Source organism: Diadema setosum, chromosome 2, assembly GCF_964275005.1.
Source record: "Diadema setosum chromosome 2, eeDiaSeto1, whole genome shotgun sequence".
Lineage (NCBI taxonomy): Eukaryota > Metazoa > Echinodermata > Echinoidea > Diadematoida > Diadematidae > Diadema > Diadema setosum.
In genome coordinates, this window is record NC_092686.1 from 12,454,699 (window position 1) to 12,584,799 (window position 130,101).

General features: G+C 38.4%; 3 protein-coding genes across 3 annotated transcripts; all 3 read right to left on the minus strand.

Annotated features, from left to right (window-relative positions):
* Positions 1-1,288: 1,288 nt before the first annotated feature.
* Positions 1,289-60,372, minus strand: LOC140238370 (leucine-rich repeat serine/threonine-protein kinase 2-like). Its single transcript, XM_072318309.1, has 27 exons — positions 60,272-60,372; positions 58,804-59,031; positions 26,244-26,303; positions 23,076-23,303; positions 22,445-22,594; positions 21,700-21,866; positions 20,672-20,744; positions 20,003-20,119; positions 19,104-19,345; positions 18,345-18,455; positions 17,505-17,644; positions 15,381-15,529; positions 14,764-14,884; positions 14,253-14,364; positions 13,742-13,816; positions 12,571-12,681; positions 11,952-12,047; positions 9,933-10,078; positions 9,269-9,377; positions 8,527-8,656; positions 7,726-7,885; positions 6,933-6,987; positions 6,246-6,380; positions 5,407-5,565; positions 4,940-5,028; positions 4,005-4,108; positions 1,289-1,835 (listed from the first exon to the last, which is right to left on the minus strand). Coding segments are annotated over exons 1-27 (3,408 nt in total). The 5' UTR covers positions 60,273-60,372; the 3' UTR covers positions 1,289-1,695.
* Positions 60,373-62,897: 2,525 nt separating this feature from the next.
* LOC140238379 (leucine-rich repeat serine/threonine-protein kinase 2-like) lies at positions 62,898-72,515 on the minus strand. Its single transcript, XM_072318317.1, has 8 exons — positions 72,511-72,515; positions 71,749-71,903; positions 71,183-71,311; positions 66,791-66,871; positions 65,716-65,861; positions 64,533-64,650; positions 63,259-63,359; positions 62,898-62,918 (listed from the first exon to the last, which is right to left on the minus strand). The coding sequence occupies exons 1-8, from the start codon at positions 72,513-72,515 to the stop codon at positions 62,898-62,900; spliced, it is 756 nt and encodes a 251-aa protein (XP_072174418.1).
* A 1,943-nt stretch (positions 72,516-74,458) lies between these two features.
* Positions 74,459-90,714, minus strand: LOC140238395 (uncharacterized). The gene is made up of 8 exons (XM_072318318.1): positions 90,574-90,714; positions 87,191-87,279; positions 86,538-86,666; positions 81,245-81,373; positions 79,232-79,357; positions 78,041-78,160; positions 76,762-76,871; positions 74,459-74,539 (listed from the first exon to the last, which is right to left on the minus strand). The coding sequence occupies exons 1-8, from the start codon at positions 90,678-90,680 to the stop codon at positions 74,459-74,461; spliced, it is 891 nt and encodes a 296-aa protein (XP_072174419.1). The 5' UTR covers positions 90,681-90,714.
* Positions 90,715-130,101: the final 39,387 nt, after the last annotated feature.

The window sequence follows — 130,101 nt, forward strand, 5'->3', positions numbered from 1 at the left end:
TAAAACTACTACTACAGGAAATAACCCTGCAATTATATATTGTAAACATAAAAATTCTTTATACAATTGTATGTGCACTTCATTTTCTTCAGATAATGTGAAAAAGAAATCAGATATATGGCCTACTAATATCTATTGATTGGGGTCATCATTAGAATCATCATCACCATCATCATCATCATCATCATCATCATCATCATCACCTGTAACACTAAAGTTATCATGACAGCAACTAGCCAGCAACCACTCAGCTGTTAGATTTTTACTTGCCGCAAGCTATCATCTACAACCAGAAATCACGTCATCTTAAATTTTCACAGAAAAAAGTCTTCACCCATATACACAAATCTCATGTGAAACACTCACGGAAACAAGTTAAGATCAAATACACATATCAAATGCTGGGATACCACAGCATAAGCCACTATCAACCATTGGTAATACATGTACTGTTACCTCTTGTATTTATAGACATACAGTGTACATAATATACACTGAACTATTGACTCCTCCATTTTCAGGTGAGTAATTTTTGTGCTCGGCCGGGTAAGATGAGTTTGGCCTGTTTTTAATTCCGCAGAATCAAGACATAAACTACTGGAAAGTTTAGCAAGCAAAAATATTTGCATGCTTTTATTTTCGTGCTGGTTTCTGCTGGAGTGAAATGCGCAAAACTTTCAACATTGCAAAAATCTAAATTTTTACAGTAATCACACATTTGTAGCATCTTCTTCAAAGTCATGTAGAGTACAAAGTTGTATGTATGCCTTAATTTCAAATGGGGGATGACAATCAATAATTCCCCCATATGCAGCATTGTTGGCTGGTCCCTTGAGTCCAAGGATCATTGGGTTGTTAGCTTTTGGTGCCAGGACTTTTGATGGCTAAATAATATATGGCGATACAAGCCAGCATACAGTAGGAAGCTGCTAAGGAGCATAGGAAAACAAACACAAAATGCTATTTTAATCGAAGCCACTAATCATTATCCTTTTTTTTTAAAGGCTCGTGCTGAAATCTTTACAATCTAGACTAAGCTGGAGTGCAACAGGCAAAGAGTAAGACATTAGACAACATTCACTACAGCGACTCTTTTCAAATGCAGAAACAAAGTGCAAACATCTTCCATGCACAAGCAGTATCAACTCAGCATTTGCATAATATGCAACTTGCTCCGCTCTTCCATGCACAAGCAGTATCAACTCAGCATTTGCATAATATGCAATTTGCTCCCATCCACTGCAGGAGAGCAAAGACAATTGAATCTGTGCCCAGAAAACTTAAGTGAGTTACGATGCCGGTTTAAAGATGAGGTATTATTGGCATGTCGGTGTTAGTTAATAAGAATAACAAAATGGTGTAGTTCCAAAACATCACTTGTGCATGCACAAACAATTAGATAGATGCAGTCAGTGCTAAGCACTGCAATTGGTGAAGAAAAAAACGAGAAAGAAAAAAGCGTTGTATTAGTTATTCCTCACATGATCACGTCTGCATGTCATGTGTAGGCATGGTAGCAGCATGTAAATCTTTCATTTGCGTATAGTATGTATAAACCTGACCTTACTTTGACTGTAACCATTACCATTATCAATAGGTCTCATACACAAGCGATACATCACTGTCAAGAATGATAGGTGATTTGTTAGTATAAATAGAGTGGGAAAGTGTGTACGAAATTTGGGCGTACAAATGTTAGTGATGGAACAAAAAAGAAGGAGACATTTTCCTCACTCCCTGTAGCAAATATTTTGTGAAGAGCAAGAGACTCAGCACAAGTCTTGTCCACAATCCTATGGGAACATAGTACATGGAATAGAGGCGGTGGAGGACATCTGTGGTGGGGAGAACGCAGTGAAATCACAGTGAGTGACAAGTTTGTGAGGGAGAACGGTAGAGGCAGAGGCAGAAAGTGGGAGAGAGAGAGATAGACATAGAGAAATAGAAAATATAAGTGAATGACAGATTACAGGCCAAGTGCAAGAAAGATAGATATGTAGTTAGATAAATAGAGATAGATTGATAGAGAGAGATAGATACATATAAATAGATAGATAGATAGAAAGAAAGATAGATAGCTACAGATAGATAGATACGTGTAGGTAGATGGATAGATAGGAAAATAGACATAGATAGATAAATAGATAGATAGATAGATAGATAGATAGATAGATAGATAGATAGATAGATAGATAAATAGATAGATAGATAGATAGATAAATAGATAGATAGATAGATAGATAGATAGATAAATAGATAGATAGACAGATAGATAGATAGATAGATAATGATATATAAACACAGCAAGACAGAGAAAGAGATAGGAAGGGAGAACTAAGAAGAGCAGCAGAAAAGTACACTGTATATGGTGTGTGCAAGAAGAAAATAAACAATGAGCAAGATACATCAATACATCAGTAGACAGTCTAATAGTGGAGGACAAGACAGACAAACAGACAGACAGATATAGGAAGATAGAAAGAATGATATGAGAAAGAGACAGAGAGTAAGAGACTAGACAGGGATGGAGGGGAGACTAGACAGGGATGGAGGGGAGACAGACAACAAGACCAAAAATATCAACATTGGATCACTTGCACTGATTAGAAAAGACATAAAATTCAGACAAGTCACATCAAGGTAGAAGAAACATGAAGAAGAAGATAGAGACACAGAATAATGTACAGAGACAGTATCAGCTACACACAACTACTGGCTTGTCCATGTATACCTGCACATACTGTACCTAAGAAATGAAATGTTCATACGTTCAAAATGAGCTGCTTAAAGAAATTTGACGTTAAACTGTGTCAACTCTCTGAATTACGCTACTCTGGGGGAAAAAAAAAAATTGGAGGTTGTAATCTATAAAAGTAGAAGCCGTTTGATATTTTGTAATGTTATATATTTCCCTACTATGAAACTAACACAAAAAGTTATACGTTCCCACACAGATTATCAGAAAGAATAACAAACAAAAAAGACACCAAGCAAGTGAGAAAAGTTCACAAACATTGACATGATATTGAGATTACTGGCTTGATAAATTTTCTTGTACTTTTTTCATGACTTAATTTTGCACATCCAACTTTTAATGGGTGAATCTCAGTTCTCGTTTCCTCCATTCGAACAATCATGTTAAAAAACCGGAATCAGATGTGTTCTACTACATAATCTTTTCCACTTTCTATATCTAATCTCTAGTCCATGTACTTGGTATATCATTAATGCTACTATACTAAAGATATAAATCCAAATTTCATCATTTCACAACTTCATCAGTTCCTACTTTCAATGCAAAACCTAAACACTCACACAGTCCGACTACTGCCAAATAAGTCCATACCAGCTGGCAATATCAATTTTCACACAACTGGTCCTTCTGTCATATGAGTATTGTGTCAATACAGTCACCATGCTTCATCTTGTATTTGGCATAAACTAACAACATTCCAACAATAAGAGAATATGCAAACACTGAATGGTCTCTTCAGTTCGATGCACTATAGAACCGCACAACATGCACAGAGTCAACCATACTTTGACACACATACATTGTACATCATGCCCATGCACGTTCATGCACATCGCTCCAACAGGATAAATGTTTGTTTTAATTCTTGGCTCATCTTTCTTCTCTTATCTATCTTATGAGGATGGAATGAAAAATGAATTAAAGAAGGGAGAAAAAAGGCTACTGTATGACATGGTAGACTTTACTTTACACTTTTAATAGGTGTCACATTAAATCTTTCTCAATTATTTGTTTCGGTATTTGTCTAAACTTAGGAGTCTTCTTAAATGATTCTGATATTCGTATCTAGAGCACCAAACACTCCACACTATCTACCAGGCTCCTACAACAAACCCCCCATTGAGAAAGCCCAGAACATGCAGCCATGTTCTGAGTAAAGTGGACTGCAACATCGACATCATAATCACATTCACTGAACAGCACAAGGAATAAATATGCCGAATCGTCATGGCGATTGATCGCTCCTCACCTTGCTTGGCGTCATTGATTGGCAGCTTGATGACAGGTCTCTGGACGGGAACTTTGCACGGAAGGAGAATCTCATCGTCACTCACTGGTAGAGAAACCTCAAACCTGACTCAACAGCAAATGAAAAAGATAATGATAATGATAATGATGATGATGATGATAATGACAACAATAATAATAACAGTAAGGATGATCATGATAACAAAAATGACAACAAGAACAACAACTACAATTGTGATAAAAAAAATAACATACAGTAAGAATGTCTATTTTTTATTGCCCCAAAAGGCTGGTTGTCTAGTCATGAGAAAACATATTCCATTCAAAAGGAAACAAGTTAACTGAAAATGAAAGGATGAAATCTTGCAGATCATTTTAAGGTTATATAAACCTGTGCTTTCACACATTTATCCAATATGATAAGATTATACAATCATGTGGATCATTCTAGATGTAAATGCCAAGCAAGGAACATGTATGAGTATGTATGAGTTTTCTTCAATTTGTCTGCCTTCTGTACAAATAAAATTTGCACATTAGCAGTTGCGATCTTACAAATTTCATTTCTACAAAGGGCAGACAAACTGAAGAATGTACCTCATATCTTCACCTCTCTGCTGAGTAATCTTTCGCTTTCAAATGAACATGTAGTTTGATATTTTAAGAGAGAGAGAGAAAAAAAGAAAGAAAAGAATGCCATTAAAGACAAGGAATTTTCAGTAAGGAGTGAGAAGTGTTTCAACTACTTCACATACACTCTTTCTATCCCAAAAGGACACTCACATCACAGATAGTGCTAACACCCTTTTATACATGTACATCAGTAACCCAAACAAAGTCAATAGAAAAAGAAAGTCACAATTGAAAACAAACAAACTTTCTACCGACAGTGATCACAGATTCACGAATGGTGAGTACCTAAATTCCGACACTCACCGTTCCAGCAGCTTGAGGTACTGGGGGATGAGTTGCTGGGGTACGTCTCCACCAGAGAACAGCATGTGGATGTTCTTAACCTTCATGATCTGATGATGATTCGAGATAAAAAGTCAAAATAACAGAATTACTTGATTTTTGAGGGGAAAAATTTATGTGCCACAGCATATTGGTGTTTCATTTTACACAACAGGGCCCCATTTGATAAAAAGTTGATATGATAGCAACTCTTGCTGGTATGGCAGCTGTCATAGTAATGACAAGAATACAGCTTCCTGATTGGCTGTTGCTGTTGGAAGTTGCCATTCCAGCAAGAGTTGCCATCCTAATATCTTATATGAAATGGGGCCCAGGTCATTGCCCTACAAATCACTGCATAATGATTGACTGAGCATTTTGTACATACAAAGTTGTACATGTGTCTAGAAATTCTCTTCAAAATGTAATCTGTGAAAACTTCTGCTCACCCCACTCTCGCTGACAAACGGGTTGATCTCGCGGACCGTGATGACCCGGGCCATGATCTTGCACAGCCACTGGGGCTCGATGAAGTAGATGTTCGTCAGCTGCTGGGAGGGGTCGTCGTAGTGAAGGAGCACCCCGGTCTCATGCAGAAACCGAACAGCCTGAGGTACGCAGGGAGAGAGAAGTAATGTATGGACCGGAAAAAAAAAAATGGGTACCCGAGGTTTAACAAGGCAAATAAAAGTTCAGATTACATCTAAACTTGGAGGATAAATGATTGAAATTGAATTTGATAATACCTTTACTAATTACATTCAGTTCCAAAAACAAGCTATCATCTTCTGAAATGGCTCCACAATGGTGAAACAGGAAAGTGATTTTGTATTGAAGATTATCACTATTTATCCTTAATGTCATGAACAGCACATCTATCTTAAGTGGGGATTTCTAGTGATTACCAAACTCCTACTATAATCTTACATTACAAAAAAGCAGTTACATGACATGTAGAGACATTTCCTTCCATACGACTGAGCACCATGGAAGAATAAAACCCCTTAGTTCCTCCAGAGAAAGAAAGAAAGAAAAGACAAACAATCAGAAGACAGATGCAAAGAAGAATATGATGTCAAAATGTTCATCACAAGGCGTAATATAGGCAGGTATGAGAACATGTTTGTTTCTACATATCAGGTGTGAAACTTGGGAGTAGACTACTTGACCCACTTCCTTTGAGATTCTAAAATCTCTACAGACTTGGTACTGGTCCTACCAGTTTTCTGTAGACAATGAGTTAATGCCATTCCAAACTTCCTTCGTTGCCTAGTAACAGCATCCTCACCTGTGATAACTCATCATCACTGAGCTGCAGGTCATCCTCCCGAATCATCTTCAAGACCTGTCGATGCATCATCACTGGGGGGCGCCCTTCGCGCTTCAGCCGTTTCACCTGTGCCTGCAGAAGCTGCTCCAGCCGCTGTGTTACCATGGATACAATGTAAGCATTGGTTATGGTCTTAACTTCATCATCACATGAAAGGAACCATCCTAGCCATTAACTACTGAGAATAGCAGTTCAGAATTCGACATAGGGGTCAAAAGCAAGAAAAGAAAAAAGGAAAAAAAAAAGGACTGTGGCAATATGACAATATATTGCTTAAAACTGAATTACTACAAACATTGTGAAATACACATATTATGAAGTGTGCATGTACAAGTACAATACACATATTATGAAGTAAGCATGTACAATATGAGAGCTACGAAAATAAGACAGACATTAAAACATAAACTGCACTTGCAATTCCGCTAATTGAAGTTAGAATGACAACATGAATGCAACAGCCAATTAGGCATTAATATTTGTTGCTGTAGCCACTACAACCAGTGCAAACATTACAACTAAGACTTGTACATCAAGTGCCTATCTTTGAATGAGATGGGCACCATAAATACTGATAAAAGCGTTCTTTTTTGGGGGTGGGGAGGGGGAAGGGTGACATTTCTCAAGGAGGTTGAAGCTGCTTACCAGATAGCTGTAAGGAATCATCTGACCAAAGATGGGTTGGCCCTTGATCCTCTCTCTGCAAAAATGGAAAAAAAAAAAGTTTACAGGGGAGTGTCAACATTTTGATTAAACCAGTGAAAACAACAGCTTGATATCGTCGGTTGAGAATGATAAGGGCGTTAAGTTGCCACTGAACCCATAGTGTTCAAGACCACTTAACGCCCTTCTCATTCTCAACAGACGATATAGTGTAGGTCTGATATGCCAGATTTCTATCCTTTTATCAGTGTTCTGATATCTTTACTACCAACTATCTCCAGTGGAAGCCCATGTCACCCAATGATGATATAGTGTGTGTATACCATAAAACCAAAAACATTTGTGGTGTGAAACTTTTGTGAATTGGAGCAGACATACTTTTTCGTGGAATGAAACTTAATCAAATTGCCAGCGGCATTCAATGCATTGTGTAACAAAACCTTTCATGCGCATTTGCTTTCACAAATCCTGGCTCCTCGCAAAATTTGCGCAAGTTTTATGCATGTGAAAATTTCTGGTTTATCAGTAGCAAAAAATTAAATCAGATTCATTTGGTGCAATGAGGAAAAAGCTCTGTGCCAGTCATATCATATGCACCGAGGAATAAGGGGAGTGGGTCTGGATGTACACATTCCAATATACGTATGTGTATGGTGTATACAAGAAGTTTCAGAGGAATTCAACTATAAATAATCAGCACATTTCAACTCAAGTCTAATAAGAAAAAAGATGAGAAAACAGGAGATTATAAAGGATTGATCATTCTGTCTCTCACTTGAGGATGACCTGCTCCATCTTCTCCTTGAGTAAGCTGACTCCGCCGTCTTCCGTCTGGGCGCACAGGACGATGTAATCATTGATATCGGGGAATCCCGGGGCGCTGCAGATTTCTGTCACCTTGATCTGCATGTCCTCCAAGTACTCTATGCCATTATCTGTGAAAGGAGGGAGGAGAATTTGAGACAGAGGATGATGATGAGTTGAAATCATAGTACCCCCATGCAACTGGCTTGGCTGCAGAAACACAGATCAACACAGGTAACGACTGGAATGAAAGCTAAAATTTGCCTTTGATATCGAAAGAAAGCTGATACACCTATCGTATATATTGTATTCATTAAATGTGATCAATTACATTATCATACATGTAGAAACCTGATAAAAGCGTACATATTTTTTTTTTCTTCCTTGAGCAAACTTAGAATGAATTGCCTTTGAGTATCCTTGACATGGCTGTGTCTTTAAGTTTGCAAAATAATTATGGAAAATAATTTCTCTCACCAGGGCACAATCCTCTGATGTCGAACAATCATTTCACACAATAGGTACAGTTTCTATCCACCTTCCAAGAAATGAGTTCTATTGACCACCATAACTGTCTGGGCTGATTTGTAACAAATTGAAGAAATCCACAAATGATTGAAAAGAGAACATTATTATTATACCAAAATGTTTGGTCATATATTCCTCCATGAAGGCAAGAGTAATCATAACAATTGTACACCCAGGATCGAATATCCACCATCAAATTACATCCACTGTCCAGCAATGGGCCAAAATTTATGTGGTCATTTACCCTTGGGTATCTTGTCCTTGTGAGTTCCCACTATGATGACCGGACATCCAGGGGCCAGAGCCTGGATGGTCAGCAACCATGGCCGAAGGGTCTTCAGCTCCTCTTGACCTTTGCTGACATCAAAGACCACCTACACAGCAGCAGAGTTCATTGAACATTTCAACAGCTTTATGGGTTGTTTCTTCATTTGCTCATCCTCCTCAAGTTTGAGCTTTAAAAACTTCAATGCTATTGAAAATAATCACAGTCACCCTGTTGGATGTAGCCTATGATCTAGGCAGAGGATGCAGCTACATTGTATGTCTTTATTGTCACATGTCTGATGCGGTGAGACTATTGTCTTTGCTACGCGTCTTATGTGGTGAGACTATGAACAGTGGATGCGCGCAAATCATCCACCACCTATATCCACTGGTAGTCTTTTTTTATTACTCATTTTGAATAGGTGGCAGTTTTGTACAAAAACTGCCGCCAATTCAAAATCAATAACGAGAAAACAACAAATGAAGCAAGACAAGTGGATATAGGCAGTGGATGTTTTCACTGTTCATAGTCTCGCCGCATTGGACTTACTGCTTAGCAAAGACAATAGTCTGGCCGCATCAGACATTTAGCATAACAGCAAAGATAATCGTTGCATCCTAAGCCTCGATTATAGTCTACACTTGAATGTCGGATGTGACATGGTCAAAAGAAAGGAACATTTACATTCAGTAGGTCACACACAGGTGGTATTACTTACCAGAAAGAGCGCCCTCCCCGTCAGAAAGCAAGGATGCGTGCTGTAGAAGTCTTCCTGACCTGCAAAGTCCCAGGTACTCAGGACAAAATCTTTCTTCCTTATCTGAATTCTGTTGGAAGAAACAAGGTGCAAACTGCTCTGTATCTGTCACAATTTTGGTGTGGTTTTTTTCTCTCACTGCAAAGAGCTTGTAAAGGTAGTGAGCATAAAACCTCTTTGGTTTTTGGTGACCTGTGATCCTCATCATATTTTGCTTTACACAATGATGCTTGAAAAATTAGTTTGCAATCATGACAAAAGAATGTGCCATGAATAGCACAGTGTAGTTGAACATGAGTAAGCACTTTAACTTAGTATGCAAAAAGGGGGAGAAATTTACGTTTGATTGGTTGTACACGTAGCTAATAACTCGTTTTTTTTCTCTTCAATCTATTTTTCCATTTTTTAATAACTGTATGATCTTCATCTTTCTAGAATCTGCTGTCAAAATTTGTGATATCACAGTGAAATCAGATATGTACTGTATGCCCTTTATCATTCAAGAATCAGATATCAAAACTTTGGGTGACCACTCTGAGATCAGATATACAAAATATGTACAGGTGTACGACCCTTTTCATCCCCAAATCAGATGTCATATTTGAGTGACAGTTGTGAGACTCACGTCCACTCCTTGACCACCACACCTGCTGTGGCCACGTTTTCAGCCTTCTTGTCATACTTCTGCCCCTGAAGTCGGGCCAGGAGGGTGGACTTGCCACGCCCGCCGTACCCAACCACCATCAGCTTCATCCTGTTGTATGCTTCAGCCTGCAACAGAGAGACAAGAGACCCGCGGGTCTAGCGCTCACCTGAGTATCGCAAGTTCACCTTTCACGCAGTCACTAATCTAAATTATTCACAGCTCTACTAAAATTTGACCAGGCTTCTCAAGTAGAAGATGAAAATGTACAATAAGGGCCGAAATTTTTAAAGATTCCTTCATTTGGGGGGATTGGGGGCCCCCTGGGGCCCTCTGGGTGGGGCATGGTGCCCATTTTGATAAATTGAGATCCTGACCCCCTAGGGATGCTACCTGCCAAGTTTGACGAAAATCCATCATGAGGTTTTCAGGAAGAAGATGAAAATGTACAATTCAGGCCCCCATTTGGACCTTCCCAACCCCCCCCCCCCCTGCCCCCAAGAGGGGCACCCCTGGATTTGCTATGAACAAACTTGAAACTACAGTCATTAATGTACTCACTCATAGTATTATCTTAGCTCTATAACTTCTGATTCTAGAGAAGATTTTTAAAGATTCCTTCATTTTGGGGGGTTTGGCCCCGCTGAGGCCCCTGGGTGGGGCATGGTGCCCATTTTAACAAATTGAGATCCTAACCCCCTAGGGATACTACCTGCCAAGTTTGGTGAAAATTGGTCATGGGGTTCTCAAGAAGAAGATGAAAATGTATAATTTAGGCCCCATTAGGACCCCTCCCCACCCCCCTCCCCTGGGTCCCAAGGGGGGCACCCCTGATTCTGCCATGAACAAACTTGAAACTACAGTCATCAATGTACTAACTCATAGTATTAACTTAGCTCTATCACTTCTGGTTCTAGAGAAGAAGATTTTTACAGATTCCTTAATTTTGGGGGGTTTGGGCCCCCCTGGGGGCCCCCTGGGTGGGGCATGGTGCCCATTTTAACAAATTGAGTTCCTAACCCCCTAGGGATGCTACCTGCCAAGTTTGATGAAAATCGGTCTTGGGGTTTTCAAGAAGAAGATAAAAATGTAAAAGTTTACGCACGACGGACGACGCACGACGGACGACGGACGACGCACGACGGACGACGCACGACGCACGACGCACGACGGACGCCGGACGAAGGGCGATCGCAATAGCTCACTTGAGCCTTTGGCTCAGGTGAGCTAAAAATGGAAGACAAAAAGTGATCCTCAATCTCAGCTGTTTCTCATGATAAACAGTGGATATGCTTGAAAAATTAATTAGGCATGGGGGGGGGGGTCATCTCATCAAGCAACTTTGCATTTTGTGACAGCCCATCTGACAACTTTTAGTTTTATTCTCCTACAAGAGAAAATGCAGTTACATGTACTTTCCACAATGTCATACATGTAACATAAATGTAATATGTTCTTTACATAATGTGCTTAGACTACTGTAAAAGTGGATATTTTCACGTGACAAGTTTCTAAGGCTCAGCTGGGTAAGAGGAGTTTTGCATGTTTTTAATTTCGTGGAATCAAGACATCAACTACTGGAACATATGGCAAGCAAAAATATTTGCATGCTTTTATTTTTGCACTAGTTTCTGGTCGCACAAAATGCACGAAAATTTCAACACCGTGAAAATTTCCACTTTTATAGTAATAATTTACCATTGACATGTACAAACAATACTTTCATGTATGCTTTTGAATGGATCACTGTAAACTTCATTTATGTACTATGCACTATTGTTATGTATTTTTGCTCTTAATGATTACTGCACTTCATGTGAAAGCACAATGCATTGAAGGTTCAAATCCTTAATACACATAATAAATAAAACGAAACTGTGTAAACAAACATAAAATAATATTGGTATTATCAATTTTTGAAGTATTTTCATTGGAAATAAACACATCATTGCATTTAGACAATATTATCATGCTACCAGTATGCCTAAAATGTGGACTCACCCTCTTGAATTTCTGATTCAGGAATCCAATGATGTCTTTGGTCCTACCCCTCAGGATGGCTGGATCCAAGTCCAGCTTCAGGCCATCCAAGGGGAACTGGGATTCGAAGGACAACATCTCATTATGTACATGTATTTTGTGACAAAGACTTGTTATGTTTGTATTAAATTCATAGTACATCTGGGACTTTGAGTCAAGGTCAAGCTTTATGATAGTCTAGGAGGAACTGTGTAAGAAATCAGAAATGGCTTCATGATGAAATTAAAGACATGCAGTTTAAAACTCTTGAGAAGGTTTACTGGATTACAAATGAGATTCAAACAGCAGAAGCAGTGACAAATGCATGCACAAATGCTTGATACACCACAACATTTATCTATTTATTCATGGAACACAGAAATCTATTAACAGCTATATGTAAATACAAATTACTTCAACAAACATCTGAGCACTGAGCATTTGCATTTGTTTCAATAGCAACTTTATCCTGCCATCGCATAGAACAATTAGTAAATGACTTTTGAAATAAGTGCAATGACCAGTCGGGAACCATTCCAAAATACATATGTAGCCAAAGGAGGTTTGGATGATACTGTAATCCTTTAGAAAGTAGCCATACCTCCCAGAGTTTGTTGAGCTGTCCAAGTTCGTCTGGGATTGTCGTGATGGATTTGTTGTGACTCAAATCAAGGGAAGCTAGCAAGGTCAGCTGTCCGAGCTCCTTGGGGATCTGGAATTTTGGACAGTCGGCAAACAAAGAAGAGTATTGAGGTGTAAATAATGTCTGATTAGGTACTAGCTGTAAAGATATGATTTGAATTACTGCAAAAGTACTTTGGGGAAATTTTTGTGCAACCAGAAACTAGTGAAATATAACAGCAAACAAAAATGTTTGCTTGTTACACACCTTGTACAGTATGTGCCACTGTGTGATGTGTTGATACTGCGGAATCAAAAAACATGCAAAATTCACCTAACTTCACAGAGTGCAAACAATTACTCAGGCAAAAATATCCACCTTTACAGTAACCAGAGACAGTTTTGAAATAACTGTACATTGTATATTTGGGCAAAACAGAAATGCTTAGCAGATTGTAAGATATCCAGTACCATCAGCATAACCTGTACAAGCCAGAACATCACTATGCTTTATGTACTGTCATTGTTAACATCATCACCTTAAAGAATCTAAAAACTCTGCACAACCTGCTCTGCTGAATGGACAAATGAGGCATTCAATCTCATAGGGTACTTGGTTGCAATATTGAGTGATTTAATGGATGCAACATGGATACAGCAAGCTTTTCTAAGAGGGCATGACGTCTTTAAGCCATCGAAGACGAGTCCCGAGTACATACTTGTGCAGGTGTCTATGGGAAATGTGTGTTGTCATAAAATCAGCCCGTCCTCAATGGGCTTCTGATGATGGAAAATTCTGAGAGGGAAAATTAAAATGATTTTGCAGCTTTTAACAGAAATCAAACTTCTCCCTTCCCTCCAGAATGCTGGCAGGTTGGCAAAATGAACAGTTCTCACCGACTGCCAGGCAGAGTTTATGAGCAACTTGGTCATCAGCAAAAAGAACAAAATGACTTCACTACTAAAATTTCCACTTGCAATAAACAGAAATGCTGTAAACAGCAGACTGGCACCATCCTCTATTGTAACTCATTAATCACTTTAAAACCTTAACATATAATCCAAGATTAACATATAATCCAAGACAGTTTTGGAAGTTGAAAAAACAAAACAAAAAAACCCAACAATACAGGCATGAGTGTCTGCCGTACCTTGGTCAGCTTGTTATGACTCAGGATCAGGCGCTCCAGCTTCAGCCAGTTGTGGAGATTGTCACCAATCAGCAGCTTTGGAAAGAGCAATTCATTTCAATTAAATTAAATTAAATTAAATTAAATTAAATTAAATTAAATTAAATTAAATTAAACTAAATCAAATTAAATTAAGTTAATTAAATTAAGTTAATTAAATTGAATTAAATTAAATTAATTAAATTCATTTCAATTCAATCCAATTTTTATTTCCAATGTCACATGAATGATTTCAAATACAAATATTTCAAGAAATCAAAGTAATACAAAATATATGGAGAAACATTTGAAAATGGAAAAGCAAAAATAAGCACGTGCATAACATAACGTATATTAATCTATTTGAATAAGATCATTGTTATTGGAAGAGAGAGACCCACATAAAAGACAAGCTCGTAGAGATGTGGGCCACTCAATTAATTCGCTATACAAAGCAAAACGGTATGATAATGGAGCACACAGAAGCACTTACCCTCTTGATTCTGTTCTTCGACAAAATGATCTCTCGTAGGTTTTGACTCTTCCATTCTCGTGGGAGGGGAACTTCGATGATCCCATTTTCACTCAGGTCAATACTTCTCAATCTACATGAATAATTATAGTAAAAGTAAAGACATGAGAAGATGTACATTCGTATTTATGTCACAACAGTACGCGCAAAACACAAGTTAGCATCATAGATGTTTCAGTACTTGACTCTTTTGTGGATAGTTCTTTACAGGTGTCACCATAATGTTCAATTCTTCTGCAATATGAAAAAAGTCATTTATATTATAGTATAAACTGCAATACAAAAATATGTGTTCTGTACAACTTAGGCACATTGATAATGTTATTCTATGATCTTATGCAATGTTACAGTTCCATATGTACTCATTCAGTAAAGAATATTACCATATCTGTCGAGGAAAGTCAATTTAATTCTGAGCAGATTTCAGCATTTCAACTAAATTTAATTCAACTCAAAATATTGAATGACTCACAGAGGGAGCTGCAGCACAAATCTGGGCAGGTAAGGGTGATCAGGGAGCCCAAGCTGGTTGTTGGCTAACTTCAGCACACTCAGCTTTGTCAGAGTGCTGTCTAATTTATCCGGCAAGGACTCTGAAGATAGGAGACAAAAATCACACCAATGTGGCTTCAACCATAAAAGGACAACATGACAAGATATCCGTGTAACATGAATAAGGAGAAGTAAACATTTAGTAAACTGAAATGCAAATGACAAGCCAGTCGAAATTTGAAAAAAAAAATCTAATTTGATAATAAAGGTAATACAATGTACATGTATGTGTTCAGAATCTGTTGATTTTCTTTCCTTTCATTTGCAAGGGATAATTTGTCACTATCATTTTCTTGTCACAATGCAATGACTACTTGGTAAATAATGAGGAAGAATTATCTTAACACTTCAAGATTTCTCATTTCCACATTCAACAAATTCACATCTTATTTTGATCATGAAGGGGATGAAACTCACAGATACGGAGTATCAAATCAATTAAGGCTTCAATTACAACTCTATAGCTATCTAAAGGTCACACACTGCAGAATGCTACATAAATCTATGCATAGAACACAAACGTTTAGTCCCACTCACTGATTTGGTTGTGGGCAGCATAGAGGTGCTCTAGGGACCCACAGCCATGGAGGAAGACTGGCTCAATGGTGGACAGCCGGTTGTGGGACAGGTCCAGGTGTCGCAGCTTCTGCAGATTCAGTGGTTTCTTGGGCGTGTCCAGCTTGTTGCTACAACAAACATCACAACTCACTTGTCACAGAGGAGTCTTGGACATAAAACCACGACCAAAGCATGATATTCATGTACCATTAATAACTAAAAAGCGATAATACACCCTTGCAGTAAGCAACCTTAATGCTCAGCAACCTTTTTTTTTCTGTTTTATTGGGGACTTTGGTGGTTTTTTGTTCTAAGCTTAACCCGTTGAGGATGGACTGATTTTGCTATAACATGCATTTCCCATAGACACCTGCCCGAGTATTCTCGGGACTCATCTTCAACGGGTTAACGATGTTCTGAAAGGACTTATAAAATAAAACTGTAATTGCAAGTTTTTCACGCTGCTCAACATTTATGCTTTCAGATGCAAGGATATTTGTATGGACACATGCATGGGATATCTGAAACCCAAGTTTTAATCAAATCTACTTTCAAAGATTTCATTTTCTCAATCCTCTTCATAATTCTAGTTACATAAGAGGCAAGCAACCCCGCTCCCCCCCCCCCTCAAAAAAAAAAAAAAAAAAAGCAATGTATAATACAATTTTGGGTAAAGAAATCAAAGGAAGAAGAAATATAGGCGGGGGCGGACATCCGGGCATTTTCAACATGGAGCCCTAGTAACCGACCCGGCCGATGAAAACAAATGCGTAGCGACCGTACCTTAGTGCAGCGCTCAGCAATGCATCGCACGCACGGTACATAAAATGCATAATGCACTGCACTGAATGAACGCTATACGCTAGTGTGCTATTATCGGTTATTTTTGCACAGCTTTCTGACATTTTTACTGCAGATTCGTACATCACTTCATCGTTTGTTTCACATCCTCACAATGCCTCGAAGTTGTGTTGTGTTTGGCTGCCATAATCATAGTCTAATGTTGGACAAAAAATGATCTTTCTTTGAACTTCCAAAACGTGATCGCAGTCCAGAAAGAAGGAACCGGTGGTTAGCTGCTATCAGCCGGGAGAATGAAGACGGATCCCACTGGAGTCCAGTGAAGTCAAGGACGATATGCTCTGAATTCAAATTACTGGAAGCAAATGATAACCGACTACTAACCAGGTGTACTCGTTAGGTACATGTACACATCGACGAACTGAATGTCTGGCCACGACGTAGGGTCATTGATCCACGAGTCTGCGGGTACACGGTAGCCCGACCAGACGCTGTTAATACGCTACGCGAATACGTACGTACAGCGGCGACTGGGCTGTGTATAGTTAGGTACACGGTAAGGACAAACTGCAAGGCCGATGGAGGACAGTTTAGTCTCGTATCTCTCCTTTGCTTCCCGTGAAAGTTTATCACAGTAATTGAAAGATATCTAAGTTATAATCTATGAAAGCATATTTTAACTGAAACAATGAACTAGATTCAGCGGTAAATAAAAGTGAAATGAACAGCATTAAACGCGACAGTAGTAACAAAGCGTGAACTGACAGCTCCACTGTAGATCCACGTAAACTCCGTTTATGTGTGCTAATGAACGGTCCCATATATTGCAATTCGCGTATTGTATGACGGCATTGCATGCTCTGTTGCACGCTCGTTTGATGGCTATTGTTTTCATCGCACTAAGGGCAGCGAGTTTGTCGCTATGCGGAAGTGACGTCACTCCGCCCCCGCCTATTGTAGATAGCCAGTGAAGGTCTCAACATCTCCGACTTACGGCAGAAAAAGGGTGAATTGTAAGTCTTGTTTTCCATCACTCCCCTTGCAGTATAGGCTATCATGAAATGTGTGCATTTCTGTTCAACCAGAAATAGATTATATCAGCCGTTCTGCAAAGAGTGGCCACAAGTCAAAAAGCACAAGTGGTGTAAGTGTCCCTCAACGCATCTTGGTAAACAATGGAAGTTCCCTTTAGTTACATGTATCACATTGCTACTAAACCACCTCAAGAGTGTGGAGAAACAGAAGACAAGTCTAATGTTCCGGCAAGTAGAGTAAATAGAGAAGAATGATGATGTAACTCACTTGGCGAGAGATAATTTCTGGAGGGAGGGAATGAACATGCTGAGCCAGGATGGTATCCGACAGATGTTGTTGAAGGACAGGTCAAGCTCGGTCAGTTTGAAGGCCGTGCCCTCCGGCCGGGTCTTGTCCAGGTCCTTGATCTTCAGGCAAGAGGAGGAGATTTGGAGATTGAATAGACTCTCATCGCCATGGAAACATCACACAGATATGTGACATGTTTGCAGGAGTTTTGGTATCAATTTGTGCATAAAGAATTGAAACATCATTCCATGAATTGTGATATAAATTCACTGAAATGTGTCAATAAATCAACTAACTAATCAAGACAGTCATATGATAATCATCATCTGCAACCTACTTTCATGCTTGCATTAACATCAAACATGAGAATATCTTAAAATTCTTAAAATGCCATCATTGCTGTATAACAGCATCAAATACACACATACTACAGACGTTAGGCTTCTACCAACGATTAAATAATGAGCAATTTGTGGGAAGGCATTCACCCACTCTGGTGGACTATCTGAAGTCAAGTGACCACCGCTTCTCCTTGCGTCTCCCAATCACCGGACCAAAGATCTGTGACAGGAGTTCAAGGATTGGATAAAAGCTTGCCCACAAATTGCAAAAGGCTGGTAGAAGCCTAACTTCGCTGATATGATCATCCCTAAATGATGAAAGTCTTCTCTATTACGCATAAACTGCCCAGCAATATCTTGTTCTTATACAAGTTTGTACATGCAAAGTAAAGTATAAGGAGCAGATCTTCAAGGTGTCATGTTATTGGGCAAAGGAAGGCCATGGTGGACTTTCAATGGGGCCTCAAGGAAGCCTCACCTGGTTGTGAGCCAGATCCAGGGACTGAAGCTTGCTGAGGCTGAAGAGATGGGTGGGAAGCTCCGAGAGGCCGTTGCTACGGAGATTCAGCTCAGTGAGCGCTGGCATGTACTGGGAGACATTAGAGTGGGAGATGGTAAAATGCTGATAAAGTAAACATACAATGGTAGCAGTTCAGCAGAATATCAATGACAGAAATTTAAGGGGCTGTGAAGGTTTATTTGCAGGAAAACTTGGTTTCTACAGTCAGTGGCAGATTTCTCAGTCTTTTCCATCACCACTGCAGATTATTTTTGCGTGGTAACGCACAAGTTCTAAAAGCAGAATATATATCCTCCTAGGCAGCAAATACTTATCAATAATGCTGATGGACAAATTTTACCAATACAACAAATCAGACTGAATTCAAGCAAAGCAAGTAAATGGTTATATTCAGGGAATATTGACTCGGTGTGACTTGGTGTTTTCAATATACGAATTTACAAAAAGCTCAACAGATCATATTTCTGGCATTTAAGATGAAAGAAGAAATGACTATCTAAAAATTGTGGGCTTTTAAAGGTACTATTTACCTTTGGGAACAGTGATTTAAAGAATTGTCAAGATATGACATTTAATGCATGTGTGTTGCAAATTCAAGCAAATCTGCCGTCTTCTGCCAACTCATGTAGAAGTAGTCACACTCTCCAAATCCTAGCCACAATGTTGAAAACACTATGATGATATGCACAGACTACAATGAGCAGCCAAAAAACTCACATCAGTCAGTCCCTTGGGAAACTCAGTGAGGCCGTTATCGCTGAGGTCCAGCTTTTCCAGGAAGCGGAACTCGCGGAGGAGCTTGTACTCCGCCCTGGCCAGTGGGGTCAGGTCCGAGATGTTGTTGGCCGAGAGGTCGACGTACTTGATGCAGGCATCGGGGACCTCGGGGACGTCGTTCATGGTTCCGGGCGAGGTCAGTGACCTCCGTTTGCTTCTCAGAGGAGCATTGCGGTACATGCCTGCAAATATAGCATGAAATGAATGATAAAAATCAGGTACACTTCTAAAGTGCTGTTACGTATCCGCTGAAAACAATAACACTTCTCTCCTCAGTGTGTTCACATAGCCAAAGAAAGGTGAAATTAGAGAAAAAAAGATATGTGAAAAAGGTTCCGTCATTGATAAAGAATACGTCTATTTTAAAAAGGTCCCAGGTTATCTTTCATTCATTCATTTATTTCCATATCAAAACATAACATCTACAAATATCATAACACAATTGCCTTGGTACATTTATACATTTTGAATGGAGGGATCATAGAAAGCACACACGAGGCTTGTTGGAAATGATCCCCTACAAACAATTATCATTACATTTCAACTAAACAATTATACAAATTCAATTGATAAAACAAAAGTTTCTGAAAACAGATGAATCATATAGAGGGACTTCTTAAAACTTTGTGTATTTGCATGAAGGAACTTTGTTAGGACACAATTCCTGGGGGGGGGGGGGTAATGACAAATGACAAATGGACCTACATGTATGTGTTTGAAATGGCTCAAACAAGGGCTTGTAGAGAGGGATGAATTCGATTAGTGCCCTTCTGGTTCTCCACCGGGCAATCTATGAAATAAATTGAGAGTGACGAAATTTAAGACAAGAATGGACTTACGACGAGGGAAAGGACCGCCCACTTGCGGGACGACATCTGGCACATTGGACGTCATGCCAATGTCAGAGAAATCGTCTGCCGTGCTACTGTCACTCATGCTCGTACAGGTATCCACACCTTGAAGTAAGAAGGGATGAAAAACAATGACAACAAACTCATAAACTATCATATCTACAGTTGTACCACTCTAAAAGCATATACTATCATAGACCATCTTACCATATACTATGTATTAAATGTAATACTATCATATAGAGAGTACCAGACCAAAGTCATATACTCTCATAAGACATAAGATGATCATATTACTTGTACCATCATTTACTCTGCACAGAGCGTATATGTACATGTACATGTTGTATATAAAAGTATATGAATTGTGTAAGTGTAACCAAATCATACGAGCATATACAGTACATTGTATCCCATGTCAAATCATATATCATTAAATCATATTCTCTCATATACCGTGTCGCAACTTGTAAAATTATGATATATGCCAGCTAAATATTTGACATCTAGATACAGCACATGCTGGGATTAAGTCATTCAGACAACTCAAATTGGGATTTAAGGCTGGAATAAAGTTAACTCTCTTCCAATAACATGATCCATTAGAACGGTACTGATGGGTACTATAAGGACTCATCCTCTCAACAGATTCCATACCTCTGAGCAGGGAGGAGTACTTGGCTGGGGGAATCCCTGACAAACGTCTCTCTTCTACACTATTGCCATCAAGCTAAAGAGAGAGAGAGAGGGGGGGGGGGGGAAACATAAATATAAACAATCTAAATGACCTTGAAAAAAAGGAAACTCCGTGTGAAGACTACCTAAAGACGAGTTCTGCACATCTAGAACACATCTCAGAAATGATACATGTATATGCCAGTTCACAGTTACAATCTGAGCGTAAGTACAGTTGTAGATTAAGACCATTGCAGAACTTCTCTTGAAATTGACTTGTAACTGAGAAAATAAAAAAATGGGATAGGTCTTCATAAAATCTACAGTGTGTGTAGTAATTAAATTGATCATGCATGAACTTGCAATGGTGCATATTGGAAAGTACAGCTGAATGAGCATTCTTTTTGAACAAATCAACAAAAGACATTCATGCAGCACCTACAACTGTACAATATGCAAAAAAATCACTTTCTGCTTTGCTGTTTTCAACTGCTCTTCTAAAAAAAAGATTTATCTATGTTTTGGAAAGCCTGGTTCAGAGGTTATTACAGACCATTGCTAACTGCATGGCTGATCATGATGCTGCCACAGAGTGAATGTGGTAGGGCCTAAAGAGTGGCATAGAGTATAAACGGTCCACTACACATTCAAACTCTCTTACAATGTACATTCACAATTTTTTTCTAAGTAAACAAGACAATTACTAATCATCAAGTAAAGCAGTATTACTGCCATACAATATCACTGTGGAACTGTCCTTTGATATTGTGCTAAATGCGATTAAAACAAAATTATATCATTCCATTATTATGTACACAATTTTATGTACTCAGATTATCATGGGACAGTAACCAAAATTTTTGTCGCAAATACAGCTAATATTTGTCAGAACAACACATAATAAGGTACGGACACAAAGCATAAGTTGTGCACCTAGTCCAATACATAGAAAATTGTGTCAGTAGCAAGAAGACTCACACACAAATACAAATTGTAGGTAAAGCACGAACCTGTAATGACACACTGTCATCAGCCAGGTACACACTGGAGGATTCGGAAGTATTTGTTGCCGTACTGACATTACTCAGTCTCTTGGAGAGGATCTTATGTTTGTCCATAGGAGGGTCTTGCAGGGGAAACAGTGACATCTCCGATTCCGACAGCTCACTACAAACATCTACAAGCAGCAAGATGAGCAGAAAATTAAGGGATATATACACTCTGCTTTTTATTAGGTGCTCAGTCTCGCTTAGGACTACTGAAGTATCACATCGACTGGGATGGGCAGTCAGACTGCATGATTCTAATCTTTTGTGTATGTGTTATCCCGTGGCTAAAAAGCCCATCTGAAATAACTACTGTAAATATTTGAACTCCTTCAATTATTCATCCAACCATCCATCCCTTCATTCATTCACTCCTTTCTTTTTCCATGCTTCTATTTGCTTACAACACATCTGCAAATCATGCATCAATTCATTGATTCAGACAGTCATTTAAAAACTGCTTCAAAATCTTAATTCCTCACTGAAAGCAAAAAAAAAATTATACTGACATACCTTGGCAATCATCTCAATCAACATGACAATACCAGCATAGCCATAATGATATTTGTAATGTTACAGTGATTGGGCCCTAGTACGAGATTAAAGAAATGAACCAACAGTCTCTGGCACATAGTGATCTCCTACAGCTTCAATGCACGCCACACCCAGTACCCATAAAGCAATGGGTCATACAAAATGCAATCTTCACCTGACTCCAGAGTCATGAGCCACCTGGGGTCGTCTGGAAGGAGTGGCAGCTGGGCGCTGCTTAGCGACCTCTTGCGTAGCGGGCGGGACTCCCGGGGAGAGTTTCCTACATCCGAGTTGTGTCGACGCCGAGGCGTGACCGGTGACATGTCTGGTGGGTCAGAAGAATGCTGTGTCACTGGAGCATAATCCAGTAGCACTAAGTACAATTGTACTTAACATGTGCAGCTCATTCTCCCCATCATATGGATCATGTGGACATGCATTATGGGCATTATTACACATGACAGTCAACTTGTGTTTCGAAATGATTGAACTTTGAAATATATTCAATGTGTGAATAAGGTACTCCAGGTCCTCAAAAACATCTATAATTATCCATACTGTAAGTTGGTAGAATCATTAGCTAATTTTTGAATGAAGAACATATACTACAATACAATCGATTCTCAATGCACTCTTTTGATAAGGCTAGTTCTTACAAAATTTCTGAAAATTAATTTTTTTTAAAAGACAATCGAAAGAAGATGCCCTTTCTTACATGACTAATTGTGTTTCTTGAAAAGCTGCCCTTGCAATAAATCAAAATAATGTTAACAAATGCTAAAGTAGACCACAGGTTTACTTCTGACCTGGTTCATCCCTGGACTCTACGAGGGATGATACGGAGGCGGACCTCCGGCTGGCAGGGATGAGGGCAGTGAATGCCACCTGGTTCCCCGTTGCCATGGCATCATCATCTTCATCACTGACAGCTGCCGTGGCCCCAACGGGGATTGATGGGGGTGGCTGGGTAACGGGGATTGGGGTGGAGCTGCCCCGTGGGGTCAGTGTGTCGGTACTTCCGCCAATGTCACTTTCTGTGTGGGCGAAAGTGAAGTGCTGCATCATCAGGCAAAACATCCAAGAAATCTTGAGCTCCATGATTGCATATATTTTGAAGAATAGTTTGGCAAAGTCCAAACACATACAGTAAAAGACAGGCGTATACTGTACAGCCAGTTGTTGGTAGAATGAATATGAAGGGCTTAAAGGCACAATCACACATACAATGTACATTGTACAGCATGCACTTTCTACAGCCACTACCAACATTTACAAACAGTAGAATACGCAATGCACCAAACAGCGGATGCAAGCTTACACCATCACACTTTCATTTCACATCATTGCAGAATGAAGGTAAATGTACATTTTGCTATGTGTTTACACACACAAACACACCGTATGTGCTCATCAACAAAAATGAAAAAGCAAAAAAAAAAAACAACAACAACAACACACAAACAAACTATGAACAACGAAATACTGGAAACACAGGCTCTGCATGATACAGTCAGATGTACACTTATGTTGCCCATAGAGTGCATGTGATATGAATCTACCTACACTTATGAAGCAGAAATAATGGAAAATAAGCAAATAATGTCAATTCATTTTTCAACTGAACTTGTGGAAGAAGTATAAACCATGTAGAGTTCTTTGATGCTACTAAGATCATTAAAATCTACATCTTACACTTCATTAATTCGAGAGGAGTGAACCACAGATGAAATGATAAAAGTTTTTCATATGCTCAGACATAAAATTTGGATTTCTACCAATAGCTCTGATGCCTTTGGTAGGACAACAAATGTTCCTCATCAGCAAAACCTTTCTCTGAGAATTTTCTTGGCAAAGTTATATCACTAATGCTTTGTAAAGCATGAAATTTTCCTTGTGAGAGCAAGCCATTGATAGAATAACTTTTAAACTCTGTCATATAACTGAAATAAACCTCAAAAGTTATGAAACTTACAAATGATGAGTGACAAACCTGACTGAAATGTAAAAGTATCAAGTTCAACATGCAATTATTAAAATGCAGCATAGATGAATATATCTGGTGGGTAAATACATGTCACTTTCTTTCTTCAGAATTAGAAAACAGGTTTTGCCATAAGGATCCAAAAATGTAGAACTTATCCCCTTGAACTATTTTGTTTCCACAAACTAAAGATCATTATATTATCACTATTCATGAAGTCACCATCACATCACTGTGGCTACGAGAGTTGGAAGGAATGAAGAGAAGCGCAGGAGATAAACTCTAACAATCCCTTGGACACAACATGATTTGTCCACAGTTTTCACTGAGCACTTTTAATCTAGAACCAAAGTTATAAAAATACTAGAAATGTCGCTTTGGCGACTGGTATGCCTCCGCCATAATGCATGATTTTTCCCAATAGGTCTAGATAGTACATGTGGACAATGTGTGATTACATTTTCACAAAATTGGCAAAATATTGAAATGACAAGTTTGTCACAAATGTGTTGAATGTTCACCTTCCTTGACCTAGGTTTAATTGGATGAATAGGAGAGCATGTATCTAGGGATTTAAGGACTTTAACTTGACTTTGACCCATTCATACATTTAGGCATTGAGTAATTTTCAAGGTACAGGTGTGGAGAAAAAGTGCAATTTCTGAATTGAATAGTAAATTGTTACCATTTTCATCTGGCCCTTGACCCTAAAATTCATAAGATAATCACTTTCAGGTAGAACATGCATAATATGTACTAAGTTTCAAGATAACTTGAGCCACTTCCGAGATATGGAGGAAAAAGTTAGTTCAGCACTTTCACTTGATCTTTGACCTTTTGACCTTTGAGGCAAAAAAAGAAGAAAAAAAAACTTTCCAGAGAGTTTCTGTTAGGTTACACACGCATACACCAAGTGTAAAAAAAAATAACCTTGCTGGCATTGCATAAATATGAGGGTAATAGTAAAATTTTGAAGTCTTGCACTTGACCTTTGACCCCTGACCTTTGACCCCATGAACCCTACATTCTCTAGATAATCACTTCCAGTCAGTACATGTATATACTATGTTCCATGAAGATACCTTGAACAATTTTCCAAGGTACTGAGGAAAAAAAGAAGTTTTAATATTTTTACTTGACCTTTTGACCTTTGACCTCATGACCCAAACTTTCACCACAGAATCTTAATTGGGTAATACATGTATACACTAAGTTTCAAGAAAATATCTTCAGGCATTCAATAGATATGGTGGAAATAGTGAAATTTTATGTATTTGACCCTGACCTTTTCAACTTTGACCTCATGACCCAAACTTTCACCAGAGAATCTTAATTGGGTAATACATGTATACACTAAGTTTCAAAAAAATCTCTTCAGGCATTCAATAGATATGGTGGAAATAGTGACATTTTATGTATTTGACCCTGACCTTTTGACCTTTGACCTCATGACCCAAACTTTCACCAGAGAATCTTAATTGGGTAATACATGTATACAATAAGTTTCAAGAAAATATCTTCAGGCATTCAATAGATATGGTGGAAATAGTGAAATTTTATGTATTTGACCGTGACCTTTTGACCTTTGACCTTGAGCATGTGCACCCAAAAGTTGATAGGCACAACTTCACCCCCTAATACACATACATGCCAAGTTTCATTAGGATGCCTCAACAGGTTTCGATAGTTACCTTGTCCACAAAATTCATTACGGACGGACGGAAGGACGGACGGACGGAAGGACGGACAGACGGAAGGACGGACGGACGCTACGACGGACGGACGGACAACCCGAAAACATAATGCCTCCGGCACCACTTCGTGGCGGAGGCATAAAAAAAAGAGATGCAGAGTAGTAGAAAAAAATGTCTTATTTTTTTCTTTGTGTGTGTGCGAGAGAGAAAACCCCCCAAAATGAATGAATGATAGACAAGAGCAAAACAATGAAACATCAGAAAGATGACAACAACATGAGCAGGAAAATGAATAATACCTTGGCGGTTGAATGTAAACACTCCTGTAGGGATGGTAACAACTGAACAGTCGGTACTCGCTATTTTCACATTTGTGTGTGTGTGTGTGTTTGACAGCGACAGAAATGGAAGCGGGAAGGAACGGGAACAAGAAATGGGATTAACTAAAGTTGGGTAGGCAAAAAGAAAAAAACAACAACAAAGACTTTCACAAATCCACACAGCTTCTGTGACTCAGCAGACTGGTTTACTGATATTCAAACTTTATGAAAGTCTTTATAATTTTCGTGGGTTGATTCTGACAGCCATACAGCAAGAACTTATGCCAGCATGTCAAATTCCAATAACTGGAATGCTTTTTAGGAACAGCAAAACTGAACGGGTGGTTGCTATTGTACGTCCTTGCGGAAAATAGACAAAAATTTGAATACATCAGTAAACCTGCCTAGTGAATCAGTGTTCTCTTCAACTTGCACTGTATGCTCTGATACTTTAATTTGCTTTTAATACAGAAATATTTCACTATGCTGCTGTAAATAATGATGCAAACATTTTGTCACAATCAACACAACAACAGAAAGAAGACACAGCAACATAAAACAATTGACATGTTATGCATGTCTGAAATACAATGTAACTAGAATCTTCAAATATGAATAATTGGAAATATATTTATGATGCCCGCCAACTTTGCTTTGTCAAGAAAACTTTGTGGCACCATTTTCTACCCATTCTTTACCTGCTGAAGACTAGTCCCACATACAAATTGTATACTTGGGCAGGTGTCTATGGGAAATGCATGTTGTAGCAAAATCAGCCCATTCTCATCAACGGGTTAATAGAGAGGAGTGAATTTGCAATATCTACAAGCAAATGACTCTAGAAAACATGATTTTTCTGTAGCTTTCTAGGCTTCAGCCCATTTTTTTTTTTTTTTTGGGGGGGGGGGGTTGGGTATGGAGACACAAATTACTTTGTGCATCTTTTGCTAATACAAAATGTGAGATATATGTCACACATTGCTTGTAAAATCTGACTGTCCCCACTTGCATATTACAGTGTCTAATGACGACACATTTACATGCTAATCAGAAAAGTCTCAATTAGAACAGTTGAATGGACTTTAAAACAACAATGAAATATCACAGGAGAGGTATAGTTGCTTTATCTTTTAGGAACATATTGTCATATTTATCACCATTTCTATATAGACAAAACAATGGGAATAGCCGTGAGTTCACAACATCACTACCCCATTTTATTTGCAAATAATGTATACATTGTGTACATTGTAACTGACTGAAAACATCTTATACTTGAACATTCCATAACTTTCTTAAATATTTTACTGATTTTGATGCAACTTTCACTTTATGTCTTTTTCAATTCAGTCAACTTTGGGGTCGAGGGTGTGGGTGGGTGGGTGGGGAATTTCCCTAAAGAATTTATGGTGTGCACATTACCAATGAGCCACCAGAAGACACTCTTAAGCACTACAGCTGAATAATTTGTTATGACATGCAGGGATAATCATTGTAACCAATGGAAACAGAGTTCACTTTGAAACATTGACTGCAGTGGTAGGAGCTAGGAATGTGAGGGAAAAGAAGACAATATCAAGCGAGACACCGTGTCAACAGATCATGCACACAAGCTATATTCCCCCTTTCACATGGTAGAAAAATCTCTCTTGTAATGCATGATTATAATCTCTATTAAAAGATATTATAATCTCTATGAAAAGAATTATGATATCAAAAGAATCTTGATATTTCATCTGAAAGTGAATTATTCTAGAATCTTGATCAGTAAATTGAGGTTTGGATGTGTTTTCAAATCTTGATTTGCTCCATTCATGGTGCATGCCTCCTGTCTGAATGGTTTGACCTCCAGAACATGATTGAGGGGGCGGAGCTTAGCTCAACCATAAACTTAAAATTACATCTGCCCACAGACTGCGCAAAATGTAATGCCATTTGCCTGCATTGCACTACATGTACAATGTAGCTACATATGTAGCATGCATTTTGCAAGCTTGTTTTACAGCTCAAAAGCTCAAAACCCCAAATTAAGACTATAATTACAATTCATAAACATGATTACAAGAGACATTTTTCTATATTGTCTGAAAGAGCTCTATTCAGATTATCTTTTATATTCCGAGTGTCTGAAAAATCAGTAACTCAAAACATGATTACAATTATAACTAATAAATACAATTACAAGAAAGACAGTCACTTTAAATCGTCTGAAAGAGCTCAGAGAGATATGGATGAATGCAAGCATCCTTTCCACACAGACTACCTAATTTCACAAACAAGCATCATTAATGCCACGCTGTCACTCTGTTTAGTATTTCATGCTGCATGGATGCATACAATATACAATAAATTGCCATGAGGATCTTAATCTACACTCGTGCCAGTGGTAAATACTGTATCATGCAATCAATCACAAAGTGTAATACTGCTTCAAGATGTGTGCACAGCAGCAAACTCAAACATGCATGATGTTGCATGGTATGGTGCAAGTTGTGCTACACTCTAACAGCATGCTGAAAGGATGAGAATATGCTAGATGATCAAGTGATTCTGATGCATGCAAATGAAAGATAATAAAAGCAAGTGATGAGCGGGGGTAAGACTTTGGTGTAAATAGCACTAAATATCATATTTCAAAAATAGATACTGAAATGATATGAGAGTACCATCATATCAGTATATTTGAGAGTAAATTATCAATTTTCGCATGTAGTGTTGATTTCTGAATGAAATGGTAGTATCTTGGTTTTTGATTCTCAGTGACTATTGCACCAAGAAAAGAAGACAGAAGAAAAGAAGATTATGCTCAGCACACCACCAGGTTTTTTATTACCTCGTCTGAGAAGACCAAGATATTTGGAGCTGTCCGGACTGAGGAAAGCTGTGTTTACATCTATATCACTTGCTGGGGGGTAGACATATAGTCACAGCATGGTTTCAGTCAAAACATGCGATTCTTACTAAACATGTATTGCAATACTCAGTAATCTTTCCAGTAACACAGGCAGAGCTACACCAGTATGCTGCCATGCACATGTGTGGGCCCAATTAAAATGTATGAAATATTAAACTTTCAACTTTTATTCCCACCCCAAGTAGTTGAACACTATCCTTAGCACTAATCAATTGCATTCAATTGTACTACTGAATAATTTGTAAGCCAAGGAAAATGCCATGTAAGGTTGACATTACAGTCACTACATATATACCCCTCTTTGACAGAACATTAAAAGAAGTACAAGAAAAAAGTGTTTTTTCTTTCACCCAATAGACTGAATATATTCTGAAGAAAAAGTGAACATCCTATTAAAACAGGAAGAAATCAAAATTGGAATTGGGCAATTGAAAAAAGAAGAAATGTGCCTGGTTAGTACTATTACAACATTTACTAACAACCCGTTCTATTTAAGAAATAGACTTTCTACTTTAGTCTAAAAAATTAGACTGATTTTGCTAAAAATAGGTGCTCAAAAAATGGGAAAATGAGTCTACAAATGATCGAAATTTTAAATCTTAATCTGAAATTGTGGTGCAAGGTTCGGCATAAACAAAATGGAATTAACAAATCTATCCTTCATTTCTTTCAGAATTGCATCAGTCATAGCTGGATATGTCAATGTTGGTCTTCTGCCAAACTGCTGAGCTGTCAAGGTTCGGCTTTTGACGAACCTGCCAAGCTGGCAAGGTTCGGCTCTAGACAAACCTGCCGAGCTGCAAAGGTTCGGCTGTTGACGAACCTGCCGAGCTGGCAAGGTTCGGCTTTTGACGAACCTGCCGAGCTGCCAGGGTTCGGCTTTTGACGAACCTGCCGAGTTGCCCAGGTTCGGCTTTTGACGAACCTGCCGAGCTGCCCAGGTTCGGCTTTTGACGAACCTGCCGAGCTGCCCAGGTTCGACTTTTTACGAACCTGCCGAGCTGCCCAGGTTTGGCTTTTGACGAACCTGCCGAGCTGCCCAGGTTCGGCTTTTGACGAACCTGCCGAGCTGCCCAGGTTCGGCTTTTGACGAACCTGCCGAGCTGCCCAGGTTTGGCTTTTGACGAACCTGCCAGTGGCTGCACAGGTTCGGCTTTTGACGAACCTGCGGAGTTGCACAGCTTTTGACGAACCTTCCGAGCTGTCAGGGTTCAGCTTTCGACGAACCTTCCAAGCTGCCAAGGCTCGGCTTTTGATGAACCTGCGAAGCTGCCAAGGTTCGGCTTTTGACGAACCTGCCGAGCTGCCCAGGTTCGGCTTTTGACGAACCTGCCAAGCTGCCAAGGTTCGGCTTTTGGCAAACCTGCCGAGCTGCCCAGGGTTCGGCTTTTGACGAACCTGCCGAGCTGCCCAGGTTCGGCTTTTGACGAACCTGCCGAGCTGCCCAGGTTCGGCTTTTGACGAACCTGCCGAGCTGCCCAGATTCGACTTTTGACGAATTTGCCAGTGGCTGCACAGGTTTGGCTTTTGACGAACCTGCGGAGTTGCACAGCTTTTGACGAACCTTCCGAGCTGTCAGGGTTCAGCTTTCGACGAACCTGCCAAGCTGCCAAGGCTCGGCTTTTGACGAACCTGCCAAGCTGCCAAGGTTCGGCTTTTGACGAACCTGCCGAGCTGACAAGGTTCAGCTTTTGACGAACCTGCCGAGGTGGCAAAGTTTGGCTTTTGACGAACCTGCCGAGCTGGCAAGGTTTGACTTTTGACGAACCTGCCGAGCTGCCCAGGTTCGGCTTTTGACGAACCTGCCGAGCTGCCCAGGTTCAGCTTTTGACGAACCTGCTAGCTCCCAAGGTTCGGCTTTTGACGAACCTGCTGAGTTGGCAAGGTTCGGCTTTTGATGAACCTGCTGAGTTGGCAAGGTTCGGCTTTTGACGAACCTGCCAAGCTGGCAAGGTTCAGCTTTTGACAAACCTGCTGAGCTGCCAAGGTTCGGCTTTTGACGAACCTGCCGAGCTGCCCTGGGTTCAGCTTTTGATGAATGTGCTGAGCTGCTCAGGTTCGGCTTTTGACAAACCTGCCTAGTTGCACAGGTTTGGATTTTGCTGAACCTTCCCAGCTTTGTGTGAGAAGTGTCGTCAGCAAAGAAAATGAAACAAAGATTATTGCGAAGAATTGTAATGTAGTTTGCAAAAAAGTAGTAATAGGTGTTCAGACATTTCAACGTGGGATATGCTACACTTTTAACTGTTTGAAAGGAATCCTTAGTTTACCAATATAGAAAAATATATGAAATTGCATGTAATTGAATAGTTTTCAAATCAGAGAAGAGCCATGCCTGTGATACATATACTATACTCACTTCATTTATGAATTAAATTTGTATGATCAATTGTATTAAAAGACTACTTAATTCAGCAAGGAATAGGCCAACTACATGCTCTATATTTCGATGTCTTTCAGAAATGGTCTTGATTAATTGCTGAGAAAAAAAAAATGTTATTGATGGAGACATAATTAGGGCTCATAATATTGTCTTTCACACACAGACACAGTCTACATGGCTGTATTAAGCATGCAGTGTAACTGAAGCTTCTAATATGTGGAGCAACATACACTAAATAGATAGACTTTGCAAATTTACTGTGTCAAGTGATAGGCACACTTCAATTGATTTCCAGTACAAAAAGAGTACTGAAAAAAAAATGAATGCATGATTGTTAAGAAAAGAAGAGCCTTGAACTGTATTTTTTCGTTTTGAGTTTGTTTAAAGTGGCCTCAGAAAGTGATGAAGTTATTCTTTGTGGATAACATTTCTCAACACTGAAACAGAAAAAGGTACTCAAAAGTTTTTAAACAAGTTAGGATAATTAACTCTTGCTTCCAGGTCGATATGCAGGGTCAAAAATTAACTGTGGTCCAGTAGCCTGGTTTTAGGTTGATTAATTGTGGACCATCAATTTAAAAGAAAAAAGTTATCTGTTGTCCCCAAAGCAGGCAACTATCGTAGAAAATAGAGTGTTTTGTTGGTCTTATTTTGCGCCAGTACTAATTTCCTTTTTTGGCCACCAAAATCTCAGGCTGAACATCTTAGACACCTGTTACACACAAACACACAAACACACACACAAACAAAAACACAAACAACAACAAAAAACACACAAACACACAAACACACAAAACATTGCGATTTTAATTTTGGGCTGCCCCCCCCCCCCCCAAAAAAAAAAAAACAAAAAAACCAAAACAAAACAAAACAAAACAAAACAAAACAAAACAAATATTATTGAGTACATCTGGTTCAAATGTATTTAGAGCACCAGTTCAACCCCCCCCCCCCCCAAAAAAAAAGGGGGGGGGGGGCAGAAAAATATACAAAAGGATACTTCTTTCCCTGGTGCAGCTCGGCAGGCCAGTAAAATGTATTTATACACATATGAAAATATGGGGCTGAGTGCAGTAATTTAGGCAAGCCTTGAGCCGACGAGATTCTACTTACAGAGTATCTAGCTACCTAAACATATTATGTGACAAACAGTTTATTTACAAGCCAAAGACATTTGAATCCCACACTGTTAACTTAAGTCTTTTAGCACTTTTTGTCCATACTTTATGTATAGCTTCCATGATCATTTGACACAAATCATGCCCACATCACATTGAGCCATTTCTACTTCCTGAGGAACAGTGGTACTGCTGCTGCTAGTTGTACAGGCAAGCACATTCATCTCATCCAGTGCACACAGGAGTACATTACTAATTGTAATTGTATGTATATATGCCTATTTGTGTTGAATTTCATGGAGATGAATGCCATTCTGAATCCTGCAGAGTGCTGTCGAAGTCTTAATGCTGTTGTTGCTTCTGTCTGGTGACATGACCCTATAAGGAAGAATATAAACAAAAATATGTGATTTAAAAACTTAAGCACAAACTCTTGGGACAGTATAACACACAGATAGCAAGGTGTTTCCTGTTTAGCTGCAGCACAGAGGTGTTTGTTTTCTTAAGCTTTGTTTGACTTTTCAAATCTCCTGTTTGGGGAACACACATGTACTTCTTAAACTGCCTACATTGTCCACACCTCTTTAGAGGGCCAAGTTTATGCAGAATTAGGATTAAATGCCTCTTGACTATTATATGGGGAGTGGATCTGCAGCTGTGATTGCATAGGAAGCACACCAGTAGTGTGAACGGTCTGACCTCACACTGGATTGTAAAAGGCTCATTATTGTGGTCATGTAGTATAGCACTTATTTCATCCGATTGTATTGTCGATAGGGTACAGTACTTGAGCTAGCGATGATAGTATAAAATGCCAAGTATATTTTCAAATAATTGGATGAACCATTCCTATCATCCCGAGCATGTACATTCAGACAAATTTCCATAATAAATTTGTACTCTCATTTTCGAGGATCTAAAGATAGATTTTCACATCCTTCAACACCTTTATCTTTCTCTTCCTCTCTTGAGTTATCTTGAACCAGTTCTTTGTTGTTCATATGAGGCCTCTTCAAATTTTACCTTCTTTCTGGAATCTTCACCAATGTACGTTGTACTCGGTCATGTATCCTTTTCTATCTCTAAACTGCAGTGTGATTACTACATGATGATCAGGGCCTATCTTTAAATGTTACCCTTCAAAGTTCATTTAAAGACCAGTCAAGTCTTCTACTACATTTTTTTTTCTTTAAATGTTGTGTAACTTTAATGTACCTACACCTGTATTTATCTTTTTACTTTATACTGTATAACATTGAATTGGGATATTTCATTTTCACACATCAGTCCATTGCTCTTTCTTAATGCCTTATTGAATTTAACATTGTTACGTTTTGGAAGAAATGATACACATATTTTGCAGTAGGCATATCAATAGTGTCATTGTCTGCCTAAATTTTGCTTGACAACAATTTTGGTTCCTTTGATCTCAACAGAATAGAATTGCATCACATTTTTTGAATGGGAGGCAGGAAGTGCACATACATAAAGGTTTACATATGACAAAGGGATGTCAAATGAGCTGACTGATTATTATTCCTCCCAAAATTGAACAGTATTGTAATATTTTCAAATTGCTTTGTGTTTTTAATGCCAGATATCATAACCATGACAGTAATTGGTTATCTGTTGTTAAAAGGAATCTATACATTGTGATGTAGGCAATCAGTCATCGTATGGAGACAGGGACTAAATGCATTTCCTTTCAACATAGAATTATTTTTAAAAATAGTTGAAAGTACTTGCTGAATGCGATTACTACTAAAAACTTCAAAGAATGGAACTGTCCGAGTCCAAGACGTCTTAAGACCAGTATGCATCATGCGGAATAGCAGAAATTACTTTACTTATGCCTAATTTTTGCTTTGATGCAAATGAAAAACTTACCTTTAACACCTGGGAAAGTACTTTCAGCAGGATATTGGTGGTAAGATTTGAATCATAGCTGTGTTGACCAATATCTAAAAGTCAAATTCTTTTGTTGTTCATGAAGGATAACACCAGTCACATGTGTTTTGAGGAGTTCTGTATCATTGATACCCTGTAAAAAAAAAGAGAAGAAGACACATAGAAGGGAAAATATTCATTTTTTTTTCATGCAAGAAACATATTTTCTCAATTTGTGAACTAATTCTTGATATACCATGTATATGTCAGCAAATTTGGTTAACAAATTATTATAATAAAGTTGTTTGACACTTATAGCAAGCATGCATGTCATGAATATCAAGAAATGAATTTGGTTTCAAAAGTTTGTATGAATCAAAAGTTTGTATTAAGCAAAAGTCTAGAGTTTGTTGCCAAGGCTGGTGACAGACTTTCTCAAAATGCTTCTTGTAGCTGCATGTATTTTACATCTTCATGTGACTGCTGAGTACTGTTTTTTAGGGCATTTAATCCTTATCATCATATATCTGTTGGGTGATCAGCTTGCAGATTTTATTTACATAAGCGTTGTCGGCCCACTTTTATCAGCATAAATGGGTGTCTTTCCATCCTAAATGTGTGTCATGCAGTCACAATCTAGCTGTATGAACTTTCAAAACTTGTTTTAAGTCTGGATGAAATATTTCACACTAAGTACCTTTATCAATAACATTGTTATAAAGAACAATGACTTGTCCAGCTCTAGCTAGCTGATAGTCAAGTTCAGTGTCCTGTTATCAACAACTGGCTAAGCAGTCCAATATACACTGAGAAGTATAAAAGCCCCAACCTGTTACAGGACAAGTTCAGATCACCTTCATAGACATGTGGGTTGAGTGAATGCAGCAATATTACTAGTAGTCCAGGCTAGAAGGCACCCAACCTTGTTTTTTGATATATACAATGTTTTTTGATGGTTTCTTGTCAATTCGAGGGTGCTGATTCCAAATCCGATTGATGCCACTCCCGTAACCTTGAGCATTTTCGGCAAAATGCAAAAATTCAAAATGGCCGCCAGATATGCTAATTCGGCCGTGATAAACACAATAATGTGCATTATATGACCAATTATTCCACCAAACTTTGTACATTTCTGTTCATAGAGTTACTCCAGCTGCATTTGCAAGAGAATTTTCATTTCATATAGGTTTATTTAATATTTAAAGCTCATTTTTTATTCAAAATGGTCGCCAGCATTCCTATGCTTATGTACTATGTGAATGGCAAAACATATGCATGGAAATATAGAACAAATTTACTGTATTTCCAGTCCAGTACCTATGCTGTCATATAGTGTTGCATGTGTAATACAAATATGTTGGGTGTCACTTACAATATAGAGGGCCTACATGTATATTTGAGCATTTAATATACATAAACCTTACGATGTTTAACACAATTTCTTATATATTTCATTTTGTCTCAACAACGAATATACGTTCACTAAACGTCTCGCAAGAAATCGATATACCATCATATTCTACATGCAGGCTGAATATAAAAATGTAATACTAACACAACATATTAAGAAGCCTAGATGCATGGTGTTTATCAAATAATGTTGAAAATGGAGGGGAAGCTAGAAAGCGAAGCTTCTAATATGCATTCCCCTTGAACCATATTAACAAAGTACAGAAAAATCCTATACAGTAAGTGCAGAGATACATGGTTGCAGACAAAAACACATCGGACATTGATGACACAACTAGAAACCCTTTACATTGTAGATTTTTTTTTTCCAGCAAGGAGTGTGGGGGGGGGGGGGGGAGGAGGAGTCCTGAGGCGAGTTTGAAATGGATCATAACCTCCATCACTTTGATATGATATAATTTAGAAGTACCGCCTTGATATTATCGAGCAAACTTGATTTTCTTCTTTAATTAAAACAACAACAAAAACTGGCGAAGGCATAAACGAAACTGTCCCAACGCAATACCGTACAAACTATTCATTAAACATCAACCAAGGAGCAACGTGAGATACCCCTTTCAGTTCTCTCACAGTTCCCAGGTGTTGATAATATACACTTTGACATCATGATCTCATACAGTCTTGTCTTAAAACTAAAACTGTCATTTCTATTGTCTTTAAAGAACCCTGTAATTGGATGTTTGGCAGCAGGCGACATCACCCCCAAATTTGCAGAATTCTCAGGCTAAAGATGCATATTAGTCCTGCAATTGCTTTAATTGCAACCACATCTGGTGATGTTCAGCACTTCCTCAGGGGTCAGAGGGCGATTATTTGCCGTAGAAACGGAATGAAGACATGAAGACTTGCTTGATCACCACCCGTTGAAGCCCTATGGCTTTGTTGCCAGGCCAGAGACAATGTTGTAGGTAATTTGGGTTGTATCAGAGATGACATCAGACCAGCATCTGCACCAACCTGTTTTGGGGTCAAAGCTTTCAAGTTACGGGAGGGAAATCTAGACAAAACGCTTCATGAAATGCCCCCATGCTATCGTGTTTGGAAGGTCAGGGTATGCGTTGACGGCACTGGTGACACTTGCCATCCTTTCCTTCCAGCGTGAGGGAGAGTGCCAGTGAAGGAGGGTAGAGTTCCTTAGCCTATGCTTGGAAGGCTTGCCACAGAGGGCTACCTTGAACATAGCGTTGGCAAGATGGTTACTAAGATGGAAGGCATGGGTCTGATGATAATCTTACAATGTATAAAGGTTGGGGCAAAGTCTCCAGAGGGTGAATTACTCCTCTATTGTCTTGAGATGGGTCAATACTCGGCTCATGTCATCCAAGGACTTTCTATGAGACGTAAAGGCAAGATCGTCTGCAAACTTCCTACGTGCAGTGAATGTTATGTCACCATGTATATGTTAAAAAGAGCTCTAGTGGAGTTAGTTTACAGCCACCATTAAGGAGGCCATCATTCAGAGTCCTAACACAGCTGGTCAGGTTACCTAGAGCAATATCCTGAATCTGCAAGTGCTGAAGATTAAAGACAAGCAGTGTGAAGTTGTTATAACACTGCTTTCAGAATGAGGCAGCACTGTACAGATCTCAGTCTCCCTTGACATCATATACGCAAACACATTCACTCCGAAAAGTTTTGGGCATTGTTTTCCTTTCAGAGATTTGACGACAGGAAGTGAGGTAGTCCCTTTTTTTCCACTTTCCCCTGCCTCATGTTCTTTCTCGGATGAGGGGACTGAAAAGTTTGTATACTATAGCTTTTAGATAATGTAGAACAGGACAGGTAATTGGAAATTTCATTTGTGTCATCATCTAGAATTCAGCCTTTTAATTTGGTAAATCAGAGTGAATATTATGATGTTGAACATCTCAAGGCAAGTAAGTATCAGATGTCCATATAAACGATCTTGATGTTGGCGTCAATTCAAGCTTTGGTGGATTTTTCCAAATTCCTAGGGAAAAATTCAGATTGACCTAGCAAATTTGGATGTTTGCATCAAAAAATAAAACAGCTTTTGTTACTAACTACCTTCTGATTTATAATCAAGCACACAAATTGATAAACAGTGTACCTGAGTGACAGAAAAAAAAATAGAAATTTTGTTTATTTCCATGTACACTTTGCCGTTCGTATTGAGCAGGGGTATATGAGTGGCATCCTTTTTGAAGTTTTGTATTAAGAAGAATTATAATAAGCCTAAAAACAATAAAATTTCTGTTTGTTTGCTTGTTTGTTTGCTTGTTTTGCTAGTGGCACTCATCAGATTTGCATTGCACATGCAAAACTTGATAAAAGCGTAGGTATGTGACTGAAAATTCGTCTTCTATTTCTATGCATATTTTTTGCTATTCATATAGTACATGAGTATAGGAGTGGCGGCCATTTTGAATTGAAAATAAGCTTAAAATACTAAATGTACCTCTTCAAATGAAAAATTTCTTGCATATGCAAGTAGAATCACTCAAGGAACAAAAATTAAAAAAATTTTGATTGAATAATTGGTCATAAAATTGACATAACTGGGATTATCATGGCCAAATTAGCATATCTGGCGGCCATTTTGGATTTTTGCATTTTGCCGAAAATGCTCAAGGTTACGCGAGTGGCATCAATCGGATTTGGAATCAGCACCCTCGAATTGACAAGAAACCATCAAAAAACATTGTATATATCAAAAAACAAGGTTAGGTGCACTTTCTATGGAGCCTAGCCTGGACTATAGTAGAAGTTGAACAATTCAATGAGAGTTTGAGGAAAATCTAACAATCCGTTCAAAAGTTATCAATTTTTGAAGTTACTGCTTAGTCATAGCTGGATGAAAAGACTAATTTAGCTTGTGATGTCACATGTGTACGATATAAAGAAAGTATAAAGAAAATTCAACATATTTCTACTTTTCTCGCATAACAAAAGAACACTTCACTTTTCTCTTTCAGAAGGCAGGGGGAATAATATTACCCTTATATCGGTGACAAGTCAAAGAAATGTGCACTTTATTCAAAAAGTAAAGTTTTGTGAAATTCTCTTTCATTTTGCTTATACATGTAATATCATTCTACACATATGACATTATACACTATGTATAGTAGTCTTCTCATCCAGCAGTGATTGCACAGATACTTTAAAAATTCATTATTTTTGAACGGAGTGTTGGATTTTCCCAAAACTTTCACTTAATGTGTTCTACTAACCAATTTGTTGCAATCACTCAATCCACATGTAATGAAGGTGGACTTGTCTTTTAAAGGACAAGTTCACCTTCATTAACATAAGGATTAAGAGAATGCAGCAATATTAGTAGAACACATCAGTGAAAGTTTGAGGAAAATTGGACAATCGATGCCTAAAGTTACGAATTTTAAAAACTTTTGTGTTGGAACCGCTGGATGGGGAGACTACTAAGGCTCGTGATGTCATATGAGTACAACAGTATAAAGAAAATGTAAAGAAAATTCAATATATTTTCACTTTTTTCACATGATAAAAGAGCGCTTGACTTGCCTCTTTCTAAAGGAAATGGGAGTAATATTACCCATAACATATGTCAGTGACGAGTCAAGGTAATGTGTACTTTTTTCAAAAGAGGAAATTTTGTGAAATTCTCTTTATAATATATTTCCTTATATTGTTGTACGCATGTGACATCATACACTGCAGTAGTCTTCTCATCCAGCGGTGACTGCACAAAAACTTCAAAAATTCATAACTTTTGAATGGATTAAATGTCCGATTTTCCTCAAACTTTCAATGATGTGTTCTACTAATACTGCGCATTCTCTCAATCCTTATGTTAATGAAGGTGAACTTGTCCTTTAGGATCAAAGACACATGTTTATTGATTTAAGGCCCAATTTGCAAGCTGCAAGCTGCAAAAGCTGCCTATCTGGTGTGATACCAACTCCTCAGGCCAATAGCTTTCCAGAAAATGCAGTAGTTGGAGTCTCCTGCTGCATCTTGTTTATGTACACACTGATCAGGGAGGTGGAAAATGCTCTCATGGACAATTGCCCGTCACTGGTGGTCAATGGAATGTGGCACAGGGAGGCAAGCAAACAAACAACAACCACCACAGGGCTGTGAACTCACTGGCTCCCTGACCACAATCATACTTTCATGATATCCCCACTATGGTCTTCCAATACACTGTATATCATCTGCATGGTGTTTCTCAACTGCATGGCTCTGAGTGAGTTCTCCTACCAAGGTGGAACTGCAGTAGTAGGGGTGAGGAAGGGCCGTTAGGTGGGAATTTGCTCCCCCACGATACAGCTAGGTCAGGGAGCTTTTTACTTTGGGATTACAAATTGACAAATTGTGCTGTTAAAAGTAAAGGAGCTGGCTGATATGGTGTTTTTATTCTAAATCTCTGTTTATGGTACTCCTTTATGCTGTTTAGTGTACTTTCTGCCTCACAAAGTAAAATGGACCCCTTCCAGATAGAGTCTTCTCTATAACTCCTTGGAAAATTAGACTGTAGATGATGGCTCTTTCTGAATACCTTTTGTTCTGTTTATCAAAGGAGTTACAATTACACACTCTTTAGTTTAAGCACTGGAAGACTGTATAAATCGTAGAAACAACGCAGCAATGATTCACACTTACCTTAAATAGCGTTATCTCCCACAAATGTAGGTAGATTGGTTTTGGACTGATGCATGCCGTCTACGATTAGACTCAGGATTTTTTTTATGCCTCCGCCAACGAAGTGGCCGGAGGCTTTATGTTTTCGGGTCGTCCGTCCGTCCGTCCGTACGTCCGTACGTCCGTACGTACGTCCCGTTTTGTTTTTGTCGATATCTCAAGAACCGTGTGGTGGTTTTGCATCAAACTTGGTATGAGGGTATATCCTTGGGGGATAATACTTTGTGTGGATTTTAGGGTCACAGGGTCAAAGGTCAAAGGTCACAGATTATTTTGTGAAAAAAAAAATTGAAATTTTATGTTTTTTCCATATCTCGCAAATGGTTCAAGGTATCTTCATGGAACTTAGTATATATGCTTGTACCAATGGGCAGTGATTATCTAGGGAAGTTGGGGGTCATGGTTCAAAGGTCAGGGGTCAAAGGTCAAGGTCAACTCCTCAAAATATAACTACTTTCCTTATATTTATGCAATGCCTGAAGGATTTTTTTAAAACTTGATGTATACATGTATAATCCAATATATATTCTGTGGGAAGTTTATTGCCAAAAGGTCAAAGGTCAAAAGGTCAAGTGAAAGTGCTAAATTGCACTTTTTCCTCCATATCTCAAAAGTAACTCAAGGTATTGTCATGAAACTTACATATTTATGCATGTTCTACCTAACAGTGATTCTCTTTGGAACTGTGGGGTCAAAGGTCAAAGGCCAGGTTTCGATAATACTATTTTACCATTTGATACTGAAATTATACTTTTTCTCAATACCTTGAAAATTACTCAATGCATAAACTTGTGAAAGGGTCAAAAGTCAAGTGAAAATCATCAGTTCCCCAAAATATCTGCACTCTGACGTTTTAATCATTCATCCAATTGAACCTAGTTCTAGGAAAGTGAACATTCAGCACATTTGTGGCAAACCTGTCATTTTAATATTTTGCCAATTGTGTGAAACTGTCATCACACATTGTCAAGACATTGTACTATAGACCTATTAGGAGAACCATGCATTATGGCGAAGGCATACACCAGTCGCCGTAGCGACATTTCTATTTTTTTCTGGTTCCTCTTTGCATCATCACGCTTCCTACAGTACAGCTTTCTTTCCATCCTACAAATGGCAGGGCACAAATTTACCATAGCTTTTATTTTTTACCTTTTTAATCAGGCAACAGATCACTTACATATCATCATGCCTTTGATTAAAAAAAACTCACTTCCCTCCTATAATGTCCTTTCACTACTGTATGACCCACTGGTTTATTTGGAAAGCACTCAGTCCCCACTGACCTGTTCTACCCACTTCTTTAAGTGCCCCTTTGTTTCAGGCTACTGGCTAAACACTGACAAGCACATTCCATTGTGTTGACAACCACTACAGCAGAGCAGAGAGTTCACTGATAAAATCTCATGACCATATCAATTTAATTCCATTTCAGTTTTTCATATTGAAAATCAGACATAGTCAAAGTACAATTTGTAACTAGACTTGGAATTTGTCAAGACTGACAAATTAGGTGATCCGATTTTTTTTAATCAATGATTCGAGTCATGATCGCAATAGGCATGACCATATAGGTTTCATCTGTGTTTAGAGATAATGGCCGTGTGATATTTGGATTCTCATTTAGAAAAGAGAGTCAGGTCTGCCATCTTTGGTACCAAATTCGGTACACACTATAACGAAGATAAAGAATGAAGTATATTTGACCATTGACCCAACTTTGCACAGCCAAGATGGCATCTGAGCAAAAAGTGGTTATTTTGTGAAATGATTCTTGTAACATGGTCTTTGCGTGTGCAAAATATGGGAAAGATAGGACATGTATTCACCAAGATACAGGTTGAAACATTTATGACCTTTGACCCTAATTTACATACCCAAGATGGTGTCTGATCAAGTAGTTGTTATTTTATGAAATAATGTACGTGACATGAACTAAACATGTGCAAAATATTGGGATGATAGGGGCTGTTTTTCTTGAGTTATTGCAAAGAAAGTTGCAGAGAGAAAGAAATATCTCAATACATCGAAGATAAGTTTGATTTCAACCAAGTTTTTTGACGTGATCTCGGGGTCGTATGAAAAAATGGAGAAAATACTACCGATAGCCCAAAGTCTCAGCTACAACATGTTAAAATCTGGGAGAAATTCACAGAAGAGTAAGTGAGCTAGTGCTCGATAAAGACCGTCATGTCAATTTTCATTTCCAGAAAAATTCCTTCCCATAGAGATAACACGTAAACTGGTTAAATTTGACAAGGTTACATTATATCCATTTTCACGAGATGAAGACATCATCCGATTAAAACTTTGATTGAACAAAAACTTAAAGAGTATTAAATTGGCTACAACATACTAAAATCTGGAAGAAATTCACCGAAGGATAAGTGAGCTAGTCGTCGATAAAGACAATCAGGTCAATTTTCACATCTAGAAAAATTCCCTCCCATACAGATAACACGTCATAACGAAGATACAGGAAGAAGTACATATGACCTTTGACCCCACTTTGCACAGACAAGATAGCCTCTGAGCCAAAAATGGTTATTTTGTGAAATGATCCTTGTAACATGGTCTTTACGTGTGCAAAATATGGGAAAGATAGGACATGTATTCACCAAGATACAGGATAAAATATTTATGACCTTTGACCCTAACTTACATACCCAAGATGGTGTCTGATCAAGCAGTTGTTATTTTGTGAAATAATGTACGTGACATAAACTAAACATGTGCAAAATATGGTGGTGATAGGGTATGTTTTTCTTGAGTTATTTCAAAGAAAGTTGCAGAAAGGAAGAAATATTTCAATACATCGAAGATAAGCTTTAATTTCAACCAAGTTTTTGGACGTGATGCCGACTCCGTATGAAAAAACGAAGGGCAAATTTACGATAGCCCAAAGTCTCAGCTACAACATACTAAAATATGGGAGAAATTCACCGAAGCATAAGTGAGCTAGTGCTCAATAAAGATAGTCATGTCAGTTTCATTTCCAGAAAAACTGCACTCCCATAGAGATAACACGTAAACTGGTCAAATTTGACAATGTTACTTTTCATCCAATCAAAATGTTGTTATTAAATGACTGAAAGACCATTAAATAAGCTACAACATATTGAAATTTGGACGAAAATCAACAAAAGAATAAGTGAGATACGCTTGAGTGAACTTAAAATTTGATGACGTCATTTTGAAAATTTACTTTTTTTGATTTATTAAGAAATTTGATATCTTTTCATCATTTTTCCAGCATTGCCAACCCATGAAATGACATGTACAACTCATCAGCTTTCAGAATATGTAAAGAAAATGGGGGGTCACCGTCCATCCTGACGAGTAAAATCGGATTCAAAATTGGCGGTTTTTTTGCATTGTTGCACTGTATATCGCCATTGACGCGCGCGCGGAATTTCAACTTTGACGGGCCCGTGTGACGTCATATTGAGTCGGATTAACTTGAAACTTGGTAGAAATATTCCTTGACATTTCAGGCATCCGATAAATGTGAAAAAACGGGAAATTTCTATTGCGTATGAGCTGTGCGTGCGTATATGTGCGCGCGCGTACGCGTCCATCCAATTTTTTCAATTTTTCAAAAAATGCTCCAATTGGTCTGAAACGTGTGCAAAAAAAAAATTGAGCTCGATTTGAGCATACAAATATTTCAACGCGCGCATACGCGCACGTTTTAAGAGAAAATATGAATTTTGATTATATGAGTAGAATGCGCTTGACTTGAAATATGTGTGACGTAAATTTCATTGAAAATTTTCATTCCATTAAAGAGATATGATTGAGAATGTGTTTTCATATAATGACGTCATAGTGACGTCACGGTCAACTGATCACTTCGATTTTAGTTCGATTGCCGTCTTTGGGAGATGATACATGTATGGTATAATTTTGACATTGATAGGAAGAGCACTTTCTGAGCTAACCTGTCCACAACTTTTGAGGAGAAAGAAGAAGAAGAAGAAGAAGAAAGAATCCGTACAGATACAGAAGGTGATCCGAGAGGATACTCGGATCACCTAATGAATGACATAAAGCAAATGAATATGAGCCCCCATGAAACAGAGCTTGTGACCATGGTGCTGTAAGGATATTGTACTTGTAGGAAGGTAGTGGGGAAAAATACACAATTTTTAATGCATAGATGTAATTTAATTAACTTAATCAGAATTGCTCTGTTATGGATATCTCATCCATTTCAAAACCAATTTTCATCAAATAAATGTTGAATTCCTCATGGAATTACATGCTCTTTCATATTTCATAAGAGGTTTCTCATTATCTCACCAAAATATGTTAGAACCCTGAAATTAGGTCTCAACCAAAACTATATGATCCCTTTAATATGCATGTGAATTGAGAGAATGTAGCAATATTATTATTATTATTATTATTATTATTATTATTATTATTATTATTATTATTATTTCGTTTTATTTATACAGGGTGGCCCCGTCAGTAATCAAGTACTGTTTTCCAGGGGGCCCTGTAATATCATAAGTACAATACATCAATGAACGTTTGAGGAAAGTCTGACTATCTGTTCAAAAGTTATGACTTTGTGAAGTTTCAATGCTGCCATGGCAGGATAAGAAGACTAAAACATCTTGTGATGTCACGTATGTGTACAACAAAATAAAGAAAATGTAAAGAAAAATCAACATACAATTGTATTTTTCACTTTCTAGCATTATGTATATGACAAGAACAATTGACTTGTCTCATTCAGAAGGCAGGGGAATAATATTACTCTAAACATACATCAGTACCAGTCAAGTATTGTGTACTTTCTTCTCAAAATGAAATTTTGTGGAATTCTCTTAATAGAAATGTTTTTTCTTTACATATCATTCTATATATGTGACATCACAGACTGTAGAAATTTTTCATCAGGCAGTGACTGTACAGAAATTTTTAAAAATTGCTAACAAATTGAACAGATTGTATGATTTTCCTCAAAACTATTATTGATTTTCCTCAAACTGTCAATGTGCTCTGCTGATAGGGCTCTATTTTCTTACATACTCCACTTGTCACATGAAGATGGACTTGTTCTTTTATCTGATTTCAGACGTTTTACTCTAAACAAAACACTGTTTTCAGATTTTGAATGCATTGATATTTTTGCGGTACTAACATTATTTTTCTGCATTTTGGATTATTTGAATTTGTCCCACAAATATGCTTCCACACCCCTTTTGGCACACATTATACAGACTGCGCTATAAAAAGGGAAACCCAAACTACAAGTTAATTCTCTGTGGAAAGGAAACAATTCATGAAATATGATGTTGCACATCAATATAAATTTCATATTATTTTTTGGGGAAATAACATGGCACGGTATAAAAAGATGTAAACACCATGATGATGGAAGATGATGGACATAGACCTTGAGAGATTGTGATTATGTGACAGTTTTATCATCAAGCAGTAGACCGAGTTACCATTTACTGGTACACAGATGAAATGTATAATAGTTTCCTGAAATAATTCACTTACATTTGGCTTTCATTGTGCATCATCATTGCATTCTCAAGCTCTTTCCTTTTTGGTCTGGTTCATTTCCTTGTCTTGTGTCTTCTCCAGGACAATACATTTCTGGCATTTTGAAGAAATCTCCAGTCTGCATGAAATGAAAACGGATGAAGTTAGAATATCAATTACACCAAACTCTGAATCTGAAATTTTTTTATGCATGATTATGAAATGTTTTTTGATCAAATCACCACTCCCATCAAAGTACTGAGGTGCACAAAATTACATGCATTAGAATACAGGTATATTAAAAAGCAAGTGTGCATAGGTTAACCAGAACACACTCACATTCCAATCCCACCAGTAATTGAATGACAGCTACATGTAGATGTTTCCAAATGTACCCCTTGATTAAGAAATTGAAAACTATATGTTTGAAAGACAAAATAAACTGACTTCAAAGGTCTACAAAAACTTTCTGAAGCACTCTCAATTTATTTTATTATATTTTCAAGTGTCACTTAAGATATACATGTACAACCGAAATTCCATACAACAGTCACAATTGCCTGGATGCCTGAATCATCAATTGTGATGTCATGAATTCATATAGCACCATATCTGAAATTAAGAAAGAATCCAATTGAACATTACATTTTCAACGATTTTATAGAGCTGCGATGAGCTAATATGAGGTAATGAGATATATCTGCACTTTTAATTGTGACACTAAGAATATGAATAGGTTTTCTATGTATCATGTATTCCCAAATATATCATTAGCACTTGTTGAAAAATAAACATGTTGAGCCTTCTCTGTTTGTGCAAAAAACTCCCCATGATTAGTAAGTGTGTTGGGATAAAACTTACCTTTTTCACTCTCACTTGCCAGAAGAACTTTGACCACATTGTAGAATTCAGCTTGGCCAATAGTAGGATCCAGTATTTCTGCCTTGTCACGAAGATACTGACTGTTATGTCTCTCTTGGTGCATCCATGAGGCAAGCGAATTTCATCTTTATGTGGCATGCGATCTCCACCAAAGCTCAGGTGAGATAAATCCATCATGTCAGAAGCTCCATAAATATTTGTTCTTGTTGATAATTTTGAGGACAAATGTTAGCACCATCTCGATCATCATTAATACTGAGCTGAGATATCAAGTTCATTGATATTTCCATCATTTGTCTCCATTAATTGTAAGAAAATTAGAATCATAGTTGTCCAGAGGAACATCTGCAGCTGACGAATGTGATATCTGACCAGAGTACACAGCTGGTATGGATGGAGCATCAGTTCACTTTCTCAATGAAGGCTAAGAGGAATGCCAAGGAGCTTTGAGTTTCAACCAAAGACTGCCCAAACATTGTTTGCTGACTGTGGTTTGGCAGACCACAAAGCACTTCTGTGAGAGACAAACCATAGGGCTTGGCACTTCCCGAAACCAGCAGAGCATTAGGGCTACATTGTATCTCTTCCCCCTCCCTGGCTATATCAACAATCTGATCTTGGAGGCCCACAAGAGAGTTTTCATTGTCTCTGATAAGGAGATAATTTATTAAGATTGCCTGCTCAGTGTAGCTTATTGTCAAGGGCCTGTTTTATGAAGGTATAAGGGTATAACCTCATTGCATGGACTAGCCAGCCAAAGCCTTATACGAATTGCCCACCCTGACTCATATTATCTTGCACAAGGAGAAAAGGAGGTTAGTGCAGTGCACATGTTCCTATACCACATGTTGAGGATACCATACATCAAGAATCATCAGTCATCTTCTCCATCAAACAGGTATAACGCATCTTAACTCTCTATGATTCAATGGCATACTACTTGATGATCTTGTATTACTTTTACATGGGCTGTGTTTATGCTCAATTTGCTATGTGGAATCAGTGTTTTGAAGTACTGATTCAAAATGCCATTCACAGGATTGAGTACCGATGTGCTCAGTCTTTTTGAGCTCGAGAAAGAGACGATACTGCAAATATGCTATGCTTATTGTTGAAATACTTTGAACTGTGCTCTACTGAACTATTCAGCTTGCATACCATACGTGTTTTTCATATGTTTCATATGTTTTAGTGCTGGAGTATAACATTCATGAAGCTGAATAAATCAATAATGAAAACATTGTTTAGTCAAATGAGCAACTAATGTTCCTCAAATTATTATCTTACCCTTTGGTGAATATTCTCCTCTTTCTACAGAATATTTTGTGACTCTGGCAATTGAAAATGTCACAATTAAGCTTGAATAAAGATTTTTTCATTTTCATGTTTGAATATCAAGTTTTCACTGCAATTTGGTCCCCAAATTGGTATGCATGTACCATGTAGCTTCTTGTGGTTATCAGCGTACTGGATAATCAAAACAACACAGGAATGAACCTTTCAATGTGGCATGATAGAAGTGCATGTTTTTGCATTTCAACAATGAAAAAGCATTTTGCTGAAAACTGATTAAACTGAACTGCATTTAAGATGTATTTCTGGCTATTATTCACTGCAACTAACTGTCTCTAATCCCTATTTTTGTGATCTTTGCAAAGGGACATGGCAACAGGTGAAAATTTGGAGCCTGACAGGATCATTAAAAGAAAACTGTACTGACATTTTCTAATTGTCTGATAATTCTAATCTACATTTTTTGATGCCTACTACTGGAAAGAGAGGATTGTAAAACCCAGGATAAGCCTGTAATGATTTTTTGAAAAAAATGAAAACGAGCAAGCCATGGAACGATCCACACAATTTGGCCTACGTCACAGGTGCTCTTGGTGCATAACTCCGACATTAGCAAGATGAACTACATAATGCCAATTTACTGATGAAATCTCACACGAAGTACCGCAAAAGCTGTTATTTAGTATAATTGCAATATGGAGCTATAATAAACATGTTAAACAATATTTATTAATCTTTAAAAGCAATCTCTTCAACAGCTTTTTATTTAGATAAAACTTGTGGGGAAATTCCAGATATGCACAATGAAATTGGCATCGTTATCCGAACGTGCTGCCCATAGAAGACTGTGTGTAAGTAACGTTATGCATTGATGATCATGATCGCGGAGCGATGAAAACGGTACCCAGTACACATATAGACTCTGAAATACTAGAACTAGGACTAGGACTACTGAGCAGTCAAGGAGTAGGTTCTACGTGGCAGTCCAAGTTTTGATGAGTAGGCCCTACACTCACTCACAGTCGACATTGCAGCTGTAGGCCCTTATGTGCACAGCGCTAATAAGGCACAGCGTAACGTTACATACCCCTGCTGCCAGAACTTGAAGAAAGTCCAGACGAAAGTCCAGACTCCAGATCTAGATCTGGACCCTTGTCCTGCAGGCAGTGTTGTTCCTGTGCTGGATTTTTCAGGTAAGGTATCTGCTTTATGGATTTCCGATGTTTTGTAGTCGAGATAAATCTCATAGTGGTGTTATTTACACCAAGGACTAATGTTAGATCTAAAAGTTTGTTTCAGTAGGCCTACTAGGACCCATATCTCGGAAGAGTGGCCTGACCACGTAGATTCTAACACAGTGTCGCCGCTTCACGATCCCAGCGCTGGTGTATATTAGGTATAGTGTTAGCGTACTTCCGTATCCATGTAGATATCTCAAAATTCACCTAGCCAAATGGCACCAAACTCACAGGAAATACTTTATGATTCATATCCAACAGCTCACGTTAATTGGAAACAAATCACATGTCGGGAAGCGTAAGTGTAGATGTCGACTTTCCTGTCGGCGTCGCTAAAAATAATCTGCTCTACGACTAACACGAGTGATTGCGGCCAGGCCCTACCTAGAGTGTCTACCTGCTGCGCACACACAGACTTAAGTTAGCCATTTAATATCATGAGACAAATCTTTCAAGCAATCGGGGGCAATAAATAAATTTACAAATTATTTGTGGTAAGTTGAATGAAAAATATAGTTCCTATACCACACAAGTCGCAAAAATCATTACACTTTTGAGTTTAGTTCTCGCGTCGTCTGCTACTCGATACGAATTAACGCACGCGTATGCGAGCACTTGTAATCTGTAATAGTGAGAGCACCTGTGACATCATAACATCCGGGCTCGTCAGCTCATTAGCATAATTCACACCTAAAAAGTTTCATTTTTAACATTAAATTACGGACTTAATCGTTATGAAATTTTGATTCTGTTTGCACCGCTGGGTCTTTTAGAATTAAAAGAACAACATATAAAAAAATAAAAAACCGGTACAATGCCCCTTTAAGGGGTGATATGCAGCTTAGAAGATTTGGCCAAAGATGAAAATTGACATCATGACAGGTTCATGAAAGAAGAACAACGCAGCCTGATGGCAGGTTTGTCCCCGGCTGAACCTGAGTAGCTCAGCACATTCATCAAAAGCCGAACCCGGGGCAGCTCGGCAGGTTCGTCAAAAGCCAAACCTTGGCAGCTCGGCAGGTTCATCAAAAGCCGAACCTTGCCGGCTTGGCAGGTTCTTCAAAAGCCGAACCTTGGCAGCTCGGCAGGTTCGTCAAAGGCCGAACCTTGCCAGCTGGGCAGGTTCGTCAAAAGCCAAACCTGGGCAGCGGGCAGGTTCGTCAAAAGCCGAACCTTGCCAACTCGGCAGGTTTGTCAAAAGCCGAACCTTGCCACCTGGGCAGGTTCGTCAAAAGCCGAACCTGGGCAGCTGGACATGTTCGTCAAAATCCGAACCTTGCCAACTCTGCAGGTTCGTCAAAAGCCGAACCTTACCAACTCGGCAGGTTCGTCAAAAGCCGAACCTTGGGAGCTCAGCAGGTTCGTCAAAAGCCGAACCTTGGCAGCCCGGCAGGTTCGTCAAAAGCCGAACCTGGGCAGCTCGGCAGGTACGTCAAAAGCCAAACCTTGCCAGCTCGGCAGGTTCGTCAAAAGCCGAACCTTGGCAGCCCGGCAGGTTCGTCAAAAGCCGAACCTGGGCAGCTCGGCAGGTTCGTCAAAAGCCGAACCTTGCCAGCTCGGCAGGTTCGTCAAAAGCCAAACCTTGCCAGCTCGGCAGGTTCGTCAAAAGCCGAACCTTGGCAGCCCGGCAGGTTCGTCAAAAGCCGAACCTGGGCAGCTAGGCAGGTTCGTCAAAAGCCGAACCTTGCCAGCTCGGCAGGTTCGTCAAAAGCCGAACCTTGCCAGCTCGGCAGGTTCGTCAAAAGCCGAACCTTGCCAGCTCGGCAGGTTCGTCAAAAGCCGAACCTGGGCAGCTCGGCAGGTTCGTCAAAAGCCAAACCTTGGCAGCTCCGCAGGTTCGTCAAAAGCCAAACCTTGGCAGCTCCGCAGGTTCATCAAAAACCAAACCTTGGCAGCTCCGCAGGTTCGTCAAAAGCCAAACCTTGGCAGCTCCGCAGGTTCGTCAAAAGCCGAACTTTGGCAGCTCGGCAGGTTCGTCAAAAGCCGAACCGTGGCAGCTCGGCAGGTTCGTCAAAAGCCGAACCTGGGCAGCTCGACAGGTTCGTCAAAAGCCAAACCTGGGCAGCTTGGCAGGTTCGTCTAGAGCCAAACTTTGCCAGCTTGGCAGGCTCGTCAAAAGCCGAACCTTGACAGCTCAGCAGGTTTGGCAGAAGACCAACATTGACATATCTAGCTATGACTGATGCAATTCTGAAAGAAATGAAGGATAGATTTGTTAATTCCATTTTGTTTATGCCGAACCTTGCAGCACAATTTCAGATTAAGATTTAAAATTTCGATCATTTGTAGACTGATTTTCCCATTTTTTGAGCACCTGTTTTTAGCAAAATCAGTCTAATTTTTTAGACTAATGTAGAAAGTCTATTTCTTAAATAGAACGGGTTTAACACAGTCACCTTTTTGACTTCACAAATGAATAAGATTGACAGTGAAGAACATGATTTCAACCTTCAAATGTCGAACAGGACATATTTATAACATGTACAATATAGTCAAGGCGCTAATTCCTGTAAGAGGCTTAATTAAGGAGTTCGTTCAACCCACCCCGCAGAAAAGGTTTGACCAGACAAGGTGGTAGATGGGACCTCTATGAACATCCCCAGGTAGTATGTGGTTCCAAATTGTGGTGTCAGTAGAATTTTACTGGCCACTTTTCATCATGATTTGTTGGAATAAACGTAAAAGAGTCTGCGCACGCCAAGACTATTACACGCACCACTAGCACTGCTACAGGCGCCAGTGCCAGTGCCAGTGCTGCGTGTAGTAGTCTTAGAGCGCATATACTTTTTCTTCGATAAACAAGGGTTTTGCCTGCAAACTAACTTTTCACGCCAAGCTGGGTTCGGTGTAGTGTAGTTTCTAGCCGTTTTTATTTCGTCTTTATTTCAAGAGTTCAAGCAAGCCGAGTGAGAGTGCATCCGGTGATTGTGACGACCGAGTCGCAATCACTGGGTGTGTGCTCTCACTCCACTTAGCGCAATTTATACAGCGGGCTTCTGCATAATACACAAGCTGCAACTCAGAGAAATAAAGACGAAAAAACGGCTAGAAATTAAGACTAGGGTCGGTAAACGCTTGTCGCTATTTGGGGCACTGAAAACGACAAACTCACACAGTTTTTGCATTTATTCCACGAAGAATTCATCAAAACTGCATAAAACTATATATGTACATGTTGCTAGAGATGTCATCCATACAGTGGGATTCATTGTAAGTTATAATATTGTGCATGTTTACCATGGTAACCGGATGCCTAAAGGTGACTGGTAACCCCCCAAAAAATGCCTCCTGCTGCTGCAAACATTGTTTGTTTGTTTTTCTAATAGATGCAATAAAAAAACACACACACTTTTTTATTGATTTTCATTAAAAAAGTTTTCCCTGTTGCCATGGCAACCAGTATTATCCAATCAGAATTTAGTTGTCAAAAACTCAAAAACTAAAGCCCATAATTTCAAAAAGCTCAATAAGCATGTCCTTCCTTCTGCATAAAGTGTACGACATATATGTGAAGAATATTTTGAAGCATTCTTAAGTTACAGCAAAATTTGTAAGCAAAGGCATAATAAACGGCCACTGAAAGAAAAAAATCATTTTCGAATAGTAAAATGCATGAAAAATACGTTGCATCCGTCGTACTTTCAACACAAATTTGACTTCAAAGCATAGGCAAATGTATATAGTTTTTAATAATGTATGGACACAAATTTCCCTTAAAAATAAGATGAATACAGAAAGCAAAGCCAATATTCTATAGTAGCTCTTTTGAGTATTTACAGAGCGATGGTTATTCAAAACAATCCTGGAAAAGAGCAGAGGAAAGCAATTGCATTGTTTATGTTCTTAAAGGAAGTTTATTCAAGAATACCGATAAATTCCTTTCTAAAGAAGGAATATACACGTGCGCTGGATTATCCATCAAAGAATTAAGCGTACTTTTGTGTTCGTTAGCTATTGTAAAAAAAAAAAAAAAAAAAATATATATATATATATATACATATATATATATATATATATATATATATATATATATATATATATATACATATATATATATATATATATATATATATATATATATATATATATAGAATGAAATGACATATCATGATATGTAAATTTTATTCAAAACGTGCAGTAATGAATTAATGCTGAGGAGAGAATGAGGGACAAATCTTGGGCGTCTTTTCCCTTTTTATCCAGACTAATTTTACAGTGTAGAGCTCATCTTCAATGAGTGATGTGCACGAAAGGCAAAAGAAACAAACCTGTCTAGATTCCAGATATTTTTTGGAGTTACCAATCACCTGTAGGCATCCGGTTACCATGGTAACCATGCACAATATTATACCTTACAATGTATCCCATTGTATTGCTGACATCTCTAGCAACATGCACATATAGTTTTAAGGCGTTTCGATGAATCCTTCGTGAAATAAATGCAAAAACTGTGATAATTTTGTCATTTTCAGTGCCCCAATAGCAACAAGCGTTACTGACCCTAGTCTTAATTTCTAGCTGTTTTTATTTCGCCTTTATTTCTTTGAGTTACAGTTTGTGTATTGTGCAGAAGCCCGCTGTATTGCGCTAAGCCGAGTGAGGGTGCATGCTCAATGATTGCCACCAAAAACGGTTCGGGCGTCACAATCGCTGGGTATGCACTCTCACTTGGCTTGCTTTAACTCGGAGAGATAAAGACGAAATAAAAACGTCTGGAAACTACACTACACCGACCCCAGCTTATCGTGAAAAGTTAGTTTGCAGGCAAAAACCGATGTTTGTCGCGGAAAGAGTCTTTGTACACTAAGACTATAACAGGCACCGCTGGCATTGGCGCCTGTAGCAGTGCTCGTGGTACGTGTAGTAGTCTTAGTGTGCGCAGACGCTTCCTCGAAGAATATGGTCATGTCGCAACTAAAATGGCCTGTAAAATTTCATTGATACCACAATTTGATATCACATACTACCTAGGGGTGTTCCAGAGGGTCCAACCGACCACCCCATGCAGTCAAACCTTTTCTGCGGGGTGGGTTGAACGAAGTCATTTTTTCTGGGTCGCTGCGCCTGGACTAATATGCATACGTCTACAATTGTATAATGATATTATGCAGCTATATATATGAAAGACATTTCTTCAAACTGACAAATGACACTCTGACCGTTAATTAAACAGATGAGGAGTACAATAAATTTTCTTGACATATATAAAATATCCAGTGTCATCCCCCCCCCCCAATCAAACAAGAGCTCTGTAGCTTGACAACAGCTGTACATACAATGAAGGATATTGACACCTTTAAGAGGACAGATTCTGGACTATCCTGGAACAACATTAACGAAAGCACCTTAAAAGAAAGTATTAAAGTACAAAGACCACAATATAGCAGGGCATAATTTTTCAAAGATATTTTCCCCTCTAAATAAAAAACAATAAAAAGAATTAGAAAGAAAGGAGCTATGTTTGAAACACTCATGTCACTTCACATTTACACAAGCACTAAGGGGGAGGGCTGCTGACATGCTTGTTATACTATGGTCTATAAAAGAGTCACTGACATGGGCTACTAAGTTAAATCACAGGGCACAGAAATAGGGGAATCTATGCTATGTTTAACAATATTTTATGACTACGTGCAATGTCATACAAACAGTACACCATCATGACAAATTCCACTCAAACTTTTTGCGATGGAATGAAAAAGCTACATTCTAGCACTGGTCAGGCACTTATCACAAAGAACGTGCACAACATTATTTTTGAGTGATTTTTTTTTTTCCTCTGATCTATTCATTTACCATGAAATACATTGTACATGTACATTTACATCTTGTACTTTAAACAGAAATTTTGAAAGTTGTACATTGTACATTAGAAGTCATACACAGACCCCAATGTTTAGGATGACTCAGTTTTAGTATTTTTTTTTTCCCACAAGGACATAAATAAGGCAAAGCTATTTAATTCTTTTTTTCTGATGATCATTTTTTCATTCCCTTTGTTTCAAAACCAACTCTACGATAATCTGCCAATAAATGCTGAGTACTTCATATCTTGTGATATGAAAGAGCAGACACAATCATGTATATGATGGAAGAATTATATGATAATGAGGAAGAAATAAGAGTTGCATGTATTCCAGAACTGTAGAGAGAGAGAAAGGGGGAAAAAATCTCAGATTGGAGGAAAATTACCTCTTCTCCTAACCAGTGTTGGGCTGGCTTCCCCCAGGCCCATCATGGCCCGGGGTGAGTCGTGGGGTGGGGAGGGCGAAGGCGAGGCTTCTGATATCACCACTGGGTGGGGAGGGGGGTGAGAGACGAGCACCTGTCACTCAACACGTTGCCACGGATACAACTATATGGTGGCTACAAGTGGTACTTATTAGTCTGTGGTTACATTGTATATTCTGTTTTGGCTACGTAATGAAGTCCTTGGGGAATTTCGGTGCAGACATGACCATTTTTTCATCACTAAATTGGCAACTCTGATTTTCACTGCATATCTTACAACATGTATATTGGAGAGAAATCAGATGGTACTGGTTTGATTATTAAAGTCAAATCAGCACAAAATTAAAAATATATGTATAAAAGAAAATGCTTAACTTATAAAACACTTTGGCAATTGTTCACTTCATGAAAAATTTCCAATCTTTGTACCCAAATTTTTGTACCCTAATACCCTAATACCCTAGGAAATAATACATTTTGTGCTGCTAAGTGAAAAATATTGATCTCCTATTAAATGTGCCTCCACAGTCTATCTAAAGATGTAGTTATACACTGCACAAAAAATCACTTTGCTACATAATGTACATGTACGTATACAATGTACTAGATATGCACATACAGTACCTGATACACTCTATTACACAAAATAATGAAATCATATAATAAACAAACATATTTCTTTGATGAACTAATTCTAAAATTCCCCTAATCCCACATCTCATTCAACAGCATTGGATATCTTGACACCTACAACACTGCACTCTGCAAATGAACAGATGATAGAAGCACAAGGGATATAATGCATGTAACTTGAACAACACCAATGGGGACATAATGGGCCACGCTCCGATCAAATAAGACAGGAAACCTTCAACACAAGCATAAATGCAGGGCTCGACACTAACGGTGGCCCGTTGGCCCGGGGCCACCACAATTGAAAGTCGGGCCACCAAATTTCAAAAAAGGGCAAATTTGGTGGCCCGCCTCGGGCCACCAAATTTTTTTTGAAAAGTACGTCAATTAATTCGTAACTTTTTGCGCCGGAAATTAGCAGTTATATTTGTTTAAAGGATGGATGAAAAAGACTGAATGAGTGCCTGAGAGTGAGTAGATGTATGTCCAACTTCCAATTCTTACTATGACTGGATAAAACTTAGATATTTGACTCATTAAAAAAAAACCCCAGGACTTTTAATGTTTTTTTATTGTTTTTTGTTGGGGGGCCACCAAATTTTTCTCTCAGGCCACCACAAATTTGAAATTGAGGATTTTGGTGGCCCCATCGGGCCACCAAACAAAAAAGTTAGTGTCGAGCCCTGATAAATGAATGGCATATGTGGTCGCAAAGAAACAGTGACTGCGCTGCAAATTCAGGTTATAATGTTAGCAACAAAACATCGGCGATAAGGCACTGCAAATAAAGCATTAGTGTCATATGTTCGCAAAAACTTTCTTCGCATTAGAAAAACCATGCAATGCCTAACAGATGTTAATAATACCATGTATGTGCCCCTAACAGAAACTATTTCGCACGGAAGCAAAGAACCATCCACCTAGAAGATTAAAAGCAGGGGCTGGGCTGGTTGAATTGGAGAATTTCTCCAACATTTTGCTGCCATCTCATCGTTATTAGTCCCCTGAAAGTTAATTTCCACTTGTTTCCACATCTTTCATTACCATGGGATTCCAGGGAAATTGTACAGGAAGAATGTAAGCACTTTCCTTTATTAGCCACCAAACTGACTTCATACCACAGTCACACAATCCTAGCACCGACACTAGTTTTTGCTGTTTTTTAAAATATGTATTCTTGTAGCTTTGGGAATGTTAGGTACACATCCATGACAAATTTCACTGCATGTTTTAAAGGTATGCCTAGGTATCAAAATATCATGAGACAAAAAAGAATCAATACATAAATTTTACTTGGTACCACTTATGATAGCAGGGTTACTGTATTTTGTGGTCTGTTGGTCTTGGAGAATTTATTCTTGCTTTGATTATTTGTTGAAAATGTAATTAACAATCTGTTCAATACGAGCATCCCTGACATGGATTTTTATTTTTTTTAATATCAAGGAAGGAGTGAACCACACAAACTACGTATTTCAACATGTATGTGTAAAACTGAGATCAAATAGCAGTGTTTTTGATAGTCAGATTATTGTTAACTGTGCAACTGCAACCAATGTTAATATAAATTCTCATAAACATTACAAGTTAATATATTGATCTCACTCATTTGCATAAATTATTTGGGACTGATCACAACCTTCTCTGTGTCTGGCAGCAATGGACAAAAGAAAACCATGTGGTAGCAATGTTGCATCAAAGCATGGATGTTGGAATCCACAACACCAGGGACATACAAAAAGGATAGATGATGAGAAACAGACAGAAAGATACGTAGATACACAGAAATAGGCATAGATAGACATAAAGACAGATAGTTATATAGACATAAAGAGAGATAGACGGATACAGATAGATAGATAGATAGATAGATAGATAGAGGAACAGATAAACAGAAAAACATAAAAAGAAATTATACAGATAGACAGAGATATACATAAATTATTATACAGATAGAGAGAAATGAAGAGAGATACTGTAGACAGATAGATAGAGCTCCATAAACTGAGATAGATAGATAGATAGATAGATAAATATATATATAGATAGATAGATAGATAGATGTAGATAGATAGAGATAGACAAAGAGATAGATAGATAGATAGATAGATGTAGATAGACAGAGATAGACAAAGAGATAGATAGATAGATAGATGTAGATAGATAGAGATAGACAAAGAGATAGATAGATAGATAGATAGATGTAGATAGATAGAGATAGACAAAGAGATAGATAGATAGATAGATAGATAGATGTAGATACATAGAGATAGACAAAGAGACCGAGAGACCAAGAAGAAAAGAATGGGAGAGGGAGGAAGCAAAGGAAGTGGTTTTGGGATTCTACCTGATGGGAGCGCATCTAAGTCACTTTGGATCCTACGGAGCGGTGTCGGAGGAGGAACTGGAAGAGGTAGGGTCCCGGAAGACAGCGTCCACTTCAGCATCTTGGTCAGGTCCTCATCGTCCAGGCGAGACTGGATGAGTCGCCGCTGGCGACGGGTCTCCTCTTTCTGGCGGATGCGGTAGGCCAGGCTGATGCTATGCCCGCTGTCGGTCTCTGTCATGGCGCTCACTTTGAATTTAAATGGGAGCCAACATCACTCACATTCAATTCATGTCATCTTTATCTAAAGGGATGGTATTAGTTTTGGTTGAGATAGAGTTTCAGGTTTTTTTACTCTTCTGTAATATAACCATAAACCACATATGAAATATGAAAGAGCAAACAATTCAAAGAGAAATTCAAAGTTTATTTAATGAAAATTGGATTTGAAATGGCTGAGATATCCAAAAACAAACTGGTCCATAATAAAAGGTGGGTCCCACCTTTTATAGCCATTTCAAAACTGATTTTCATCCAGTAAACTTTGATTTCCTTTTAGAACTGTATGCTCCTTCATATTTCATAAGTAGTTTCTCATTATCTCACCAGAAATAATAAAATCCGAAGCCCTATCTCAACAAAAGCTACACCATCTCTTTAAAAGAATCAAGTATCACTCTCAAAATTTAAATGGTTGACTGACTTAAGACTAAAGAGACCATATTCCCCTGCTATGTCTCAATGTGGCCATTATCACAAGAAATCTGCCAGTATATAAGACCTCTTTTGAATGCCCCTAAATCTCTCTCAGAATTTTGTGAATTGTGATACAAATTGGATGCTGAATAAAATGACTGCATAGATCAGCATTAGAAGTTACATCTGGCCTATTTCTGTTTGAAACTTTTCAAAGAAAAAAAAATATAGGACAATAATTATCAACACTAAATGCTTTGAATATTGCTTTTTTCATGATATCACTTAAGTCAAGAGTATTTTAAAAAAAAATCCAATGAATTCATCATAACTTGCCTTTTAACCAACTCTCAGTGGTTTGGACAATCTAAAAATATATAAAAAGTAACGTGTGGTATACATTTCAAAACTCAGCAATCAACATTAACACGATTGTCATGGAATGGCAACATTACAGCATGCCAGGGAGCAACACAGAGACAAAAAGAAAGAGAGCAGGAAATGAGAGCATTAGAAATATACAGACAGACAGACAGACACAAAGACAAACTGACAAACAAGCAGTCAGACATACATATATATGCAGACAGACAGAAAGACAGACTGACAAATAGGCAGATTAAAAGAGAAACAGACAAACAGACGGACGGACAAATATACATGTAGACAGACACAGAGAGACAAACATACAAGCAGACAGACAGATCGCTAAAAAGGTCGACAGACAGACAACAAACAGACAGAGAGACAGACAGAGAGACAGACCACAAAGAGAACTACAATGTAAACTCACTGGATGTGTTATCCTTCCCTGGTGGCTCTTCTCGTAGAAAGACTGGATAAAGCCAGTATGGGTTCAGCCTAGCCAGACCAAGACTACTCCAAGTCAACGATCCAGCTGTATGGTTGGGCAAATCAAATGTCACCCATAAGATTCTATGACAAGGTTACTTGCAATTACACAAGTAACAACATATTCATAAATGTTGCAGACACATTACACAAATGTTAAACTGACAATTTTGTTTTGCATTTTTGTATTTCAAAACTTTCATGACAATATTTATCTTAAATTATCAAACTATAAAGGAATAAGCTAGCATGATGGGAGCTATCAGTACAAAGTTGCATCACTGCACACCAGCATCTTTGATATGGTAATTGATTGCTGTTTGAACTCCTTCAACATATTAATACCACATTGTAGTCTTGCAACTACTTTATCAAACATATTTAACCACAGCTGAATCTCCATTAGCGCACAGGCACATACCATAAGTATTCACGTGCAACTGATTACAGTTGCATAAACTCCTGACCAATATGCCTCCGGTTTGAAAATTATCGAGATACATGTACCTATTCCTGCCAGACAAACCCTTTTCCTTTTGAAAACACCCGTAACATGTCTTTTGGAGATCATGGGTAATACCGGTAAAACAGTGATTGCCATGTTAATGTCAAGATGTTACCTTCCTTGTCGTAGCCCATCTTGTAGAGGAGGAGACCCGTGATGTGGTGGTTTTCAAGCTTCAGGCTGAGACTGAGAGGCGTGTGAAGGTCATTTGTGCCCTGATTGGATAGAATGCATTGTGAAGATACAGTATTAATGGGCCAATTCACTATTGAATTCAAATTTATGCATATTACTCCAGTGAGAACATGGAAACAAGCCACTTCATTCACCTGTTTATTATTTTCAGATGACTTTTAATACCTGGAATACAGTTTTCACGCATTAATTGTTGCTATGCCAGGTAAGCCTCAGACAAGACTCAGGCAAGCTTATTGGCTGTCAGGAATAGCCTTTCCTCTGAAGGCCTGCATTAAGTTTGAATACATGTGTACATTTGAAACTGGTCTATGAATTATCTTCATGAATATTCTGGTCTATTATGAGCTATTAATGTAAAAAAAAAAGAACATTACCAATTTGATTAAAACTTTTTCTTGCCTTCCTCCTCCATTTGTTTCAAGAAAGACTTTACTGAATGCAACATCAACAACAAGTTTGAAACAATTATAAAAACAATCACATGTCAAACTTTATTAAGGCATCTTCATTTATGTAGAGAATGTACAGTGTATTATTACACTATTGTTTTGGACTGTGAATCAGACCAGATGTTCAAAGATTCAAATTCTTCACCTAGTACCATTAGTGTCATATAATGGAAGAGAAAACATCACAGTATCACACCTACAAAAGTGCATCAGCACATTAACATATTCATCACAATCCACATTACATTATTCTATCCACTTGTATTTGTTGAGTGAGAAGGACAATTCTAAGGGTGACGTTACACTGTCCCAAAATTGACCAAAGATGGCAATATGAATATAAACCTTTGCAAAGGCCTTCAGTAATTGTTTGGCTTGACAAAGATTTTGCCAGTGCACACGAAGTTGCTACCGGAGACTGAGGAACTCCACCAATGTTCATACGATGGTTTAAAGGGGATGGCTAGTAACTGATCAGTGGGAATCAGTGGGAATGCTGGGGGATGATTGTTCAAATCCTTGTGGGATTCATTTAAGAGTACATTATATATCTATTGTTGTGTGAAAATTGTTTGCTTCAGAACGGTCTCATATTCAAGCAATGTACACTTTAATTCCCCGTCACTTTACAGGCATGCTCAGCTGGAAACATTAAACTACACATTACTTGAATATGAGACGCCTGCATAATTTAACACACAATTTCATTTTTCACTCCATCCCTTCATCCGTTCATTTGTGCACTCAATCTGGCTGGATAAGAAATGGATGGAGAGAGCAGCGGTCAGAACCCACCTGCTTGAGGAGCAGCTTGACCATGTCCACGTTGCCATTCTGGCAGGCATGGCACATCGGTGTCTGGTTGCCTTCCTCGGCGTTTACATCGGCTCCCAGCTCCACCAAAACTTCCACGCCCTGTCATCAACACACAGAAGGCAGAACAACAATTGTGCTTACTGTGTGTACCTGCATATATTCTTCTACTCTACCAAGACTCAAAATGCAATTTTATTTCAAATGAAATTCAAGCCCTGCTTAATGTGGCTGCCATCTGCATTTCTAGCTGTCATATACAGTGATATCTATGTTATTCCACAATGCAAGCACAATTAAAGTTTATTTGTATAAATGGGTTTTGAGTTAATCACTGATTGTCATCTATGTACTTATTACATTTGTCTCTTCCTGTTCGTTAATTTCATGTAAATATTTTGTTGTAACATATCAACAGAAAGTACAGAAATAAAGTTCTTCCTAGCTTAAGGAGGCAGCCCAACCAACAAATTTCTAGGAAAATCGTTAAGTCTGTTAGATCCATGGCCATGGGAAAGCTGTTGTCATGGTGCTTCATTTATGGCAGCTGGAATTTTTTTTTTCTCAGTCTGTTTATAAAAAGACATGTGAAGCACCCTTTCTCAACAGGCATTACTTGGCCTCTAAACAGGAATATTGATGACAGTTGTGAAGTCATACAAACACCATCATTTACGCCTTGGAGCAAACTGATTTTGGCTATGTCATACATTTCATGAATTTATACTATAAACTGCTCTTTACGTCATTGCAGACTGATGCTATGAGACCTACAGTAGCTGTAATTCATTGCTCTAGAACAGTGCTGCTTCTAACTTCAAAACTTGTAGGCCTTTTTTTTTTAATGAGAGAAAACAGGAATACATACGTTTTTGTTTTTCACAAAAACCAGTAAAAATACGCTACTTGTTCATGTACAGTGTACTAAAAAATGTCATAAATCTGTAAATCTGTTAGTGTTACCTTCATGAGATTCTTCCGGCATGCCCATCCCAACATCTGGGTGGTAAATTCCCACTTGCAGCATAGGATGTAGAGACACTCACACACTAAGTTCACCAAAGCTGGGAGGGTGGAAAGGGTTTTAAAAAAAATCACAAACATGATTGTAGGAATCTAATATGACATCAAAGAACAGATGAGCATGATGTATAAAAAGCAAAGAAATCTCAGATTCAGAAGTTTGTCATCAAATAGAGCCACTAAGCTAAGGCAGCTGCCAGAACTACACATGATGCAAAAGCTTCTTTTTTCTTTGGAGTTTTGAAAAGAAATGAGGCAGATAAATGGCAAATACTGATATGTCACTCAGGTGGGTGACAGCCAATGATGACAGTTCCATTTGTAACACAGGGGTGTTGATGCTCAGAATAAAAGAGGGATTCCTCTCCATACATCCGCATGTACCTAATCAAGCAAATTCAGCTTGATACATGAGTTGCACAGAAGTTTATTGCCCCTAAATGTAAAACTTTTGGCCATGGGCATGGATAACACTCTAGTAAAATTTTTCATGAAGCTTATATAAGAGCAGAAAAAACCCAAAGCAAGAGGCATTGCCATTTGCTCAGCATCTAGAATAACACATTCATTATGTCCCTCAAAAATTACCACAGGACTGTCCGCAACGATAACTTTAAAAATAGTGAATCAATCCCAATACAATTTTAGGGTATGAAACTATAACTTATTACCCACATCTTACAGGAAACCCCACCCGATTTGCTACAGTGGTCAAAGAGAAATGAGGATCTTTGTAGAGCATGTCCGGAATCTCCTCCAAGTTCTGTCCACTATGTTAAAACACAAAAGAGCACTGTCAGGATCCAAGTGCTGCACTTGGAAGAAACAGATCCATGACATGCTTTACAACAATCCACATTTCTCTGTGACCACTTAACCAAATTGACTGGGGTTTCCTGCAAAATGTAGGTAAGAAGTTACAGTTTCATTCCCTGAGGCAGCATTCAGATTGTTCAATCATTTTGAATGTTATCAATGAGGAAATCCGATTGTATTTGTGTGTGTGTGTGGGGGGGGGGGGACATACTGTATTTAGTGTACAAAGAGTAAAGTAAGTGATAACTATCCTACATATTGGGTCACAGAATAAGAACCTGATGTGACAACAAAGTCGGCATTTCTTAGTCAGCATCAGAAGGTTGAGTTTAACCCCAACCCAGAGGTGTTACAGGAGTAACAACATTTGTTCTTGAGCAAGCTTTGGAAAGACTTACTTTCGTCACTCTTGTATGTCTCCAGAATGTGAAAGAGCTCCTCGTGGGCGTTGAAGTTGACCAGTGTCTTGGTGACTTCCTGGGAGAGGTCCGCCAGAAACTGCATGGCAACACAACTCTGGCAAAACAAGGGATAAATTGCAAAAATGGAGTTTCTACGTCATTTATTCAGTAAAATATATTGCATAGGGTAAAATGTCCTGCATCGTAAGTGATGGAGACAACTTACAATATTTTGTCACCTGCCCAGCAGAAGGGCCCTAGCATGAACTTCTGACCCCCAAATCACATTCTGGCCTATGACATGCATAATTTGACAGAGTTTTGAAAACTTTTTCATGTGATGTACAATTGAAAACATCATTATTTCTTTTCAATTTTTTGAGCATGCAAGCCTTACAGCCCTTTTGCTGGGCAGGCATTGATTTACTGAATTCACAAATGTTGAATTGTGTTGAATGTATATACATGTACAGCTGATGATATCATACATGTTGTATCTTCCTACAACAATCAGACCCCACATTCACGCTCCTGAACACAAGGACAGATGCCTTAAAGAGGTAATACAAGTACATGTACTTTCCCTCCCTTCTGACCAACATAAATAAATCTCCACATACATGTAAATTCACATGAGATGATATTGGATACAAATGATGGACATAAACCACCAATCACATACATGTATCTATGATAAAGCAGGCAATAAAGTCACTCCTTACAGAATACATGATTTTCACATTTCTCATCACACAACATTACTCTAGATGACAAAGTGACGACTAATGACTTAGAACAGACACTTGGTCTCATTCACATTCAGGTAATTCGTTTGTATCTTCACTCTAACTACCAATCTGTAATCTTCAAACATGAACTTTACTAACAAAAACAATGTTGTCCATGCAATAAAGTCTACAACTAAAGACTGTAGATACTGCACTTTGCGCTCGATGAATTCAGTCTTACATGTATGCATGATTATCAACAGCTCCTAAACCAGGCAGATGTCAAATCAATGCTTGTTATTGCAAAGTCAGCTCATCTTCAAAGGGTGGTGGTGTTGTTGTTGTTGTTGTTGTTGTTGTTGTTGTTGTTGTTGTTGTTGTTGTTGTTGTGTGTTGTTGTTGTTGTTGTTGTTGTTTATTTGACCATATGTATATAGATTGTCAAGTCTCACCTCTGCAAGGACGTTTGGGGCCTTCCTAAACTTCTTCATCGAGCTCACGATGGCCCGCGCGATCTTCTCCGCCAGCCGGTTGTCGCAGATGGACTTCTTCTTGTTCACCACCGTCTGGAGCAAGATGGTGCCTTTCTCTTGGATTGCTTTTTTTTTGGGGGGGGGGGGAGGTGGGGAGGGGGAGACGAGATGTCATCATACATGTACCTCATGATATTGTCCATGTTACAGTAGCTTTTCACTCAATTATCAGTGGAGATCTTTCTTACAAGGACATGGTGATGTTAACAATAACAGTAGGGGGAAAATGGGCAATCAACATTTTCCTTTAATTTGTACTACTCTTTCTTCTCCTTTTCTGTTATTTTTTGGGGTGCCAAATTGTCTTGAACTGTTCAAACAGTCCTGAAGACACATGCCCATTTCTGTTGTCACTTTTCACTAAATTTAAGGTTTTCTACAGAATAAGCTGTGATAGCAAGATCTCAGACTGTAGTCAGTACAGTGTACAATTTTTCCTTTATAGTCAAAACTGATTTTAAATGTATTTTAATGCATGTTCCTCTTCTTCTCTTTGTTACCACTCTTGTCGTAAAGACTAGTTCATCTTATCTTTAGCATCTCAGTTGTTTGACTAATCTTCTTACGCACACTAATATTGTTAAAGAGGTTTGCAAAGCAAGCTGTGATAAAAGCTCTCAAAATACATGTAGATACACTCCAAGAGTGGTCAAAATCTACATAAAAGCATCATTATGCATTAGCTTTTTCTTCCCTCTTTATTGTTCATGTCTGTATAGATCTGATCTACTTTTGCCCAAATTGTCTGAATTCTGTTTTCTATCCCTGGCTGGCTACCATCTAAAACATCGCTTCAAATTATGACGCTTTCACATTTTTCCTGATGTTGGACAAACTTCTAAGTTGAATATCGTCACCAGGACAACCAGCAGGACACTAGACATGCCAACTTTGTCAAAGCGTTAGTGCTCCTCTTTTTAACAGCTTATGTCATATTGGAACACCCTGTTACAAACACTACAAGACGTGAAATATATTCATATGTTAGCCTCACCTTCAATGTGACTGTATTTCTCCATTGTCTCCACAGTAAAAGACAGGATTCCAGCATCACACAAGATGTCAATCATGCCATCTGTGTAGGAACAAAACATTCCCTCCAATCAGTACACCATATATGGGCCTGTGTAATATATCCCTATTTGCTAATCTCTCTTATGGCTAATGCATAATATGCAATTAAAGGCAACTTTCCTTTCCTGGAAATACAAGGCGATCTTTACACATATGCATTGATACAAAGTTCTTTTTCATCTGGGTTTCGTTACACATCACATGCTTACTGATACATTTAGCTTTTGATTCTTAAATTTTCAACTCAATGAAAATTGTCACACATTTCTGAATTCTGCAATTTCTGGTCTATTTGTTTGTTTTTTCGTTTTGTTTTGGTGGTTCTTTTTTTAATGGAAAAAGGTATCATTACCTTTCTGCCCCTTATCCTATGTGTACGGCATGCACGTTTACAAGGTACATTGTACAGGTTATTGCAGGATCTTAAACACAATGAAAAGACGAGACAAAACATTTACAAACTTGAGGCACCTCAAAATACTTCAAGACTGCTGGGGCATTTTTCATAATAAAACAGTATTATTTTAAGAGACCTCTTTTTTCATACACAAAATTGCTGTGAATACAGTTTGCAAGTACTACAATGTACATTTGTGTCAAATTCAAACTGTGAAAGCATAGGGAGTTTCTTTTTCAAGTTGCCTTCATTAAAAATTCACTGCTTAATTTAAAATTAATCATTTTGTTTTAGCAATGGTCAACTCATAGTTTACAGACATTGCAGAATAGTACACATTGGTCGCACAAATGATGGTGACACGAATTTTCAAAATGCATTCCCAAGAAACAAGTGCTAACAGAAATTAATAAAATGAAGAGCATTTGAAAATATTGACATGGCTGCTAACTAAAGTAATACCTTTAAAGTACGTGTATATAAATAGGAATTAACATTCATTGAAATAAAAAGGAGTATGGATGATGAAGAAGGGGGGGGGGGAAGAGAAGCTTTGGTGATGAATTACATGTATAGTCTCCTTCATCTCATGTAATTACATGTATAGTCTCCTTCATCTCAAATTTCTTGGTTAATGTTTGAAGGATAGGCCTCTTTGACCTAATGATTACTCTTGTGGAGAAAAACTGAATATTCAAAGCAGACTTGTAGAAATTTCAAAAGACCTGGACATCAAATAAGAAGGTTGAACAATACCAAAGTGTTGCATGTTTTTCACGAAAATGGTATTTCAGCTACAGTCAGATACGCAAATGAAGATATTCTTCTTCTTCTTTTGTGACTGTAATTTTGGTTTTGCATTGTCCTAATGTTATGTTTTCTAGTCTTTTTGTATGAATAGCACCAGTGCACTTAGAAACACCAGTATAAAGCGCCATATAAATGCAATTATTACTATTATTATTGTTGTTGTTGTTGTTGTTATTATTATTATTATCATTACTATGCAAATATGATGTACACTATGAATGTTTCAAGAAAATAACCTTAAATTAATGAATCCTCTAACATTCTAGCATTTATTCTTTTTTTTTTAATGTCCATCAATTTACAAAAATTAACACCTCCTAGTGTGCCATACTACCTTTTATGCCAAAGGATAGGTTTGAGAAATCAGCAGGAAAAAAAAAAAAAATATGACTTTCAAATATGAGTTTTATTTTGCCTTGATTGATCAAATGTGCCAGTTAAAGTGAAAGTAACGTCTGCGAGATTACATTTTTCATGTAATTCTACTATTTCATCTAACAAACTCCACATGCCTGTATCTATGCTGAGGCTATTTGCATGCATAGTTTCTTGCAAGTTTTAGCAAATCCTATTTTTTCCCCCAGCCCATCACCATCAAATATGTATTGCAATTGCAAAGCAATTTCACATATCTATTCACAAATTAAATCAACAAAAAATCACCCTTTGTCTTTCAAAGTGAACTTTTTGAATTATTTGGTGATGATTGTTCCCCCTAAGTTAACATGAAAGGAAGGCACATTTAACTTTGCCAATATTTGACAGGATAATGACACTTTTCATACTTTTTCACTAAGCCAGCATTACTCTTTTTTAACCCGTTGAGGACGAGTCCCGAGTATACTCGGGCAAGCGTCCATGGGAAATGCGTGTTGTAGCAAAATCAAACCGTCCTCAACGGGTTAGAGACTGCAAAAGAAATTCTTATTTTCTTTTCACCACAATATTTCACATCTTTCCTTTGTCTTCTGCCTTACTTTGGTCATTGGTGCAATGGTACAGAATCTTTCACTGAATGCATTTTTTTTCTCATTGTATGAAATTCATTATTGGTTTTATACAACACCTCAGACATCATAACACTAGATGTGGTCTACACCCATTCCTGAATACAATACAGAAATTGCAATAATTCTTAACGAAAGATGAATGGTTGTACTATGGTACAGTCGTACCAGAAAGCGATAGGTTGAAATTGTTGACAATAGATATTCAAGTGTTTGAGCACTTGCTTGTATTAAGTACAATGTAACTAATTGAGTGCACGCTACAGAAGTTGTAATATGTCAGAGGAGTGTTACAGTGCCAAACTACAATGTATGAGTTGATTATTAAAGAGCCTACAATGGGAGAAAATGCAAAGGGATAACATCAGAGTGCAACAGCCTAAACTACTCAACGAAAATTGCACGCTCAGCAGCTGAGCATGCAATGGTAATTTTTTAATGTCACATGATGAGTAGTTAACCAATCAGAGACCAAGAATCATTGTAGGTGCTGTATGATGTGTTTTCATTTGGTGCATAATCCCTGTACTGAATTTTATTCTGTAAGAATTGAAACACACAAATTTAACTATGACATATGAATGTTAAGAAGCACCACTTAATCCCGGCCTTTTCAAGAGAGATTAGACGGAAATGGTTAAATTCATAAAATTTGCACAAAAACAGAAAGAGATATACAAAACTTCTGCCAATTTGAGTGAGAAATACGAACTTAAAACATTGTAAACTGCATTGTCAATTTGAAAATATGCTTCAGACTGAGCAAAAACGAGGCTTAAAAAAAATTCCTCACACTGAAACAATGACATATGAATAACAAAGGGTTCAAATGAATGACATTTTTTTTTTTCAACTCTATGTCAGGAAACATTAACAACGTATAAGAAAATAACAATGTTGCACTACAGAGTCCTACATAGTTAATGTGGCAGTGCACTTACTTTCCTTGCTATATTTCATGCTCTTTTTATTTGGATGTGGATCATGCCCCATTCTGGTACTTTCCAAATGCAGATGATTTCATTTAACAAAATATACACAGCAGCAAATGTAAGTTTGCATTTTTTCCTTTTTTGTTTCCAATGCAATCACATGCAATACAAGGTACAGTGTATATCCATAGAGTTTTTAACCTGTTGGGCCCATCACTAGACCCGAGTATACATCTGTAATGAAGAAAGAATACAAATGTCCATAAAGTCCTCAAAGGATGACATATTTGTCATATTTGTCACAGAATTAGTTATGTGTTTTCTGTGCAGTGCTGCAGACAACATGGGTAACTAATGTGAAAGATTCAGGACTGCTGAAAAAGAATGTGCATGGGCACTAGACCTGGTATCCACACTCTATTTCCAGTTTACGTATAATTATTTTGCATAGAAATACAGGTGTACATCTCTTGAAATAGCTCCTACATGTACATACTTGCATTTGACATCAAAGAGATAATCATCCTGTATACACACATGGGTAAAAACACAGTTGAAAATGAAATTCTATCTCTTAAGGACTACATGTATCTATTTCCACTGGATATCTGACCATCTTTGGTGTCTACAAAGGTGAGATAAGTGCATTTTAACCTCAAATGTTTTTTACTGAGTGAACAAAACCATGATAGCTACAAAACAGGGGTTTACACTCAGATACACATACTTTGCCATGATGCAATCTAATACAAGCAATATATATATATATTTTTTTGTCCTGATAGGAAAAACTAAAGCTTATATTTTGAACATGGAAGTGAGAGATAGATAGAAAGATAAATAGATAGATAGACAAATAGATAGATAGATAAATAGACAGATAGACATATAGACAGATAGATAAATAGATAGATTGATAGATAGATAGATACATGTGTAGATCCTACATTGTATACAGATAGAGAAAAAAAGAAAGATTTTGGACATATTAATAAGAAAGATAATATTGATATTAGAGATAAAGAAGAGAAGTGAGGGAAAGGAGGTACTTGAGAGAAGAGAGATAAATACATTGAAGGATATTGAGAGAAAGATAAATACAGTATGTAAATGAAATAAAAAAAAGAGAGAGGGAGGGTGAAAAAAGAGAGGGTGGGGGGGCTTACCAGTTGCAGACAAGACTACGATGGTTTCAAGGAAGAGCTCCTGGAGGATGGGATCGTCCGGATGTTCCTCCATCCCAAGAAGGATGACTTCATGGATGCCTTCCACCATGCACTGATTCTTGACTATGGCTGCCATGGCAACAGAGTCAGACATTCATACAGTTAAAATCATTATCATTTGAGTGAAAGTACTTCACTCTCTAAGCATTCTCATCATTGAATGAAAAAATTGGATATTTCCTGCACACAAACAACAATATATGTATCAAGTTTATGCATTTTTAAACTTTTACTACAAGTCAGCTCTTACCTACTACACGTGTAACTTGTTTTAAACCCTAAACTCAAAATGTCTGTTAATATTTAGTAAGGATGGAATTTCATCTTGAGCATTTGCATTCTGCTGACTAAGACTGAAACAACAACAACAACAACAGGTCTACATATGTACATGTACAGTAGTACCCCTGAAGCATTTCCATTGGTTTTCAGAATACACATTGTATGGATCATTTGAGCAAAGAGAAAAAAATTAATGTGGCTGAAAGATAGAAAAAGGAACTCACAGAGCTCAGCCAGACAGGTGACAGTCTTGACAACATCCAAGAGCACCTCGCCGTCGCTAAGGAAGTTCCTCATGGCAACGAAGAGGAGACTGTGGATGTCCGCCTCCACCACCAACGTCTTGTTGTTCAGCGCGACGTCTTCGGGCCGGTCCTCGCTGCAACAGCAACAACACAAGGATAGATATGTACTTTGTGAGAAGGATGACGAATTCATTTCCACTTTAATTTTCCTGGTGTGCAGATGTGAGTCATGATGATGTTTGATCTGGTTTCAGCTGGGTAGAGCTTGGGCAAACATCCATGGACATGTTATTTACAAGAGCATTTTCACTGGACCACCCTAACCACTCACAAATGTACATACATAGCCCTCAACTGGCCATGTACATATGTACTGTACCACTCCACCTGCTGATTGTGACTGTTGTCAGTCAACATACAGTGTAATGAAATTACCAGTGTAGTTTGATCTAATCAAAGGGAGCTTTACTGATGCACAGATAAACTTGATCCTGTAAAAATTTTTGTGTACACGAAACTTCCGTGAATTTTATAAGGAGCCAAGATTCGCAAAAGTAAAGTGCAGGCAAAAGTGTTTGTCTACACAATGCATCGAACACCAATGGCGATTCACGAAAGTTTCCTGTCACGAAAAAGGCCATCGGCTCCAATTCGAGAAAGTTTCATACCGTAAATGTTTCCGTGTTTTACAGTAATCAGGGGCGATCAATGAGTGCATGAAATGTTTGAGGTGAGAGATACGGCATAATCACAGGATTCCCTGAGAACTCACATTGCCATACACAGCCCCTTGATGGCCCGACTGGCGGCTGCCTGACAATATCCATCCTTGGTGTACGATACCAGCCCCGCCCGGATGTCATGCACTCCGCCCTTCTCCACAATGGTGCGTTGGAGGGTTTCTGTGGATTTGTGGGGGGAATGATGGTGGTAAGTTTGAGGGTACGAGGCGACAGGAGAAGAAGCAGGAATTAAAGAGGAAAGTGGAAAGATAAATATCTATGTGATTATGGCAAAAATCAGTTGCCCCTAAGGGGAATCTCAGAATATATTGCCTAACACAAGAAACATATTGCATGATTTGAAAATAAGTGCATATACAGTGGAGGCATATTAGACGCTTTGTACTACTTCATGTAGTACTACTACATGGATTCCAGTCAATATCACGGAGATATGTACAGTGTATATCACCGAGGTCAAGTTTATCGCCCTCCATGACAAGACATGAGAATAGAATAACCCTGATATCTACAAGCATGTGATCTGCATCTACAGCATGGAGGATTTGTGGAGTGTTGTAGATCAATCTGTTATTGTAGTATTTTAAAGCTGAAGGATAGATTTCAGAATGACTCCAAACATTCATTCAACTTTTCTTCTGTTGTTTGTTTGTTTGTTTGTTTGTTTGTTTTTGAGGGGGATAACTGGCATGTTTTTAACTACATGTATATATCTTCAATACCAAAGTCTATAGAGTGCCCTGTGAAACTTGTAGATGCATGCCATATCTAATAAATACAACACTTCAGAGAGCAGGAAGTAAGTCATCGCCATACTTACCCGATTCTTCTGCTAACGCCTGGATGGCATCGCAGGCCACCTCAAAGATGGCCTTGGAATTCTTGGAATGAAGTCTCATGGTCATGAGCACGGCACTGTCCACTGCCCGACTCCTACGAGGATTAGAAGATGGGACATTCAAAATAAGTGAATGTATGGAACACCTGACGCAATAACAAGGATGTGGGACTTAACACTCAAATCACTTTAAATACACATACACATAAAATTTCTTTAACAAACATGGTAGGACTGCATGTTACAGAATTCTGTATGGGTTTTGAGCAGTTGTAAGATATTTTTTTAAATCTATAATACCTCCTTACCTTATGCTGCTCAAGATCTTAATCTAGATGGTGATATTGTAGCTAGGAATTCAAATAGAGCTAGTGGTCCAATAAATAATGAGCCAAGTTGTACATGTGTACTTCTATTACATAACACCATTATTCTTTATTTCGATTGAGACTGTGTAAATTTGCAAACTTAAGAAAGTTTCAAATAACGAAACTTTTCTGTTTCTTTTCTTTTTTTTCCATTTTACCGGAAAGACACACTTCTGCCTTTCTAAGTTGTATAAATGATAAACTATGGTGTATGTCTGATCTGTCATTTACAAGTGATATCTGTGCAAGTACATGTACATGACAAAGTAGTAATCCATCAGAGAGTCAACAAAGAAAGGATATGCCATTGTTTTTCCTCCCGAAGCTCTGTCAAAGTTCCATCACACTTTGTTATTACTTGGTACTACTTCCGTGCCACAACAAATGAAAACTGTTGACAAAACATGCCATTTAATTGCTCCAAGTCCAATATGGTTGATGTGGTATCATAGACGACACACCCCACTCAATACCTGCCTTAAAATTGAGCGCTATTTGCATCTGTGGACCTCTTGGCCCCAATAAAAGTCATGTTATGATCAGGACCATCATAGCCATGACCAAAGTCTCTGGGTGTGGTTACACTTATTGGTTAGACTACAGTCATTGTCACTTTTGGCTGGTAGTGTCATAAGTCTCACTTATGAGATGGTGGATTATATGTCACCCACAATACAGTATCTAAATCATAAAGTAGCTACGAGAGTGACCACAAAGAGCATTTCAGGGTCAACATTCACTCACCTTTCATTGTCCACCATCCCTTCCAACACCTGTGGTCTTCTCTGGACCAGTGTGGCCAGAGCTCTCAGTGCATTTTCCTGTCAAAGGTCAAAGAATACAATACATCAGTCATTTCACAGGGCGAAAACCCCGTCACAGAACACGGTGTACGTTTAAACTGAACTAGGCTAAACAAAGATGAAATCAGATGTTAACTCAATAGCCTGCATCAGGTTACAATAAGTTCCATCTACTCACCACTTTCATTCTTGGAATTTTTTAAGTATGCAAACTTATAAGATGCACAAAGGATTAGGGGTCATAGGTCTAAGATGTGAAACAGTCTAGCAAAACGTATTCCTAAAGGTTTCTATGTGTACGAAACTGTGATAGTGAGTACACCATTACCTCATGTTTTGACAAATACTGTCTTGTAGAAACATGTAAAACTTGAGAAATGCCATCATTCCTTCATCCAATGATCTGATTAGTGTGCATATACTCTGCTACTTCAATTCATCTCAAAAAGGCATTATTCACAACTTGCAGATGAAATAAAAACCCAGCTTTAGTGCTTTGAAATAGTTCTAAAATGTGAGTTAGGACTAGAAACAACCAATGTAAAAATGTTAATCTGTATAATCAATGTTAAGTATTGATAAGTATACAAAATGTGAACACTAGGTCTACTTTTAAAAAACTTGTTTCTGGAATAAACCATCTACAGTTACGGTTTATTGAGAAAAATAGTGGTATCTTCTTAATTTTACACTTCATTGTGAAATGTTTATATGGTAGGATGCTATGTGATACAACTGACCTACAAATAGGCATCAAATGTGGTAACTTGAACATTTTTTAATATCACAGCTAACAATGGTAAAGAGTATCTTTAATGTGTTTTGTTTTGCCAAGTAGTACATCAGCTTGAGCTCTTTATTCACTGATTGGCTCAGATGTCAACAATATACCTCTACTGCGCCTAAGGTCTCTAATCCCTATTGTTTACCATGGCCTTCCTGTTATACTGTGACACATTTCTAAACCTCAGTGGGCTTGCTAACTGACAATTTGCTTGGTTTGGAGGGCTATCTGGATGCTGATGGAAAAGGTTGTCATGCTATACACTTAAAGGCATTATTTACCATTTGCAGATGAAACAAAAAAACCAGCTTTAGTGCTTCAAAGTAGTTCTAAAAGGTGAGTTTAAACAATAGGGACAGAAACAACCAATGTAAAAATTTGAATCGGTATAATCAATGGTAAGTATTGTTAAATATACAAAATGTGAACAATAGTTCAGACTGAACTGTCTACAGTTACAGTCCATTGAGAAAAATAGTGATATCTCCCTATACTTTATGCTTTGTTGCAAAATGTTTTATATGGTAGGATGTTTTGTGATACAACTGACCTACACATGTGCATCAAATGTTGTATCTCGAACATTTGTGACCCTGCATCACAAAACGAACAAAAAGTCGCCAGATGTGGATTTTTAGTTGAGGGAAGATTCTTAAAGAGCAGACTCTAAGCTTTAAAATGACGTATATCTCAATTTGATTTAAATACTTAGAAAGGATGCACACACTCTGGAAAAGTGTGAACTGAGAAAAGAGGCTCTGAAGTGCATGGTCTATTCAAGCACTTAAACCTTTATCAAGCTGTGCGAGCTGTGCAATGAAAGGGACAAAAAACAGGAAGTAAATCACCGGAGCAACAACAATGAAGGGATTACCAGATTAAGCTGAAATTGAGCATGTTCTATTAACACATTCTGTCCGTGATCAATGCTAACTTTCAAAGCAGCAGAGTTATCCTTTCAAAAGTTATTAGACTTGAAAGTGAAGTGTGTTAAGGATTTCAAGAAATGAAAAGGGGACTCTACAGTCTACTTGATCATTCTATTCTCCCCCAAAATGGGTTGCAGAAAAACTGCTGAAAACAAACTTTCCCAATCATGTTACAAGTATGTATGATGCCAAACTTAAGAATAATGTAGAAGAAGAATATCTCTTTCAGAAAATATGAAAAACTAAAGATTGACTTGTTTGACCCATTTCATCTTTTTTGAGTCCTCACATAAAATCAAGGGATGCGACTTTTTGTTTGTTTTGTGATGCACGGTCACATTTTTTAAATCACTGCTCCCAATGGTAAACAGTACCTTTAACTTCAGTATCTGGGCACTTATAATAATGGGTTAAACATAAAGTGGCATTACACTTGAATTTACTTCAACCTGCAGCACTTTAGCAAAAGAAAAATTACGCATGCTTACAAATTCACATAAAAAATTAGAATGAGTGGGACTTCTTACAAGACAGGTTGGTGAATCTTGGTGAAGGGTGAGCGCACTAAACGTCTCTTCCACCCAGTTGTCGTTGAGTTCTCGACCAAGCCACTTGGGGGCTGTAAAAATGGCTTCGGCTGAGAGAACAAAATACAAGATACCAGAACAAGGAATGTTACAGCAGCCCTGAATTCACTTCATAAAACAGATGTTGAAAGAGAAAATTCGTTTTGTAGAGTAACTCATGTTTTATGACAAACAGTTGGGGTTATAACCCATCTGAAAAACTGAAACACTTGTTTTGACTTTAACCATGCTAAGGCCTTTATGACGTGTTCGTGCCAGCATCAGCTGAACTATTCGAGACAAATTCACCACGATACCACTGTAGATCTTTCCTTCTTTCTCATCCCTTTCTCTCTATAGGATGGGGAAATGGAGATTAACTGCATCCCTTTGAAAGGATTAAGAGGATCATACCATGAAGCTGGTGCATTAAAGGATTAAGCATCTAAGCTACCTCTTATCAATCATATATACATACATATATTATGTATTCCAACAATGCCTACTGGTTTATGGAAAGATAAGCCATGTCCTGACATTCTCATCAATAACAAGAAATCAATATTTTTTCCAAGGATAAAAATACAAATATTGTAGCAAGTTGTTTATTTGCAAAATTGGAGTGTATCTAGTTTTATCTACATGTTTTCCTGCTTTTCACAGTGTGTCCCTCTTTTTACCTGTTTCTCACCCAATTCCTTTCATTACACATATAAATAGATAAATAATCAACATAAAAATGCTTCGAATCACTCTGAAGTTACACTAAACTTATCGTAGAAAGTGTTATTCTCCATGTTTTGTACGTTTACAAAGGTATATGGGTTCCTATTAACAATGCTGGGGTGTGTATCATGGCAGAAGCCTTCAGGATTATACTCACGAAGCTAACCTGGGTAACTCAGACCCTTTTCTGTTTTTCATCATCATCATCATCATCATCATCATCATCACCATCATCACCACCATTACCATAATCACCACCATCACCACCATCACCACCATCACCACCATCACCACCATCATCATCATCCTCAAAGTCATAATGATCACCATCATGATCACCACTGTCACCACCACCATCACCATCGTCACCATTATTGTCATCATCAACATCAACATCATCATCATCCTATCATGTCATTAACACTCCAGCACATAAGCTTCTCATTATATCAATCATATTTTGTTGGATGCGACTGCATCATACAGCTCCCACGGAAGGCAAAAACATTCTCACCTAGGCGATCCATTACGCTGAGGCAGACTGTCAGAAAGCGGGCATTGTCACCAAACTTACGCAGAGACTCAATGAGGAGATCGGAGCAGTCATGGAGGACAAAGAGCTGTTGGCTGTCCTCTGGTAAACAACAAACAAACAAACAAACAAACAAATATCAACAACACAATATGGGGTTGTTAATGACTTAAAGGGATAGTACAGTATTGGTGAAGATGAGAATTGGGATTTTAACTTTTTGCGAGATACCAAGAAAACACTTATGAAATAGTACAGAGCATACCATTTTAAGGAATTCAAAGTTTATTTGATGAAAATCGGGTTTGGAATGACTGAAACATCCAAAAACAAAGTAAAACAAAGTGATCGTAATAAAGTGTGGGTCCCACACTTATAAGAATCGCTCTGTTTTGGATATCTCAGCCATTTCAAAACCAATTTTCATCAAATAAACGTTGAATTCCCCATGGAATTACATGCTCTTTCATATTTTGTAAGAGGTTTCTCATTATCTCACCAAAAAAAAAGTTAGAAACCTGAAATTAGGTCTCAACTAAAACTATACGATCCCTTTAAAGGGATAGTTTAGTATTGGTGGAGATGAGAATTTGGATTTTAACTTTTTTTCGAGATATCAGGAAGCCACTTATGAAATAGTACAGAGGATACCATTCTAGGAGGAATTCAAAGTTTATTTGATGAAAGTTGGTTTTGGTATGGCTGAAGCACCCAAAAACAAAGTAAAACAAAGCAATCGTAATAAAAGCTGGGTCCTACCTTATATTAGGATCACTCTTTTTTGGATATTGAAGCCACTTCAAAACCCATTTTCATCAAATAAACACTGAATCCCTTTTAAAATTACATGCTCTTTCATATTTCATAAAAAGTTTCTCATTATCTCACCAAAAAAATGTTAGAAACCTGAAGTTAGGTCTCAACCGAAGCTGTACAATCCCTTTAATAGTCCAAAGCTTACAATAAATGAAGTACAGACATGATCTGTTATGCTTGAAGAACACTCTCACAGATGATTATCTTTTATCAATCCAAAACTTTCTCAAAATTTGCCAGCTTGGATTTTCTCTGACGCTTAATTCTGATTCTACTTCACTGTCATTGCATTTTTTAAACATGGTTTTTCTTTTTCTGTCATTCTTTGTGGCCATGTCCTTCCTGAAGCAGCCATACCCGTTTGTGCCAGGGCTTCGATGAGGGCACAGCAGGCCGTCTGTAGAGCCACCTTGTCCGGGAACCTCTTCAGGGCAGCAATGATGGCCTTGTGAGTCTCCTGCAGCAGAACGTCATAGGACTCCTCTGGACACAGGCAGACGAAGACAATAAAACAAACAAACAACAGTCACAAAGGGTCACACAGGCTCACTGTAAAAGTTTAAATTATCACAGGGCAGAAATTTTCATGCATTTTGTGCTATATGACATTAGTGGAAAAAATGGTAGTTTCCCAAGTGTTTGCGTTTCTTTGACATAAGCACAAAAATAAAAGCAAACAATTGTTTTCATGTTATATGTAATATTATTTCATATCTTTGGTTTCAAAGTATGTATGTTGTAGAGATATCGCTACTATATTTTAATCATTATCACTATCACTGTTATCATTATCACCATTACTACTACTATCATCACTACTACTACTACTACCAATACTACTACTTTTACTACTATTCTTACTACATTACTTATTATCATCATTACCATCGTTAAACATAGTAATACATGATTGATTTAACTTGAACTGACTTATTTATTGTACATAACCGCAAAGGAAGCAATGAGCGCTTTCAAGCAAGCAACCACAAAATCTATGCCTTTAAGTCCTCCCCCCACCCATGACTATACAATGAGGATAAAGTGCCTTGCCTAGAGGCATAGCCAACACAGCTACATGTAGGGGACTTGAACCACCAACTTCATGATATTATTTCATATCTTTGGTTTCAAAGTATGTATGTTGTAGAGATATCGCTACTATATTTTAATCATTATCACTATCACTGTTATCATTATCACCATTACTACTACTATCATCACTACTACTACTACTACCAATACTACTACTTTTACTACTATTCTTACTACATTACTTATTATCATCATTACCATCGTTAAACATAGTAATACATGATTGATTTAACTTGAACTGACTTATTTATTGTACATAACCGCAAAGGAAGCAATGAGCGCTTTCAAGCAAGCAACCACAAAATCTATGCCTTTAAGTCCTCCCCCCACCCATGACTATACAATGAGGATAAAGTGCCTTGCCTAGAGGCATAGCCAACACAGCTACATGTAGGGGACTTGAACCACCAACTTCATGATTGATAATCTGTGGTCCCATTAAATGAACCACACCAGCTCCTCTCTCCGTCAGGTAAGACACAAAAGCAGGGGTCGCACTTAACTTTTTTTTTAACTAGCCAGGCGGACTACTTAGAATCAATTTTAACACTGAAGCAATATTTTGGCTAGCCAGATGGACTAGTAACTTCAGAATTTATGATTGTTAGCTAGTCCGACGTGATTTTGGGTGGCCAATGGCCAGCGGACCATCGCCAATTTCGAACCCTGAAAAGCCCATGGAAATGAGAAGGATGCATTGCTAAACTATTCCAGTGAATGATACTGTGGTTGGCTGATTGAGGAAACCACATATCAAGAAGCCTTCAACTAACAAAAAAGAAAAAAGAAACAAAAAAGAGCACCTTCGACTGCAGTCTACCCAACAGCAATTAACAGCTTTACCACAGCAATTAATAGTTTTACCACATACCACAGTTAAGTCTGAAATAACACTACAGCTGTACATGGAATTACATGGACTTCCTCTATCATTCGGGGGAAAAGCATACAACTTTTGCACGTAAAGCACTAAACTGCATTATCGAGCAATGGAACGTGTACAAACACAAATTATGCTTCTGGGCAAATATGTGAGAAATCTTATTAACCCAATAGAAAGTGAAATGTAATCCTATCTAGAAAATTCATGATGTTTATCATGTTAGTCATCCGTTAAGCGACTGTACATGAAATACTTGCTTCTTGTACAATCGAGAGCTGCTGTTAAGACGAGTTTCCGCCACCGCACCAGGAAATGCCATGATTACAATCTAAACAATGAGCTACCTGTATCGGCTGTCCAAACAGAGTCATGACCTATGACCTTGCTGTTTGTACCTGGGATAGCGAGAAGAGCCAGCAGCCAAAAAGCTGCCTCCAGGACCGACTGGTTGTCGTCGTGTCTCCGCACGGCTTTGATGATGTACCGGTGCTTCTGGCTGTCCACAAAACTGACCTGGTCATCCTCTAGACAAAGATAAACAAACAGAACAATACAGACAAACTTGATCAGTCAATGATCTATTCATTCATTCATTTACCCACTAACTGAATGGCTTATTTAGTTGTTCATCCATCTACTATGTAGGCCTATATCAGGGCTCGACACTAACGGTGGCCCGGTGGCCCAGGGCCACCAAAAACGCACGTCGGGCCACCAAAATTTCAGAAATGAAGAATTTGGTGGCCTGATCGGGCCACCAAAAAAGGTCGGATGTTTGCCTTTGGGCCACCAAAAATAAAAGTTAGTGTGGAGCCCTGCCTATATGTATCTATCCATCCATCCATCTATCCATCCAATCGATCCCTCCAATCACTTATCTACCTCTCCATCCATTCATCCATCTCGCCATCTATCAATCAATTCATCCATTTATTTATCTATCCATATATCCATTCATCCATCCAACCATCCATCAATCAATTCAACCATTTATCTATATCCATCTATCCATTCACCTATCCATCTACTAATCTATCAAGTCATCCATCAATACATCAATCCATTTATCTATCCATCCATCCACTCATCTATTCATTTATTCATCCACCCATTCACCCATTTAATCATCCATCCATCCATCCATCCAGCTATCCATTGACTTATCCATTCCAAGGGCTCAATGTGCCAGGTTGACACTGCTTGCTATCATTTCTAGCCTCCTGGAGCAAGGCACAAGGTATAAGTGTCACTCCTCCATTTTTCCATTTTCCAGTGTACTGTACACAAACAATGTATGCATGGGACACACAGTACCACTCTACTGCATATTATGCACTGTGTCCTTCATGAGGAGAACTATTGTTGATATCTAATGCATGCGTGCATTGTGACTATCTCTCTAGAATGTAATCTCCACTAAATATCCGGTCTGAGGAATAGCGTACAAAATTTTACTTTTGTCCCTTCCCAGAGGGGGCGGGACGACAAGCCGTATTCAGTGGGACTCAAACCTAAAGCCTTTTGATTGGAAGGCAGAACAAAATAGGGTCTAACAAGTGCCTACACTATTAACACTAGTAAGGAATACAATATTTCCAAGGTGAGAATGACAGCTATGTAAAGATCTCCCTTACACAGGTACATATTGTATAGAAAGGTTACTTCAGTGGAAAGATTTTACCTTGACATCTTTTTGAACTTTTTTTCAGGGGGGGGGGGGGGCAATACTCATATACACAAATATGAATAATGATGTAAAACCAAGAAAGCAGAAGCAGCTTAAGCAGTGAATTCACTACTTTAAAGACAAGCTACCTTTAATGATCAGCTTTAAGCTGTGCCGGTATGACGCAGCCCTGGAGACCAGCTGTGTATTGAATTGGCTGACTGGTTACAAGGCTTCTTACCATGTTCGTGGGTCAGTGAACAGAGAGCTAAAAAGTTTGCATGTACATGCATCCATTACTGAGCATTATGAAACCCACAAAAAGGCACACATTTAAATTCTAGGCATGCCTAAAGATGTCATATTTTGAGTTTGTGGTTGTTATTTGATTTTGCAGGAGTAACACTTTATATATCAGAATCTGGAGTTGGAAAGCCTAAAAATCAGTATACCAAGAGTTTGCTAACAGTTTTTGCAGATTGAGCCATATATTTTTTTTTTCTGTTTGAAGTATTTTCCTCTGTTTACCACACATGAGGCATGTGACACTGTGCATGTGTGTTACTAGCTAAACTATCCTATAATTACATGTAATTACCCATAGAATGCATGTATTATTCAATAAGATCGCTCATTTTTACAGGTTTTCTTTGTACAGTCTTTTGTTCTACATTTTGTGGAATGCTGTGGCAAATACTGATGATGTGATTTCTCATTTCATCCCACTGCTCAAAAAATATCTACTAAAGATACCACATCAGTTACTGGAATTGGGATCTTTCTCAGAATCTTTCTTTTTTAGTCATATATGTTCATATGAAAATCACATACATTGTATATTCATGCGCAATGCAATTGTTTAAAAAAATTGCCACAAAAAACAATTGCCTTAAACGTCACAAATGAAGGGTTGATTTCAAAAGGCTACATACATGTATGTGACCGTGCATCACAAAACGAACAAAAAGTCGCACCCCTTGATTTACGTGAGGACTCAAGAAAGGTGAAATGGTTCAACCAAGTCAATTTTTAGTTTTCCATATTTTCTGAAAGAGCTATTCTTCTTCTACATTATTCTTGAGTTTGGGATGATAAATTGAATGGGAAAGTGGGTTTTCAGCAGTTTTTCTACAACCCCTTTTTTGGTAGAGTATTGTGATCAGGTTTTTCTTTACATGAGGCCCCCTTCATCTCCTGAAAATCCTTTGCACCCTCTTCACTTTCAACTCTAATGACTTTTGAAAGGATGATGCTACTGCTCTGAAAGTTGACATTTATCATGGTCAGAATGTGGTAATAGACCATGCTCAATTTCAGCTTAATCTGATAATCCCTTTATTGTTGGTGCTGCAGTGGTTAACATCATGGTTTTTGTCCCATTCATGGCACAGGTAGCACAGCTTAGTAAAGATTAAGCACTTGAATAGACAGTGTACTTCAGAGCCTCTTTTCTCAGTTCACACTTTCCAGAGTGTGCACTTTCTTTCCAATATTTATAGGTTAGGAGAATCCATTTGAATTGAGTTTTACATCATTTTAAAGCTTAGAGTCTGCTCTTTTAGAATCTTCCCTTGACTAAAAATCCATGTCTGGCGACTTTTTGTTTGTTTTGTGGTGCAGTGTCACATATACATAAATATACACACACATGCGCACACATGCACACACACACAAACACTCAAACACATACATGTATTAACCCTATTCTAACTGGGGGGGGGTCAAATTGACCCCCCCCCCTCGACGTTTCGCGCCACGATTCCGCAACGCGCAAAGATTTTGCCGCGTCGTTTCATGACTTTTTTCATTTGAGTCTCCCGCATATTTTGAGACCAAATTTGCGACGTCCGGGTACACCGTTCTGAAGTTATGCAATGTTTTGCATATGCATGTCAACCCAAAAAATGCTCAAATTCATGATTTCGTGTGCAAATCCAATGCAAAGTGTGTTGTTTTGCTTAATTGATATAAATTAGATTATTTCAACTTTTAACCTTTGAAATAAATCAATTCTAATGTAGATAAGCTTGAAAAAGTGCCTCCAACAAATTTTGGCAAAAAAACAATAGAAAACAAAAGATCGAAAAAACAATAAAATACATAAGAAATTAACAAAACAATAAAAAACAAAAGAAAATGATTTTGATTTTGCTATTTTTTTACGCGAAAATTGTTTGATGTGTCTTGAGGAACTCTGACACAAAAATTTAATAATCCTTCAGTCTTTTAGATGGAGTTATAGGTGAAAATATGATTTCATGCATTAGTCTGCATAATTGATTTATTAAATAATATGAAATCAAAATTTTCTATTGTATGACCATGTAATCTTGTAGTTGACATCCGGCTCTATGTTCAGGCAAAATTTTGCGGCGATCGCACGATCGGCGGCCGAGATCTGAAGGGGGGGTCAAATTGACCCCCCCCCCCCCCCCCCAGTTAAAACTTGGTCTCAAATAGCCCAGTTAGAATAGGGTTAATGTCCAGCAATCTATCAGGACCCTATAGTAACAGTATTAAAGAAAGGATGGGTTTGATGACCTTAATCTTAACAAGTACTCAGTCTGGCGCGCCATTGGGAAAGGTCGTAGTCGGCATGAGGTGAGCTAGCCGTCTGATGCTTGACTGGTCATGTGTGATCCCTCACGCGGTCACCACTCGTGCGCTAATCTCACTCCCTCCCATCAAAGGACTGACATATTACATTTTTCGTTTGTATTTGAATGATATTAGTGCATCAAATCCAAGACACCATATCTTTGAATAGTATAGTGCAGTCTATTTGTGAAATTAAAATGCACTCGAAAATTTCTGGCTTTACAGGTTTTTTTTTTTTTTTTTCAGTCAGATCTCTGTGGCATAAATAGTGTTCCAATCCTCATAACATTACATGTAAAACAGGTGTTACAAAACCAGCAATATGCCAAGATTAGCATATACAATGTACTGTGTGAGCCAAGGTGAAGTTGCCCATACAATCATTCAACTCGAGAATAAATGTAGATAGCCAATTCCCACTATTCTAAATTGACAAAAAAAAAGAAAGAATCAAAACAGCAAAAAGAAGCAAATGTGCATACACATCAGCTACAAGTGTATGTTATAAGAAACGTGGAGTGTGCTATACCAGTAATCAAAACATAGCCATACGCCACTATCTTGATTTATGTGAGTGATCCATTATTAGGTTAAACTACGGGCCTCGCATATAGAAACAAGAACAAGAATGTGTTTACTGTAAACATGTTTGATGCCAAATGAGGACTTTTACTCAAGTCTGAAAGCCAACAACAACTGTGTTTCTGTTTCTAAATGTTTCACTTATCATTGTATGGAAGTATTTCCAAATTGAATATTTTGCTTCGTTCTGGGAACGTGCTTGTCATCAGTTTGACCTCCAAAATGTTCTTGGAAAGGAAGGCAGAGTTCAGCTTGACAATGTATTCATGTTTGCCAACAATGTGGACTTTTTCAAGGACATATTCTATGCATGCATGCATGCATGCATGTATACATCAAGGGCTGCATGTTGATTGGCAGGTCAAGGTGTTTTATAACAAAGACCTACATTAAATTAGATGTGAAAGGTCATTTTGCAGTTTACATTCACTGCTGAGCCCCACTTCAGCATCTGCACAGTTTGTAATTCCAATCCTAGTGAGATATACATTGCACTATTATGATACACTTTGTCATCTGAGAAAAAAAAGAAAGAAACAAACTATGTGTTTTATCAACTTATCATACTTTGTTCAGGCTAGAAAGTGCAATTTTTGGACACAAAGTCTCAGTAAACCCTAGAAAAGCACTATGATATCATGTGACACTGTAGTCCCCATGCACAAGGTTATAGGAGCAAGGATACCATTAAAATACATTGTTGGTTTTCCCAGAGTACAAACCCCTTTCTGTGGAGTGCTTCCAATTCACTTGAAATGCCATTTGCAAGCACACCTGCTGTTGGCATTAAGTTACCATGTGTAAAATCTCACATCAATTTCTCCTCGCCATTGTATGCTTACCACTGGTGAGAAGCTGTTTGAGGGCCTGACATGCGTTCCGCTGAACGGATGCTTCGTCTGGAAACGTTTCCATGGCGACCAAGATGGATTCTATGACCTCATCGTTCAGCATCTCAGCACAAGCGTCATCTGGTGTAGAGAAGTAATAAGACTGGTATAATGAGGACTCTGTTTGGACAGACAGGTACACATGTGTAGCCGTGGTAACAATAAGGTCCCTGGGTGGTCTGAAGTTTCTCTTGGTCCAAAGTTTTTAAGTATCACATCATGCCACGTTTATTAAGAGTGACTGCAAACTTAACAGAGATTGTCACTAATGGAAAGATAATGAAGGACACAATGGTGGGCATGTTTGGTTTTCTGGCAAAGGTGAAGCAACCACATTCTAGTTTACCTAGATGGATTCAGTGTGGATGGTTCGCTAATCTACTGGACTGGTGATGAAAGTGGGTCAAATGAGCTAAATTCCAAGGTACCAGTGGACGTCACTGACAGGTAATTATGACAACTACAACAAAAAGAACCGGTGGAATTGGAGGGGGGGGGGGGGAGGGTCACTCCTTAAAAATTTCCTGTTGGAGTAAGATATGACTGTCACTGAAAACGAAGGTGTTGGACTAGACCTAATTTCTGATTTTGATGGGATTACTCACCAGCTCTGGCCAGGAAAGCGATTGTTTTCATTGCCGAGGCCTGAACGTCGGGGTCCTGCTTGTGTTTGGCCATGATCTCCAACACTTGGCTGTAGACAAATCCAAGTAAAGAAAGGAAAAATAATGAATTTGAATATGAATAGTGAAATGAAAAGGATCTATGGACTAATTCTCGAGCCAATAAGCCTGTTGCCTGTCGCAGACTTGCCACGCATCTTGTTTCAATTTCAAGATCACCTAATTCAATGGAAATATTCATCACTCCTATTCCTGAAATGACGTACGCAGTATACTGAGAAACATAGAAATATGGATACTAAACCTGTTGTCGGACATACGTGTAGATGATTCTTGGTTAATGTTTTCTTCTTCCTCTTCTTCTTTTTCAGAGAGACCAACACATGTAGAATGTGTATCATTTTCATCTCTATCATATAGAAAAACACTCCATTCCTTTTACAAATAGATACCATAAATATACAGGTTCTATGAAAGATAGAGCCATAAGTCATTCACACAAATGTAACATACATACATATACTGCATACGCCATATATTCAGCGAGTTTAAATTTTCACGAATCCGGACTTCCCAAAGATTTCACAAGAGGATAAATTTGGTGATTGTGGACTACTGCACTGAACAAAGAAACATATATGTGTGTGTCACGTTCATATCGGGATCAGAATCATTATTTTCGCGTGTCTTTAATTTCCAAATTAGCACCTGACTCACGAAATATTCAGCGTATATGGTATATCACAATTTCTCCCATCACGGAGTGGCACCAAGGTGCCCTTAACACAAGGCAGGAAGCCGAGATGTTATAACTCCATTTTTCAGCAATGAGTAGTGGTGGATGAAATTTGCAGGTGGGTGTATGGGGGGGGGGGGGGGGGGAGGGTGGTCACAGTGCCATTTGAAAGAATAAAACTCACTTTCAAACATCTGGTTACTGCACTATTTTTGTATAAACACAGGATGTTCTCAAGGAAATTATACAAAAAAAAAGATCGTGCAAATTCCGAGGTTGATCAAACACGTGTACAACAATGTGTTTTATTTTGTTCTTGTTTTTGTTCTACAAAAGGACTCTTTTGCACGAATCTTAATCAATGTTCACTGGCATGCTTCCAGTCGAAATTATTGCAGTGGAGCAGGTTACTGTTAAAGTACCACTACCTTAATGGACCTGAAACGATTCTGAAAACAACAGCAACAACAAAACTCCGCCAGCAGAATAATTGATGCTAAATAGCCCACCTCCATGATTATTCTAAATACTGATCTTTAAAGGGACTGTACAGTACTGGTTGAGGTAGGGATTCATGTTTTGAACATTCCTAAGTGAGATAATGAAAAGCCTCTCGTGAAATATGAAAGAGCATGAAATTTTAAGAAGGATTCAACGTTTATTTGATGAAAATTGGTTTTCAAATGGCTGAGATATCCAAAAAAGTGCTAATAATAAAAGGCGACATGCCACAACTTTATTAGGATCTCTTTTTTTTCACCTTGTTTTTGGATATCTCAGCCATTTCCAAACCGATTTTCATCGAATAAACTTTTGATACCCCTTAGAACTGCATTCCCCCTTACATCTCATAGAGTGGTTTCTGAATATCTCGCAAAATGTTAAAAGCTGAATCTACACCTCGACCAGAACTGTACACACCCTTTAAATGTGGTAAACCACTTTTGGTATTCTGATTTTATGAGACATACTGTACAGTGTATCTAAGGCACTGTGTGACACGATTGTCAATATGACCTGATTCAAGATTTGCCAAAAGTCTGGGAATAATTAATTAATCGCTCCAAATTAATCCAGCACACACAATTTAGATAACACTTTAAAGAATTAACTATAAATCTTTGCTCATGAATACATATGTTAATATTAAAGTCTTATTTCCTTGATAGAATTCTTCTCTAGTGTGTTATTAACTGATAGAATATAAAGTCACTTTTTGCAAATGGCTTATGAAAATTTGACGCATTGTCTAAACATTTCCAAGGACTTCATTACCCCTTCAGAACAATACACACACACACACACACACACACACACACACACACACACACACACACACACACAGATAAAAAAAAATGGAAAAGAATGCATCAAACATCTCAAATCTCAGGAAGAACTGTGGATCAAGACCTCTTGAAAAGAAAAAGGAACTTGGTCATATCGAAACAAGCAAGATCATCAGATCTGAAATGGACTATTTGAAAAATACTCCTGTTGAGTGCCATACCTGTGGGTGACAATGTCTGAAAACACTTCTGTCAACTTTTTCTGCATCACCACACTAACAGATACATGATACAACCTCAACTGTTTGGACAAGTTCTACAGAGTTACTATTGTGGGAAAAGGCTCGATATATTCGCAATGGACAACTGAGCCTTCAAAATTGTCGACATATTCTACAAAATTATTGCCTTTGTAAAGCATTCCAATGTATGTGGGCTACAACATTATAAAGTAAAAAATGATGATATCATAGGGGCCAAGTATTTCTGTTTTCACAGGGTTCAGAACTAATCAGATCTGTTATCTATATGCAAGTCTCAGTATTTACATTATACATCACACACTTGAAGTTAAGATCTATACAAAGTTCAAGTTGAATTTCTTGAAAACAGTTAAACAATGCACACATTAAACCCAATTACAGCAGTCTTAATAACAAAATTGGGTGAGAGAATGGAATTGATACAGTACTAAAGTTCACAACAAAAATGACACATTCTTTATTCATCTAAAAAAAAATAAATTAAAGGAGATAGAGTAAATTAGCATTAATCCTAATCAAATTAAGGTTTGTGTGCAGGCCTAGCCAATAGGACACTTGTATGGGCAAGACATCATCATTTTCATATAATGTACATGCATGGAAAACAAGAGGTAACACTTCTCGCTGTTCTGTTGTCACTTGAACCTTCATATTCATTTTTTTCTTATTTATTGTCTGATTTTAATATACTGTACGAGCTGAAATTTTCGCATACAGATATTTTCGCGAATTGCTACTAGGAGGACATTTGCGCGTGTTGTTAATTTTGCGGTTGCGACGGTCTAACTGAACGTAACTATTTGCGCGTTGTTATTTTCGCGGTTCAAAGGCGATTCGCGAAATTCGCGAAAATAAAACCACCGCGAAAATTTCAGCTCGTACAGTAGTAAGCTTCTATCACTTCATTTTTTTTTTTAAATTCCAATCATCAAAGTCAACAGAATCAAGAACCAGCTTTTTACTTTCAGTTTTGCAAGGTCTGCACCCTGGTGGGGTTATCACACATAATGTCTGCGTGGAAGTGAAGTACTTCCGCGCTGCCTATTTCCCCCTGCAGGAAACACCCAGCAAGGGCCTTACCTGTGAATGTTTTTCTTCTGCACAAGATCGGTGAGTTTGTCGCTCACTTGCATCATGGTAGCCAGCGCATTGCATCCAGCCTGGAAGAACACAACAGAAAAAAACATGACAAATACCAAAATGTTTCACCTCATCTTAAAAAAAAAAAAAAAATACAATTAAGATCGTACCTTGTATCCTAATCACATCTCATGCTCACTCAACTTTGTATAATTAAAGAAAAAATGTGTAAATAAGACAATAAACTGCATGCATGTTGACATTAAATCATCATGATTTGAAGAATGATTAATATACAGTGCATTCATTTCAAATGAACATTCTCGAATCTCCTTTTCAGTCTACTACACAGTGTATGTCCAATTGGTCAATAATGTGAATTGCGTGATTGGTCAAACGAGAGAACAGAACGGTCATTTCCTTCAAGGAAACACAAGCAACACTTCCATCATTCTGCAACTGTCCAGACTCGCCGGTAACGTTAACATGACTTCGCTGGGGAGCCGTTGCTGCAACTCACCTGCATAATGCAGAGAAACAACTTCATGGTTGCTGCCACAGACAAGAAATTCAGCCTTAAACTCTGCACTTGTGCAACAGAGGGTACTCAAACCATTCTCCTTTCATCATTAGAAGAAAGCATGCTGCTGTCACCACCGCGCATTACAGCCAACATTCCCTTGGGCATCCGATAAAATACCGGTCTCCACAAATTCCCAAGCATCAAACGAGACAGAGAGATAGCCAGAAGACACAGGTTTTCGGCTGCCACATTTTGTGGCAACTTCCTACACCGATCTGCCTCTTGGTGGAGGCTTACGCTGCGAAACCCACAGCATATGTGCACCCAATGGGCCTCAGTAGAGACGAGACGTAGAGATGGTCCCTGCATCATGGGCTAATTTCGGCTCCGCCCGATGGACGCCTCACCTCTACTGGAAGCCGTCACACCCGGTCACCCAAGCACGGTGGGGGAAGACTTTATTAAAAGCCCACTAGACTCCATCATTAAAGGTGATGATAAGTCAAAAGCCTCGCCAAAGGGACAGTAATTCATCTGAAATACGTCTCTCACATTCTTAGAATCTAAACTCGATTGACCACTACAAATCAAATTCAGGGGACAGCTTCTGTTCAATCATGTTGAGGTTTGGAAAGTACTTTGTTTCATCACGCAGGACACTCCATATTCAGTAGCACTATTATCATATCATTAATCAATTTTCTGCAAATTCTTCATAGTCGGGTAAGAGAAATTAAAAGGTAAAGTTCATACTCCACCAAAAATTAGACCACAGCAAATCAAAGCTGAGTTAAAACCTTGGAAGAGTTTCTGGAACAAATTTGATAGATCTACAAATAAGTTTACAAACTTCAGGAATACCTTCTTTTTTTTTTTGCCCTAGGGTTCAAGAAATTAAAAGCAAAAGTTTCCCTTAAACACATCTTTGTGTACCACGGTAGTTAGCAAAAGTGGAAAGATTGACTATAGTGCCTTACCCAGCAAAACTTTTGGAAAAATCAGATAGATTGTTCAAAAAGTTATGCAGTATGAAACTTGAAGATTTAATTGATTTTACATGCTGCCCTCTATAGACGGCAACAAAATCAAAATGACAAACATATCTATCATGCTTTATATTCTTTTCTTTTTTTTCTTTTTTTTTTTCTCCCTCTGAGAACTGGAAATTTCAATCACGTTTTCTTAGAAGCTACAAACTACACTTTGGAATATCGCGTGACACATGTTTACTTTGGTATTGACCTGAGAACAACAAGTCTTCTCATGTTTAAAGTTGATATATCTAAAATCAATAATGAATTTAAAATAGATATTTAAATTTCAAGTTATTTCTTATCTTACACAATCTTATGATCCACATAAAATTGCCACCAAGACCACCTACAAATAACAAATACTAACGGTACTATTAATATATAGCATTCTACCACTACATAATATTGACACAACTTCTTCTCCATCCTATGTGCAAACACACAACACATACTGTTCCACAGAGAAGTCATAAATTTCAATCCCACACAAGTATTAAAACCCTGCTCAACAATTTATATTTCCTCTAGTTTTGGTCAATGGGTACTGACATGTATTCTATCAAAATATCATTCTTGGAAAAGAAGTCTGATTGTTCAATTATTACTATTTTTCAAAGGGAAATACATGTACCTCCTCCCCTCTTCTCTTTTCCAAAGAGAGCATAGCTCTCTGTACAAAAATCTTGAGTCACACTGTAGTGTGAAATTAATCATAAATATGCCATAAACAGAAATGTGTACACCTAGCATTTCTCTACACTTAAATTTTTGTGTATTGTGTACATTGTACTAAATAAGGACAGTATGTTGCACTTCTTTACACAAGTGGAGATTAAAACAACTTGATAAGTCACTTTTTGTTAGTGTTGAGGAAAACTTTACTGCTATACTGTAGGTAGAAAGCCACTTTTTTTTTCTTTTTGTGTCTTGTTATTTTCACCAATGATATATCTCTCATACGTGTTGAAGAGTTTGAGCTGCAAGTGAAGAGTTTGAGCTGCAAGTATTTGTATCAACCGTAACTGAGACAAATATGAAAGTATTATCTTGACTTATGGCTGACGGACCAGTGCCAATCACTTACGGCATGGAATCACCCTAAAATATTCATCAATATGTGGTCTGCAAGTGGTTTGTACTAGGAAGTAGTTTCCTTTCATAATCAGTTGTCATTTCCTTCGACTATGGCCTGATACAAGCATTTAATTTCATTATCTTATCAGTCAGTCCGCAGCACGTATGCTAATGAGCCGATCCGGCAAGATTTATTCAGCACTCTCGTTGACGATCTTTGCGTTCGAAAGGTGTCTCGTCGTGCGAGATTTTGCGAGACTTTTATAGGGCTATGGTTTTCACAGTGTAGCGACTTGTACATACATTCATCATAGCTACAAGTCACTGTAAATTGTTCTCCAGACTTTGATCTTTATTTTGATACTAAATTTGTGTATAAAATCGGATCTTATCATGACTATATAATCAGTTGAATTTGCGTAAAATTTACCTGCTTTTCATGGAAGATTTTGTCGTCTAAAGTTCTTTTTTGGTTCCTGACCGGATTAAGAAACTGTTGTTTCTGATTTTGGCTTTTTTGTTGAGAGGAAACTTAGATGCTCATCATATATTGGAGTCAATGAGACGCAAGCATGATTTATACTAGTTTTTCCGTTTTGAAATGTCTGTAAAATTCACTCCTAAGCCGGAAGTATGCTCCACACAAAGTGTACAGTGGCGCGAAAGAGCTCTCTCATTGGACAGTGCTTGCATTCAGCGCTTGAACTACACGCGTGCCAAGAAACCGCAAGTGGCATGAAACCGTTATGTAGCAGCGTAATGACGTAATGCAAGCGCTGAATGCAAGCGCTGTCCAATGAGAGAGCTTACTCTTGAGACTGCACGGTTTCAAGCTGATCAGCACTGACATCGATGCATATTTTACTGGTTCCTGACTGGATTAAGCAATTGTCAAGATATTTACATGGATGCAAAGATTAGGAGATGGACTACCAAATAAAGCATTTTCATTGAGACGCAAGGTGAATTTGGTATTTTTTGACGTCTTGAACGTGTACTCCGCGAATTACTTTTTTCATCATTTTTCAAGCTCAAATTACACTATGATATTTTTCATTTACAATAATCTGAGTAACATGTGATGATAGTTTACATATTTTCCTTGAACTTGATACCAAATTTGTGAACATAAGGTGTATTTTTGTTGCCGAAAGCCCAATGACAAAATCCCCTTACGCAGCTCATTACGTATGCAAGCCTAGAGCGGGCTTGCATACGAGTTGAATAAATACCAGCGAATTATCGGGTGCTGCGGACTGACTGTTATCCGTCTGAATGTCAGATAGTCTTTTTTGTTACTGATGCTGCTATAAAGATATCTGAATTTCAATTATCTAAGACGTACATGGGATAGACATTGAGCAGTCAGATTACAAGAAATCTCCTTCAATTTCATGCTAATCTACACACACACCAGTTGACGAATGCTAGACCTCATGATGATATGCTAAAAAATATGATTACATGTACCTTTCGCACTTTGTGATATATGGGACATGATGTTGGACCATTAGGCCTACTCAATAAGAGCAAAATGGTCAAAGGCCATAAATTTCTAAAACATTGTCTATGTTTAATCATGGAGTTAGTAGCTCCATGGTTTAATCACCCCCATTATTCTTGTTGGTGTGTTTTGCTACTTTTCTTTTACTACTGGTACTTAATTCCATGACAACTTAATCTTCAGTATGAATCCACCAGTCTGAAAAAAAAAAACCCACTAAATAAATGAGCTTGAGAAAAAAATATTTATCTCGGTATATGCAGAAGTACTTTGAGCCCTTTCAGACTAGCATGAGAACTTGTTAGTAAACAAGACTAGAAACAAGTTTCATGCTACTGGAGTAATTGTTACATGACTAATAGCAAGTCCCAATTACATTCATCCAAAACATGTATCCCAAACTATGTTTGGCCAATGTCATGATGCAAATGTGCTCTCTAATGAGTTTTTGATCAGTTCTTGCTGCATTGTTTTGTAGTCCAGGAGATCGCAAAGTTACTAGTACAAAATTGTACGTCTTAAAACAAGTTTACAGAGACTCCAACCCAAAGTATCTCTCAATACTGGCGATTCTCTTGCCTGGATCCCCTAGCAAACCAGACTCTGATCATGCAAACATGTGTACAATGTTATGCGCACATCACGAGCATGAAACTCAATGCTCCTTGTGGCCTAGGACAACGGTTAGCTCCAAGGGTTACAGATGCTCTTTGGCACCATCTTATCCTTAGTCTTTATAAAAAACATATGACAAGACTTGGTTGGGAGAAAGCTAAATTTAAAGAGGGAGAAAGTACATCATACAGCAGAAACACATAGCTAGAGCAGGAGATTTTTAAACTCAAGTGGGAGGTTACATGTATATTGCAAAAGTAGCCTCTGTGTTGCAATCTCAGCCTTAGTTTTCAAACATATACAAGACTTAGTTACGCGGGAGAAAGCTAAATTTAAAGAGGGAGAAAGTACATCACACAGCAGAGACACATATAGCTAGAGCAGGAGATTTCTCAAACTCAAGTGGGAGGCTACATTGCGAAAGTGGCCTCAAAGTGGGAGAATTCCAGGCCGAAAGCGGGAGTAGAGTCTCTTGAGTTTGAGGAGGCAGAGCTTGCATTCATGCAGACTAGGAGCTGTGTGACAGGTCACAGACTCAGTGACACAAATTGTGGTATGGAATGTCACTTCTCAATATTGTATGCAGTTGGTATTCAGAAACTCATTTCAGTGTCTGGACAGTCCATTTTGACTCTAAAAGGGATTAGAAATGCAATCCTGAAAGTGATTACCAGCAAGAAATTTTGAAGTGGGAAATCAGACTTTCTGAGAAAAAAATGACACCATTCAACCCTTTCAGTGTTTAGATTTAAAATATCAGAAGGGATCACACTTAAAAACATAATGAGATTCCCTGCCAATAAGACCAGCATGAGGTTCGTGAATTCAAGACATGTCAAGATCAGGGCATTTCCTGAACACAAAACTTGTGTGACTGGTGACTCACATTATGCAAAGAAAAAAAAAAGCCCAAGCTAAAAGTTTGAGATTTATCTTTTGCCCTGTCAGATAAGGTTTGACCTACAACTGTAAGAGGTACAATGTCTATTCTTAACGCCACAAACTTTTATAGCAGCAGTTCTTAGAACCACATTGGCATAAACTCACAAAAAGTCAGAATATTCTACAGAGACTTATCTTTTTCATTTTTTCTTTTTCTTTTTGGCAGGGGGTTAATGTAGATGATGAAGGGCGGGAGGTAACATACAGAATGTTCTGTCAATGACGGAGGGGTTTGAATTTGAAATGCTGTTCTCGAGACATTAGGGTGTATGCATGGAAAGTAGCAATTGCTTGCAAGCAATTGCTTTAAGCACAAGCACGAGCTTGTCACGCAAAGGATCATGCTCAAGATATATCTTAAATCCATATGCATAACTTTTTGCTTGTCATTTCCACTAAAAAACAAAAACAAAGAGGTCCGAATGAAAGGAGGGTCTCGCCTTTTATTAGCACCACTTTGTTTTACTTTGTTTTTTGATAGCTCAGCCATTTTAAACCAATTTTCATTAAATAAACTTGAATGGAGTCAAAAGGGGCCTGAGCTTTCGATCCTAGCAGAATCTTCGTCAGAGGCAAAATGACAAACATGCAGGGAAAGCAATCACATATAAGGACTTCACACAACAAGAACAGACAGGGACAAGCTGGGTACACAGAACAAAGAAAACAAAGGAGAGGGTGGGAGGTCATGGGCAAGGAGCCCAACAGGTAAAAGGAGGGGGATTAAAGCAGGAGGGTGGACAGACAAAAGGCAGAGGAGAGGGGACAGACAAAAGGCAGAGGGGGGGTCAGTGGTGATCATGAGGATCAAGGAGGCAACCAATGAAGGAAAAGGATGAATAGGGAGGCAACATCAAAGAAGATAGGGAACACCAGAGGGATAAAGAAAGGGAAAGAGTGAAACTAGAAATGTCGCTTTGGCGACTGGTATGCCTCCGCCATAATGCATGATTTTCCCAATAGGTCTAGATAGTACATGTGGACACTGTGTGATTACATTTCCACAAAATTGGCAAAATATTGGAATGACAAGTTTGTCACAAATGTGTTGAATGTTCACCTTCCTTGACGTAGGTTTAATTGGATGAATACGAGAGCATGTATCTAGGGATTTAAGGACTTTAACTTGACTTTGACCCATTCATACATTTAGGCATTGAGTAATTTTCAAGGTACAGGTGTGGAGAAAAAGTGTAATTTCTGAATTGAATAGTAAATTGTTACCATTTTCATCTGGCCCTTGACCCTAAAATTCATAAGATAATTACTTTCAGGTAGAACGTGCATAATATGTACTAAGTTTCAAGGTAACTTGAGCCACTTCCGAGATATGGAGGAAAAAGTTAGTTCAGCACTTTCACTTGATCTTTGACCTTTTGACCTTTGAGGCAAAAAGAGAAGAAAAAAAAACTTTCCAGAGAATTTCTATTAGGTTACACACGCATACACCAAGTGTAAAAAAATAACCCTGCTGGCATTGCATAAATATGAGGGTAATAGTAAAATTTTGAAGTCTTGCACTTGACCTTTGACCCCTGACCTTTGACCCCATGAACCCTACATTCTCTAGATAATCACTTCCAGTCAGTACATGTATATACTATGTTCCATGAAGATACCTTGAACAATTTTCCAAGGTACGGAGAAAAAAAAGAAGTTTTAATATTTTTACTTGAACGTTTGCCCTTTTGAACTTTTGCCCTTTGACCTCATGACCCAAACTTTCACCAGAGAATCTTAATTGGGTAATACATGTATACACTAAGTTTCAAGAAAATATCTTCAGGCATTCAATAGATATGGTGGAAATAGTGAAATTTTATGTATTTGACCCTGACCTTTTGACCTTTGACCTTTGACCTCATGACCCAAACTTTCACCAGAGAATCTTAATTGGGTAATACATGTATACACTAAGTTTCAAGAAAATCTCTTCAGGCATTCAATAGATATGGTGGAAATAGTGAAATTTTATGTATTTGACCCTGACCTTTTGACCTTTGACCTTTGACCTCATGACCCAAACTTTCACCAGAGAATCTTAATTGGGTAATACATGTATACACTAAGTTTCAAGAAAATATCTTTAGGCATTCAATAGATATGTTGGAAATAGTGAAATTTTATGTATTTGACCTTGACCTTTTGACCTTTGACCTTGAGCATGTGCACCCAAAAGTTGATAGGCACAACTTCACCCCCTAATACACATACATGCCAAGTTTCATTAGGATACCTCAACAGGTTTCGATAGTTACCTTGTCCACAAAATTCATTACGGACGGACGGACGGACGGACGGACGGACGGACGGACGGACGGACGGACGGACGGACAACCCGAAAACATAATGCCTCCGGCACCACTTCGTGGCGGAGGCATAAAAAGCAACAGCAAAAGGAAGGGGGGGGGGGGCTGGGCAAACAGTGAGCCCTGAAAGGTGTACCAGGAGGAGGCAACAAAGGGAAGAAATCAAACATATCAAAGTGTATACATATACATACAGTAATAATAATGACAATGAAATAACAGTAATGAAGAAGATATATTGATAACAGAAATAAAATAAAGCACATATGAAAAACTGGGGGAGAGAAAATTGTATACAATGTATGTAGAGAAGCAGGCAAGGCAAAATAAGCACAAGTAGTGTAAACAAACAAAACCAAGTGTGTGTGTGTGTGTAGGTAGAAAAAGGCTGTATAAAAGAGACTCGGACTAGAGGAAGGAATCAATTGGGAATAAAAGGGTCTGCAAATGGAAAAAAGCACAAAGAAAGAACAAAATGAAATTGAAAAATGAGAAAGTGAATGATTATAATAATAAAAAAAAATAAATTTTATATATATATAATATATATATATATATATATATATATATATATATATATATATATATATATATAAAATAAAGGTGGTTATGAATAGTCATTTCCCTCCTGGATGTTGAGGCCATGGGGTTGGATGGTGTGAAGTCGTCTCATCCAGAGCTTCTCTCTGCTGGTTCTGACTGTGTCTGGACGAGTGCCTAAAGATTCAATGCCCTGTAGAGTCATATCAGTGATGGAATGATCGGGTAGATTGAAATGGTGGCCCACTGGAGTGTCGAGCTTGGCTGTGTTGACAGTAGATCTGTGTCCGTAGAAGCGTCTTTTGAGTGTTGTCTTGGTTTCCCAAACATACTGGATTCTACAAACTCTGCAAGTGATGAGATACACGACATTAGTGGTAGTACAAGTGATGTTTCCCTTAGTGTGGTGAGAGAGGCCGGTAGAGTTGCTGGTGAAAGAGTCACTCTCATGGATGTGTATGCTACAAATGATGCACCTACTGGCTGAACATTTGAATGTGCCATGCTGTAAAGGAGAAGAATTGTCAGTGAGGGAGGGTACTTCAGCACGGACAATGAGATCTTTGAGGTTGTGGGGGCGCCGGTATGCCAGGATTGGAGTATCTGGGACGGCCTGCAAGAGACGATCAGAGGTGTGAAGGATATGGTGATTATCACGAAGGATATTGTGGAGAGAGGGTAGATTGGGATGGAAAGTGGTCACGAGGGGTATTCTGTCAGTGATGTCCTGCTTGTTTGTTTTCGGTTTGAGAACTTCAGATCTGGGGAGAGAACGAACTTTGTTGATGGCTTGTTGAACTCTCCTGGTACCGTAGCCCCTGGCTGCGAGATGTCTCTTCAGGTTCCTGGCATGGAAAGAAAACTCCGAATCCTCAGAGCAGATACGGCGAAGTCTGAGGGCTTGACTGTAAGGGATACTGGTTTTGCAGTGGCGGGGATGGCAGCTGGCTGAGTGAAGGTACTGATGGGTATCTGTGGGTTTAGTGTAGAGAGTGGTGGTGACATGGTTAGACTTCTTCCTAACGGTGACATCAAGGAAGTTGGTTTCTTCTTGGGAGAAGTTGGAAGTGAATTTGATGGTTCTGTGGAAAGAATTGATGTAGTCAATGAAAGTATGGAGGCTTTCTTCCTCCCTGGTCCAGATGAAGAAAACGTCATCGATGTAGCGCCACCAAATCCATGGACGACAGGGGGCTGAATCTAACATCTGCTGCTCTAGCTTGGTCATGAAGAGACAGGCGAAGGAAGGAGACATCCGGGTACCCATTGCTGTGCCAGATACCTGTAGGTAGTGCTTGTCCATGAATGTGAAGTTGTTTTTCGTCAGTACATGTGACATGAGGGATTTGATGTCAGATATGGGGGGGGGGGGGTTGGAATGGCCGCTGCATGTCAAAGCCTCACAGGAGGCTAGAATGCCTTCATCATGGGGAATATTGGTGTAGAGAGAGGAGACGTCGAAAGTACCGATGATTGCTGTCTCGGGTATCTGGTCCTTGATGTCATCGAGCTTCCTGAGAAAGTCTGGTGTGTCATGAATGTAGGAGGGTGCGAGTGAGACAAGAGGTTTAATGTGGTGCCACATAAATAAACTTGAATAATTTTAATTCCTCTCAGAATTTTATACTCTGATATTTCATATCTAGGAGTGTGACAAAGCTGACATTGGCTTTGTCGCTGACAAGACACATTAAGTTATGTAACATGGGCATGCAGTCCTATTGGCTTGAAGTACATGTAGGTTCTCTTAATTTTTATAAACCTTTATGCTGTAGTCTTGTCTTTTGTTTTGGGAGGAGAGAATAAACTAATTTGCTGAGCTCAGGTCATTTCCCTCTAAATTGAGTGCCCTTTATACGAATAATGTATAACTTGTAGAAGTTGCTGACAATCCATTTGGCACATTTTTACTGTGACTTTATTTTGGCAATTCACTCTGGGAAATGTCCCAAACCATACGAAAGAAGTGGAATTGTGAAACACTACAGACTAGGTAGGTAATGTAGAAAGTTTGTGTGAAGCTGATGACATCTCAACATGGCTGCATGATGAAAGAATTTCTAACAATAAACCTGGTAAGAAAGGGATCAACTGCAAACATGAACTGTATTCTGCCGATTCATTCCTGTGCTTAAAATGTGGCTTTCTGGTTGTGAGCGTTTGAGCAACTCTGACAGCGACAAAGCCAGTGTCAGCTTTGTCTCAAGGTGGTTTCTAATCATCTAAAATAAAAAGTTACAACCTGAATTCTCTATCTCAACCAAAACCATACCATCCCTTTAAGCTACAAGGGAAAAAAAATCATTGTTTGATTCTACCAGTTACACATTAGTTTCTTTGCAATAGGTAGTGTATCCCAAACATTTCCACCTACTTCCTCTCCTGTTCACCTATTCCACCCTCCTTATCCCTGTTTATCCTTCTGACTTCATCCTCTTCTAAAGACATTTTGCAACTTAATGAACACCTCTCCTAAAAGAGCTTGCAGCATGGAATTAGGAAAGAATGGACCTATTATAAGGAGTTGCCTTACCGGACTACAAAAGTTTGAGAGTTTCCTCCTGCACCATCCACAAAAACTACTGTAATTTTAAAAAAAAATCCTGCCAGACTGATTTTCACATCGCCATGCCTATCATGATTAACATCTTTTTTGTGTGTTCACACACAAGAATTAACTGTTTTTGCATAGTGTTGCAAAAATCAATGTTAAAACGGTTAGTTATAGGGTGTGTGAATGCAGCTCATGTCTTACTCAATTATCCTGTCACACTATACTGTGACTCTCTCTGAATAAATCATGTCGTCATAATTTTATCCCGTGTGCTGCTTCGTTGGACATTGTCTCCTGGTTCAAAGGAAACATAAGATTATTTCAAGCACCAGCCTCCATATTGCCCATTGCAGCAACTTTTGCCAGTACAGTTTCACATCCACTGGCAGCACCATTGACTCCATACTTCATTCAATCACCATAAGAAAACTACACATGGCCAGCAATAATCACATGTACAATCGAAAAATATTATCTTTCTAAGTTATTTTGCTTTTCTATATGAACCAATCAAAGAGTTGACAATATCATCTCATCTAATTTGCTGACCTTATATCTTTTACACCACATTACTAACAAGTCGTTAATAGAACTTTGATGAATGCCCCAATAACTTTTCCAATGGGGAATGTAACATTCATATAAAATGTAGTTTTGTGTGCAAAGAATTTTTTGGAAGAGTTGATAGCTGGTCATGTCACTGTCCACACATACAAATAGTTGTACATAGTACGTAATTTGTGAATTCCATTGTGACCAATTTGACACTTTGTGAACCCAAACAAAATTTTCAAGTTCCATGTTATTGTTTTCAACAACTTTACATCAACTTTCACTGTCCTACTTGTTAGATTTAAAGGTGCATAGTCCCAGTAGTGTAGAGGGCACTGTTGATGATACTGCCGATCACCGTTAGCGTTGATACGAAGATTGCCGAAGTTGAGCTGTCATCAAGAGCTGTCATCAAGAGTTGTCATAAAGCGCATAAATGTTGCTAAGTAACGTTGCCTTTGTTGTCTTCTCTGCGCATCACGCAGTCTGTAGTAATGCCAGGGTGCGTGCATATGTGTTTCTTATTATGACATCACAAAAGAAGTTTGCTAAAGCTGTCATCCCCTCAGCCGAATCATGAGCCGAACTGTGATCGGACCACTGGCTACAGTGGATCGGACTTCTTCAGACTCGGGAAAGTGGGCCACAGCCTAAGCGCTAAAGAGGAGTCGATAGCGTAGGTCTCTATATGAAACTTGCGCCGTGTGCCCGCGTACGCATTTGACTAAACCACCGGGACCATGTACCTTTAATTCTCTTGACAGAAGTTAGGTAGTACTTGGAGTGCGGTTCCACTTAAATTGGCACCATTAAAATAATGATAGGAAATTGATGTAACATACCTCTTGGATGCCGCTGTTGTACGAGTGCTGTTCCATCACCTGCAGGACCTGTGCGTGGGCATGGTACTGTTCCAGCGTGACTGCCGCTGCCTCTGCGGGAATTTCAGTCGACAAAGAGGCGAAATCCATTGAGAGTGAATCGTGCATATACATTTTATATCGCAAAGAGAGGTTTCAAATGAGCGGGCATTACAGTAGCGACCTCATGGCAGAGATGCCCAGCAACCCGTTTCCATGCGGGGAATGATTGAAGCACAGCCAGAACACGAATCACAATGAACAGCTTTCACAGTTGAACACTTTTAGTACTGTCATGGTAATATAGTAAGACATATCGGTCAGTTGTATGATGGAAAAACAACAACCACAGATTGTAGGAATACAGGTGCATGTATACAATAGAGAGACTATTGCAGTACATCGATGGGCTAGCCAAGCATGACATATTCTGTCCGCATGATACACATCTTGTGTTCTCTCTGATGTCACTGGGCCGCGGTATCAAATCCTCAAGTTGGTTCCAGCTTGCCTGCAATACCGCCAGTCAGTAAAATGCCATCTGCATGATTTCTGGTGTTTTGGCTTCTATCACTTTCTCTTCTTTTTTTTTTTTTTTGTACCAGTGGTCGCAGGCTTTCTGGATCAGCAGCTACTGGTGGTTAAAAGCTTCTCTCCCCATCCGCAGACAAGCCTTACACACACAATCTGAGCTGAGGAAACAGGAAGGATATTGTTGTTCCCTTCCAACCCCCCCCCCCCCCCAAAAAAAAAAAAACTTTTCCTGGAGAGATGAGCTTTTATGTTTATACTCGGCATTCCAGAAATCAAGGTGGAGCGTGAAAAGAGACATAAACTTCACCACGTCTCATTCTTCACCAAGTCAGTGGTTCCGACCCACCACCACGGTAGAGGAGTCTGCAGGTGTAATATTGCACCATTTATTCCCCATTAATCAAAATGTGGCCAAGCAGCTGGCAGCTGGAGTTATTCCCATGTTCTGAACAGGCTTCCTATCTGATCACGGACCTACACTTTTGTATTATGACAAAGGTCCAAGATCTGATCAAATCTGCTCTCTGAAATAACATGCGCAGCCCTGAGTTGGGTAGGAATTAAGAATTCACATGGTCAATATACTTCTCCACACTTTTTACTCTCCCCTCTCCCCCCTCTTGTCAAGATTACTGATGCCCATGAGTGCCGAAATATTTCATTGATGCCTGGCATTGCAGTGTCAGAATACTTCCCACACAGAAACCAATGAACGGCTCAAATGATCTCCTACAGGAAATTCAATGCTTGGTACACTGCATCTGCAACATAGTGAAAAGGAGGATTATAGTTTCTCTGAAGGGCGTAGGTTAATCCTTAAAGGTTCCAGCAAGGACAGTGCCATACATTGTTGAAAGAGGTGCTCTGCATAACCAATCAACAATAAATAACACCCCACGACTGTGTTCAACATCCTTCACTCGTCTCTCCTCAAAACGACAAGCTTTTTTTCAATATTTTCAACCCTCACTGCTCACATCACCTTCGTTGTTTCTGAAAACAGAAAATTACATCTTAGTCACTTGCACACTTTTGCTATAGTTCACATATCACGTGTGATCAGCTCAGTCTTTCTTTAGTATGTTGCTACTATCTGTATTATGGCTGTAGATTACCAAAGCAGTATATGGAGAGAGAGCACAATGCTGCATTTCTTTGTGCTTCCTTTTTCTTTTTTGACAGGAAAAACTATCATTCCCTAGCACTAGTGACAATTTAAGGCATGAGAGGATGTGCATAACCTTCTCTTCTTTTTTTTTTTTTTTTTTTTTTTTTTTGGGGGGGGGGGGGGGGGTGAGCTATTGGCAATTTAAAAAGTGCTCTTTTGGAACTAAATAGAAGGCAACAAAGCCTGACACATGACGTGCAAGGTCTATTAATAACATCAGGCAGGTTTGTCAATGGCAGCATGCATGTGTGATATCAATAGCTTAAAAGGCTCCTGATGCATTTCCACCCTCTTCCTGCAAATTTCTTGCATTACATTAAGATATTTGCATGCTTTTTTTTTTTTTTAAATCACAAACCATCTTCAGTTTTAAAGCAAATTTATTGTTCTACATACACTCAGATACATTGTACATGAAAGCAGCATGGCTGTGTATTTTGAATCAATTAGGCAGAGCTACCAAGTCTCATGCATTCTGCGTGAGACTCAAGCATTTAGGGTCTGTCTCACGATCTCACGCATGGCACCCGTTTTTTTTTTCACGCATCTGGTGAAGTCTGCAACTTGGGCCTAAAATAAGGAGCATAGCTCAAAGGATTAAAGTGATGGTTGCAATTGAAGGTATATTTCCCTTTTGTCTTTCAAAATAAGTAGAAAATAGTTACTTAAGTGTGCACCAGATCGCATCATCAAGAGCTAATGATTAAAAAATAAGCTCTCTACCGTGGGAGGGGGGACATCTCCTAGTTCGCGCGCGTATGAACGCGAGCGCCGAGAAGCCGAGTCATGAAAACCTCACTCATAAAAATTTTTTGAACTTGGCATCACTGATTAGGGGATTTCATACTCACAAAAGAATCCAGAAATCACATTTTTTTAAAGCTTTTCTAGATATGTTTGGAGTTGTGGAACAGTTAGGACACTGCAATGCACCTCGTAATTGTAGAATCAAGCGAAACTTGATTGGATAACAGTTTCTGAACATGAATGGGCCAAGCATGAAAATGAAAATGTTGGGAAGCTTGGGAGAATTATGATTCAAGTTTGTTCATAATCTCATAAAAACTGACTTAAAGGGATGGTACAGTTTTGGTTGAGATGGGGTTTTAGGTTGCCAATGTTTTTTGATGATGATTTTTTTGAGATAATAAAAAAAACTCTTATGAAATATGTAAGAACATATAATTCTGAAGGACATTCGAAGTTTATTTGATGAAAATTGGTTTTGAAATGGCTGAGATATCCACAACAAAGCTGTCCCAATAAAAGGTGAAACCCACCTTTTATTAGGATCGATTTGTTTTACTTTGTTTTTGGAAATCTCAGCCATTTCAAAACCAATTTTCATCAAATAAACTTTGAATTTCTCTTACAATTGTATGCTCTTAAACATTTCACTAAGTGGTTTCAAATTATCTCACAAAAAGTTAACAGCTAAATCTTTACCTCAACCAGTACTATACCATCCCTTTAAATCAATATGAAACATGATTCCAAACATGGTGACAAGCAGGTTTCATTGAGATGTGAATCACCTCCAAGTCACCCTCGGCTCACAAATTTCTCTTCCTGATAAAAAAAAAAAAAAAGTTGGTAACGAGATGGGGTTTGTAATGGAGTTAACTTCTTATCATGACAGCATTTCAGTAGTATGAGCATTCCCACATGTGTATTTATCAAACTGAAAGTACATAAATAATGGCGGCAGGGGAATAAACAGTTCCACCATATCAACTCCAAACATCACTCACAAAGAGTTCAGAGTTCAGAGTTCAAATGTCATCTGTCTGCAGTGATGTATGGCCTTTGTGCCAGAATTCCAATGAGTGGGAAGTGGATAGAGTGGGGTGAATGTAGGAGCAGAGAGGACTGATCTGACATTTATCATTCCTGAAGGCTGGGGGGGGGGGGGATTCAAACAGGTATCTTGAAAATTGAAAGACAAGATGTACAGTCAGAGAGATGAAAGACAACTGCAGAGACAGACATTGCTGATGTTTGGCTAAATTATGATATTAGGGAACTTTCGCTACGCGACAGGAAAATGGAGAGGGCGCAGAAGCAATCAGCTGTGATGGTTCCAGCACTAGCTGGACTCCCATCCCCATTTCTAAACAGTTTCGCTTTTCTGTACGGACGGAGCTGTAGCAACAAGATCGCTGATTGGCTGGCTGCTCGATCGATCGTGCCCAACATTGGGAAGGGATGCTATTTTGGCCGAAAACTGTTCTCGTTTTACCCAGGAAGGGAGATTTTTGGGATAGCGCACACACAGAAGCAATTTTTGCACACAGCACGCTCAACTAGCGGCCGTGTCGTGCTTGCGAAAGCTCCCTATTGGTATCTGAACAACAGGAAACAGCATTGCCATGGGGAAAACTTCTGAAATGCAATCAAGTCTGTACCTGATGAATTTAGCACGACATTTTTCAGGAAAAAGTCTTATCTATGATCTCCTCCCCCAACATGCTTCATACAAAAATAACATCAACTTTATACTTCTAGACAAAAGGAAATAGCTATGCCACAAGGGAAACTTGAACTGCCATCAAGGCTGTAGCAATGAATTTGCCATTGCATGCAAGCATTAAAATAAAGGATTGCGGGAGAAAAATGACAGCAATTTTGAAGCAGTCCATTTAAGCTGTCCAAGAAGACTCTACTTGTTAAGCAATCTAAACCTTCCCACTGGTAAATGTTCTGAGTTTATTTCAAGAACTTTTCAACACTATGTCACCTGTACTTACCATCTTGACTTTGGTGTGGTACAGTACTCTATACGTGGTACATATTTTGCAGTATTATATCTTTGAAAATTTAATGAGCACACTGATATAATTTTAAAAATGAAGAACTTGTGAAAATACTGTCATCCATACCACAAATGCCCTGTCCAAGAAATGATATCACTAATTATTCTAATGAAGAGGGATTGCATTAATCTGTCATTGTGCATCTAATTGCTTGCAAATGAAGAGTTTGTTCGCAAAAACCAATAAGTCCATTTTTGAAGATTTTGAAGTACGGTTTCTGTTATAAAGTACAAAATAATACCTTTTAAATGATATATTGGTCACTACATATAAAGGTATAATTTTGAAGTTATGGTCAAAAGAAGCAAACATTTTCTTATTATTCTCTTTATTTTTCTTGACCTTTAATCGCAAAAAATCTCCATTTGACAATTATGGACTTATCGGTTTTTGCGAACAAACTCTGCAAATACAACCACATAAAAATTGCCTTAACAGTACCAATTTACCATATGTACAGTACATATTCATGAAATATACACCACAGTATGTTATACAACAATATCTGGGTTAACCATTTCTGGGCCAAAAACTTTGGATAGTTTGCACAGTGTTATGGGGGTTTCTCTGCAATAATCAGCACTCACAGCACACAAAGGGTTAAACAGAAGAGAGTATTTATTCTAATTAAATTGCTTTTGAAGGAAACCTGTTATTACTCAAATGATGTGATAATGCCAAGATGAGCTAGGTAACTCATTACCAACAAGATGTGGTTGGTTCTGTGAGAAGTCTTTGGTGATTTAAGATTCTTGTGGGAATGGGTTAAATGTTTACTAATGATATGACTGTCTAGAAAATTTAAAAGTCCACTTGCTAGAAGGGATATACACTTGTACCACACCATACCATATAGTGGTAACCTGCATACCTTCTAGTTCTAGGAGAAGTGCCTCCCCTAAAAAAAAAAAAAAAAAAAAAAAAAACAACAACCCCAAAATCAAAACAAATAACAACAACAACAACAACAAATGAATAATGTCAAACATGTATGTGTATTAGTTGTTGTTGTTGTTGTTGTTGTTGTTGTTGTTGTTGTTGTTGTTGCTGTTGCTGTTGCTGCTGCTGCTGTTATTGCTGTTGTCACATAACTACAGGCAGGTCATTTGAACTGTTCCAACCTCGAGGACAAGGTGATCACTCTGAGTAGTTTTACACAACTGAACAATAGAGGGGGTATGTGCAATATGCATGATTAAATGTGGCATTACCACAGCCAAGGAGGTGTCTCAGTTGCCACTTTCATGGAATAAGAGATAGTCTTCACACCATTCTCATCTTCCCTGCTACATTCTCAGAAATGGGTAAAACTCATGAATAGAATATCAGGCAGGTCTCGACTACCAGGGAGGAAAACACATTTATTTTCCAATAATATTGATATCTCTTTCATTTAACTTCAAATTATTTTATTTAATACACTTTGCTATTTATTCATTCATTTTCTAGTCTAATTACATTTATTCCTTTATTTAGTAAGGTATTCATTCATTTGTAGATACACAGAACATGTAGGTTTTTGTAACTGATCAGTTTTTAAAGCATCTATACCAAAATAGAGTCATTTTTGTTAAAAAAAAACAAACAAACAAAAATGTTCATAAATATGTTTTATGAGGGTTTAGGATATTTTAAGGAGAGATATAATGTGGTCTGAGGAAGAAGCATTTTCTGTTATTACAGGCAGCAACTTGTCATCATCCACACAGGGTGAATGATATTGCAAGGGTTGATACCACAGGTGCTGTTGGTTAAAGGACAAGTTCACCTTCATAAACATAAGGATCGAGAGAATGCAGCAATATTAGTAGAACACATCAGTGAAAGTTTGAGGAAAATTGGACGATCGATGCAAAAGTTATGAATTTTAAACATTTTTGTGTTAGATCCGCTGGATGAGGAGACTACTAAGGCTCGTGATGTCATATGAGTACAACAGTATAAAGAAAATGTAAAGAAAATTCAACATATTTTCACTTTTTTTGCATAATAAAAGAGCACTTCACTTGCCTCTTTCTAAAGGCAATGGGAATAATATTACCCACAACATATGTCAGTAACGAGTCAAGGGAATGTGTACTTTTTTTCAGAAGATGAAATTTTGTGAAATTCTCTTTATATTTTCCTTATATTGTTGTACGCATGTGACATCATACACTGCAGTAGTCTTCTCATCCAGCTGTGACTGCACAAAAACTTCAAAAATTCATAACTTTTGAACGGATTGTCCGATTTTCCTCAAACTTTCAATGATGTGTTCTATTAATATTGCTACATTCTCTCAATCCTTATTTTAATGAAGGTGAACTTGTCCTTTAAAGGGTGTGTACAGTTCTGGTCGAGGTGAGGATTTAGCTTTTAACGTTCTGCGAAATATTCAGAAACCACTCTATGAGATGTCAGAGAGCATGCATTTCTAAGGGGTATCAAAAGTTTACTTGATGAAAATCGGTTTCGAAATGGCTGAGATATCCAAAAACAAGGTGAAACAAAGAGATCCTAATAAAAGGCGTGGCCTGTAGTCTTTTATTATTATCATCACTTTTTTGGATATCTCAACCATTTGAAAACCAATTTTCATCAAATAAATGTTGAATCCTTCTTAAAATTACATGCCCTTTCATATTTCATGTGAGGTTTCTCATTATCTCACTTAGGAATGTTCAAAACATGAATCTCCACCTCAACCAGTACTGTACAGCCCCTTTAACAAAGGTTCATTCCACCAAAAATGAAATGAGGTTCATTGTTCCGAAGGTTCATAATTTCAAAACACACCAAATCTGCATACCAAGGTGTTTGTTGATTCAGGCATTTCAGTGGTGCTATTCTGATGGTCGGTTAGTCTGAAAATGAGATACAATTTGTTATTCCAAAGTTTGTTAAAAAGTTCCAGAAGTGGAATAAGGTTTATTATTCCGAATGTTCCATAGTCCGAAAATGAAATAAGGTTCATTAATCAGAAGAAAAAAAATATGCATACTAATGAACCATCAGAATTATGAACCTTATTTCATTTTCAGAGTAGTAAACCTTGCCAATAATGAACCTTCTGAATAACGAACTGTGATATACAACCTACACAATGTGTGACAAAAAGAACCCTTATTATTGATATATGATTTGTCTGTAGAATAGAAGTACCTTAGAAAAAAATATACTGTATACATATATTAAATAAAGAAGGATCAAAATAAACAGACCTACACAATGACAATGAAAGTTTGTAAACAGAATATGCACCAAAGTGAACAACAGTACTTTAAGGTCTTTATCGAATCGCCTGGCATTATTACACACATATCATGCCCCTTGTGGCATATTGTTGTGAAGTAATGCATCAATAACCTGCAATGTCATAGGGAACGTTGTGTGTTGGGTGATATACTGAACAAAGTTTGCCATTTATAACTCTGCAAATAGAAGAGATAATTGTGCTGTGGGTGTATATTCCCCTGCACTTTAGCCCTTCAGAATGGGACTTACATCACTATCATAATGATTGCTGAAAGCGCGCATCTTTGAATAGAGGTACACTGTATCTGCTGAATCATAGTGTTCTGTGCAAAAAATATTTAGAAATATCACTATGAAAATCAAACATGTTGGGTTTTTTTAATGTCAAATCCATGGACATATTCATTCGCTACATTTAAGACTGAAGCTGGAAATCAAAATGAAGTACTATGAATGAGTAGAATGTTTTTTCTACCACTATACAAAACTGGCCGAGTAAATTTTGGTCTTTGCCTAGATTTTCAAACAGAGTTTAAACATATCAGTCCCACTGATCTACACACACACACAAAAAGTGTCTGGATATCTTGTTGGCCAATCACTTGAAATAAAAAAAAAGAAGAAGAAAAAACATTCGTAAAATTAATCTATTCCTGTAATAAAAACAACTTGATGCACGAATTAATTAATTTGAATACTGGCAAATATCGTAGTACCCCGTGCTATATCAGGGATAAGACGCAGCACTGGCTGTCAGGCGGAAGCTAGGTAGTCTAGTATTGTAGATATGACGCCTGTCCGATAATCAGGAGATTGTTGGTTTGAATCCAACCCAAGTATGCATGCCCATGATTTCTTTTTTTTTTTTTCATGGCTACTACTAAAACACTGAATAAATAATGCTTATTTATGTCAATGAAGTGCAACTGTCAGTTGCATTTAAAGGGAAACTCACCACTTTTAGCTAGAATGGCAAGCTCCACACAAACTTCCTTGAGTCTCTCAGGGTCGAACTGCTCCTTGAGAAGAAGCAAAGTGTCCAGAGTGCGGCGGCGGATCCGCTCATCATCCGGGGTAGGGGGCGGGGACTGGGAGTCCGCCCTGATGATGCGAATGGGAAGTGCCATCTCGCCCTGGGGTGGACGTACGGGGTCGGTTGATTTGAGAACTAATATGGTCACTTGGTTACTTTAAACTTTGCTCGCTTGAGGTTGGATCACTAGTGCCAGGACTGCCACATCCCTGCCTGAATTCTCCATAGTGTCCAAGGCTTGATGACTCTATCAAATTGTGATAAAAATGAGGTTACTGTAAAAACCACAAACATTTGCAGCAAAAAAAAAAAAACTTTTGCAAATTGGAGCTGACAGTCTTTTTCACAGCATGAAACTTTCACAAATTGCCACTGGCATTTAATGCACTGTGGTGACAAACACTTATGGATGCATTTTATTTTATCAAATCTTGGCATCTTGTGAAATTCGTGAAAGTTTCATGCATGCAAACCTTTCTGGTCTTACAGTTTTCATTTAATATCATCTAATATTCATGTTCTCACTCAATACTCCTAGTTTATTTATCTTCAATATCTATATAATTTTAAAGTTTGAACCCAAATACATATGTTCAAAAACTGTATCCATACATAACCTCATGTGAATTTTGACTGTTTAGGTAATCAATAATGTTCACTAATTTATCTGTACAGATACAGGTATAAAACTTTTTTTTTCTAGTTTCACATATAAATCAAACAAACATAAAAATGTGTCTATTCAGCAACAGAAGAGAAAGAAGGAACATGTATAACTTAGGATTGCGATAAAATATTCTTTTCTATATCTTTATACAAAAAGTCCCCATAATTCAACAAACATTGACATTTGTACATCTACTTAAATGAACTCACATTAACTTTCTCTTGGGGACAGATGTATCACACATACTTATATACCAGAGCTTGAACATCACTATTAAATTATAAAAATGTAAAATGTATGTATACACATAAAGCAATGAGGATGAGCATTTTGATAGTATGTAAAGAGGAATATCATGAATGGGAAATCCCTGACGGGGTCACATTCTTATCTGGTGTAATACCATGCAAATATGATAAAGTCTTTTGTGTGCATACTTCCAGCTAAAGTCCATTTATAACTTTAAGATACAACTACATACCTCTCCACATCTGTTAATATTTATCCTTATGTCACTAAAATCTGCTACATTCAACAAGTGGCATGAGATCATGCAATACAAAAAAAAAAAATTATATGCTCCTGTGCTATTTGTTCTTCCCCTGTGGCACCTGCTATTTACACTGACACACCACACTTGGAGAAATATCACACAAAGGAGTCTTGACTCTTTATGTGCCACATTCGCACGCCCGACTCGGTCGACAGCGTGCCAACTTCACATATTCCGCTCAAACACACAAACCGCCCAAACTGATTGATAAATAGCCCAATGCCACAGTACAATGCAAGCATTTCTCATGATTCCGTTCTTCTCACATTATAGCTTAATTTTCAGTGGTGATTGACTAGCAAGGAGTGTTCCCTACTGGATCTGTGTGTAAATTTGAAGTTTCTGTCACTGTTTTGTACATGCAAAAGTCACAGCTTTACGGTAATGTAGCTACAGTTGTACTGGTCACTTGAAAGAACTAGAAATGTCGCTACGGCGACTGGTGTATGCCTCCGCCATAATACATGGTTCTCCTAATAGGTCTATAGTACAATGTCTTGACAATGTGTGATGACAGTTTCACACAATTGGCAAAATATTAAAATGACAGGTTTGCCACAAATGTGCTGAATGTTCACTTTCCTAGAACTAGGTTCAATTGGATGAATGATTAAAACATCAAGAGTGCAGGTATTTGGGAGAACTGATGATTTTCACTTGACTTTTGACCCTTTTACAAGTTTATGCATTGAGTAATTTTCAAGGTATTGAGAAAAAGTATAATTTCAGTATCAAATGGTAAAATAGTATTATCGAAACCTGGCCTTTGACCTTTGACCCCACAGTTCCAAAGAGAATCACTGTTAGGTAGAACATGCATAAATATGTAAGTTTCATGACAATACCTTGAGTTATTTTTGAGATATGGAGGAAAAAGTGCAATTTAGCACTTTCACTTTGTCACAAATGTACACACAAGTAGTTATGTACATGTATCAAAGCTGTATGCATGGTTGTTTTAATGTGTATGTACACGGGGTGACCAGATTAATGGAGAACATTCTATATGATATAGATATAGTACATACAGGCTGACCAGATCAGTGGAGAATTTTCTACATGGTATACAATGTAGCTACAGTACATGTATGCATGTGACAGGAAATACATTATAGCTCACTCAATCTAGAATGATTTAACCCATTCCAGAAAATTCTAGGAAGTGCTGGCTGAGTGAGGCACTGCCCTTGTAACCAAATGTGATTGGTAGTTAATTTTGGCAATGATGTTATGCACATATTAGGCAGTGAGTCACCCAGGATTCCTGGAATTTGGACTTGCTAGTATGTTCAGGTATGTGGCCCCAGGTTGGAGAAAATTACAGAATGTACTAGAAAGGGGTGAATGGATAGTATATAAGCAGGAGAAATTCTGAGGTAGGCAGAGTACCCAACACCTCTGCTCTGAGAGTTACGTCACTTCTGGCTCTGAAGCGACTTGTTATAGTCAGTCCTGTGTTACCTGCTGACCTGCTATACAAACTGTGTTTGTGGAGATAAGGCCTGGGAAACATTTTGCCTGCAGAAAATTAGTTTGCCTACATTGGAGATAGACTCCATATTTTAGTGTCAACGGACATTATTACGGCTAAGCTGTGACGGGCTGGATTCCTTGCTGGACATTATAAAGTGAATCATTATTCAACGCCGCAACTGGACGTGGTCGTCATAGCGTTTGGATTCTACACGTTTTGCTGTGGACATCTATCGTGGACTATACCCTGGATTTATAACGCGGACTATTGTAACCTGTGCCTCTGAATTTACGTTGGAGGAATCATTCATCGGTGCATCAAGGACCATTCATCTGTGTGTCGAACATCGTATCTGGACATCAACAGGGGACTATGTGAACATCGTCATTATCAGATTTTGGACTGTAACACGTGTAAGTAATTTCATTACCGAGTTATAATTGTTTCTATTGATCATTATTGTACTGATGTGAAAACTGATTACGAGTCTGTACCCACAATATCACTGTTAATAAACCGCCTGAACATTAGTTGATTGTTTCTTTTGTGCGATCATTCTCAGAGTGATTTTGGTCGTAACAAAATTGGGGGCTTGTGTCCGGGAAGTGAATTTAAAGCCAAAACTTAGAATTTGGAACGTTCCGGAATCCAGAATATTGGTACAGATAAAATATCAGTTGAGTTGATTGTTCAATTGTACATTGTGTGTAATACATTGTGACAATGTCAATCAGTACAATGGATGTTCAGGCATTTGTTCAGAGGACAGATTTGTCCCTCAAAGATTTGCAAAGGTTACGCAAATGTGATTTGACTGCTATTGCACAGCATTTGAATGTAGATGTTCCACAAGGTGTAAGAAAGGCAGAGATTCTTGACTTAGTAGCTGGTCACATGGAGCTCAAAGAAGAAATTCACACTTCAGATCAAGCTCAAATTTCAGATCAAACACGGCTTGAGCTTGCTAAATTGGAAATCAAGGAGAGAGAAAGAGCAAGGGAAGTAGAACTAGAGAAAGAGAAGATGAGATTAGAAAGAGAGAGGGAAAGAGAACAAAGAGAAATGGAAATGAAGAAATTTGAAATGGAGCAGCAAATGAAGTTGCGTGAGATGGAATTGACTCATGCACAGACTGTTGGAAATCGTGAAAGGGCTCCCCCTGAATTTGATTTGGCAAAGAACATTCGATTGGTGCCAAAGTTTGAAGAAAACAGAGTTGATGCATATTTTGTGTCATTTGAGAAGGTGGCTAACAGTTTGAACTGGCCACAGGAATTTTGGCCCTTGCTCCTTCAAAGTGTGTTTGTCGGCAAAGCAGCTGATGTGTACTCATCTCTCTCAAAAGAGCAATCACGTGACTATGCTACAGTCAAGAAGGCAGTGCTGAATGCTTATGAGTTGGTGCCAGAGGCGTACAGACACAAGTTCAGAAATTCGTACCGCAAACCAGGCCAGACACATGTTGAGTTTGCTCGTGAAAAAGAAATGATGTTCGATAGGTGGTACAGATCCTTGAAAGTGGATCAGGATTTTGATAACCTACGTGAGGTTGTTCTCTTGGAAGAATTCAAAAAGAGTGTTGCTTTCAGTGTGAGGTCGCATTTGGATGATCACAAAGTGACAAGTTTGCATAAAGCAGCCTTGATGGCTGATGAGTATGAGCTGACCCACAGAAATGACAACAGACCACCTTTCAGAAATTTCTCTGGAAATAAGAGAGACAAAAATCAGTCGAGCAACCAACAGAATGCTGGTTCAGGAATGTTGTCGGCACCACAGCCTCAATCTGGCAAAGGGTCCAGTACAAGTGCAAATGTCATCAGATGTTTTCATTGTCACAAGAAAGGGCACGTAAAGTCGCAATGTTGGAAGTTGCAAAATGGTGCAACGAAGGAGGTGGGATTTGTCATGTCAAAAAGTGTCCTACCCGAAAATAGTGTCCCGTTCAGTGAAACACAGGCCATTGAAAGTCGATCTCCCAAATTCAAAGATAGGCTGAAGCAGGTGGATGAGAGCTATCGTAGCTTTTTGTTTGATGGTGAGGTGACCCCATGTACTTCTGGTGAGGCAGGTAAACCAGTAGTCATCCTGCGGGATACGGGGGCCTCTCAGTCGTTGATGGTGGATGGTGGTATGACTTTTCCACCAGATAGTGCAGTGAATGCAAAAGTCTTGATTCAGACTGTTGATGGCAGTTATATGTCAGTACCACTGTATAGAGTGGATTTGAAGTGTGACCTAGTTTCTGGTCCTGTCACTGTTGGAGTTGTTCCTGAGTTGCCCATGGTAGGCATTGACTTTTTGTTGGGGAATGACTTGGCTGGGGATAAGGTGGTTGCGTCTCCAGTTGTTTCGGATAAACCAGTGGTGGTTGCTGAAACTGAGCAGTTGCAGGAGGAGTTTCCTGGGATTTTCCCAGATTGTGTTGTGACTAGGTCTCAGGCTCGTAGAGCTGTTCAAGATGATGCGGATTCTGTTGATGTGGAGGAGAATTCCGGTGTTTGGTTGTCAGAAACGTTTTTCAAGGATTTGAATGATGGGGTTGCTGTATTAGGCTCCAAGGCTAACAGTGATGGGCTGTTTAGCAAGTCTTCCTTGGTTGAAGCACAGCAGGCAGACTCTGAATTGAAAGGCTTGTCTCAGACGGCGTGTTCTGAGGCTGAGGCTGAAAAGGTCCCTGAGTGCTATTATGTCAAAGATGGCATTTTGATGAGGAAGTGGAGACCTCCCCATAGGCCAGCTGATGAGGAGTGGACGGTGGTCCGTCAAGTTGTTGTCCCTCCTAGTTACCGCGGTGAGATCTTGAGGATTGCTCACGAGTTACCTGTTGGCGGCCATTTAGGCGTCAGAAAGACAAAGGATCGGATCATGAGGCATTTCTATTGGCCAGGGTTGAATGTGGATGTGGCTGAGTTCTGTAAGACTTGTCACACATGTCAGGTGGCTGGTAAGCCACAGCATTCAGTGAAGCCGGCGCCATTGATTCCGATACCTGCGTTTGAAGAACCATTCAGTCGGGTTCTAGTTGACTGTGTTGGACCTTTGCCTAGGACTAGGTCGGGTCATAAGTACCTCTTGACAATCATGGATATGTCTACACGGTTTCCAGAGGCTATCCCATTGCGAAATATCACTGCTAAGACTGTGGTAGATGCTCTAGTGCAGTTTTTCACTAGGTATGGGTTGCCCAAGGAAGTGCAGTCTGACCAAGGGTCAAATTTCATGTCAGGCATATTTCAAGAGGTGATGTATCGTTTGGGTGTGAAGCAGCTGAAGTCGTCAGCTTATCATCCCCAATCCCAAGGTGTGTTGGAGCGCTACCACCAGACCCTAAAGACGATGATTAGGGCATTTTGTGAGGAGTATCCCGAGGATTGGGATAAGGGCATCCCTTTCCTGCTGTTCGCAACGAGGGACTCCCCAAATGAGTCGACGGGTTTCAGCCCATTTGAGTTGGTGTACGGTCATGAAGTTAGGGGCCCACTGAAGCTCATCAAAGAGAAATTCATGACTGAGGATGATGAGGTCCACCTACTTGACTATGTGTCAAAGTTTCGTGAAAGGCTTTCAAAGGCTTGTGAGGTAGCTAGGGAACACTTGAAAGTGTCACAAGACTCAATGAAGAGAAAGGCAGACAAAAATGCCAAAGCCCGAACCTTCAAACCAGGTGACAAAGTTCTTGTACTGATACCCATACAAGGTGAACCACTGAAAGCCAAGTTCAGTGGCCCATACTGTGTCAAAAAGAAACTCAATGATGTGAACTATGTGATCAGTACGCCAGACACAGGGGCGGATCCAGGAATTCCGTAAAGAGGGGGCGTGTTTACAAAATTAAAGGGGGGGGGGGGCGCACGCACCCCTCCCCCATTTTTTTCTTTTTATTTCTTTTGTTTCAACAAAACATAAAGGGGGGGGGGGCGTGCGCCGGTTGCGGTCCTCCCTGGATCCGCCCCTGAGACAGATGTAAAGAACAGAGAATGTGTCATGTCAATATGCTGAAAGAATGCTATGACAGAACGTCAGTTGGTGTGACATAGGTAGTGGATAGCACAGTAGAAGTTAAGGGTGAAAGGTTTTCACCTCACATTACACATAGACATACAGTGTTTAGCTTATCCATTACTGATGTATCGGTATGCAATTTGAGTTTGACATGATTAGCTCAGAAAATTCAAGCAATATCATTGTAATCGGTATCCATGAAAAGAGAACATGGAATTAATGCAGCTATTCAAAAGGCATGTGATAGTATGTGATTATTGTAGCTTGACTTGGATTTTACCTCACATGTGTTGTAAATATCAATGAGAAATTGTGAAGGTAAAAGAAACCCTTGCTACGGCAAGGCTTTCTTTTTCCCATGGGGGATGGTGTCACAAATGTACACACAAGTAGTTATGTACATGTATCAAAGCTGTATGCATGGTTGTTTTAATGTGTATGTACACGGGGTGACCAGATTAATGGAGAACATTCTATATGATATAGATATAGTACATACAGGCTGACCAGATCAGTGGAGAATTTTCTACATGGTATACAATGTAGCTACAGTACATGTATGCATGTGACAGGAAATACATTATAGCTCACTCAATCTAGAATGATTTAACCCATTCCAGAAAATTCTAGGAAGTGCTGGCTGAGTGAGGCACTGCCCTTGTAACCAAATGTGATTGGTAGTTAATTTTGGCAATGATGTTATGCACATATTAGGCAGTGAGTCACCCAGGATTCCTGGAATTTGGACTTGCTAGTATGTTCAGGTATGTGGCCCCAGGTTGGAGAAAATTACAGAATGTACTAGAAAGGGGTGAATGGATAGTATATAAGCAGGAGAAATTCTGAGGTAGGCAGAGTACCCAACACCTCTGCTCTGAGAGTTACGTCACTTCTGGCTCTGAAGCGACTTGTTATAGTCAGTCCTGTGTTACCTGCTGACCTGCTATACAAACTGTGTTTGTGGAGATAAGGCCTGGGAAACATTTTGCCTGCAGAAAATTAGTTTGCCTACATTGGAGATAGACTCCATATTTTAGTGTCAACGGACATTATTACGGCTAAGCTGTGACGGGCTGGATTCCTTGCTGGACATTATAAAGTGAATCATTATTCAACGCCGCAACTGGACGTGGTCGTCATAGCGTTTGGATTCTACACGTTTTGCTGTGGACATCTATCGTGGACTATACCCTGGATTTATAACGCGGACTATTGTAACCTGTGCCTCTGAATTTACGTTGGAGGAATCATTCATCGGTGCATCAAGGACCATTCATCTGTGTGTCGAACATCGTATCTGGACATCAACAGGGGACTATGTGAACATCGTCATTATCAGATTTTGGACTGTAACACGTGTAAGTAATTTCATTACCGAGTTATAATTGTTTCTATTGATCATTATTGTACTGATGTGAAAACTGATTACGAGTCTGTACCCACAATATCACTGTTAATAAACCGCCTGAACATTAGTTGATTGTTTCTTTTGTGCGATCATTCTCAGAGTGATTTTGGTCGTAACAACTTGACCTTTGACCTTTTGACCTTTGACCTTTTGGCAAGAAACTTCCCACAGAATATATATTGGGTTATACATGCATACATCAAGTTTTAAAAAAATCCTTCAGGCACTGCATAAATATAAGGAAAGTAGTTATATTTTGAGGAGTTGACCTTGACCTTTGACCCCTGACCTTTGACCCATGACCCCCAACTTCCCTAGATAATCACTGCCCATCGGTACAAGCATATATACTAAGTTCCATGAAGATACCTTGAACCATTTGCGAGATATGGAGAAAAACATGAAATTTCAATTTTTTTTTCACAAAATAACCTGTGACCTTTGACCTTTGACCCTGTGACCCTAAAATCCACACAAAGTATCATCCCCCAAGGATATACCCTCATACCAAGTTTGATGCAAAACCACCACACGGTTCTTGAGATATCGACAAAAACAAAACGGGACGGACGGACGTACGGACGTACGGACGTACGGAAGTACGGACGTACGGACGGACGACCCGAAAACATAATGCCTCCGGCCACTTCGTTGGCGGAGGCATAAAAACATACATAGATTTGTCATATAATTTACATCAAAGCATAGCTTGATATTTTCTCCACATCTTTGCTCACCACATGTCCAGCTTAACAAGAAATCTACAGTATATAAAAGTTACATATATTTGACAAGCAGAATGTTTCCCCAAAGCATGACTATGTTGATGTCTCAGAATAATGTGGCACACAGGGGATTTCCACTGTGGCACATAAAGAGTTAAACACTCAGTCTTTCATGTTCTACACCATATTTCAAAGTGAATGGCAAGTCATAGGATTCTTGTTTTGAAGACAGTATCTCTCTGCTCTGGTGGGGGTGAACCAATGTTTAATGAGCCTCAGCATATCAATGATCTCTCATTTAATATACAGAGCTGTATATGAGCTATGATTGCACGCAATACTGCAATTGGGAATCTATGAACATCACATATGATGACACATAATTGCTGGCAGAGCCGGGTAAAACAAATGTTCTCAACACAACTTGTTTTTAATGTGCATGGAAACTGGTCATATCTACTGTTGTCACCACTTATAAGAAAGTTACTCATTTTGCCAAGGGTCTTTGACACAAGAAATAGTTTTTTTTTTGTTTGTTTGTTTGTTTTTTTTAAATTAAGAACAGTATAAGAAATAAAAATTTTATTACAAAACTCTGTCCCAGAGTAAGGAAGTATGACAAGGTTAGGCTTAATTTGATTGTAGATCATTGTATGATACTACATTGTAAATGTGAGGTCATATTGAAAACTCTTTGACATCAGCAGCATCACATACTAACTTGTATGTACCATGAAATTAAAATGGCAAGCCATCAATCACATTTCTACCCCGTCAAAATATTTTTCATGATCTCTGATGATATCTAAAAAAAATGGGGTCCAGAAAAGGACTATAAATATGAGAAATGGAAAACACAGAATGATGTGACAATTCATCACAGCATGTTTGGAAAAGGGCTTCCCCTAAACTTTTGATTTTGAATCACTTTACAAGCTGCCATTGTACACAATTTGAGTAATTCAATTCAATTCAATTCAATTCAATATATTCATTTCATAAAATCACATGATGTGTGAGTCAAAGGAGGAAATCACGCAAAAGCCTAGGGCTTGGAAATGGAGATTTCCTTTACAATTTATAGTTTAAAATCACAGTTTTGAATGAAACATATATCAAAATGTACTTAAAACAGAACTTAAAGGGACTGTACAGTACTAGTTGAGGTGGGGATTCATGTTTTGAACATTCCTAAGTGAGATCATGAGAAACCTCTTATGAAATATGAAAGAGCATGTAATTTTAAGATGGATTCAACATTTATTTGATGAAAATTGGTTTTCAAATGGTTGATATGTCCAAAAAAGTGATAATAATAAAAGGCGACAGGCCACGCCTTTTATTAGGATCTCTTTGTTTCACCTTGTTTTTGGATATCTCGGCTATTTCAAAACCGATTTTCATGAAATAAACTTTTGATACCCCTTAGAACTGCATGCTCTTTGACATCTTATAGAGTTGTTTCTGAATATCTCGCAAAACGTGAAAAGCTAAATCCTCACCTCAACCAGAACTGTACACACCCTTTAAATTAGAGGCCGTTACAAAATCAATTGTACATAATAAATTACAACAGATCATGTAATATGTGCACAAATTTAAAAAATTTTGTTTCTTTAATAATATTCCATCATTATGATATGATTTGTATGTGTCATCATACAGTCAGGGGTTTTGGAAATTATGGAAGAAAAAAACATGTGCTCACAAGATGAAAATTCCTCTTGAGAGCACATTTTAATGTATTCCATATCATCCATACACATACACTTTCTCACACACACACACACACACACATGACTCACAATAATGGTCTGTTTGTTTGTTTGTTTGTATTTTGATCAGCTGTACATTACAGTTAGCAATGGCCACTCATCAAGGCTTGAAATTGCAATCACGACTACTGTACCCCAAGGTGACCAGGGCCCTGTCTTATAAAACTTGTGATAGAAATCAATCAATCACAAATCTCTTGAAAGCTGCAATCAGTCACAACCTGTGATTGATTGATTGCAGTTCTCTGTCTTAATTTCTATTATAACTTTTTTATAAGATGGATTTGCGTTCAATAGTAAAGTTGTGATTGATTTGAATCAATCACAAGTCTTTATAAGACGGGGGCCTGGGATGGCTCCCTTTTGGAAGTGCGCTTTAAATACATTACCACAATCAAAATTAGAAAAGCACTTGGGAGAGCATAGACTGCCCTGCAAAGCCAACAACTCATTTCCATCCATACATGCATGCAATTTCCTAATAGAAGCGTTTTGTTTACGTCATCAGCTTCCTGCAGCCCCCTTCCCAAGTAGAGCACGCACTTTAGTGCGCATAAAACCTCCAGTATATGCAGCACTAGAACTCCCAAATTCATTGACCTTACAAACAATAAGATCAAAAATCCTTCAAAAATCCACAAAAATTCCCAAATCACTACCAAACTTGAATCATCTGTTCCTTATGTTATTATCAAAATTTCCTGCAAGTTCCATTCAAATCTCTTCACGAGTTATTTTGCAAACAAACAAACCAATGCCTCCTTCCTTGGCAGAGGTAATGAAAAAGGGCAAAGGCTATGGGTTAGTTTTCTCCAGTGATCACTTAACCTCATCCTTCCTTGGCAGAGGTAACGAAGAAGGACAAAAAGCCAGGTGGGTCAGTTTTTTCCTTCCTTGGCACAGGTAATAAAAAAGGGCAAAAGGCTATGGGTCTGTTTTCTCAGTTTTTGGTAATCAGGTTCCAAACACACAGCCTTGCCCCTCCACTCCTCCCTTTCATTACAGAGCAGTCTACAAACCAAGCACACATGGAGTTTAGCAAAGCATCTATCTCACAATGTGATATGGGAAACTTGACAAGTTGTGTACACTGATGCTAGGGCATCACTTGTTTTACAGTGGCTACGCGCTGAAAAAAACACAAAAAAAGACACACACACACACACACACAAAAAAGACCACGCTTATCACCATCAATTTCCTGGCAAAGATGGCAGCAAAATATGTAGGTCAATTTGAACAGATGGAAGAGCAATAATCACTTCCATGTATTCTCTGCCATTTGGAATACCAAGTCAAGAAAATTCGGAGGGAACCTGCTTCATATACTGTGACAGTACAATCTGTATTCTCAGCTTCTGCCTAATATCCTGAATCAATCATTTTACACTTTCTTGTTATTCTAGTTTACACCTCGTAACTGTCTTTGGGGAAAAATACATTTCATTTTCAATTCATTGATTTATTGTAACAAATACAATATGTTTAAATCAATTTCTAGATAATTATAGAAACATTGGCTGCACTGCACTGGTTGCTCACAGGACTTGCAGTTCACACAATCTAAAATAGTGGGAAAACCATCTATCTCATTGGGTAGTTGCTGGTGGTGTACACCAAAAACTTGTAACTTTATCAATTGTGCTGAATTTACCAACTCTAAAGGGTAGATGATACAAATTTGTATGCAGTATGCAAAGATGCATCCTGTGCTTGAGATGTGCATTTTATGTTGTGCTCTGCCAAACATTAACATAAAATTTTCCATGTAACAAAGTAACAAGCTGTTTACAGTGAGGGCAGTATCCTTTTGTTGTAGTGGGTCACTTTTAATCATAATATTGGTATTTACAGTTGGACAGCCCTTCTAGTAAGTTAGCCCAACCAGACGCCATGCGCAGACTTGTGTACAGCGACAGGGCTAATTTATATAATTAGGACAGTCCCAGCTTCAGCCCGTTTCTTCATTTAAGATGTTAAGTTACCCGGCCTGAAATGTATGACATGACCTGTTCAGAATAAATTTTACAGAGCTTGCTTGTGTAAAAAACCTATTTGAAATTGAATATAATGGCAATAATTTCCTTCAATTGTCATCCAATTTTTGATGTGAGGGCTTGTCTCAAACTAGCAGCATCCAACACAGATTATGATAAATCCAACACACAACAGCAACCGCAATATCATTGATGCTAGCTGTCTAGTCTAGCAATACTCATTCATGAACAAAAGCTTGATCTTGAGAGATTGACAACTGACTGCAGAGATCTAGATCTAGATCAATTCTTTATAATTCATACAGTAAATCCAACTACTCCTCAAGGCTACTGCGGAGTAAATTTACCGCTACTAAATGTGTGCATTTATGTTAAATCTGGATTTCTTAAAACGCACACATGCCTTGCATTTTGAACTCTGCTAAGCCAAGCTTGGCAAGCAAGCAAGAAAGTCTTTTATCATGTAGAGTGCACTCTCTGCTACGGAGTACTTGTATCAGGGAGGTGTGAGAGAGACCTCTCTCACACCTCCCTGCTTGTATAGTACGAAACACCACAGAGCTGCAGCTACCAGTGTTGAGGCGGGGTAGCTCCGCGGCGAGCACGGAGAGGCCCACCGAGGGTTAACGGCTGCGCTATCGTTGTGGGAACGGAAGGAGGGATGTGGTGGCAGTGGATGATGCTCTCTCTCGCACTGACAGATCGAATCAACGATAGAAAAAAGCAATGCAGATTCACTCAAACCAAGACACTGCCGACACTGCCCGTTAATATCCGATAGGCACAACAAAAGTGAGGGAACAAAAATGAGTGAACATACCTGCAAAGAATTTCGACCCCCGTCGAAAACACTTCACCCCGAGAAGACTTATCGTACACAGAGCGAACCCACCTGCGTTATATAACACAGCATCATCATATGACTCGCGTATTTCTACTGTAGTAGTACAACTGTACTACGGCGTGCAAAACACCTGTTTGTGTGTGTGTGTGTGTGTGTGTGTGTGTGTGTGTACACTGTGTGTATGCGTTCTCGTCGTTCTCGTGAACTTGATAGGGCGCGCATTGACGTACAAGTTCCGTTCGAGACGTCTTCACAGCGACCTGTCTGGTCTGTTTTGGGAAGAAAATATGTCTCATTGCATAATAACCATGACAGTCACTCTCTTTATAACGGTAATTGTACTTTTCGCCGTCCCTATAATAAAAGGTGATACATATCATAACATACATGTAAATAAAACTGAATCAACATTTCTCTACTAGGCAGGTCCGGCCATTAATTTGAAGAACTCTACGAGTACAATGTATTTGAATATTATACCACATCAGTCTATATGTAGGCATATTATATGTCTGTAAATTGTTGGAAATGATATGCGGAAAGTGGAACACTCTTTGCCATCATTATGGTTGCTTCTTTTTCATTACAAATTGCAAAATGTGCATTGTACCTTCTTTTTTTTTCTTTCTCTCGTTATAAACCGGGGGATGGAACCTCCTTGTTATAATACCATTCGTGCAAATATTTTATATCGTGTTCAATGATCTGTCCTTCCCAACTGTATAAAAGTTGCAATGAGAAATGTACCGCATTGCATTATGTAATCTTTTTTTTTTTAATGGAAATGAATAAACTGTTGAACTATATTGAATTGAAAGAGATAAAATCTGCTTTCCTGGGTACATTTCAAACACTTTCAAAACATACAGTTTTGTTGTACACTTTGCAGACATTTCTGGACGGGATTGACTTTTGCTTTACTTTAGTAGGCCTATGTATTATCATTAGGGGAAATTCAATTTAATTCAATTAATAAACAATTAAGCAAGTATGTCCGATATTATATTAGAGTTCAAAATGAAGCTTCAGATTGGTTAAGAAAGATAGCGGCTTCAAACGTCGAACATCAAAGGCTATAAGTAGTGCACCTGATGTGACCTGTGGAATTCACGAGGTTGAGTGTATGTACCGATAGAAAACTGCAACTTGATAGCGCTTTGAATAAAATACCGGTTCTGTAATATTGTATTCAGACTTTCAGTGCTTGCTTTGTTTACAAAAAGTTGCCCTTTATGACAACCGCGAAGCTTGCCGGCCCTCAAGATGAGCAACAGCTGTAGGTGATTTCCTGCCTTTGGAACTTTCACCTTCATTACATGTGGATTGAGTGAATGCAGCAATTATTATTTGTATAATACATCAGTGAAAGTTGGGGGGAAATTTGACAATCCGTTATGAATCTTTAAAGTATCTGCGCAGTCACTGCTGGATGAGATGACTACTAGTATACTACACTATGTGATGTCACATGCGTATAACGATACAAGGAAAATGTAAAGAGAATTTCGCAAAGTTTTACTAGAAAAGTGAAAATATGTTGAATTTTCTTTAGGTCGTTCTATACATCACAAGCAGTAGTAGTCTTCTCATCCAGCAGAGACTGGTTATATCTATAAACTTTAAAGTGACTCCAACTCAATTTAAGTGACATTAAATGACTCGACCTCTTTGTACTTCGAAGCAACTCCTGAGTCTTATGATATCAACATTAGCAACAATGTGTACGCTTTCACACCACTGGCATAGCCGGGGGGGGGGGGATGGGGCGGTCCCCCCCCCCTCCCCCCCCCTCCCCCCCCCCCCCCCACTAAGATTTGAACCGGGGATTTGGAAGACGGAAAAAATTAAATTAAATTGCGTGTATACGCCATGCCAAGCGGGTCTCCCTTTCAACCATTCATCAAGTAAGATCATATATTTTTTTTCGATATTTCACTCAAAGTGTGCACCATGCAGATCGTTGAATTTCAATTCGAAAAATGCAAAATTTCTCTTGCTTGGGAGGGGGATACCCCCTCCCAAACCCTCCCCCTCCCCCTGTCCCCCTTTCCTATAGTCTAGTTAACACTTTCCAGATTTACAGAAAATTCTGAATAATTCTGAGTGCACAAGACTTGTCACTTATATTCCGAACACTGAAAAGTTCCCTCATGCACAAGGGGAATATCCTCTTTTAATCAACCCTTTCCACGTTTAATTGTAATCAGAAAATACAGAATGTCCCTCTTGTAGGAGGGGTAATAGGGCTTATCCCCTTCCACATCCTCCTGCTTTGTCTCCTCCCACAGTCTTGCTACACTTCTCTGATTGACAAATTTCAAGATATTCCAACAAAAGTGTGTGCCAGATTGTTGAATTTCAGTTCTTAAACGGAAAACAAAGCTCCCTCGAATGTGGGAGAGGTATCTTACCACCCTCCCACTTGGTCCCCCTATAGACTTAGTACACTTTGGGAAATGACAATTTCCGAATTTTCCACAAAAAGTGTGTTTCAGATCCATTTATTTCAATTCTGAAAACGCAAAAGCTCCTTCAGCACCCCTAAGCTCTACCTCACTAGACTTTGTGCGTACACAGAGATGATGCACACTCGGAATAAGAGCTAAATTCCGTGATTGTAACACTTCCCTGAAAAAACCCTATGTATTTCCATTATTATTGGGTTGTTGTTGTTGTTGTTGTTTTTTGTTGTTTTTTGTTTTGTTGTTTTTTTTTGGGGGGGGGGTCGCCTGGAAAAAAAAAATCCAAGTATTGCACCAAAAGTTTGCACCAGATCGCTGAATTTCAGGTCTGAAAATGCAAAATCACCTTCGTGTGGAAGGAGAAATGCCCCTTATCTATATATACCCTCATGAGCATGCTTTTTTGTTTGATTGCTAAACGTGAATGTCGTTCATAAGATTCATGTAAGAATTAATACAAGAAGTTTATTTAAATGATACTATTTTATGATAGCCTAATTATTCAATCATAATTTACATTAAGATATACTGGTACCTTTAACAAGTGGGACTATTTCAAGTCGATAAAAGACGCAAAAACTTAATTGGATCTATTGCACCATTTACAACATAAAAATGCAAAAAGTTCTCAAAGCGGGAGGAGGAAACCACCCCCTCCCCCTCCCCCCCCCCCCCTCGCTCGCTCCGCTCGCTCGGGCACGGTCGCGTTCATGATATCCAGTGTAAGAATTCATACAAGAAGTTTATTTGAATGATCGTAGGCAAATTGTATTGCTATCTTAAGCAAGTGGGACTGTTTCAAGTCGATAAAACACGCAAAAAGATGCATCAAATCGCAACATTTACAACATCAAATTGCAAAAAGTTCTCACCGTGGGAGGGGGAAACCCCCTCCCACACCCTCCCCCTACCCCTCCCTCCCGAGGGCTCGGTTGCTTCGCTCCCTCGCATACTCAACGCCCCCCCCCCCCCCATCAAATCCTGGCTACGCCGGTGTTTCACACCTATAAATTATTTTTAAAAATAGTATGCATAATAGTACGCATAATGACTTTGATCTTAATTTCAGGGTGTGTTATGAATTTTTACATTGTTTATACAATAACATATATCATATTATGTACATTGATTTATAATTTGCTCTTTTTACCTCATGCATTGCTTAATTATTGATGCCGCGATAGAATGGAAATATAGGAATAATGCATTCTTACTTACCATGGACTTACGTCCATTACTCACTGTAATGCAGAATAGCAAGTATCGAGATCAAATGATTTGTTGTTGTTGTCGCATGTTTTGGTCCATGCAACTATGTTTTCTCCTGTTGTTAAAGATCAAAAGAATGTTAAATTTAGGATCCATCACGTTCCATTGTTCATGCTGTTATAAGTATCTTAATATTTTAACATCTTTTTAGCTTGTATACGGCTGGGTTTTAGTTTATCAATTGTTTTAGGCCTATATTTACATATCTCAAACTTTTCAGTGTATATCTTATTTTGACTCATTGCACGTGACGTGCAGCAATTCAACCTGTGTTAGTTGGGTGCTATGTTTTGCTGCAGAAAGTTTTTAAAATCGATAAACCACTTCAAGCAATTCAAAACAGCGCCCTCTTTGGGCGACGGGACAGAATTTTTCTTTTAATTGATTTGCTGAAAAACTGATCAAAGTAGGGGATATATCAAGTTTTACCATGGATTACCCTTCCAAGAACCAATATATATATATATATATATATATATATATATATATATATATATATATATATATATATATATATATATGTATATATATATATATATATGTATATATATATATATGTATATATATATATATATCCCTAGTTGGCACCTTAGGGAGACATATTGGGGGGAAGTGTCTTCATTAGGGAGACAACTGGTCATTAAGGAGACAATTTTCGTGTCTCCATTGCGTAAACTGCCATTGAACATGTAATAATAAATTTGCATATAAAACAAATGGAAATGTCTTCCAAATGACCCATCTAGGAGTATATATATATATATATATATATATATATATATATATGTATATGTATAAATATATATATACATATATATATATATATATATATATATATGTATGTATTATATATACCTGGTATATATTCACTTTTCTTATCATTGTTAAATTTTGGGTTATAAAGATTTCTTCTTCTTTTTTGAGGGGGGGGGGAAAGAATTTTCAGTAGTTTGACTCGAAATTATTATTATTTTTCCTGTATATAAGATTTGAGTTTGGTCACTCACATTCCATTGTCGTATAACCCGGATCAGTGTGACATATCCTTGACTTTGAC

Excerpts from the sequence above, each read along its gene's own strand:
- LOC140238379 (XM_072318317.1), bottom strand. Across the intron at positions 71,312-71,748 it reads CACCTGTCTGGCTGAGCTCT|CCATAGTCAAGAATCAGTGC; the intron begins GTGAGTTCCTTT and ends TTGCCATGGCAG. Across the intron at positions 65,862-66,790 it reads GAAATACAGTCACATTGAAG|CAATCCAAGAGAAAGGCACC; the intron begins GTGAGGCTAACA and ends CCAAAAAAAAAG.
- LOC140238370 (XM_072318309.1), bottom strand. Across the intron at positions 22,595-23,075 it reads AGAGTCCAGGGATGAACCAG|ACATGTCACCGGTCACGCCT; the intron begins GTCAGAAGTAAA and ends CTGACCCACCAG. Across the intron at positions 12,048-12,570 it reads AGCTCAACAAACTCTGGGAG|TTCCCCTTGGATGGCCTGAA; the intron begins GTATGGCTACTT and ends TTCGAATCCCAG.
- LOC140238395 (XM_072318318.1), bottom strand. The coding sequence starts at position 90,680 with ATGTTTTTTTCTGTTGTGTTCTTCCAGGCTGGATGCAATGCGCTGGCT. Across the intron at positions 78,161-79,231 it reads CGAAGCCCTGGCACAAACGG|AGGACAGCCAACAGCTCTTT; the intron begins GTATGGCTGCTT and ends GTTGTTTACCAG. Across the intron at positions 74,540-76,761 it reads AAGATTCACCAACCTGTCTT|GAAAATGCACTGAGAGCTCT; the intron begins GTAAGAAGTCCC and ends GACCTTTGACAG.